Raw genomic sequence first — 112,771 nt, forward strand, 5'->3', positions numbered from 1 at the left:
AGTGAAGGCCTCTGAATCTGAATCTACTCCCCAGACAGCAGAATACGATTCATCAGCTGCAGTCAGCGCCATCATCAGCTCTGCAGCTTTCTCTCACATTCCTATCCGATGTGTGTGTTGTTGGTGCACAACACACACTCATACAAAGAACATTAGCGTTGCTATTTCTCAGCACTTTTCTCCTCTACATTTCTGTGGTGACCCTCAGGATGGATTTTGCAGTCATCTCACGAGTCAGCTAAAAAGGCTCTAAATCTAATTCTGTGTTGCATGATATGTGCCACTTAGGAATGGTTTGATCAACCTATTTGTGCTTTGTTCTTGTTTACTCTCATGTTGGGAATTATGAGTCAACCTTTAAAGGGGCAGTACAACATATTTACATATAAAGGTCAGAGTATAGGCTTCCACTCAGCCTGTACAACATCTGTATTATGTCTTCTTTAGCTCTGGATGGGGCTTTGTTCAGAAAAAAAAGGTCCACAAAAGAGGAATGGTTCTTCTGAATAAACTAGAATAAAGGGCCCAGTACAGACTAAACAGAAAGAAGCTTGGGGAGCTGTTCTGAGTGACTAACATGCCGGTGGTTTGCTTGCCAACTAGTTGTTCACTAACTCGCCACCTCGCTTGGAGTGATGAAAGACATGTGAGATTTGTACCTCTGTGTTATATTGCTGTAAGCCTGATAATGGTGATTGATTAGGTGGTATGAAGATGATCAGCACGACAGAGCTCAGTCACAGCAGCAGGCTGCTGAAGAAGATCAGCAGATCCTGATACAGCTCAGCAGGTCGCCTGTCTCTTGTTGTTCTACACCAACAGAGGGGGCAGGATCAAAGACTATACGCAGGGACAGACAAACACTGACGGGACAACATGGAGCAACTCGCCCAACCCCATCTCACTGGCATGACCTGATACTTCAGAAAGGGAAGTGAGCTTTATGTTGCTGGGGTTTACTATATTTGGTCATCTGCATGTATTCTGAAAAATGGTGTTTGAAACAGTGGAAAATGAAGTCATTGATAACCGCGGTCTATATTTGACCGAACTTCACACTTGTGAATTGACAGGAACAAGAGTTGCATCGAAAATGAATGATGTAATTTTAGACTTGGCCAGTGATAGAGTGAGACGGTAGGAGTGTATAAACACCGCATATCATTTTGTTTGGTTCATTTCATCTCCGCTGATTTGCTACACTCTGTCATGTTAAAAAAGACAATTTGGAATGTTAAAGAGGTTAGTTGATTTATTGAGCACTTTGAGGTCAGAGGTCATAGGCTGTGTAAAGGCACGGAAGGTCAGGGACGACTATAGATACATAAACAATTGAAAACACTCCTCACAAAGAAACAACTATCAACAACTCAAATTCTCAGAAACCATTTATAGTAGATTCTCATTTGCTAAGATTTAAACACAAAGACGTAATATGCAATAAATGCAAAAATAGCTGCAAATTAGATACATCCTCTGGAAACCTAAACTTTTCATGTTAGCGTGTATTTCCTTTTGCTTTGTACGTCTCCAGATGCCGCATCAGATCTTCAATACGCATGTCCTTCAAGTGAACCAGGTGCTCTAACCTGCTCACTTTCATCTGCAGGATCTACACACACACACACGCAAAAGGATAGGGTTAAACTAGGTGGGGTTCATTTCTAAAACTGTGAATCATCTCACTGATGGACACTTCCTCAAGTAGCAAAAGGAGATTTTGCACATCTGTGTCATTATTCTTTCCTAACATGCAGATGTGGCCACAGACAGAGAAGAAAAAAAGTTATATCCGCTGAACAGATACTGACTCACTGACCACTGCTGACACAGCTTATGACGCATATGTATCACACAAATGTCTCTGTCTCTCTCTCTCTCTCTCTCTCTCTCTCTCTCTCTCTCTCTCTTTCTCTTTCTCTCTCTCTATCTCTCTCTTACACACACACACACACACACACACCTGCAACAATATTACATTTATGACAAAGCGCTTCCTCCACAGGACATAAAAACGGAAGAAGACTTTGTTTGCAGATGTTCTAACAGTCATCCGAGTGTTTCCAGGATTGGTGCGTGTGTGTGTGTGTGTGTGTACCTCCACAGTCTCCTTCAAAGCCATGACAGCTTGATCTTTTTCATGCAGGAGTAGTCGTACAGTAGGGTCCATGTCTGGGTAAAACTGTGCTGTGTGCTGCGGTTTACTATACAATAAACAAGCAGAAGACACATTAATATTAGGAGCACTGCTTTTAATTCATTTAAGTCATATTAAAAGCAACATTATTTGGTTATACCCTTTTTTTATTCTGCTCTTTTCATCTTTTATCGTCTCTACTGCCTTCTGAGCCACATGTATCTCTTCAGTCTTACGAATTTCTGAAGACAACAAAACAAAACTATAACATTTCTCCAACAATAATGTGAACACAACATGGTAACTGAAAACTCTACAGTTGTTAGAAACCTTAAGGGACTCATCCAATAAATCTTACGGACACAACTAGGGCAAAGGGAGGAGGATAGGAGGATAGGAGGCAGATTGGCGATGACCGTAAGCAGAAAGAGGGAGAAAACAGGGAAGTAAGATTAGAAGGTGGAGAAAAGAGAAAAATGAGGAGGCCTTTAAGTCCTGCAGTGCTGAGCTCAATCTAGTGATAAAGGACATCTGGTGATGTTGGGAGCTGATATGAAGACCTGGGCTGTGTGTCTGATAGCGGATGGGGAGTAGATGGAAGAGGAAAGAGCAAAGGGAGGAGGCACTGGCCTGAGGTCAGCTTTACAGGGTTGTTTCAGGGACAGATGAGGTGTGGGAAACGGAAAAAAGACATGTCACCGATGCACTCCCTAAAGGTGGTGGCATTCTCTAATCTGTCCTGTCTGATGCTGTTAAATGTAGGTATGTCTGTGTCTCTGTGTGGTCGCTGCTATCTGTGGGAAAGATTAGCATTAACACAGAGATGTGAGCGGGACACAAACGCTGACAATAATAGGACAGGCTGGAGAGGGAAGGAGAGAAGATCTTGGAAATAATATGATTCCAGAGGCAGAATCAGCCTTCACATCAGTCACCAAACAATCCTCTCGGAGACAAAATAACACCTCAGTGTGTCTTGAATATGCTGATTTTGTGTTTGTCATCTGACCAGTAGATACAGCACTATTAAAATAGTCTAAAATTACCCCTCCCTGTGCTAAAAAAAAGGCACATTTAAGACTGTGCAGCTTCAGTAAAGGTTACAGACTGACTGTGTCAGCTATTGCACTTCACGAATGACACATAAGGACATATCATGCACGAGGCGTGCGGTCAAAACACAGTCATAACATTCTTGTTCATTCAGCAGTCTATGTAACCTATTTTAAATTCCCAATTCCACTGACCTAATCACAGGATCTTCTTGATTGTGAAATCATGTGATGTAATGTAATGTCAAATATGGCAACAGACATGTCGGTCGGAAGATGGATCGAGGTTTTGTGTACATTCAATCACAGAATAACTACCTGTGTGAGGTTTCTCCTGGTCTCTGGTGTCATAGTATTCCAAATCCTGAGTTCAGAGGAAACACGTGTTCAGTGGTTATTTTTCTAGCAACAATGGAAGACAGAGGACCACGGTAACTATTTATTTTGTAATTAGCCTTCACATAGAGGAGAAGGGACTTATGCTATGTATGTCTCCGAGCACACACACACATAGCTATACAGTACACACATATGTAGTGTGCTCCAGTTTCTTGTCTATCTTCTCCCTGAGGGCGCTCAGTACAGGCTCTATCACTCCTGCAGTGCTCAGTACAATCCTCTTCACTGTGTCCTCAGGCACGTGAAAGTTCAGCTTGGAAAACACCTTCCTGTTCACAGAAAAAAACACAGATGTTTCGAATAAAAATAATGAATAACTAATAAATAACCTATACAAATCTAAATGACTTCCAGCAGGTTTAACCGATGATGAAGCCTGGTGATGATCAACACAAAAGGTGCCAATTTGTTTGCAGTGAAGAGCCATAAACTCTAGCTGGCTGTGTGCCACATCACTGGCCTGGGAGAGGATGAGTGGGTGTGGGTTGGATTGGTTCTCATGACCAGATGCAGAGGCCCTTGGTAGTGCGCAACACAAGTTCTGCCTCAGTGTTTGTAACATTGTGCTGGAAAGCATAACACAATGTACTGTCATTCGGATGAAGTGATATCAATTGCGACACCAACTTTTGTGTTGAGTGTGTGTTTGTGTAAGAATGTTCTTGAGCGATGTGGACACATTGACAAAGTCAGATTGTGAAAATGTGAATATTTCCTACTCAGGGGCAGTGGCTGTGTGGCCTTCATGCAGACACCTTCCTTCCTTTTCACAACCTATTCTTAATAATAAACACAAATGATGATTATTATGTCTTGCCTGTTGAGAAGGTTCCAGTTGATGAGCTTCTGCTGCGTGGAGTTTGTTGCAGTGTAGTTGTGCAGGTCAACAAGCTTTGGGAAGAAATATTTGACAACCTCTGCAGCCATCACTGCGGAGGGTTCACCAGAGACGCGGCGTCAGTTCAAGTAAACACATCAACAAACAGACACGTAAGCTGATAAACCAAACAGGTCATATTACTCCTGCTGCTTCGCCTCCCTGTGGACTGCGAGCAAAGCCAAACGCTAACTTATACCTCCGTCGCTGAAGTCTCTCGTGATGTGTCTCTTGGGCCGGGACAGAGATATTTTGTCTATCCATGCGTACAGATGCTGCAGTTCTTCTTCGTTCAGTTCTCGGTCCATTATTCTTCAGGGCGACATATGTTTTCAAAGACCCACACTGCTCAGTTAGCTATTAGCTTGTTAGCTTCACTTGACAACAGGTTGTTGTTTATGGCGTTGTTAGGCAAACGTTAATTAACTATTGCAATACAGATGACGGCCTCTGGGTGGTAAATGACTGCGACACTGATCGTGTGATTGGGGTGATTCACTTTTATTGTTAGCTCCATTTTACAGACAAAAAAAAAGAAGAGATCTCAATAAATGATCAAGTTCAAATGAAGTTGCATTCAAAAGCTTGCAGGATAAACCATGGCAGAATCACCACTGTAAGGAAAGACCACAATCATGGGCATTATGAGTGAAGGACTGTGCCTGCTGCATAGAATATAAAATATAAAATCCCTTGCAGAATTAGGCTGCAATCAACACGTATCAAATCAACACACAAAACAGCGGCGAGTAAAAATTCAGTCTCCCAATGTCAAGCATACCGAGGTTAGTACAAAAATGTTCAAGAAAAAGTCTGAACTTTTGTGGTGTTTCCTAAATTAAAACAATTTGTAAAGTGCCCACGTTGGTGCCACGTTTTAAAATCCCTTAACATCATTATTCCTTTTAAAAGCAGTACCAAAACCTGTGTGAGGGAGCAGTAAAACAGTTACGGCATCAACAATAGTGCAATTGCCTCATTAAGTATTCTCGTATCAAGGAAGAGAGACATTTCCCTTCAAAATACAAAACACATCATCATGGCAGCATAGCCATTTGTCATTTATAAAGCACATGAAGTTCAGTCTGTCAATCACGGCTTCAGGTTTCGCAATCAACATACTGATGGCTTACATAACTAAGACACAGACGGCGGTAATCCTCAGGGAGAGCATTGACAGAAAAGCTCTGTCACTTATTATTGACGATCCTTCAGTGGATCTTGCTTCCACTTTAAACCAGACAAGCGCTGCCTGAGAGGATTTCTAGGTCCTTCTTAGGTGTGACAACAACAATGTCCTCAGCCAGAGGATCTCAGTTTTTACATCAGGCTGAATTATTCCCTCTGTCATCTGGGCCTGCTGGGGGGCATCAGGGCAGCTCTCCCTGCAAGCTAGAAAAAACAAGTACTGTTAACAAACGTCATATGTTTTTTAGTTATTCAGTGGTGGCCAGGAGAAGTTTATGTGCTTACTAACTCACCAACACCGAGCCACTGCATGCTCATTACACTGTGATGTTGGGATAATGTCCAAAACCACAGACATCTTTATAAACTTAAATGCCTTGAATAACAGGAGGAATGTCTGAGTACCAGCTGCCAGGATTTGGAGGATTTAGGAAAGTCAGGTTGACTCTGCTGCCATCTGAATACATACCAGCTGAGTGTGTGGCAGTGGAGACCGGACTGCGGAGGGCTTTGGCTTCACTGGAGGCATTGGAGGCTTTGGCTTCATGATCTTAGAGAGAAGATGTTCACATTTCAAGAGAAGCGGTAATGGCAAGAACAGTTGAACGTGTGCATGCTATGGACATTGTAGGTAAAATGACTTGCAATGTCACTTACTGGTTTTGTTGCAAGTGGTGGCAGAGGTCTGGATGGAGGTAGTGGCTTATTCTGACAAGAAAACAAAGAGACACGAAAATGAAAAGAACAATTGATACACAATTTAACAAAGCAAACTATTAGAGCTCTTAAAAAGAAAATAAGACATTTCTATAGGCAACCTTACCTCAGCAAAGATTGGCTTGCTTGAAACAGGCCGCATGAACTGCCTTACATCCTAAAGAAAAACAGTTATTTATTGGTTGAAATACAGTAGAAAAAAAACAAAACAAAAAAACTGCAACACTACACATATACAACGCTACATTTAAGTGAAGGTAAAACAGCAGATCAGATTACCTGGTACAGGGGTACACCTGAGAATTTCTTAGGTGGCTGTAAGAGACAAAATCAGAGATTAGTGAAGGTGAAAGCTTGATTAGTCTTTTTTAACCATACATCTTACTTGGCTTTCAGCTTTATAACAATGATGGCCTGTTAGTGATTTAGAATATCCCTGGTCACTGTGTATTGGAAGCTCACCACTGGAGCTGCTCTGCTGGGCTTCAGTGCTCCAGTATGCGGTCTGGCAGTAGCAGAGGACAGAGGTTTGCAGGCTTGAGTGGCTGACGATTCCACAAATGTAGGCTGGCTGATGTGTGTGGACCCGAGACGAGGGCTGCCTCGTGCACCACCGCTTGACCGAAACAACGGGTTGGATTGTCCTGAGATAGACTGGAGGCATCTAAGAAGAAATACACACAGACGCTAAAATTAAACAATGGACGGGATGGAAATGTCTATGTGGCTGAATATACAAACATAGTGACCAAACAGAGACTGAAAGAAAGGAATATTTTAAAAATAATGTTCTGTACCTCTTTACAGGTCGCCTTTTTTTGATGCAGCACGTCAAACTCACAATAACCAGAACCGACAGCAGGAGTAAGCCGACCACCAGTGACACAATAAACACCACCAGACCTGCATCTGTGCACACAAACAAACACACTGATTGTGACAATATTCCTTCAGGGATGAGCACGTTACAGAGTACGTCACTCGCTCAGGATACGAAATGCACTGTAACATGATTACTGCATTTGTACCAACTGACTGGGGAATTCCATTAAATTAGTGTTCATGAGAACAGAGCACATTTGTTGGAGTCCATGAGAGATATAGTTCAAGTATTAAATCCTCGTGAAAAAAACAGAGCAGAAGAGGAACAGACACACACAGCCATGTGTAAAGCATGGCAATCAAAAGTTCAACCATATAAAGACTTGTACCATACCTTCAGGGAGTTCAGACTGCTCCACATTGCAGAAAGGTGGGGCCCAGCCAGGGTCGCAGTGGCACTTACTCTCATGGTTACAAACCTGCCAGAGATCACACTCACAGTCAGTTATGTCATCATAGCGATACAGCGCTCCAAAGTGTTGTGAGGGTAACAGATTTCTCACCCCGTGGTTGTTGCACTTGGCCGAGCAGTCATTTGTTCCGTACACTTTTATGTTTTGGATGTCTTGACACCGTTGATTGTAACATACCTGAAAAGACATTGACACGGTTCATTCATCTGGAGTCCACAAAGGCTTTTTGATGCTAACTGCTAAACAGCAACCTGGGCTGTTTTCTTACCATGTTGGTGCCACATTTAGTCCCAACAGGCACCATGCCCAGATCTGCAGGGTAGTTATCTTCAGGATTCATAGTTGCCTCATTGCATATGTCTCCATTTCCTACTTTGTAGAAGGACTTCCTGGATGTCACTGGAAACTCCCAGCCTCCAGAGCAGAACAGTGTCCCACACGATTGATCTCTGTAACCAAAAACCACAAAGCAATGATACCAACGATACCACACTATCAATACGCACTATTACAGTGCTGTTATGACTCTTGATTACATACCGGTTTGAACATCTTTGGCTAAACAGTGTCTTTCTGCAGTTTCCATGCTTGTAGAAACAAGCATCTGGAGCTACGTCAGCATCTAGACAGAAATCACAGCAAACAAGATAGCTGCAGACGTAAGAGTCTTGACGTATCAAAGAACATCTAAATCAAACCGTAATTCACTAGTGTAATACCTGGTCCCCAGAGTCTCTTGCAGTGTTCCTGCCGTGATGGACACTGTCCATTGTAGCAGTATCCTTTTCCACGGTTGCAGGACAGGCCATTCTGGGTGTAGGCGTCAGTCGGGCAGGAGGCAGAGAAGCCAGAGCAGTATTCTGCCAGGTCACAGTTTCCTGTCTTTGGTCGGCAGACACTGCCTGTTGGTTTCAGCTGCAGAGCGGAGAGAAACACAGATGGTGATGTACCAACTTCTGAAATAAGAACACTCACGCATAACCAGCCAGACGGCAGAGTCAGACAGTGTCTAGCTATATGGTAACAGAATTATCATCGGTGTGACTTCAGCTACAGTAGAGAGGACATAGTGAGTATTACTTACTCTGCAGTTGTGGCAGCACTCTCCCTCTGCACACTGGGCTCCTGCATTTAGTTTACAGGTAGTGGCATTACAGCAAGGATTCTTGCACTCCTATGAGTCAGACAGAGGGGTGAAAATCATTACAATCCATCTCCTTTGTGTGCTTTGGTCATGTGTTTATATATATATATGCACCATGTGTGTTGCACAAACCTCTGCGGTGCCACAGTCACACTCCTCTCCAGGCTCCAGGAAGGCGTTTCCACACACTGGCCCTCCATAGATGCGATCAGCAGCGGGAGTATCCAGCAGGCAGGCAGGGTTGATCTCGTCCAAGAACCTGCTGAGCTGCTGCTGACTGCAGCTACTGAACAGCTCTGGATACACAATGCTAGAAAAAGGGAAAATAGAAGGTAAATATAAGCTTTACTTTGGGTTACAGAAAAGTAGATTTCAGGGGGGTTTATGTGCATGTGAGAAACTGAGCGTACCCGACGCTCTCAGCCATGATGCAGCCTCTTTTTGATGTTGAGGAGCCACAGACACAGCTTTCGGAGTCATGGGACAAGCCCAGGTTGTGACCCATCTCGTGTGCAATAGTAGAGGCCACTCCTATCGAGTTAGTGTTGTGGTCCTGTGTGTAGTAGACAAAAGTGCAGTCGAAATTAACATCACACAACTCTCATTCATTTCCTTTTAATTTCTATATTTTTAAACAAAAAAGTATATTCACCTCATTGACAGCTCCAGAGTTAGAGGTGCACATTGAATTGGTGTTGGCTAGGCCGACAGTGGAACCCTCGAAATCCACACCTCTGAGTGAGGAAGAGGAACAATTTAACACACTATCTTGGCATTGTCTTTTTAGTGTCTAGAAACAGTTAGAAACAGCTGCGTCTTACGTGATGAACTGTGCGTTGTCGTGTTTGGTCCTCGGCAGCAGGCTCCGCTGACGCCACTCGAGGAAGCGACTGAGGGTGACCTCAGGGTTAGTGCTGACCTCCACCTGATCTTTGTACGACCAGATATCCAGAGCGACCAGCATCACACGAACACCCACGGGGCGAAAAAGCTGAAACAAAGCAGCATGTAAGCACAAACTGGAAAGTGGAAATGAACCCAAAACTGAATGAACTATCAAGTAATGCCGCAAATCACAGAACCAATCATCTATAATGCTGTCACAGGAAACCACTGGGTCTAGTGCAGTCTGATGATGCATTCATAATGGACTCTTCTCTTTCAGAGTATGCAAAGTGGATCGTGAGATATGTGTGAAACATAACAGCTTAGGTGGGAAGATTCACAGTTAAAGTTAGATTTTCACAGTGAGAGAACTTGTCCTTCCTTTGATTGGTCATATTCCAGTCAGTAAAGAACAGATAGTATCAGGACAGACTTCTTATATTTAATCCACAGTGAAAATTATGTCAGATGAAGTGCCCGACACGTGGCTGTGCTGCCTTGTTAAAAGTCATATCTGCCGCCAAAGAAAATACACTATATTACTGGTGAAAACAAATGGAATACTTTATTAGTCCAGAAGGGAAATTTGCATAAAATTAATTATTTTATAGTCCCAGATTATGTTGTTCTAAGACCAGTGCTTTTTTTACATCACAAATCATTTTAACTGATAAACAACAAAGAAACAAACATACCTTGTCCACGTGGTTTGCTATTTCAAGCGCTCTGGCCTCTATCGTCTTCTTACTGCCAAACTTCTTATACTAAAAAGAAAGTATTGTTTGAATTAGTAATACAACCAACAACATGTCAGATATAAAAGATAATCTACTTCTTAAGGGAAATGTCTATCGTGCAGATAATTATCATTAATAAGCTGCATCTGCAATAACTGGCTCAGGCAGAGAAAGGAGAATAGGGAATCAAACCTCCGTGTTGTCGACCACCACAACCAGCTCCACTGTCTTGGGTTCTCCTGTACGGTCTTTGGTCTGGGCTCTGCTTTTCTGAATTAGACAAAAGGCGAAAGATATCAACAATACTAAAAGTGTGTGTGTGTGTGTGTGTGCACATGTATCTGTTTTGGTTAGATTTCAATTTTATAAAAGAACTTTATTTGTACAGCACCTTTCAAACACAGTTACAAAGTGCTCATGAAATAAATATAGCAGGATCAATATATGTACATCATAAGGAATTAGTATGATGCGAAAGTATGAAATTGTCTATTGAAATGTGCAAGATTATGTCATCTTTTTCAAATGTATTCAGATTTATGTCTCTCCTCCTTGTTGTCCTTGTCTTTTTACCATATTCCCTTTATTCTTTCCCTTTGTTTGTCTCAAATTGTTACATTGAAGTGAAGTGCAACAAAAACTTTTGTGAATTTATAAATTATCAAGAGAAAAAGTATTTTTTTTTATACATTTGATGCAGAACTACTATGATACAAGAACAGTGTATTGTATATTTTCAGAGTTATAGTTAAGAGTAGTATTTTACCCCTTTCTTGTTTTTTTTGTTGTTTTTCATAAAATAATTAAATGTAAAAATGCAGCACAAAATATTGGGTATCAGCTGTAAGCTTCATGCACTGGTGTATTTCTGTATGTGTCCACGCTGTGCGTCTTTACCAGGCTGCCGAGCTGGAACAGTCCAGACGGACGAGCTCCGTGATCATAGAAAGTGGTCGTGTTTCCATGGGAACAGGAGCTCCTCTTCCTCCTCAGGTGTTTGTAGTTGTAAACGGCATGGAGACCCTCGTCACCGTGAGCTCCGGAGCTCGGTCTGTCACCCTGCTGTCCCGCCTCGGCGCCGGCCAGAGGTTCGAGAAGGTACATTTGGTCCCGGAGACACACGAACCCCCTATAGGGGACACAGGAAAACCTTCCCTTCAGCATGTCTTATTCTCAAACAGATCTCCATTTTAAGTGATTACTGGACCTGCCTTTGTTTATCATGCTCCCCAGCTTCTACAGACATTGACACTAATAGTCTTTTATAGCAGACAGAGGGCATCTTTGCTTGGCCTTTGTTGATTAGGTTACAGGTTTTCAGACTCAGAGCGACGGGACTGATCCTCTCTTTGGATTGGACACACTGGTCATGAGTCACAGCGGGCGACTTTCAGTCTCAAATCGTTATGGGGGATCATTCAATTTAGAACTGTGCTTTGAGAAACAATAACTTTTTTGGAATTAGACATACAGAATGAAAAACAGAATTAACATTCAGCTTTACTCACTTTATTCCTGAGCAGAGTCCCACGCTGGCAGAGGAGTCCTCTACTCCCACGATGTGCCCATGGTAGTAGCAGTGAACCTGAACAGACATTCATTATTTGTCACAGACTCAAAGGAGAAATTTAAACTCACAGTTTTTTTTCACAGTGCAAAAAATGTGGTCTAATTTGAGTAATAAAATATTGTACATGGTTGTGTCACGGTAAGATGAAATGACTTAACCTTGTAAATTCCTCTTCCACATAAGACTCAAGAATTGCAGTGGGTGGTGTCACGTTTAATAAAGAGGAACTTTATGGTTGAGGAACTTAAGTTTATCAGGACATCAGATGTTTCGAAATAAAACATTACTGGCAGGTATTGCATGACGTTTGTAGATGAAAATGATGAAGATGACTAGTTTCTGTAGAATGAATTAGATATTGATATAATGGATTTCATTGTACAGCATTGACAGGTAACTTTATGTATATTTGGGAAGTACTGTACACATAAGTGCAGGAACTGGATTTTACAAACCCTGTTTCTTGTGTTTAACAGTTCAGAGCTGTGACTTTGATTTTAGACTGAGGACAAACTAACCACACCAGTATCTTACAAAACTGCAAAAAGACCAAATTCAAGAAAGCAAATGTAACAAAATGGGAGGGCAGGTGACAAATGATATCCTGTATTTAATTAATTCATCCCTTCACAGTAGAATAAATATTTGGTAGTATTACACAAGCCTGCTTCCAGACCTCTGAATCGTCCATATCTCCGTTTATTCAGTAAATGAAATAGAATAAATGAAGTGAAACAAAATGGCAATTCAGTCGGATTATCAGATTATTGTGTTTGCATTTTACAATCAAGCATACATTTAAGGCTTACAGTCTGAATTTCCACAACACAGGCATCTGGTTCTGATATTTCACATTACAATGCAAGATGATCATGAATACAAAGCAAAGGTACATACCCTAAGATCTGGAGTAGTTGTGACTTGGGTGCCCTGATCAGAATAGTGTGTCACAGAGAAGTCTTTCCCAACAAGTTCTCTGAAAAGAACATTTTTTTTTGTTTTTTACGTCAATAATATTGACCAACGAAGAAAGAAAGTACAGTATGTATGGACCTGCTCAGTCAGAAATAAATGCGCTAAGAACACAGTCCCAGACATTTTAAGTTTTCTCACTTGTTCTTTTCCAGGTGCAGTGTGTAGTTTTGCCCAACAATCGTCAAAGAGTACTGGAGTACATCAGGGTATGTCTACACACACACACACACACACACAAAGAGAGATGAAACTTTAATACATCTTCCCAAAGCTAAATAACTATCAGAATTGAAGAGTAGAGGGTGTTACCTGATGTGTAGCTGCATCGTTAATGAGAGATGGGTCCCTCAGCCTCTGAGGTATCACTATTTGGTACTTCATCACATGAGGTAGAGTCCTCACACTGCCCGCAATTATTCCTGCAAGTATCGGGGATATTTTATGAGATCAAAAGAAAGAAAGAAAAAGAAAGAAAAAGAAAGAAAAAAAGATAAGTCGTACCCCATGTGGAGAGGAAAATCCAAACAAAAGATCCAGAATGTGGCATGTTGCTCTACCGGACGGACTCTGTCATTGTGAGCTTGGCGGTCTGGAGGAAAAAAGGCTCTTCAGTACTCCGCCCTCTTTGCTGTGTAATATCCTGAAAATTACCGTTTGAGGTTGACAAACCACATGAGTCACAACCAGAGCCTGTATAAAAGTTAAACGTTATTTTTTTCCCTTTTTTTGTTTTGTTACAAAATTAGCGCGAGTTGCTGAGTCAGCCTATACATTAAGTCCCATGATGTTACGGGGATTAAAACGCTTTGATGAACCTCGTTTAGAAAACGTGTACAATTTTGGGCTACACTCAATTATACCCCTCAATCGTTGTTATGAGACTTCAGGCTTATTTCAAAGTGTTTCTCTCTGAGACATTGTTTTTCTTATTTACCACCACACAGACACACATTTCTATGACAAATGGAAACTAGAGTAACACTCACGTACAGCTTTATGTAGACAGATTTTAAAGGGCAGAATTATTGTTTTCAATTATGGGACTCTCCTTATTTATATTAAAATCATACCCAGTACCCAATATCAAATGACACGGACCCACTAAAGCCCGTCAGAGGCGTTTGTTGCCACCTACTGGTAAAATGGCAGAATGTATCAAACTCGCTCAAAAGACTGTGTCTTATATCATAAAAAAGGCCCACAGAACAGTTAATTGTCCTGCACAATACCTGCAGAACTCCATTTCAATTGAATAATATTCCCGAGTGACTATTTTTGCACGTGACAATAATGTGAGTTGCCAACGTAAGAAAAAATAAATAGACTGAGTTGTAAATGTTTTTGCTGTCCACTACTTGTGAGAGGAAAGGTCATTTTATGCTACAGTAGACACTTACATGTGTGTTGCACATTGGAAAAATCATATACTATCAGTATATGTAAATATATATAATTCAATTAATTTAAAATTATATTAAGGATGTACAATTTCCACACAGAGCTAATGTCATGCACCTTCTCTGGTCAAGTTTATTTTGTAACTTGTGTATAATACCAAACAAATTTAACTGTATTTGCTCATTAACTAACATCCTGGCGATGTTGAATCTGGGCAGTTGGTGGCGACAACGCACCGTTTTGTTAGTTTTTGACAACCGCCAAAATAACATACTAGATGACGTCGTTATTCCGCGACAATTACAACCAAAACAGAAAACTCGTCGCGGGGGCAGTAGGAGCTCTCTACTCGGTTAAAGAGTATGAAAACATGGAAACCATGCTGCAGCCCGACTTGGTCCGACTGCTTAAAGATGAGCACCTGTTAGCGAAAAGCTGCGACGAAGACCGCGCGACAGGAGACACACAGGAGCCGAGGAGAAGTGAAGATGAGGAGGAGAGTCCGTTCAACTTCAGCCCGCAGCTCATCCACCTGCACAAGGACCACGAGCTCTTTGAGGTAATAGCGATAACGCGGACTGACCGATAACATTAGTTAACCCACCCACAATAACACGTGCGTGTTTTTTTACAGGACGGGGACGTTCACAGACACATGTACCTGCAGGACCTCTACGTCTCAGAGGGGGCAGACGACAAGCCCACACTCAGGTATGTAAAACACTATCTGTGTTTTCTTCATTACATGCTTTCATGAATATGGTTGTCGAATATAGTGTCACGTGGTCAGTCTAAAAGAAGCACTTGTATAGTCTATATGTTACCAGTTAAGTAGGCCAAACAAACAACAAACTGGCCTCAGAAATTAAATTCCTGAGCTAACAGCAGTGGATCCTTTCCTCTATAACTGTAATGTCAGTGTGGGTCACCTTCCTCCTCTTCTTGCCTTGTCTCAGTGTGTCAGAGTTTGCCTGCCACATTTCCGGCTGCAGTGCGGTCTTCAGCAGTTTGGAGGAGTATGAGCACCACTACAACTCCCTGCACAGACACGTGTGCTGCTCCTGCCGTCGCTCCCTGCCAAGCGCCCGGCTCCTCGACATTCACCTTCAGGAGTGGCACGACTCTCTCTTCTCCATCCTCGCCCAGAGGCAAGATATGGTGAGCCCAAGTCTGACGTTGTGTCCCGACATCTTGTATTGTCATGGAGCAAAACGCTGTAAATAATACAATGTTTGAAACATTCTTTGAAGATGAATACTGAGTGTTTAAAGTTTTCCACTTTACACCTTTCAGTACCAGTGTTTGGTGGAGGGCTGTGGACAGAAGTTCAGGACTAGCAAACACAGGAAGGACCACCTGATACAAATTCACAAGTATCCTCCGGACTTCAGATTTGACAAAACCAAGAAGGACAGAGGGTGAGACTGCATATGTTGTCCATTAGATGGCAGCAAATCCTCAGTAGAAATATTTCTCTATGCAAGGTTTCAGTCAAGTGAAGAGGAATTATCCTGAGTTAAAGCAATGTTTTTTTAATGTGTTACTATTTCATATTCTCCTTTTTTTATAGACTGAGATTCTCTTTTCTGCTTTATTTAAACCAGAGTGTAACTTTACTTTTCAATGCTCAGCTACAGTGTGAATTGCTTTAAATTCATATTTTCGTATAATTCATCTGACCCTGCAAATGGTAAAATTGCTTCGACGAGTGTTAAATCATTATACAAATACCCTTGTGTGTGTATTTCTACTATCATATCTTTGTTAACAGAACCCGGCAGACGAAGAGACAGCAGCAGAAAGACACGGCCATGGAGGTTGTGGACGATGTGTGTGAGTCTGAGGGTGCGTGCGATGTGCTGTCCGATCAACCCGAGCGAGGAGAATCCATGGAGACGCACGTGTGTGAGGAAGAAGCTGCTCGCATGGCAAAGGCTGCCTCTGCTGAGGAGCACGCCGGTCTTTCTGCTGCAGCTCACAGCACGGAGAACACAAGCACCGATCCACTAAAACCACGATACTCCTACAGGTTAGTCTTTAAACAAGTCTGCAGGATGCCCTACTAAGAGAGACGAAGTCAGCCATCTTTGTTCTAAGGTTAACTCTTCTTGAGGTAAAACCTGTGCAACTAGTTAAGTTTAGGTTAAACAAACTGTAGGAAGGACTCTTTCTATCATTTATGCACAAAATATTATACTAAAACATATGCGAGTGGAGATCTTCATAACATTTACTACAGTTTTTCTTATTCCAACGATAAACAATCTGAGATATAAAACAACAGCCGTGTTCTTGTCTCTCAGGATTCCCGCAACCGTGTGCTTCGGTCACGGCTCCGTCCGAGGCTTCAGAGGGAGGCGGGGCAGGAGGAAATGAAACGCCAGCATTCTGTTTTCAGTCCTTTTTAGATGAAATAACTTTATACCCTTGTCTTGTGACAGAATGTGTTAGCCGTCATATGTGTCGTTGACTTGAAATAAAATGTGATGCACATAAATGATCAGCCCACAGCAGCTCAAGGAAAGTGATGTGGAAGTTTTTGGAAGAGAAAAATAAGACTGATGTCAGAATTTACATAATATATTTTTAATAATTGTACAAAACATCTTTTCACCCATCAGATATAAAATACACTGTACATTGATGACTGACGTGTTCATCATTTTTGAGTGTTTGCAAAAATAGCTGATGACTTTTATTTACATTTAGTAATGAAACTGGCTCCTAAGAGCTCTTTGAACATCTGTGCAAAAAAAAGTTATCTTTTTGAGGTAATGTAAAAAACATTTATACAATTTTTAAATGACAATAGTAAAGCGGATTTATTTTATAGCTGGTTTGTATTTTTGAACCTGGTAAAATTATTAAGATAGAAACAAACAGAAATTGTGTGGTTTAGATATTATTATGATAGTAACTTTACCTTCAAAGATCTCTTGGCTCACATTTAACATGAAGAAAAGTCACTGTGGAATATATAACAGCTCCATGTTTTTGAAGGACATTTCTAAAACATTTTTTTTTTTTACAGACACTTGATTTAATTACAACAGTGATAAAGGCACTATGGGCACTTCAATGATGGTTCTTGTTATTGATTATGAGCTATTGAAGATGATCCGCATATTATTATACTGTTTTTTTTCTTTTGAATTTCCTCTTTATATCCTCCATGATACCAATCAGACTTGTTTGGTAACGTTTTCCTTCCACCTTCAGCTTATATAAAAGTCTGACTGTGAGCTACATATATATATATATATATATATATATATATATATATATATATATATATATATATATATATATATATATCATCACATTTTAGACCGTTGGGGACTCAACTGAATCTCGTGTTATTACTTTAGATCCAAAGCTACAGGCCTATAAATATGCATGTCATCTCTGGCGACATTAAAAGCACTTTGACTATTCAAGAAATATCTATTGGGATAGAACAGCTCATAATATATGAAATTTAAAGGTGTAGGCCTAGCCCCAAAAATTAGTTCAGCCAGTGGCCTTCATTGGAAAAAAAGAGAGGATTTTACTAAATACACTGCAAAAATGACCATGTGAACAAATGATTGACTAAAGTAAATCTTGAATTTTTTTATAATTAAAAATGACAATCGAGAGTAATATTTCACTTGTTTCTGTTCTGCGTGGTCCCTGAATGAATCAATTTTTTAAATCAAACCATCTGTCTTATCAACATATCTGTGTGAAAAATATAATTTCTTTACTATAACAAAATATTTCACATATATTCAATGTAAGGTTTCCAGACAGGTTGACTCATAAAATGGACACTTTTGCAGTGTTGGTTATTTACTGTACGAAGGCATCTTTCCCAACGATGCAGTTCAAAGTTGGCGCGGGTTAAGACAAGTAGTACATCCCATATGGTCCACCAAATAGTCCTGGGACGGGGAAGGCAGGCCGCGGTCCGCTCAGGGCCCCATAGAGGGACGGTGCGCCCATAGGTGCGCTCAGCGGGAAGGGAAAGGCGAAGGCCGGCAGCAGCGGCTTCGCGGCCAGCTTGAACTTGTCCAGCTCGGCCTCCTGCAGTCTCTTGGCCTTGGCCCTGCGGTTCTGAAACCAGATCTTGACCTGGGTCTCTGTGAGGCTGAGTGAGTTGGAGAACTCTGCTCTCTCTGCGATGGAGAGGTACTGTTTCTGTCGGAACTTCCTCTCCAGGGAAAGCAGCTGAGAGGTTGTAAAGGGAGTTCTGGGTTTCCTGTTGTTCTTGTGTTTCCGGAGATTGCACGAAGTCGGGCTGGGAAGTCCTGGAAGTATATTTAGGGTGTCACCTTATTGGAATAGAAAATACGTGATCAGTTTACTAGTGACTTTTTCAATCAGCATTTTACATCACGGTAATTTACAAGTAAAGCCAAATCAGGGAAATATCAAACAGAATATTTAGGTTATTTGAAGCCCTTTAAAGCAACGCAACCATCTGAAAGTTTAGAAATCCACCCCCATCATAGATTTAATAAAGGATGAGCTAGCCTAATTAAAGGACGATATTATATCGTATTTCCTCACCATTAAGGCTCAGGGCATGAATTATTTTGTACATTCACTGTTTTTCATGGTTCTTCAATTAGTGCAAACGAATAATATTCATACAATTTGGAGACAGTTTCAGACTTTTGGACAGTTGAAAAAATAGCGTCTGTTTTGTGAGAAATTAGAAAGACAGAGAGTATCCTACACTCACTTGGAGGGGATGCGTGAGGATCCTGACACCAGGCGCTCGTCTCCTTGTCGCTGAGGTCCACCGCCTCTGGTTTGGACTGATAAAGTCCTCTCGGTGACGCACACTCGGTCTCCTCTGTCCGGACGCCGCCTGAACCAGGCTCGGGGGAGTGGAGGCTTCTTTCCGGCGTCCTGTCTGATATGAGGGATTCCACACTGAAAGGTAAATCTAAACTTTTGGTTTTACACCTTCTGGTGGATGACAGGTCCAGCTCGTCAGTTCCTATGCCACCAGCGACCCGGTCCTCTGGTGAGGTCTCCCCCGGAGCAGCCGAGGGCGGTGATCCCTGCGCAGGATTCATTACGCACGACTGAGGTGCCATACAACCAATCTTCCCGCTGCTCTCTCCGTTGCTGTTTTTCTTTTCACGTTTTCACTCGAGGAAATTTGTTCTTGCCCTGGTCCAATGTTGCGCAGCTGCGTGTTCAACTTTTTACGCACGGACTTGCCACTCCTTCAGTGAAGTGCCATGAGTTCCATTCTCAGCCTTCTGACTGCCTATCAGTCTGTCGGTGTTCCCACGTGACTTGGCTAAAACAGTTTGTGATAGGCCAGGCTTGTAATGACAGTGTTGTGGTCCATTTCATGCGCCTGTGAGCTCCATGACAGGCTCGGAATTCTGAGTCCCCCCCCCCCCCCACATCCCCTTCATGCCCCCTTTGTCCCCCTCTCCCTTTGCACAGGAATTTTTTGATGTTGGCCCTCTCCAGCTGTGGGCTCCTACATCAGCAACGTCTTCCTCTCTCATTGCTGATGCACTGACATCAATGGGTTTAATTTGTGCACACTTAAACATTGCACGATAACATCAGCACTGCCTAGACGTATTTACATTTCAGTGAACAAACCTCTCTGCGATGTCTGAATGAGGCCTGAAACATTAAAATATTGTTTGACATTTATGATATCTAAATATGGTAATATGGACATATTTATAATCTTATTGTCTCTAATTCTGATTAGTAAAAACGTAGCTAAATTACCCAACTACTGTATGTAGTTCCCCTCGGCTTTACGGAGCATTTTAACGTCTTTCAACTCATTGTTTTGGTTTTGATTCACTCTCACCGCTCTCATCAACCTTGTTTTCAGCAGCAAAACGCAGCTGCTCTTCAGCTCTAAAATACCACCATACACATACCTGCCCAGCACCCAAAGATAGCAACTCGCTGGCGAACATAGTGGAGCATTAAGCAGCTCAAGAAGCAGATATTTCCCCAAGGAGTTGGTGGAGACCGAAAACAGAGCTAAAAGTAGAATGAATAGACTTATACATGCATACATTCATCCAGTGGACAGCAACATGGATGATATTATGATGGTGCTTTGTCTCTTCTGGAAGTGTGAATTGGCAACTGTTTGCGAACACGTTTACCATTTCAATTTATAAGACGATATGTTGATAAAGGTTGTGTTTAAAGCTTGTTCCACTGCCCCAACAACATTTATAAAAGGTTTAACACAAGACGGACCCAAAAATTCAGTTTACAGTTATCTTTTTTTTCCTCTCGATACGTTGTTAAAACTATAGTGCAGTTACTTGTTGTAGGACCTCATCTGACAAGTTGTGCTTGACAATATCTTACATAGTGTGTTTCATTAAAGCAGTAAGGCAATCCAGATTCACAGTACTTTGTATACTCTTAAGAGTTATTGTCACTATAAATTTCTATCTTGTGGCCTTTAATCAAATTATCTATGCCTGTGTATTGCCCACATTTCAACCTATTGGGTTCATTGTCTGTAATCCCTTTGAGAGACAGTAAAACCCCAAATAATGTCAAAGAGGCCCATTGAAGAGGCCCATCCAAATTGGCCTTGTTTTGCAGCTCTTCAAATCAAGTCAAATCATTTTCAGGGAAACCCAATATGTGAGAGTTTTTCTCTCTTTTGAGAACTGTTGTTGGGCCTGCAGCAGCACACTGGCTGTCTGTCTGTAGGACAATTGGTTAAATGGAGTTAGCTGTTTCTCTCCCCGAGGTAGCCTACATTTCTGCTTTGATCCCGCTGCGCCTGGCGCCTGTCTGCTCTCTCTCCCCCTCTCCCTCTCTGTGTGACAGTGATAGATCGCTGGGTAACCATACAAGCTTTCAATGACTGTAATTTAGTGCCCAACAACATTACATTCTCCTCTACTTACTGTGAATATTACCACTCTCGCTCTCCTCCTGTTTGAAATGGGATGTAGGGCTGTCTGTAATGCTTTGTTTCTCTTCCATTGTTGTATAATGAATGAGTACATTATATTTCCTCCTCCTCTCTGAGTAGCATGCACATGCCAGAGAACGCAACAATGAGTATTTTGGTTTGAGAAATTAGAATCTAAAAGTTGTGCAGTAGCAGCACTACAGTTTTTCATAAAACAAAGTATTTGTCATTTCTATCCATGTATTACTTTTCAATACATATAAACAGCATGAGTTTTTTAGTCAACATCTTATGCTAGTTTTATTTTGCTAGATGAAATGTCTCCAAAGTCAACATTCAAGTCAAGGAATTAACATTTGAGCACCATGGATGTCCGCATCAAATTTCATGGTTATTCATCCGAGAGTGGACAAGACATTTCTCTAAAACCCAAAATGCCGACCTGATGGTGGCGCTAGAGGAAAAGTCAGTGGGTCATTTAAGTCTTTAGGATTCATCCATGAAGGTCTGTGCTAAATTGAATGGCAATCCATCCAAGAGTTGTGTCTTTAAATGTGGCGGAGCGACATCCCTCGAGCCAAGCCGCTAGTAAATGAGACCTGTCAGTGACCAATAACATTTATCATTTTGAAATGTCAAAAAAGATCAAAGTAGATAAAGTTGCAATTATAGTAAACAAGTCTTGGGGAAATATTTATACTGTATTCTTAAGTTTTCAGTTGATTGTTTTAGTTTCTTTTGCAAGAAGCTTTAACTGCCAGTCAACTAATGCCACCACCTGTCTCTGTCTGTCTGTCTTTTACACACACACACACACACACACTTACACACACCTCTCTGAACCCTGCTGCCTTGCCAAAGTGAAGAACTGTTTAAGAAGGTAATTGAGTTTTCCTTCGTATCAAGCATGTTGAAACAGGCTTTATATATTTCATTTTACAAATCTTTCTCTTTCATGAGCGCTGGCAGGGCTTACAGCGATCATAAGCAAACTTTGGGGAGATAGGCCGGAGTCATGTAGGATAAACATTTATGAAACACACAGCGGGAAACTTTGTGGTGAACGTGTAGCGTCTTTGAAAGAGACGGGAGGCCTGCCCGGTGAAGCATAACAGAACATTATCCTGTGTCTGAGTGGACCTGCCAACATCGGTATGTCAATGGATGTGAGATCACAAACTTTACTTTCCATACTGACATTTACAATAAATCACGCTCTATAAATTCTCTGTAAGTGTTGCTTTTCATACGCACAGGTATCATATTTATGATCCCGTCCATTTCATGCAGAGACGTGGTCGTGTCCTTAAATCGGTCTCTCGTCTTGAAACACTCTCAAAGTGTCAAGTCTCATATCCAATGTAAATATCATTAGTGTTCAGTAACCTCTCCAGTCTCAGTCGGGGCTCTACCACTTCAACGTCGGAAATAAAACATTTTTTGACACTTTAATGATTTATTGTGTTTTGAAAAGAATCAAAGCTGCTTCTCTCTCTCTCATCCGTGTTTTATTAAAAATCTCGCTAAAATCTATGTACAACTGGGATTTCAGTTAGACTTGAGTTCAGGTCACCCCAGAACCTCAGTTTGCATTTGATTACATCATTCTTGAGGAATATTAATTTGTTTCTGTGACTCATTCATTTCCTGCCATCATATGGTGATTGTGTCAAATGGCAAAATCAAGTGAGGACTTAATATGAACAAAGCTAAAGCTCATTCTACCTTACAAGCTTCCATGATATTTATTGTTGATTTTGAGGAGTATTTATTCTCTTAAATTATAAAGCGTCAATGGCACCATGCTTGCAGCCCTCACCCTATACAATAGCATGATTGATATCGGTGTTATATTAATTACTGAAATCATAAAGTTAAGCCTAAAGGGTTCACTTTATAAAACAAGCTCGCAAATAAAATTTACTTAACTTGACACTTGGCCCGAGCTCCGTTTCACTCAGGCCTAGTCATGCCAATCATGCCAAAGAGGATGTGGAGGGCCCGAGGTCTTCCCAGGGATTTTTTTCCCCCTCTTATCTGATCTGAAGGGAACTGCAACAACACGTCAGTCTTGATGAGCTGTTTCATCTTTCCCACCGTCAGCACATTGTATCATGTGAGCTGCCACTCGCTGCACCCACTCAAGGTTGGGTCTCACCTGACGAAAAAAGGTCACTGGCACGACCCGCTCACCGTTACAACATACGTACATTTTCTCCTTTCTTGTCACCAGCCTCAGGACATTTCTCAGGGTGTCACAGAGTAAAACGTGACAGAAGACTTTAAGCACTCAAGGCATCAGAGTGCTTCAACGGAAGTGCTCCCCTGATGGTCAAACAGCGACCCTTGCTTTGCACCTTTTTGACATTGTGTGTGAGTTTTAACTTCATTCTTCACACAATTACTGTCACCTTTTTGTGTACAAATGCAGGGAAGCCTGTTTAGGAACTATTTTCAGAAAATGTGCGTCATGTCCCTCTCTGTGATGGCACACTTTCTACCCCGCCTCACAGTGTGGCCTTCAGATGAGGTTCGACGACACATTTGACCAACCTGATACCTTTGTCTTCGCTCCTTACTGCCAACTTGGGCATCAGCAGGGCAGGATCAAACTACACAATACTAGCCCCAAATTTCCAAACAAAATAATCCGTTAGTGTATAATTAATCATTTTATTCGGTGTCGTGTGTCGTAACAAGACAACCAAGTTTGGGTGGTGCTCGAAATGAAAACAACCCCGTCTGAAGAAAGTATATTCTCGATGACGTGGAATAAAGCCTTAAAGATGGAAGAGACACAATCGTACAAATGGGAACACACAGACAGTCTGTCCTCGAAGGTCTCATGGTGTTGCACTTGTTGATGCAGCAGTGTTGTGAAGGCAATTGGAGCTCAGAATACAGGTGCACTACAGCCGTTGATTTGAATGCAAATTTTTCACACCAGCATAAGTTGAGGTTGTCTGCTTGAAGCATTGGTCGTGAGGATGATATCTCAGTAATTTCTGTCTTTCTGAGGGCATACAGGGGACTCACATGGCAGATGATGCTCGAAACCGTAGTAATTACGTGATGGGTTGTTGATTGGTTAAGTGCTTTTCATTTATTCTGTATATGTTAGCATGACTTGGCTGCCAGGGGAAAGCGTTGACAGGCAAGCAGCGAGCGGGTTTTTATGCCTCTGTGTGTTGTGTGTGCAGGATATTGGGTTTGGTGACAGGAAGGCGCGTTCCACATGGCGTCTGACAGAGACGAGCAGAGTGGTTGGCTGAGGGGAACTCGGCAGTGAGTCTTACACGCAGTGCCAGGTGTTAACAGGTGAACACAGAGATATTGTTGCTGTATTGTAGCGGTATGGTTACAGAGGGGTACAAAGGGAACCGGACACCCTCTCTGGACCTGGAGCGAGCCAGGGGTTTAGGGTGAGCTCAGTGACGGCGCTGACAGCAGGGGGGGGAACTCAGATGGTAGCCTGCACTCAGCGATGATAACGGCGGCGGCGGCGATGATGATGATGTTAGAGAATGACCCACTAACAGAGGCTAGTAGTCAAATTATCATATGGTCTTTATTGTCTGGCCATGATGGCAGATGTAGGCGTCGCCGATATGAGGGTGATGACAGCAGAGGAGCAGGAGACATCACAGGACTGACGGAAGCAGGAGAAACCTGACACACGCTCACAAACACAAACACAGACAGACACACACACACACACACACACACACACACACACACACACACACACACACACACACACACACACACACACTCACTCAGAGGTACAGCTCTAACCCATGCAGTGTCTTGTAATATAAAGAAGCTTAGCTGTAAACTACTGAACACGTCACAAGTGAAATAAGAGCAGCATTCCTGTGATTCACAATGGGACACAGAGGTCTTGTATGGTCTTGCAGTATTGGTAGCAATTCTGTGGTTAAATGAATGACTGGAGAGTGTTACCACCGCATGTGATATATTACTACCCCCCCAACACACACACACACACACACACACTGTACATCTCACAAATGTCACTGCCACAGCATAGGTTTCCCAATTTGCCTCTCAATGAATTGTGCAGAATGAGGTCAGACCACAGCACACTGGGAGACGGTCCTGAACACAGTTTGGTGTAGGACCACTGGAAGCTGAGAATGGAGCACTGATTCGTGTCAAGCTGTTTGTGACAGCTGTTGCCGATTGACTATTTGCAACTTAGGTGAAACATTTCCCAACAATATTACAATTGACTTCTCCGAAACCACTCAAGTGATGGCAGCTGCACTGCAACATGCTGTGACAATTTAAACTGTGACAAATCACACAGCAGCACCTGTTGGGAGACGACTGGTCCACTGAGATGATAAAAAAAAAAAAAAATAAGTCAACTTGCTTGTTTCTTTATTCTAAGTTAAAGATCTTTGAGTTAAGAAATAACAAAATCGACTTAGAAGTTAAACAATATATTCGGGCACAATATATTGTAATAATGTGACACTAAGTATCCCAGAGCTGAAAAATGGATTTGGGGAAATGCACTTTAGCTTAGCTAAGCGCAAAGACTGGAAACGGCAAGCCAGGTTGTCTAAAGTGAACAAAATCTGCCGGCCACAACTATCGTTTTTTTCTCGTCATTTCTCTACAGAAATGTAGAGAAACAGCTGCAGCCAATCTTTTAATGTAAATCCCAATCTAAACAAGTACAAGATGACTTATCCTATTATCTACCAGAGCAAAACAGTGGAGCAAAAACAATATTTCATATGATATTCAAGAGAACATGATGTGTTTTTTTAGTGCTATAGAATACATAATAGTTGTAATTGATGGCTATTGAGGGACTTGTTTGAACCCATCTAAAGCCATATCACTGTTTTCAGAGGGGACCATATTTCTGTTGCATGTTTCCTCAGAGCTTGTGACTCACTGGCTTCAAAAGATGTTCTCGGCATGTCATTAATAAATTATAGTCAACAGTTAATCTCGTGGCACTGATAATGTTGACCACAGAGGAATTGAGACTGGAACAAATTAGGGTCACATGACTTACTCGGGGGCATTTTTGTGCTCGCTGTAGATGGTGGGAATACCCCCTTGCTTTCGCCAGAGATATCTTAGGCCATCACATGCCTACCTCTTTAACTACAGTCAAATGCTGTACTTCGACTGTCTCGTCACATGTGAATGCTGATACAGCTACATCAAAACATAGTTTTAATAGAATATATGTAGGGTTTCTGTAAGAATGTGAGTGTGCGCCTGTGATCTCAGCTCAGTGACAACCTGAACAAATACGCTGAGTTGATTCTTCTGAGATTACAAAAGATTCCACGTCGTCTCATGAAGCTCTGAAAGAGATGGGAGGGCAGAGCAGAGGCCCCTGAATAAACAACCATTAAATTCTCCCCGCGCCTGTATGAAGAGAGCCTTCAGACTTGGGGCCGTGCTTTAAACAAACCAAAACACAAAACCACAAAGAAACAGAATTAAATGTAGGGAAAGAGAAAATTGTTTGAATAAGGAAGCTCATTTTACCTTATACTTAATCTTTTTTATATTGGACGCTAAGAGGCAGATTAGTGGACAGCCGGATAAAGCGAGGAAGACGGGTGGAGGGAGAGAAGAGGGGGATGAAGTGGATGAAGGAGAAGATGAAAGCTTTGTTGTGCTGATGCTTAATGAGCTGGAAAACACAATTGAACTTCTCTGACTGTGGAAATTGCTGTGAGGGCATCGTAAATTAGCGTCAGTGTGGGAGCTAGCCTGCTGACAGAAAAGGGGCTTTGTGTGGTAAAGGCTTCTTCACATGCCTGCAGCCACTGAGATCCTCACAGCGGTATCATGGCTCGATCTGTCGCACGACGAGGAGTTCGGCGGTTACTCTTAAACTGGAGCTGTTGATCTATTTTAACCAAAAAACCTTTACATTATGAAGCATTATTAATATTGTTATTTGTTTAATAATTGAATTCATTATTTCACCTGACCTGCAGGCGCTTTATATTGCCGTCCGTATGTTCTCTATGTCCTGCTACCTGTAGATTCTTAGGGAGGTCAGACAAAGAACAGATGGACGAAGATACAACATAGTGCATGAGGGAGAAAGGGAGCGAAGAGGAGATGGGTCCCTCTCTTTTCTGATATTTAGTGAACTCCAAAGGGTGACTCTTCATTCTGGCCTTGCAGGCTTGGCACATGCCTTCTGTTACTAAGTGGCTTCATATTGAAAGGCTTTGCAGCCGCTATTCTCTCTCCCACTGGGTGCCAGCCTCTCTGCCCTGGCAGCTGCTGGGCTTTAGAATAGACCCATAGTTTCCCCTCTGCAGGTGAGCTGCACAGCCAAAACAGGGCCCCTCAAAGGCCCTTTCAGAGCCTCAATAGGAATCTGACTTGGGGACAGAGGAACGGGTGCACAATGGCCGCCTTCTCTAGACACAGAGAAGATGGAGATGAGCTATTGGGGTGCTGCTTTAGTGTTGCTTATAGCCATGTCGAGGAGAGGTGATGGGAGAAGAGAGGAGAGGATGAGTTCCCCCTGTAAAGTTTTTGAAGGCGTGGTTCTTTCTCCCGTGTTACTCTCTGCCACTGCAGAGCAGGGATGTCCTGTCATCCTGCGTCTCGGATGCTGTGTCTTCGAAACCTGATGAAACAAAATGTTTTTTCCCTGTCCTGCAGGGTGATGGGGGTGACACTCGGCTCCTATCCACACCTCCCCTCTTTCCTCCCTTCCCCTCCCATCCCAGACCACTGGAACTCCCTTTCGCTTCGGCAAAACTCTTCCCATGCAGGCAGGAAAGAATGCACCTCCCTCTGCTCCCTCTAACCTCCTTTTAATAGTTTGCATTTTAACTTTTATTAGCAACAGCTTTCACTGACATATGAAGAGTTGGCAACGGAGAGACGGGGCGAGGGAGGGGATGAGCGATGGAGAGAGAGGGTTGAAAAGTGTGGGGATAGAAAGGAGCAATGAAGGAAAGGGAAAAAAAGGGTTATCCTTCTTCTTTGTTGGTAATTGCAGCATGTCCACATTCTGTCAAACTACAACAAAAAACATCAATACAATTTGGCCACTTGGATCTCTGAATCTCTGCCTTCAAATTATGACTTGGTGCTAATTCACTATTATTGTTTTTTGTCTCACTAATCATATTGTGAGCAAATTATTCCACACATAATGGTTTCTAATGGTTCTGTCAACCCATTTGAGACTTTAGTAGTCCATACGTTCATTTGTGATTTGGTCACATACCGCTACATAAGCCATTTTGACTTTTCTTGAGTGTCCTTAGGAAACACAAGGTGACTAAGTAATGTCTGGAGTGCTGGCGGGACAGAAGGGTATTGTCGTTATGTCTAAATGAATGCTAGCAAACTACATTTTTGCCAACATTTGTCACTTTTTAAAAACTGTTTTTGAGTACAAGGCACTCAAGAGCGTGGTAGCTCCAAAAGTTTGCTGATTTCTCAAAATGCAGCCGCCTTGTAGAATTAGGCTACTATTCAAGTGAGGCAGCAGAGGCACTGCAAATGAAATTGCCTGGCGAATGAAACATAACAACAAACATGGCGCCGCTGTTCTCTTCCTCGGTGTAAGCTACGTCCACACATTTCGTAGAGAATTGTGCACGCAATTTTCTGTTTAAACTCTTAAATTGCAGGGAAAAAGATACCTTGCAATATGCAAACCGCTGAGGTCACATATGGGGCAGGGGTGGCCGTGTTTGTACGCATAAAGTGCTGCAGCTGGCTAGCGTGGCTGTTGGGCTAATAACAGCATTCAGCTGAAAATGATACCACTTCTTGTCAAACACTTTCTGTCTTTCAGTGTCCCTGCAGCTAATACGCATATTTAATTTTAATTTAACATATTTCCTTACAGAAATAAATGGGGAGCTCAATATAATGTAGCCAAAGAACAGACTGCGTGGATTACATTTTAATTAATTAAAACACATTATGAGTTAGTTTGAATTTGTGACAGCCCTGTCTTAGCATGAAATCTGAATACTTTAACGTAAATGTTTCTTCTGATTTAGTTCTTTTAAAACTCCAGTGACTTCATAGCACGAGCATGAGGTTAAATCTCGACCATGTGTTTGTGAATACTTTAGTCAAAATCCTAAATGAATGACCGTGATCGTAATTTTAATCTCTGCCCATATTATCTACCCCTGCTCCAAAATATAGAAATGTTTCTGCGGCATGTTTTTTGTTATTGTTAACATTTCACATGAGATTTTAAACAAACAGTCGTCTGAGAGATTACTGAGCCTTTTGCTCTCTAATATAATTAAGTTGGCTATGAAGATGCTATCAGTCCCTGTCTCATTTTTCCTCTCTTCTCTCTCTCTCTGCTCCTTCTCCTCCTCTAATCAGTTCCACTCTGTTATTGCTGGCCCCGGGGTTTTTACCTCTTTGCTAAACTGCTTTCACGAGCACGACACCAAAGACTCAAACGTCTAATAGACCCCTTTAAAGACACAGGCACTGTGTGGCTGACCTTACTGCAGTTGCTGCCATAATTATGGAATATATGCTCGCTGATCTGTCGTTTCTTACATCTTCTTAAGCCAGGAATGGTTTTTCCCTTGTGAAGTTAGCTGACCACTTTTAAAAGGTCAAGTGGTGAATAGGGGCTCTCATGGCAGCGCAGAGGGCTGAGAGACACAGACAGACTGTGACCGCAGCCCTGAAGGACATGAAACGCTATGAAACTCAGGACAGACAGTTTAACATATGCTCTGAGAACATACTCGCTCGTGAATGCACCCCGTTTCATGTACTATTTGCTCTGAGGTTTTGAGAAGAAAGAAGCATGTCCTGCAGTCAGGCCAGCTGAGAGTGATTTAGTGACATTAGTAAAATCCCATTCTGGCCAGCGTCTCTCCACGGGGATAAGTTCATAATGTAATAGTAAGCCTCTTTAGTGACACTCATCCTGTGTTGGCTTTGTTTGAAGCAGACACATCATTATTGTGTTAGTTACATTTGAAAAATGGCTTTGACTGTTGAGTTTAACCTCAAGATTATTGAATTCTTCATGTTAGGACTTGTTGTCACAATACATATATAAGAGCTTGTGAATGGATGCCCAAACATTTACTCAAACAGTGATTAGAGCAATGAGTCACTGACCATCAGCTCAGTGAGACATTTCAAACAGAAAATCCCTTACAACACGCATGTGATTTCTTTTTTGGCAGTGCACAAATAATATGAGGAAGTCAAGATATTACAATGAACATGATAAGTCAATTGTATCTATTAATCTTCACAGTTTAGTTTAACTTCCACAATTCACACGATCAGAAATATCTAAATCGTACAGAAGAACTGTAAAAACCCAGACTCCTCATATGGCGTCTGGGTTTACTTCTACTTCCGCTCCATTTCCATCCTGAACTGTTTGACTGATCAGCATCTGTAGCTGTTTTTTACTTAAATATGTCCAACAGCAATAATCTTATCCCTGGAGACAAACTGTATGTAACACTGTGACACTGGTGCTTATTGTATGCATTGAGCTGATGTGATTTGGAGGTGTTTAACATTACTGTTAACATTAATGCATTCAAAAGACTTATTTTCTATTACTGTCCTCTAATGCAAATGAGTTACAGCACAGAGTAAGTGGCAGCAAGTTATCAGATATCAGTGGTGGTGAGCCCTTTCCCTTTCATGCCGTGTCTGTCTTTACTCCCCTGTTGTCTGCGTTCTGCAGGTATGTAATTATGGTTTAAAAGGTTGGAGCCAGACTTTCCACAGGGCACAGCGTGGGAACAAAGAAGGCTCTGGGAGATGAGGTCAGGGAGCACAGCGGCTTCACGGTAGCTACAGACTACAGAGATAGACATTTAGGGACAGTCATCCTCCTCAAATGAAAGTGCGTTAGTGGAGTCGATTCAGAGGTCTGACTCACATCCTCTGACTGTGCCGAGCTTTGAAAGATGTCTAATGAGCAACTTTGCAATCTGGCATGAATGGAGTTTGTTATAGTAGCTACAGTGGATGAAGGATGCATTACATGTAACAGGATTCCTCAAATCCGAGTATAATTTGTCATTTTGACGCACTGCAATACTGAACATAAGAGCGCACAAAAAGTTATACAAAGAGGAAATAGGCATTGTAGGTATTTATTAAATATTTGAAATGGCACTGTTTGATAAAAGGAGGCACTTTATAGGATGATTGAGACATCTGACTCTATCGTCATTTGATCTCGGTATCTAATAACATTCATATTTTTGTCTTTTTATGTTTTTAACTACTTTTGGTGATTGTTGGAATAGTATAGAGACATTTTAACACAGCCCTTTTCACAACATTGAATATATACAATTTCTAAGTGTTATTTCTTATTGTATTCCCATTTCCCTGCACTTAACATACCATGTTAATTATTTGTATCTGTATTTGTAATGATGGGTCAACATCCACTTTCTGTCCTCATCCTGACATCAAGACAGCATTATAATAGTCTGTTTTGTGTTTGAAACTTAAAACGTAGTTGTCTTTACAGTATGTGTGAGGTGCTTATCATTGTCCCTCTCTCCCATAACCTAAAGGTCAGTTGGTTAGGAAAACTTTGGGACAGCGTGTTGATGCTGGGACATTTCTTTCTACGGTGACACTCCAGATTTTCAATCATAAGGTGCTGAAAAACTTACATTAGATACTAAGATTTTTGGGGAAGTTAAGATTTATGGACCAATTGGTCCCTCTATGGTGGAAAACAGCATTGCTGTAAAGCCAAGTCTGCATCGGAGAACAGCCGTGCTCCAATTAGTTGTTGATAAACGATGAAGACCAAAGATTAAGTAATCATTTTAATTGCTGCGTCAGTCAGTGGGGTTTGACATTCTTCGTCACCATGGAGTCTGTAATTATCCTTTGACTGTGTAACAGAGAAACCATTGTATATTTGAAGTATGAGGATGCACAAAAATGAGGCATAAATCACTGAGATACAAACAAAACGTATGAATCTTTACATGTACTGAGCTTGTTATTTCTCATCATAAAGGAGAGTATGAACCTGAAGAGAGGAGAGTTCTGTACACATATCGTGTCTATCTGTATTGAGAAAAAACTGAAAGCAGAGAGGAGACTAAATAGTTTCATCTGCTGACATAACTTAGCAAAGAGAGCACATGTTTCTTTAATAAGGATGAAAGCATGGCGCCCTTGTAACCGGATCTCTTTGTAGCAGGCAGCTTTCCATTAAGGAACAGCAGGATCCTCTCTTTAACCCAGGAGCATCGGGACAGATGGGACTGTGACACACAAACTCACACACAGACCAATTCAGAGCAACACCGAGAAGATTTCTGTGATGGATACAATGAGCTGTAAATATAAAGGGAAGGGGCAGCAGTGAAGGCAGAGTAAAGAACATCTGTAACACCTGTACTCGCTGTCGCTCCGCTCTGTCGTCATGACAGTGTTTCACGGGATGCGCTCCCCGCTGAGTGCATCGATGATGAATTCTGTGGTGCTGGGGGTCAGAGGTTGAAGGTTAGGGGTACTCCAGCTGGCAGCCAGGGCCGCAGTGGACTCCAGTGAGGAGGCATTCAGTGGCTGGAGCAGGAGGGGGAAAGGTTGAGGCAGAGGAGGGGAGGGGGGCAGAAGATGTTTCTCTTTTTGTCTTGTTTGATGTACCACACCCTCAAGGCCTTCTTTTCCCTTTCTGGCATAAAGTAAACTCTCAGATGTTAGAAAAAGCAGACAAAACACATGTAGCATTGAACTCCATCTCTCAAAGTTAAAGGGCTATAATCAAGGCTTTTATTAACAATGGATGACATGACTATGTGAAAGTTCCCACCAGAGTTTTAAGCTCATTGTTTAGTTTTTCTGGCCTGCAAATGTACTGCTTTTGTTCACTCTAACCGTTTTGAAAGTGTCAGCCACAGCAGACATCTGTTTTCAGCTGAAACACTCTTAAATCCCTCTGAACGCTGCCGGCACCAAACAAAAAAACAGTTTGTGACTAGCAAACATTTAGCAGCTAGAGACCGATTTCTCTCAGGAGTTGGAGACCAAAAACAGTCGATAATGTGCTTAAGTGGCCAGAAACACGACTTCAGAAGATTGCTAATATTGGTATATTTGCTGGATGTGTAAGCAGCTTTCTGCGTTTGCCATATCAACTTAAAATGTGATAATATATCAGTGTTGTGTTTACAGTTTGTTTCAGCGGCCCCCAAAGTGGAAACAAAATCAGTTATTGCAGGTTTAAAGTTTAGGGAAGAAAAAAATAACTGCAGATAAAGCAGTTACATCTATGAGTGCATGTTAGTAGTCAAGTCTCTGCAGTTCCTTTGTTTATCCTGTAGAGGGCAGATCTTCAAATTAATGAGCCACATGTGCCAAGTGTTGGCATGATTTGTGCTTCATTTAAAGAGTTTTCCAAAACATTTGTTCTCCTCGAGTGGAAAATGTGTTTAATGAGAAGCGTCCAAAACACAGTAAATAGCCATTAAACTTACTTTAACAGCTCCCACATGAGTTTAAGAGCTGTGTGTGTGTGTGTGTGTGTGTGTGAGAGAGTGAGAGAGAGAGAGAGATAGAGAGATAGAGAGATAGAGAGTGAGAGAGTCTTTACAGTGTTTATAATATAATATTTCCATGGTTGACACTGTCAAAGCAATGTAATGGCTCACTAATGGCCATCTTTCACACAGATACTCAGATCAGGGTTTTTTTTTCAGATTAGCTGCCCTGGACACAAAGGTCACCCATATTCCTCTGTGTCTCCTCTCAGACAGACAAAGAGCCTCCCAGTCTTCTGTCATCAGTTACATAACAGGCAGAGGGGAGAGTTCCTCTTTCTGTCTGTCTCATGTGTAGCTGTGCAGCTCCCCTCGTCTGCCTCGGCTGTCATCAGAGCTATTGTCGCTGGAAATCTGTCTCGGGCATTACCTGTGGAGCCAGATAGTCAGGTGGCTCCGGGCCTCAGACTGACTGGCTCATCACTCCCCTCATTTTGCCAGCCTCTAAATTACCACCGGATCATTGAGGAGACATTTGATTAAGCATCAGCACTGAGACATGCCAAAGGTAGCGTCAAAAGCTCAAGTGCCGCATGCAACTGTTGAGCAGATGGCTCACTAATTCTTCCTGTGGCCACCTCATAAGTCTTACAGCTCCCCCGTTCACCAGACCGTCATCACAACACTTCATGTTCGCCTCCGCTCTTCCATGGAGGTCCTTCCCCCCCCAGCCCTGTAATTGGTGCGGTTAAACTCCACCGTGAGATGTCTAATGTGTGTTTAATTGGTATGGGTGAAGCATCAATTAAGTTAATTGTAGATCATTGAGTTAATTTTAGTAATTTAGAAAACCCCAGCTTTCCTAAATGTTGTGAGTGTGGGGGGGACATGACGGAAGACTGTGAGTAAAGACAGAGGGGTGGTTAGCCTCAAATACAGCGCTGCGCTCCAGGACGACCTTTATGGGATTTACTGATAGTAATGACGGTGATGATGAGGTTTTGGTGCTGATGATTGTTTTAGTGGTGGTGGGGTGACTTTTCAGTCAGTATATGTTCATTATCTGGTTTCAAACATGAGATACAGTATGTGTTGAGGTTTAGCGTGGAGTCTGATGTCTTAGCTGATTGTTTTCTATGTTTCTTTACCTGAAGAGAACTCTTGATACAGACGCCACTTTAAGTCAAGTACAAACATGACGGCTGCATTACTCACAGTCTTACCCGTAATAAGCTGTTATTGGTTTTGAGAAAGAGCCAGGACATCAGATCCTGCAATTAAAGTTACAATTTGAAGACAGTGCTGTCATCGGTGGATATTAATCTTCAGTATCTGACTTCACATTTTGCATGTGTGTAAGTAAGTGGAGGGCTTCTGTGGACACATGCATTCATAATCATACACTTGCACTTACAGGTCTACACGTCATGCAACAGCTGTGAGGCAGAAAAAGCGCACATTACAGGCGCTACATTTGAAATTCAGAGCATATTGTCTCTCAACGGCTATCAACATTGCGACAACGGTACTAGCAGCTAACAGCGCTAACAGTGCAAACAACGGCAACAGTGCTGACAGAGCTAACAGTGTTTACCTGATGGGGAACCTGAGGGTTAGTTTATCAGCTGTAACCGCCGTATGAGAGCAGTGCAGAGCGGCGGAAATGAGCTTACCATGCAGTGGGGCACACTCACGTGCACTATCATGCACTAAAAGCTTGTGTGTGCCGGCTCGGCTGTGTCAACAAAGCACATAGAAGCTCGGATAACAGCACACACAGAGGGAGCGTGACTCCATTCTCTGCTCAGGTAGACATTATTCTAATATATCTTAACATAGACAATAGTTGTGTGCTGTGATATTAGATTATATAGAGAATCTTTAAGCAAAATGAAGCCAAGAGCATTCCTTTTAAAATGGGAACATTCAGCTTGGCGCTTCCCCCATAAATAGCTGCAAGCTGCGGCATTTGAAGCATGTTTACGGTCATGAATCACGACTTAATGCTGCATTTAAATAGTTACAGACAGGCAATTTATTCTTGGCTCACTCCTCGCATTTTGTGCAATAACATCGTGTGACTGTGTGTGTGTTTTACAGTTTATTGGCAGCGATCATTACCTGCTGACAACTCCCACTCGTTCTGGTCTTTATAGGGTGCCCTCTTATTTTCCAAAATACTTGTCATTCACATAATATATATGTGTTTAAACATATATATTGTGCACCAGCACACACATCTAGCCAATGGCAGGGCATAAAGGTATGCACTTTGTAGTGTCAGGAGGAGGGGAAGCATATTTGCTCAGGCACTTGGCAGATCAAACCAAGCCTCTGATGGTTTCCAGAGGTGTCGGGGCATAATCTGCACAAACCACATATAAAAATTAAATTATCCTCAAATCACCCGCAGCCAATTAGAAAGAAGAGAAGCTGAGAAATACACTACATAAAGTCCTGCACCACCAAGAATACAAACTTATCGTGACACATGGGCCATGTCACAATAACATATAAACGTATTTGGTTTTGAGTGTATGAGCTTGTCCAAGTGATAAACATCCATGTTGATATAACATTTCTTTGAGCCTAGAAACATGTTTAAGTGAAAAATACGGATACATAAGTCTGACATTTTGTGAAAGACAGCATTATCTTTTTTTGCCGTGAGATGAGAACATCGCTATCACTGTCATGTCTGTATGGTCACAATCCTGCTATGCCAGCAGCCGCTGAGCTTGGCTTAGCATAAAGAAACAGGGGAAAAAGCTTGCCTGGCTCTGTCCAAAGGAAAAAAATAATCTGCCTACCAGCAACTCTTCAACTCACCAATTAAGACGTTATATTTCATTGGTATAAAAACCAAAATGTAAAAAGGACAAACTACCATTATTTTAAAATGCTTCAACATTTAAATATTTTAAAATGCCTCTGAATGCACTTCATATAAAGTGCTCTGAAAAACAACCTCTCTTAACTTTTTTACTAGCTCTACGGCTTTTAAACTCCCCGACACTTCATCACCTTAGTGGAGTGACCGAGACACGATTTCGTCAAATGGAAAGCGACTCATTTGCTGAGCCGCAGCGCTCTGCCGACCAGAGGTTGGTAAAACCACAGACGAGCGTGTTTTCCTGTAAGCCTGCGAGGCCATCAGAAGTTCAGGGAGCAGAGTCCTGTGGTTAATCTGTGCTGGTAGCTGCCGGGCCTCACATGATTCACTGATGTGTGTGGGACACAGGGGGGGGGGGGGGGGGTGCATCTGTAGAAGCTTCAGCACACTTTATCCATCAAACCTCACTTTCAAGACTTGGAGTAGCGGGATGTCTTCTCCCGGGGTTGTGGTTTCTGGGAGACCGACAAAGCATTTCCTTAATGGCTCACATCATACTTCTCAATGTCAGTTTAACAGCCAGTGTCCAGTATGTTTGTCACCAGTATGAACCTGTCAGCAATGTTTTCATGACTATCTTCATGAAGGCAGTCTACGTAATTTAAAGGAATAAATAAACTAGACACAAAAGTCTTACTATGTGTGGACTAAAAGCAGAATCAGACAGCGGTCGCTTCCTTGTTCATGTTCGACTGTCTTAAAGATGTCTAGCATTTGCTTGCTCGGGGGGCCTTTTGTGGGTAGAAGACAGTAGACCACTGCGTGACCTGGGAGTGGGGCTAGTCGAGGGGTAACATTGGACTTGTACATATGGATCTGATAGAGAGGGCAGATAATCAGCAGACGCAGTGGAGCCATCCCTTGAACAGAGCAGGACGTGTGTAGTGTGTCTGGTCCTGTTCTACTGTACAGTGTGTGTGTGTGTGCAGAATCCTGTTGTCATGAGACATTATTAGCCCATATGTTAACTTAATGGGTCTCCTACTGTTGTATAAACAGGGAAAAATGAGCAGTGAAGAGTTCTCACAGTCCTCGCGGTCTCCTAAGAAGTAAACGCTAACATGAGCTGCATCACAGCAGATGGAGGGACTGCAAGACACTAAAACACTAAAGTGAAATGAAATCACATTCTTTCAGGGTGTATATGTTACGCACGATTAGTTTACATTTGTTCATGGCTGTGTAATGCAACTTACAGATGTTTAACATGGTCTCAACGCTTTCTGTTTTGGGCCATATATCAGAAAGATTTATTCATAAAGTAAGTTGTAATTATTATTCCGTGCATCAGTCCACAAGCTTTTTTATTCTGAAATGGTGAGCGTGATAGGATCTTGGCACGGACGTAAATTTGAGCTGACACATTCTCAACAGTTGCTTCAGTAAGCGTTGTGGCTGGCACAAAGATCACAGACCGATCTTCTGCCTTCAAACTGTCCTCCTACGGTGGGAGTGTATGTGGAGGGTAATTAGTCTTTTTAAATGATTGAAGTTGTACGCAGGAGGGAGTCTGTCTGAGAAAGTTCCTGTGAAAGTCAGCCAAGCATGGGGAGTATGTGCATTGCTGCTTCATGGTAATATTACATATGTACATGAATTGACTTTTGATATAACTATAAATAATGTACTTTTAATGCACGCCATCCCTTCTTCTGAATAAATGATTGACCAGTTAGCGTATGCATAAAAAATCCATAATCACTGTATTTAAATAACAGTAGAAGTTGTATGATGCTTGTGTTGACCCACATTAAGCCTTAAAGCATTATCATGAATAGTCAGGTCTCACCTCCTGCAATGAAGTCAGGATTATTGTTGTATTATTATAAAGTTTATTTAATCAGGTAAACCCCTCTGAGATTGAGATCTTGTTTCTTTCTTTATTTGTATAAACAGATAATGAATGAGAATATAGTGAAACACAATTGTATTCATTTAAAATATAACTGGATAGGCAAAGTTATAATTGCTGACAACTGCTGAACCCTTACAAATGCTGCTTACAACTACATTATAATGGGTTATTAAATATTTATCAAATATTTATTTACTGCTAAAATATAGATTCTAGAGGGCCAAATGGAAAACTGCTGCATAATCTAGTACAGAAACAAAGACTGACTTTATATTTGCACTATAGTTACATTGAGCGCAGGTAATAACCTCATTAACGGGATTGGAGAAACTTTTATTGCAAGATAAAGTTTGTCTCGTGATAAAATATCTCAACTTCAGCTTTAAGGCCATTGGGCGTTATAACATTATGATTACTGAATGCTGACAAGGAAGGTTAATGTTGTTGTAAAACTGATTAAATCTATTACAACAGTATAGAATTCAAATGTTTTTAACTGTCTCTGAATGCCAGAAATCAGAAATGAGTTACCTTTCAATCACAGTAAAATAACAAGTGTGAACTAAACCAGAAGTGACATTGATGTTATTCAGATATATACGGTAAAATGTACACTCACACTTGTTAGACTTGATGACAGAATGAGGTTGTAATCAGCCATTGGCACAGAGACACTAGTAGGTTGACTAAATGTTGCTCGAGGTAGTGAATTACTTACAGCTGACGCTCCCGTATTCAGAAGATGCAAAGGTCAAGAAAATATAATTAGTTTATTGGTGGAACTTTGGTCCTTCATTTTCACAGAAGGGGAAGTTAGTTGTTAGTAGCAGTCAACATGTTGAGGTAAGGAAACTAGACATCTCTTCAACGGGTTTCTGACTCTGATTGTTAACCTGATTCTAATGTGTAACAGTGTAGAGAATGCATGGTTTTGTTTCTTTGAATGGACAAGGATCTGTTGTGTAATGTCTGTCACAGTGTTGAAATATGGACGTTAATCCAGAGTCTCTTCACTTTTAGGTTTTCTCTAATAGTCTGTGTTTATCTGATATGTGGCATCACTGCAAAGCCATATAAACCCTGGGTATGTATATATTGCTACTACAAATCATATAATAAATTATTCCTGACGGATTTAAAATGACAAGCGTGTATGTTTATTATCAGTCATGTAATATTTGTGCTCTTTTCTCAGAATAAACTCGAAGATGAAGCATTCCAGGATACGGTTGTGTAAGTAGCAATTTCCTTAAACTAAACCTAAAGAGAGTAATTGTCTCCTGGATTGAGGATATGGAGACTTAGATTGTGTGTGTGTGTGTGTGTGTGTGTGTGTGTTTTATTTCTATTTATCTCAGGTCCTTAGATAACAATGGAAAGATGTCCTGGGAAGTGGAAGTGGAGCCTCCTGAGGACATGGATGAGACTCACTATGACATCGACCCTCGCATGATGATTTGGAAGAGTATGTCAGCCAGTGGAGAAGACCAAAAGCCCCTGAAGGCCGAAGAAGACTTGGATGAGCTGTACCATCCTTCAATGGTTGATCTCCTCAATGTCCAAATCCAAAACATGGATGCCCACCATGCTGCCGACATCCGGGCAGAACCTTGGCAGGAAGTTGCCCTCATGAAGAACCATCAGGAACCAGAGGAGGATAAAGATGACATCGACCACCCTGGTATCAGTGAGGTGGCCGCAGACGAGCCTGAGCAGGACTGGGATGAAGTCTACCACCAAGCGAGGAATGAGCTGGATGTATATCTGGCTCCACTAGTGGCTGGATACGAAGCTGGTGCAGAGGTCCGCGTTGCACACTCTGAACCAGAGAAGGATGATGACGAGCTGTATCACCGTGAGGACCAGGTGAGAGTTCACCTTCAACCAGAGGAGGACATGGACGACCTGTACCACAAAGACCTCCCGAATCTCACCTCCCTGCAAGATGATTATGAAGGTGTCGATCCCGTTTATTTACCATCTCAGAGGAAGCACAGCGAACCAGAGGAAGATCTGGACGATCTCTACCACCAGTGATCCTTCAACAACTCATCCTGTGTAGATCCCTGTCATTTCAGATCAGACACAGAGCTGATACACTGGTAAATAAATAAAGAAGTGGCTTTTGATTTCATGAAATTGTCTTCAACAAGAATAAACACATCTAAATCTGTTGATCAAGATGCTTTAACACATGCATCAAAGGCTTCATGTGTTTTATTTATTGGTCCAAAACAGACGATAATTACAAAAATACAAAATCATTTCTGCTACATGTGAACTGGAGATAAATCTGATCATATTTTACAGTATTATCAAATATTAACAAGAACATACTAGGTTTTGAATTATAAACTGAATAAAATTGAAAATAAGTTGTATGCAAAAATATTCACCTTCTCCTATTTTCACTAGAAATAATTTCATTTGTGGCTGAAATTATTACATCATCATCATCACTTTAATGGTGTGTGTGTGTGTGTGTCACTGCAGCAGCTTAGCAGGAATGACCCCTTTCTTCAGTATCAGATTCCCATACAGAGCTGTTTCCCTGTGCAGACAGAGCAGAGGAAACAATATCATCTGTATCTTTAAAGACATATTTGATATAGACAGTCTTTTTTTTAAAGAGTTTAAAACATGACGTTGTGCAAATCCTAATCTCCAAGTATTCAAATGACTTGCAGAGTGAATCAAGTGAAACAAAATGGCAATTCAGTCATCAGGCTAGTAAAACTTAACTTTTACAAAGTGACACATGCTTTTGTCATTTCGCAGACACAGAATGAAACATTCAGGTACAAAAATCAAATGAAGGCAGAGAAATACACACCCTGTTGCCACAACAGCGTAGGCTTTCTTAGCTCGCTCATAGAAAGCAAACCTCTCCACCTTCTCAAGAGGAGACTATATGAAAGCAAAAATCAACACACAAAGGGTCAAAGTTACTGTGTGTTACTTACTGAGGTCATTAATTATTAGACACGCCCTTTTACCTGAGACCCCGCCTGACCCAGGAGCATTGTGTAGGTGTCCCACACAGGGACAGCTAAACCGCTCAGTCTGTCACTGTCTACCAGATCCATGACTGCAGCCTTTGGAAGCAGCACAGATTCAACAAATGAATTAAAAAGACAACAAAAGTAGCCTACAGAAAATATCCTTATTGCCATCCACAAGACATCAATCAGTTTTAATTTAGGATTCATGGGTCCTGTACCGGAGAAGGGACATAGGTGTCCAGGGGCAGCAGCTTCAAAATGGCCTCCAGAAGCCGTGGTATTCCCAAACCTACATTAAGATCGAAAGCAGTTATAAATACATACACTCGATAACATTTTTATTTACAAATATATACATGTACCTACCATCAGCTCTTATCTCTTTTGGACCACAAGCACAAATGGAAGATGCTGGAAAATTTGCATCCGCAAGAACTGAAAAAAAGAAAGAAAAACACTGAGTCAGAGGATGACTGCATGAACTGCAGCATGTTACATTGAGGAGTTTGCCAGTTTACAGGTTAATGGTGCAGTGAGTCCTGCTCTGTCACTCTTTACACTGGTGTTGACTTAAACTTGGATTAGCCTTCTGCCCTACAGTTACTATATACACGCGTTATAGGCTATCACTGCAAGCGCAGCCAGCGAGAGACGACCATGGTTATGTGTACGTCATTAAATATCATACCCAGTTCATCCCCGTGGCCCATTTTAGCGAGAGCATACAGCAGATCAGGAGATACAATTGAGGGGATTCCTTTCAGTACGACCATACTGGCAGCCACAGAGAAGATAGAACTGGTAATGAGGCGACGCGAGAGCAATCGCTCTGCATTACTTCCGGTTTCGTTTAGGTAAGACGTGCGAGCATGCGCAGCATGTTTGCACTTCTGGTTATTTGGCCACTAGGATGCCTAAATTATTTACTTGTTTCTTGACCGATTTATCATTAATAGAGGTTAAATCACAACGTTTGAGGCAACTAACTTCTTACATTTAGACAACTTGAAGCGTTGGAAAAAATACATAAATAGTGTTAATTGCAGGTTTCTGCAAATCATTTTTCAAGAATAAAACTCATCTACCAGCTGGCTTAATATAATATTACTCCCTGCAATTGAGAGACGCTTTAATTACTTTATTTTATATTGTGGCAAAAGTCTTTTTGTAAAGATTTTGAACTGTACATAAAAACTATTAAATACTGTACCAACATAAATGCCATAACAACGGTAGAATGTAAAACTTCTTATTGTCATTTTGGGAATTGAACAATGTCTTTTTGGTTAGATTCCTGAAAGGTCTGTGGAAGATATTTTACCGTTTTGTTCTACAACATAAATATGTCAGTAATACCCTGCTTGTCAATTGAAGCTTTTATGTGTCTTAAAAAAGTCGGTTGTTAACAAGTTGCAAAATGAGACTTTAACACGTCATAATGCCGGTTAGTCCGCCTTTACAGCCTGTTTGTGTATATTTGCGCTCATACAATGGTGGTGTAGTTTGTTTACCGCCCAATGTTACCTTTTTACTTGCTAATTGCATTCACGCTTCAAAAATCATGAAAGAGGTGTTAATTTGTGAAGATTATCTTGCTGAAAAAACGTGAAATTATCATAAACACTTTGTTGCCCCAGAGTTTATTGTCTGCAATAATCAAAAATCCCATATGCGACGCTAATTTCCGGGGTTGAACTACAAAAATACGTCATCCCTGCGGCACCATAGACTGTATATCAGAAGTGCAACACTTTATAATTGGTTTAAATCATCACTCAAACACCGTTGTCTGTTCGAAATCCCAGGTTTTAACATAAATACATATTTTAGCTATTTTCATTTTGTACATATCTGAACTATGGCTTATATTTATGTTATGTATTCAATGAATTATTTCTAAATATGTTAAGTTGCTGCAACTGACTAAAAGTTATCTAATCACATGGAAGCTATAAAATAGGGTTTTGTCATTAGTCCAACAAACTGCAATGTTGGTTATTTTTCGGTCTGTGTTGTTTCTGACACCCTTGGGTGGGCATAATTTAAAGCAGACACCGGTGAACGTGTTATTCCGACACGGTCCCTGGTGCCAAGAATGTGAGATAATGAAAATATTTGTCAGATGAAATCCACCCTGCCTGTTTCATCTGTGAAACTCTCAGCTGGATGGCAGAAAAGTGCTGAGGAATTCTTTCCATGACCGCAGGTCCCGAAAAAAAGAAGTAAAAAGCAAAAGATCTGCTTATAAAAATGGCTTTCATAAAAATCAGGTCATTGAGCAGTGCAGGCTTGTGGTTTTATAGCCTGAATTCACAATCCTTATACAGCTGCTGTTAATAATAAACAGGAGATCCATGTTGGAAGCTTTATTGCTGTTTTTTAATCTGTAAATATTAGCTGCATGTTCATAATATTTCTGCATTGCAGACCAGACCTACAATGCATTTTGCTTTATCCTCTTATTATTTATCTAGGAGATGTTCTGTGTAATGCTGAACTCCAAAATGTTATGTATTTTGTGCTAATTGTGCAGGAAGGAATCAGCCCACATCACACTGAGCTTATTTACTTTTGTTGGGGCCTTATTTTTGTTCGTTTAATTTAATCCTCAACCATAACCTAAAGTGAATGTACATGCAGTTCTGACATTTAACACAGGGTGGAGCGTCAATGCAGGAAGTGCAAGTATATGTAAACTCCATACAGGTGATGAGGATCAGGTGGGCGAAACCAACGGTATGCAAACATCTTTTTGACCGTGACAACATGTTGGCCTGAGAGCGTGGAGACAGAGCTCGAACAATGCTGCTATAATGCCACGGTGAGCGCATATCAATCGGTGAATAAATGGATCGCCAAATCCAAAAATAGCACTATAGACATAGTTTATTTTTTACCACTCGTCCGAAACAAGTTTTCATCGTTCTGCCCTCAGTGGTTTATGGATAGAGCTATTTATAAAAGTCATTACACGTTTGTAGCCTCGGATAAATGTGCTTTCTTGATTCGAAATCACTTTTTGACTGGCTTTGCTTTGAAAATAATTATAAGCGTATATAGGCTCACATTGGTATAGTCTATGCATAGATCAATACAAATATAAAAATGATTTGGATGTAAAAAAAAAAAACCCAGTTAAATCCACCATGACTGAGTGGCACAGAGGCGGTGCAGTTAAAGAATATGAGAGAGAAGAGACATTGCTAAACCGGAGAAAAGGCCCATGCAGGAGCCAGGCCTGTCTGCCAGCATGAAAGCCCCTTTCTCCCTCTCTGGAACCATGCTGCTCTCTCTTTATTCCGGCTGCTTTAAATGAGTTTATCACGCTATGAGGGTCTGCACTGCCAAAATGTAACGTTTTGCCCCCTTTATCAGTGTGGAGAGCCTCAATTGAGTCTACATTTATTATTTTGACCTTTCGGTGGTCTCAAAGAGGAGCTTCTTTTCGGGCCCTCTCTGCAGACTTTTGTGCTTCCCCGCGGAGTGAGAAGACGAGTTTTTTTTCTTCTCCTTTTAAAAGTTTGGTTCCAGGGGGCTGACAAGAAAGCAAGCTCCAGGGGAATATTGAATGAAAATAAAAATCAATTAGGCCATGGCCTTGTGAATATATGAGGCGCCGCCGTGTGAAGATCAGAGAGAGAAAAAAAGGTGCCTTGCGATGATTGGAGCGGCATAAGAAAGCGCTCACTAACCAAATTTGTTCTGGTGTTTTTGTTTTTTTACCAAGTCAAAATCATCGTTTTATTTTTTTAGTCAATATGCGTGAGACTTAATAGCTTATCTGTATGGCTATTCTTTCTACACAGATAGGCGTATACGTTGAGACATGAGTATTTTTTAAGGTGTTTTCTTTGCTGCTAAAAGTATAGGCACTACATGAATAAGTCTAATTTTACTGAAATAATCACCTTCACCGACATTTTGTTAAAAGCCCATTGGTTATAAGATCTTAAAATCGAGCTTTTGGGATATTTGATGCTGCAAAAACCTGCACTGTGACACATTTTTGGCCTGTTATTTTAAGTAAAGAAATCACAAGTTAATTTGGTATGAATATATTTTCACATCTTATTACAAACAGCTGTATCTGACAAGTTATCTATTTTTTTTACCTTATAACTGTCACTTTACACTAAGTTTCACTAAATGTAGTGCTCATCTGCATTGGGTGGATATAGTGTGGGACCTATCACGCCTATAGCATTTTGAAATCACCACTATTTTTAAATTGGAAGATGATTTTCAGATATTGAATTCAAAAGGAAATTGTCAGTTTTCCTTGTGTCAAATAATTTCAGATTTTTAAAAATACACTGCATTTAGAAATCTATTTATACTATTGGCACACAAGTAACTGGTATGTAAACAAATACGCCATGTTATTTTTGATGTCAGTGTGATTTTAAGCAGTAAGTTTGTTAAGCAGTAGGCTAAGCTAACTGACCAATCATGACATGGTTTTGAATTTGATCGCAAAACAAAACGCAGTTGCTGCATTACAGCTACAAACACTAAACACAAAAATACATTTAATTTTTCTTAATGTATATTTTCTAAATTGAACATATATGCCGTCCCACTGTAGAAACATGTCCTGAAGTTGGATGACGAGAGATTGCGTTTAATGCATTTTCACAATGTTATTGCATCATTTGATAACAATCAGGTAGGCTACATTGATTTATTTGTGACACATTTAACATCCATCTTGTCTAAATCTGTTCTCGTTGCCCTTTGAGTGGGCTCCACCATAGGGCTTCACAAGGGGTACTTCCTGTTTGAAGATTGTCCCGCCCCTATTTATGACATCACATCCGCAAGGTCATTGGATTTCACCCCTGCTTTTATTCAACATCAATCATGTTCACTTGCATGTTGTAGAGGAGCAGAGCAATGCCCTGGAGCTTAGGTGTTTACATTAGATACCAACCTACGACCAGGTACGAGTCGACAACAGTCAGTCCCACTGAATTCATCCTCTGACCAGTTTCTGTGCCTTTGAGTATCAGAAGAAGAGCCCCATCTAGTGATGTGAAGTAGGCTGACACATCGATTGAATGCTGGGTGAACTGAATACACTGGTAACTTGAGTCAGGTTTTCCCAGTTTCAGATGTGTAGCTGACAGTATTTACTGAAATGTTTGTTTAATTAAAAGAGATCAGCCTCTGAAACCAGGACATTTCTGAGTGACAATGTGAATTATATGCAATTATTTGTATCACCTACTATTAGAAATGTGTGGAAAGGAAGGTTCTAATGTCTTTAATGCTACTTCCATTAAATAATAGTGTAATGAAAATGTCAAAGTATAGTATGCCCTAAATATGTCTGTTTAGTATTCAATGACAAGTATAACATAGTAAGGTAAAACAAAAAGGCCATCATAACTTTAAAAAATTTTTTTGGACATACAATACGATAACATACTATACTGCGTCTTGCCTTTTTTCACATCCTATTATAAAACTTTTAAAAGACTTTTTTTAACATACTATAACTTGTTTTTACATGACATGCATGTTCAGATAGTTCTGACCCTGATAATCTAGTGACAGAATGTACATGGAGGCTAGAATGGGTCCCTGTTAAACACCCTGTGCAGTTTCAGTTTTTGAAAAAGTTGCTTTTCAATAATCTTTTCTAAAAAAAATGGGGAAATAACGGGAGTTAACCGGGGACAAACCTCAAAGAGAGCAGTTTTAAATATTGACCACGCAGGAGGCTAAAAGCCTTTAAAAACAGAGTGAGCTCCGTGAACACAGGACTAAAGTAAACCCAGATGGATGGATTTGAGTGAAATGTTCGCCCTATATTTGTGTTCATGCCTCAATTACTGTACTGAAAACCATTTGAGAGATTTATTTGTAAAATGTACAGAGAAATAAATCGCCTACAAAATGCAGACAAACATTTGATAGTGAAAATGAAAAGTCAGTACAAGTACCAATTCCACCTTTTACACACTGGCAGAGTTATCACACAGTATTCACATACAAACCCTCCAGCACTCCTGTGTTCAGACTGCAAACCTCAGCAGGCAGAGCTTCACTGCAATCACTCAGTGCCAATTCCCGATAACATCTTGTTTGTTCCACTACAATCAGGTTTTTTTGTGCATCAAATGACCCGCTGATAACGGGGAATTTTGTGTTCTTGGTCGAGCTCCTGGTCTGCTCTTTTCTAATTATCCTGGAAAATGGCCTTCCTCTTCTCAACAAATGCGCTCATGCCTTCTTTACGATCATCCTGCGGGGGAAAACCAGACACACACATCATGACTGGACTGTCAAAACTCAGAGTCAACCCCCCCGTCACTGTACTCACTGTAGCAAAGGTAGAGTGGAATAAGCGCTTTTCCAAACGATTACCCTCAGCCAAAGTCAGTTCAAAAGCTGCAATCACACAGAGGAAACAAGTCAAACGAGTTCAAATGCATTCAGTTTAGTACGTTTAACGATATTCAACATATAAATAGAAACAAAATGCACACACCTGCATTAACAGCCTCTTTAGCCATAGCAGAGACCAGTTTGGAGTTGGCGGCAATTTTCTCTCCACATTTAACGGCTTCAGACACCAACTGGTCCACCGGATAAATTTTACTCACCAAACCTGAGAAACAGAAAAAGCTACTGAATTAAGTATAATAAATATATAAAGACATATCAGTTTATTAGGAACACACAGTGGTAGAGTCTAATGTAAAAGGCCTTTGTGTTTCTACAATATGTTGACAACATATCACCGTTGTATGGTAGACTAGCACCACTTCTATGCTTTTTATTATCTATTTGGGCAACTATCCATTTGTTTTACATCGTTTTTACACCATGAGCACCAAACGGAGAATGTCTGCTTCCTACTTTTTATAGATCAGCTTGTCACCACTCAATCTGCGTACGGTAATAAAAGGCACACACACAACACTCACAAGCCACATTCAGCGTGTGTCCGGCCCATCTGCTCCCACAAATGGGCGTTTCGGTTTTTGTCATGATAGTGTGTGTCCGAAATATAAAGTTTTGGATGGACAGACACGGCTAAAACAAACCCCAACTTAACCCTCAGGAAAAAGATGCTGGGTGCAGTTTCTTTTCTCTAGTAAAAAAGTAACTTTAAAAATAAAGTAACTCAAAAAGTAACTTTAAAAATAAAGCAACTCAGTCAAGCCTGAGTGCCTCAAAATTGTAGTTAAGTGCGATACAAGTGAATGTACTTTAAACACTGTTACCTGATTGCTGGGCATTTTGTGCATTAATTCGGTCTCCTGTGAGTACCATCTCCATAGCCAGGGATTTGCCCACCGCCCGGGTCAGCCGCTGGGTGCCTCCCGCCCCTGCAGGTAGACAGACATCGTGAACTCCAAAGCAAGAATCTGGTAACCGTGGTATAAGGAAGTCAAGTCTGAACAGGAAGGAAAGCGGATACTAATGAGTCTTTACCAGGAATGGTCCCCAACAGGATCTCTGGTTGGCCGAACTGCGCCTTCTCTCCAGCGTAGATGATGTCACACATCATCGCCAGCTCACAGCCTCCACCGAGCTGAAGCAACAGAATATATAGTAGGAAACAGTGACTAGTGACTCTCTTCATTGATTCACACCTCGTTTATATTTGGTGCATCCTGAGAAAACACTGGATATAATGTTTTCTTAATTCATTCTTTTCTTGCTTCAAAGGGTTTTTATTGTAATGTTAATGTGATGTTTGCAGAATGTTTTCCTTTATCTGTTGGAAATACCTCTATTGCTCAAAATGAAAAAGATAAATGAACTTAAATTTAAAAAAAGACACTCACAGCAAATCCATTGACAGCGGCAATCACAGGCTTCCTCACTGTGGACACTCTATTCCAATGAGCCAGGAAGTTTCCACCGTAACACTCCTGGAAAGTTCGATTCTGCATCTCTTTAATGTCCGCTCCCGCTGAAAAACACAAAAGTTGAGTTCACTACTGACATATCATTGTAAATTGTAAACAAACCCAGAAAACACACTCTGCTCCCTCACCGGCAAAGGCCTTTTCACCGCCGGTGATGACGATCGCTCCGACATCGCCGTCAGCTTCGAAGACATCCAGGGCCTGTCCCAACTCCCTCATCAGCCCGTCACACAGCGCGTTGAGAGCCTTGGGCCGGTTCAACTGGATGAAACCCACATCACTCTTCTCACCTCGCTTTTCCACCAGAATATACTCATACTGACCACCTGCATGAAGAGAGAGAATTAAGAAGAATTAATACCCGTTTCACAGTTATGCTGGAAACACTGATGGAAAACCAGCAGGGACAATATGGCTTTAAATCACTTATTATTATAACACTGCTGCTAGCTACTGTAGCTAGCAGCAGTGCCAACGACACATTATAACTAACATTACTGCCAAAGGCGAGCAAAAGAACAATATGAAAGACTTTTGTAAATTAAAGCATTTCTAGACCTGCATATACTCCAGTGCACGATGTGTCACTGTTCTGTTGAGTTGACACGAGCAGTGTCGACTTTCAACCAGGTGATGATCTCTAGAGTGGTGCGAGTCTCGGTTAATCATTTAAGAAACGGTGAAGGATCAACTCTAACAGCTGATAGCTTGTGTCACGGCCTAAGAGAGCCTGATAGCTAATTAAGATTAGTAACGCTGTTTACGCCAGATTCATACCGTACCTATGTGTGTTATGTACCTTAAGTTGTCAACAATTGTCCCCGGACCCCACGCTGCACAAACAGGAGCTTGAGCATCATAAAAGACCCGTCCTGCACTCGTCACTTTATAGCCTACCTCTGTACTGGTCCCCATAACCTGTACCTTACTACGTACATATCCTCAGGGACCGACTAGCTGCTACTGCGTCTTTGTTCCTCTATGAACAGCACTACGGTGTATATACGGATGGATGACTATAAGTCTCTCTTATCCCTCAGAAGGTCTTATAGCTGTAAATCAGTGCATATCTGCTCACATCTGACCGCTGTGGAGCAGCTCCAGGATTTGTCTTTAATCTGAAATCATCACTGCACTCTGCAGTAGACTCTTTGTTTTGTAATAATATTTGTAATGACTTTTTAACAGCCGCCCGCCAGCCAAATGTCCTCGTTATGGTTTAGTTTGGGCGTTTTGTATTTTATTAATGGTGAAATAATTTGATTATTGTTTAGTTTTATGTATGTTATCTTTTGACATCTCTGGACCCGTTACAAAGAAGCGTTTTTACGTTATCCCGTAGAATGTTTTGTGTATCTGCAATCCATAAATAAGTAATATTAAGTAAAATGAATCATGCTAAAATTCATTAAATGTATCTTGGGCTGTGCAAAGTTATAGAAACCACAACTTTAAAATGACATTTTTGGGTGTAATTTCCCTTTACACGGTAACGATCTTCGTGTCAACAACATGATAACAAATGATCTTGAAACGTTTTGAAGTGCAAAGTAAACACAGATGAATAAAATAAACTCAGCCAGCGAGCAGTGTGCTTCACAGGCGTCGCAAGTTCACATTCAGTGACGCAGGCGTGACATTGTAACGGGGACACTTGTTCATGCAACACGACCACGGACAGGTATTTAAACACACACCTGAGCTGTAGTGGCGGACCGCAGACACAACAGACGGAGCTGCTCTCGAGGACTTCAGGAGTGAAGCCGCACTTCTGCAGAGGAAAGCCATGACGGTGAGGACGACAGGCTGTGGTCAGTCAATATCGCCGGAAGCTCCTTTGGTTTGCGTCTTCCTCTTCTTTGTTGGTATTTTTTCTCACGAGCATGTTTAACAAACTCGCGTTACCGCCACCTGGTGTTCGCGGAGTATTTTTTGTTATTGAAGATAATACATTTACAAGCATCAAGGCAAAGCACCATAACTACAATAAACACCTCTTGAAAAACAAGGCAAAACAAAATAACAAAAATAAGATAATTGTAAATAAAGTAAATCATATTAAAAGGGAAACATAAATAAATAAATAATAGAAATAGTGATAAGACTGCACTCTTCCACAGTAGCTTTAAGGGTCATCATAATCACCATCATCATGATAATCATCATTCATTTTCAGTTATTCATAAGCTGAGAGACTTTACATGTTTACCTTTCATTCGTCTTAAAGCTCTGCATGGTTATCAGTGTCTGCAGAGAGCAGAGCCAGACGAAACTTCTTCTACACTTTAATGAATTTAAATAGAATATGCTTTGTTCATATGCGTTACTATAACATTTTATTGTTTTTACCAGGGTAAGTAGTTCAGACAATATTTATTACATATTATTTATATTTGTTTAATACACATCCTGCTAAAATTTAATAATTATATACATTATTATAAGATTGTCTCAATATCCTTTTTAGAATACCTGGTAAAGTGTTCAAAATATATATCATGCATCATTTAAAAACTATCCAAACATTTTGATAGAATGAACAAATACACATAGTTGGTAAAATAGGTGTTAACCACAACATAAGAGAATGCTATTAAGTGAGAATGCTATTAAGTTATTGATTATGGTCATCAACAGCTGGCCCTTTCTTTACAATGTCTGAGAGAAACCAAACATAACACCGTTAGCAACATTTTATCTTGAAGTTAACCTGATTAAAGGAGACGGAGAAATAAATCAGTCAGTACACAAAAACAGTAATATCAAAGGTTTTTAATCCAGAATAAGATTATATGAAGCTGTTGACTCATCTGACTGTATCACAGTATTTGATGCTCTCTAGATGTGCCTGTGTGAATGCGCTGCGCGTTCTCGCAGTCATCTACATGAACGAGCCTGCATCGTCCGTGACAATCCCTTTTCATCTTTCATCCTCCGAGAGCCAAAACATAGCACGGATAAAAACACAAAAATAAGGTAAGCAGCAAGCAGTATGATATACTGGTTAACGCGGACGTGGGTGTATATGAATACAATGCATTTATTTTTAAACTGTGGTGTAATTCCTGCAAGCTACTCTAATAGCGTAAAGGCTAATTTATGAGAATACCGTGAAATGAACATCATGTATGAATGCATTTTCAAAACGTTTTATTGATATCATCGTACGTGAAATCATGAAAGACGACTGCCACGGTTCCGTTAGAACTCAATAATAACGATAATGGCCTATTAGGTTTTAACAAGCATATATCATCGTTTGCCTTTTTTTCAATGATCATCCATAAAAGGAATGTTTCATGTAAATGTTGAAAGCTATAACAGCAATGTTCTCTGGTGAGCATATTTATTTTTAAACTGACCTACTTCAACACAGAGGGGCAATCTGCAACATAGAAATGTGTCAACAGAAATACTGAACGCTATACAAGATGTCACATTTAGTAATCCGGGTGCTGCTGAGATCATATGTCACACCAGTTTAGGGTGATGTTTCTGAATTTTATACAGAACTGATTAGTGAATATAGAAAACACGGTCGCAGCTGTTTGTGGAAATGTTCTGCCACCCAAAATCAAAAGACAAGTCTCTGTTGTAAAGCTACATACTCAAAATAAAATGATAAATGTGCAGTGACACCACAGGTAGGTCTATTATGTGCTCCATTGTGTATTCTTCCTGCCCAGATGTCAGGGATGAACCAGGTGCTCGCGACATGCTGGACTTGCCTGCTGCTTTCTGCTTTCCTTTGTGAGCCGGTGCTGTCCAAGGGCGGTCGTGGAGGGTCCCGGGGCTCCTCTCGAGGTTCCCACTCCCGGAGCTCCACAGCGGGGAGTCACCGAGGAGGCGCCTACGGGGGGCCCCGCTCTCGCTACAGGGCGGTAGGGCGGTCCTCACCAGTGAGGGTGGCAGCAGCAGCAGCAGCAGGGGCAGCAGTGGCAGTGGCATTGTCAGCTGATAAATGGTACGCCTCTGCCTACCGCCGCAGCAACGCAGACAGCTCAGATGACGAGCTGGATTACTACAACAGGACCAATTACTTTGATGCACAAATGTCAAGCTCTACACTAAATGGATCTTCTCTCGCTCAACTGGTGTCTATCATTATTGCAACATTTTCCCCCAAATATGGACTTTTACTGGACAATCTACTGTAGATGTTTAGCTTATTTTTCTCGGATAAATCCCTGATTCAGTCTAGGATTGAGTTTCTGTCCTGGATCTGACTTGTGCAGGACTGGCCTGGAACCTGCACTGGAAAGACCAGTGGTGGAAGGACACAACAATTACAAAAAAAACTCTGTACTGTATGTTTTTACACATAATTATCTATACCAACACAGTATTTAATAATGTGACATTTCGTCAATACAAGGTCGTGTCTTGGTGTGCAAAGAGATATTGTGTCTGAGCTCAAGAACAATTTGTTTCCTTCCCTAAAGCTTGATTCTTAGATCGAATTTTTCAAATGTTTTAACAGAAAAATCAATAAACTTCATAAAGGGTATAATCAAACCACAGGCTGCCAATTTCAGAAAGGAAATTGCAATTTGTAACCTCAACCAATGTTTTTTTTTCTCCTTTCCTTCTGCAAAAGTTAACTTCAAGACTGGATTTATTTATTCTAGTCAAGTAAATTCTATTTATATAGCCCAATATCACAAAATAACCTCAGGGGGCTTTTACGGGACACCATACACCCTTTGTCCTTTTTGACCATAGTCGTAGTCACTGCTGTCAACTGCCATAAATATGATTCTCAACCATGAGACAAGGCAAATGAGAGTTGATGTGTATTGTCCGTTGAGAAAGTTTAACTGTATTTAACTGTATTTCCACAATCATATCAAATGTCTGTGCCCTTTTATAACACCTGAAAATGTATTTCTCAGACCTGTGTATGAACCACGTCATTGCTGGGATGGAGGCTAGCAAACAAACTGCTGCTCTCACTGTTATTCATGTCTCTGATGGTCTGTCAGTCATTCCCGAGGAGCTTTTTACCTGCAGTAGGGACTCAGGAGCAACAGACTGTTCCATATCAATAAGTGCACTCTATTACATGCTACAACACTTATAAATAAAATAATTGTTTTCACTGTCTCTATGCTAATAAATATACTGTTTACACCATTCCAGATATCTGAGTCATGTATTCTACAACCAAAGCGGAGAAAACATGTCTTACTTGAATCAAGTTGAATCATTTTATTTGCAAAGGATCCAGTGCTTTGTACATCATCCACAAACGGACTGCATCATGTCCCCAAAATGTCGAAAGCATGAGGCCATAGATGAACCACACTTTAGTGGTTAAATATAAATCCTTCCAGGTTGAGGGCAAACAGGTAAAACCTAGAAACAAGTTTCTGGTTGTCTGCATTCAAATGTCTGAGGTCAGTCCAGCATTACTTGTCCCAGCTCTCCTTTCCTGAAGGTTCTTATGAAATCATAAGCTGCTGCTGTGTAGTTTGGAACAGTGATGGTGATATTTCCTGAGGGAGACGAGGAACAAAGATGTTCATTATGAGACATATCTTATATACAGTATATATATATACATATATATATATATATATATATATATATATATATATATATATATATATGATGTGATCACACTGTCAAACTCTTGGCAAGAGAGTAAATAAGTGTATTTTCAAAATGTCATTCTATTCCTTTAACCCAATGAAACAGAGATATCTAATGACCTATACTGTATGTAGCAGGAGCATCTGTAGGAATAGCACTTTCTTACCCACTCCAGTAATGGCTTTGACCCGTTGCGTCTTTCCAAGTTTTACAGCAATGCGTTTGAGGACATGCTGGATGTCATCGCTTGGCTCTTGGAGGTTGTATTTTTCCACATAACTGCATATAAATGCACACACACGCGTGCACACACACACACATAGAATAAACATTCACAGTAATGTGAAGTAGGGCTGTCACAATATCAGATTTTCACGACACAATTATAATTTCCAATCATCGTGACATCTATAGAAAATAAGATTAAATATTGCTATCAATCAAATTCATCTTTGTTTATTGTGCGGTTTGTCTCTTTTTTGAAGGGAGGTGGAGAGAGTCTGTAACCATAATTGTACATATATATATATATATATATATATATATATAAAATGGTTTATACAATATTATCATATGTTAAATTTTAACATGTAAATATTAAAAAAAATCACAGATAGCATCAAAAGCGCTATATCAGTAAATCATACCTGAAGTTCCCAAGCCTGTTCAAAGAATAGAGTAAGTAGTCAGCAATAATGTCTTCACCCACTAAATGGTCCAGAATAGTTCCTGGAGAAGGAAGGAAAAAATATTTAAATATTTGTTAACCACATAGGAAAAATTGCATATACAGACAATTGTGACAGCAGTTAAACACAGTACAACAGAGTTTCCACATGTTGTTTCTTAAATGACAGTAATCGTTATGTTGGTCAAAGAAAAGAGCAATAATCCTGTTCTGCTCACCACATAAAGCCAGCTTCATGCCCGTTTCAACACTCTCAATCTTAGGAGGCAAGACTCCTGGTGTGTCCAACAGGTGCATTATGGGTCGTAGACACACCTGAGGACAAAGACAGATACAAATACTTTGCAACACTATGAACCCATAAACACACGAACGTACACAGTGACAAACATGTGATCGACACTCACCTGAATTTTAGTCAGGACCGCTTTAGTTATACCTGGCTCCCCACCTACTCGAGATGCACGACCTGAAACCAAATCTTTATTACTGAGGATGATGATTATACTGACTCAACGTCCAACAACTATCAACTACTTTATTTTAAGCAAACCTTTTTTCAGGTTTGTTCTTCTCAGGGAGTTAATAAGAGATGACTTCCCCACGTTGGGCACTCCAATCACCATCAGGCAATAATTTGTATTCTGAAAGATTTACATGACGAGGTTAGAGCACAGCCAACATTTTGACCTCCAAGACCTTAAAAATAAGAATACTGAGGAACAGACTGGAAATAAATAGTTCCATGTGGATTCAGCTCCACTGAGGCAATAGAAAAGACGCTTTTGAGTCACAATGAAACAGCGTTTTGGTGAGCAATAGTCATATCTCTGTGAGGGTATGACTTGTGTTATACCTCTTATATCATATATAGCTTATTGCAGATATGTTGTTATAGGTCATGTTGTGTGATAAGTAACAATACATTATGTTTGAGGTTGTTTAGGAACAGTGAGGACAAGGTTTCTACGCCAGATAGCCCTGACAGATGTAACATGCGTACTACTCTCAAAGTTGAAACCCAAATACGTCATTAAACTGTCTGGAGTAAGCATACCTCATCTCTGTTAAAGCGTGGTTTGCTCTCAATAATTTCCACCACCATCGGCACCAACTACAGAAAAAAAACAGGAATGATTTGCACATTCATGCTCATCATTTTTTATTTCATATCTGCTGTTTGCAAACAGTCAAATGTTGAGTATTCAGTGAAGATGACTTTTACCTTTTTGATGTTGTCATCTCTCTGCTTCAAAGAGTCTGTGAAGAGAACATTCGTCACCCCCTTTTTTTTGAGCTTCTCCAGGATTCTCTGCAGGGCAAATGTAAAGATGACATTTTATGTAAGTGATTTATAAAAAACGCCGATGACGTGTGGCTCTGTGACAATAGCAGCAAGACTTCTGACCTGCTGGTTGGACAGATCGGCAAGGTCCATCTTGTTCAGAATTAGCAGGTGGGGTCTGACATCGAGCGTCTCCTGAAACACAGGGTTTCTTCCAGAGAAGGGGATGTCCATAATGTTAAAGACGAATCAAACTGTTCTGCGTTCACTTCTCCGGTAAAAAGATGCAAAATGCTAGGATCTTTAACTGAAGTTAAGAAAAGATATCTCAATTATCCCTATGTCCCCCCCTATGGCTTCTAATCTATGCTTTCCTGATGGTGGTATCAAGATCAGTATTTGATCAAAAAGGTGAATTATTTCTCTTATACAACAGAATAATGTTAGTGTGAAGATTGTGGCACCTAGAACAATCGTTAAATCTTAATATTTGATGTCTTGCTCACAGTACCTCTCTTTATCTGATCACCTTTATGATTTGTTTTGTAATTTTCTCTCAATTGTATTAGTTGTGGTTAGTTATTACATTCAAGTGATGACATAACGACATTTCATTTACACATGTGATCAAAAACAGGATGCCACTTTGCGCTGCTATATTCTGACGTTAATGCAGCCAACAATAAAGGATATTCTGGCATCATGGATTTCTATGATGCAGTCGACGCTCTTGAGGCTGGCTCTCATCTGCTTGAGTCCTGCAAACGGTCAGGTGAAACTATTATTAGAGCAATTATGTGACCAGTAACTTATACTACATACAGGAATGATTGCTTTACACACACACACGCACACGTACACACACGTATATTCCAAATGCATGGTTTGATATGCTCTGGAGATAACTTAAAGCAAAGTTGTCACCTTTAGCCATGTGTCCGGGGAACCAGTGAGCCACGTCCCGTCCACCAAAGTCAAAAACAGCCCTGAACTTGCCGACATTACAGAGTGCGTGGTACAGCTTCATGGCTGCTGTTCATCTACTTATGACCACGTCTGGCTTTCCTCTGTGTTAATGGAAGTCGTATTTTGACCGATTAGCGACAAAGCATCTTGCTGCTGGACATTTTGATGGTGTGCATCACTGTTTACATTCCGACTCGAATCTGCAGTCAAACATCATCGTTCCGGTGACTTCTTCTTCTTCTTCTGTTTTCTTTGTCGCAGTGTACACGCTAATGACGCATCACTGTCATCTGCAGGATAAAATAAAAATGAATTACTTATCACATAAGCGGTATCGTGCAGGAGCTAAATACCCGCCTTTGTAATGAGGTGATGCTATCAAATGATAAAACACCACGTCTCTATTAGTCTTCTTTTACCATCAATGGCGGCTGCCTACCAACACCAAGGTGAACCTACTATGCTGGAGGGTTGGCCTGAGTACCACTTATTAGCCCTTGAAAACTCGTATCTATTAATTGGTCTCGTTTATTTCAAGTAACATGTGCTGTCAACACTCCTCACCATAGGTTAAATACAAATCTCAGATTAATTTCCTTTATTCCATACCTTTGGTGTGTCTGTTTCTGCAGAATATTTTTTTATGTACTCATTTTTTACATCACATAAAATAGTTGCTAGCCTATTTAAAGGAAAACATGTCATACAGTATGATGTTTACCAAGATCAACCTTGTTCTGTTCTTGGTGATAGCTTTTACCTTTTCAAATCCAACATTAATATGGATGTTGTGCTTGCAAAACCTTTTTCTGACAAAATAATTTTGGGGGGAAATTTGTGTCGGTGAGGTCTCACTGTGCAGCTTTGGCTTGTAATGTTAAGTTTATATTAATTAAATAAATACTTATTCCAAACCCTCTTTCTATGGCCAAGTATGTTTCATGATATCATTCAAAATTAATTATAATGTGAGAACCAGGATTTTACAAAAGCAAAAGGCAAAACATCGTCAGTTACAAACACTAACATAATTACTAAATATAATTTTTGCATATGTAAGATGCAACTTTATAATTTTATTTGCACATCAATGTTGGAATACATTCACTCATTGACTTCAGACATAACTGTTCAAATAGTTTATTTGAAAAATATATAGTTTATCAATAGAATCTGATATTTCATTCAATGAATTAAAAAAAATAAGATCAGCAAAGCAGAAAGTTGAAAAACGACATGGAATTCAACTAGTCATAAAATCAACACAATCATTTGCTCAAATCACCACAAATTCTAACAACTGTATCAATATTAAGTTGATTTGTAAACAGGATTACTGTGCAACTTCAAACTTAATTTTTTCTTTGTGTTCTATACAAAGAGGCCTTTCATCAGGATTTCAAGTATTTAATGAAAATGTCATTACTGTATCGATTACTTTTGTTTCAATGCAATGAACAGCGTAAGGTCAGCAGTCTCTTAATTCACAGGCCTGGGCAATGCCTTACATAAACAGCAGCTCTCCACAATCCTCCGAATCAACTCAGTTAGAATTTGTTTTTGTGCCATGAATCTGATCAATCTTTTTTTGGCAAAGAAACAGATTATTTTAAAGCTTTGACTTCGGCGGCTCAGATGCACTAATGGAGGAGTAGTGAGAGATGAGTCTGTCAGCTTCTCTCCACCCAGTGAGAAGAGCTCCATGGACGGTGGAGTAGTAGTATGGATGAGTAGCCTCTCCAGCAAACAACACCTGCAGGGGCTGAAACAGACCACATAGTTTCAAAGAGTCTTACACCTTGGTTAATTAAGTGTGAATCTGTGTTTATGCTCAGTGCACACATTTGTGATTGAGTATGAACATATATGTACTTGTGACTGTGATCCCTTCGTAGGCAGGGGCTCCATCATGTTCTCCAGGTCCTGTTCCGAACAGCCTATTGCTGGGTGACTGTACGATCCACATGTCCAGGGGTCATGAAACCACTGGGAGCGCAGGACTCTCCTCGGGGTGATGGTAGGGTTTCCTGAACACACGCAGTCAGTCTGTGAGTGCTGACAGAGATCACTCTAAAATAACTTTTATATAGAAACATTTTTAGAAAATACAAAGATCCTGTGAAGGAATTAATGCACTCTGAACAACTGTTGCCCAATGCTTGTGACGTATTTAGCATCACCTGTAAATCTGCGTATGAGTTGGGTGACGGTGTGTGTGACCTCTTGTTCAGACAGTGTCTCCATATACTCTGACTCGTGTCCAGCAATCCAACCACACAGAACATGGCCATACCTGAAAGTTAAACCATAACAGGACTGTATTCACAAACAATGTATTTACCAGATATTTTCTATTGAATACAACAAGAACAACGCAGGCAAGCATCGGCATTTGTGGTTGTCGACCTTTCAGTGGGTTTGAGCAGAGTGAAGGCACACAACTTCCTTATCCAGGACCTCTGTACATCTGGCACCTGGTCCACCATGACATCCTGAGTCACGACAAGAGATGAAACAGACAGTTCAAATGTTTGCATATGTTAGACATTTTGTGAACTACTGTCGTGGCATAAACATCAAACATTTTGGGACATTTGTGGGTGTAGAATAAGACAACATGGTATGGTTGTGAAGAGTAATCCTCTATTGGTGATTTGACGGTGAAACACGTGTTAAACCTGCTGGTCAAACAACCCCTCGTGCTGGGTTATGATGGAGGATGGAGGGCAAGGAATTTCTAGTGATACGAAGATGACATCATTTCTATTGCTTTCTATTTTGAAGGCTGTTCTGTTTTTCTCTTATAAACCCATTTTAGAAAAAGATGAGAATGAGATGTGACTGAGGTAAGCGAGGAGTCATAGTGAAAGCAGGAAAAGAGAGAGAGAGGAAAAAGCTGAGGAAATGATGCAAGCAGTAGTTTGTATTTTAACAGGGCAAGACAGATTTTAAGATATACAACAGGGAGACATCTTAAAGTCAAATGTACAACTAGTTTATTCCTACTAAATCAAAAATATTTAAACATAGTTGCAGCATGAAGTATTGTTACGGGACAGCAGCTGTGGAGAACTATGACTGAAGGGTTGAGTGGGCAGAGATCATTTGTCTCTGTCTGTGTTAAAGGTGTTTCAAATGTGTTTCAACAAGCCTTGGTGATTCCTCTTCCTTTGAATACCTAAATAATTAAAATATTCTTTGCGTAGGCTACTAATTGTATTATGTAATTGAATCCAGTGTGTACGCACACACTTTATAGGACATGTACACTCTTATTCGTTGACGTCTCACCTCATCTTCCCACACAAGATTGATGACCTCACAGTCTGCATCCCACCACGGTGAATCAAACTCCACAAATATCTTATTGTTTGTTCCAAAACCTAGTCTCTGGACGGAGTGCAGCTTGTGTAGAGGGAGAGGAGGATGGAACAGGGCTGAATGGTGCTTCTTTAGGTATCCTGAACAAACAGAACAAGTTAGGTTTTGTTCAATACTTAATAGCTTAAATCTAATCGCGGCTTAAAACTACACTAGAAATGTACATTTTGTTATTTACCACATCAAAAGTCACCGTAAACAGTATATTATATTTAACTGTGATCAAATCTTCTGTAATTCAAATCTTTATATTAGAACTAGAAACTAAAATGTTTAAGTATGTTTAGCACATTTACTAATATTTGTTGACAAATGTAATACCAAGTAACATGTGATCTCGACATAAGTAAGTGGTTAAAAATGTCTCGTGTAAATCAGAGTTGTAGCAAAATCGCAACATTTCATGCACTTCGGTGGAAAACAGAAAACTTTGTTTGTGAATGTACGTGTCGGATTCTACCTAGAGGTACTGTGACAATAACATGATCAGCAGCGATCCTCTCCTCATCACACTCGATCATCACAGGGTTTTCTCTCTTCTCTGTGTTGTTCCAGTGGACACAGCGAGCAGGCTGATCGTAGGTTACTAAACCACTGGGGAGCTCCAACATCAAGTTTTTGACCAGACCTTCATAGCCACTGAGAAAGACAATTATGTTTAAGTCAATCGGACATGCACGTGTGCGGAGACAGTTGATTAACAGAATAATGTACTGCTAATATGGTCTGCGAGGCCTCCCTCCTGCAGCCAGACCTGGGAGGGAAGCTAGCCGGCGAGAGTCTGGTGGGCCGACATTGACCCATGGAGACTCGTCCAGGCGCAGCCTGAAAGAACTACATGGGTCTATCGTCCTGTGGACCCACCACATGCAGGGATAGGTATTGGGGTTGGGTGCGCTGTGAGTCAGGAGGCAGGCAAAGGTGAAGACCTAAGTGTGCTGACCCCTGGCATGGCAGACTGGTTTTAGAGACACGGATGTTCATCTCTTTAGCAGGGAAGAAACCGGGACCGGTACAGAAGGTGGAGCGGTACCAACTAGATGTAGTTGGGCTCACCTCTACGCATTGCACTGGGTCTGGAACCAAACTCCTGGAAGAACTGGACTTGGTCCTTTTCCAGAGCTGCCAAGGGTGAGAGGTGCCGGGCAAAAGTAGGGATACTCATGAGACCATTCTCCCGAGGAACAAGAGGGTCAGTTGCTGAGAGGAAGTCTCTGACGGTTGTTTGTACCAAACAGCATTTCAGAGAAGCCGGTCTCCTTGGAGTCTTTGGGTGGCGTCTGGGAAAGTATACTGTCTGGGTCTACATTTCTGCTGGGGGACTTCAATGCTCACATGGGCAAGGATGGAGAAGCCTGGATGGGGTGATTGGGAGGAACAGCCTCCCTGGTCTGCTCCTAAAAGCTGTTTTGTTATTGGACTTCTGATTAATAAGGGCACTTGGAGGAGAGAGCTTGGAGTAGAGCTGCTGCTCCTTAGGGTCAGGTCAAAAGGAGACTATCGAGGTGATTTGGGCATCTGATCAGGATGCCTCTTGGACTACCTTGCTTGGCCTGCTGCCACCGTGACCCTGGCTCCGGATAAGTGGAAGAAGATGGATAGCTGTACCTTTAATTCACGTCACTATTAAATAAATACTTGGGGGCATCCTTTGGTTGCCGGTCAGACAAGCAATTACACCACTTTTAAAAATAAGATGATCAATATGAAAATGAAGAAAGTAATGATTTAATGAAATTGATTATTGAAATAATTGTTAGTTGCTCCACTACATGTATGCAATGTTGGAGTACGAACCCAGGGAATGTACAGTCTAGTCCAGGAAGTGTTTTATACAGGCCATAGGCCCCCAGGCCCACCTCATCCATGCTGTGAGCCCCATTAATGCAGCACTCCAACTTCAACATGTTACTGATCATGCACAGTCGCAGAGATCTGGTGGTTGCATCAATATCTTTCCACTTCTCTGCTGCTCGTTGTTGAACCTGCACCAGACAACAAGGAACAAGACAAACTGTTAATTCTTACAAGATGCAGTCAATTTATTTTGTTTATTATCAACATGTGAGCTGGAATAGCTCAGATATTGGTAGTTAACAAACCCCCCCCCGTATTGTTATTTTAGTCACTGAGAAAAACGTACCTCTGACCGGATGAAATCTCCCACACAGGCCCAGGGTTCTCCTCCTTGACTCTCAAATTCTGAACTTTCCTTCAGCAACTCAGCAAACATTTCCTGAGTATAATAAATGTCGTCAGAATTCAGCTTCCGACCTGAAGACGTTACACAACACACAGAATACTAATTAGTAAAATATCACCAGGTCTCACACAGCAGTAGATATTATATATACATATTTTTTTGTTGGGTTGGGTTTTTATACTGTACCTTATCATAATTTTGTTTAAATAAGCTTATGCAGATTTACATATGCATATTTATACAAAACTTGTGGTATTGGGCAATAGAAATGAAATTGACTTGACCTGAACTGCAGAAAATGTTGGGAACAAAGGGGGGATGTCCTCCGATGTCCATGGCCTGGTTCTCTGGGGTGAGGGCCTCTGGATCCAGGAGTCTGTACTTGCGGGCCAGACAAAACACAGGGTTCTCCTCGCATGGTCCATGGATCCAGTTAGCTCCTATCTCAACAATATTATCGCCTGCAGATGGAAAATAATGTGCCGTTGCAGAAAAGAAAGGAGCATGTTACATACTGTTTTGTTTTTGTGCCTTGACAGCAATTTTATTGCTGTTTGTTTATGATAGGGTAAAACCCTAAAGGTCTGTTCACACCAAACGCGGTGAACGCGGCGCGAATCGCGTTCATCGCGTCATTCGCGCCGCCGGTATCGACTATTTGTGTTCATTCGCGTGCATCGCGCTGGACGCCCCGGAGAGGGGGCGCGGCTTATCGGCCTGAAAGCCGTTCAACTGTCCGCCATCAACCGTAGAAAAATAACCTCTATTTCTAAGCTCAGCACGTGTTGTGGAAGTCCCAGATATCACGGGAAACTAAACGCCGCCATGTCTGGTTCATAACATAGTCCGGATTCATCGAGCTCACTGTGTCTAGCGAGCCACACATCGGCTGTTTACTGCAGCTGTATGATCACAAAATAAACTGACTTGGCTGTGATTTAACGGCAATAAACCGACAAAAAGGGACACCGAAATAACTATGTAATGATGCCGATTTGTACTTGTTTTCTCAATGGAGCTCGGATCGATCGGTGCTAGGCTATGCTAACATTATAGCAGCTCCATCAACACTCACAATAACGTCATCTAGACGTAAATACGGCAGCGTCTATTTCATTGTTTGTACCATATGGTTTACACACACACATGTATACACATAGTTTGGTCCGGTCTCTACTGATATGAGGGATCGTAGAGCTCTGGGTGAACATAGGCGGCTACAGCATTTATTTCCTGATTCAACAACAGCAGGACTTCACTGATGACATGGGGAGCAACTCAACGCTGATAGGCTATCGCGCTGGAGCGTCACGCGATTTTTTCAACTTCTGCGTTTGGGGCGTTTCGGCGTTTTGACGCGTCAATCGCGTCTGTACATAGACTTTGTATGTAATCTCGCCGCGTTCATCGAGTTCATCGCGTTTGGTGTGAACACATTTTAACATAATCATCTATTCTACTTCGGTTAGTCCAATCATTTACAGCAGACAGAGTTAGGTCTGGTCATAGTTCAGAAAGAACAAAACATTTTTTAATTAGGTGAAATACTTGAATCTGCAAGGTCCCAAAAATCAGATTGAAAATAGTTTTAGTGGTAGTAGCGGTTTCTATTTTTCTGTATTAATCTGTATGCTCCTGTCAGAGCTCAGCGTTGCTCTTTGGATCAGAAAGAATAAAACGTATTACGAGATTGTGCAAAATTTCCTGCGAGGCAATGGAAATACCATTACATATATTACACTGTTACCTTTAAGACTTTCCAAGAAAATGTGTTCTGGTGCATTGCAAAAAATTGTCGCTCACCCAGTCTTCCAGTTCTTATTCTTCCTCCGCTTCTCGCAGTCGCTTCAAGTATTCGCACGTGGCGGAATCCAGCGTTAACGAGCCGGTGTGCCGCTGCTATACCTGATATCCCGCATCCTATGATAACTATTTTAGCATTCGCATTCACAGCCATAGCCGGTTCTCTACTAATGCAATACAACTGACTCGGGTACAGTCCTTATGGGGCAAATAGATGGCCGACGACTAGAACATGTTTTTCCTGTAAAGAGTTTCAAAATAAAACTCGTTTTTAGAAGCCCCCACTGTCAAATCATCTAGTGTTTGAGAGCTCTCTTGCAGACATGTTGAGTCATTTATGAACACTTTCCGTAATTCTGCATTTCTGCAGACTAAGGGAATTACCCACAATTCATAGCAATGTGGCATTTAACAACGGGTTACCAGTGGATGCGTCGAAGCTTGCAATGTAAAAAAAGGTAAACAAAGAGGATGGCACATTGGTGTTCAGCCTAGCATATTACACATTAACATTAACGACAAAAGATTAAAGCAGAGGAATACAAGCAGAGTTTATTACACAGCTTTCATTTCATTTTGTTATTCAAGCTGTTTTGCCTCTCACACTCAACCATTTGACAGGTGACGTCAGGTAAGTCCCCCAGGGTTCAGGGGTTATGGCTGTAGGGGGGGGGGGACAATGGCACCGGGCCTCAGTAAGTTTAAATCCCCTCTGGGAAACAGTGTTTGTGTATCTGTTCGGGGCTTTTATTGTGAAGGCTATAACCAAAGGAATGAAAAACCGTGAGGCGGCGCTGATGACTAAATTGAAGGAATAAAGTAATTGCCATCTTGGTGCAGAATACGGCGCTTCTCATCCGTGTTATTATTTTACAAAGGCGTAAGTTTCGGCTACACTAGGAAATAAATAAATCAATCACCATTGAGGCCCAATTCCAAACTCCTCCCACCCGCACACCCACTAAACCCTCTCCCTATCTACTTCCTCTCCATTTGTGCGTTCGGGTAGAGTCTTAGTCCATAAGGAAATAACTGTGGAGAATACGTGGGTTTTAAAACCCTCCAACAGCGATTCTGCATCGATGCTGACTCAACCAACTTTACTCTGCAAGGAAAACTAGTTTGAGGATTTGCCAGGCAACTGGATCTGCTTAGCAGGTGTCAGGTTAACCACAGAGAGCACAGGACTCTCCTTGGTGTTTTTTTAAAAACACATAGGTCTGAGAGTCCTGACAGAGATCATTCTAAAAGGTCCAAGGCTCAAAAACAATTATCCTGTGACCCAATTCAACATTATGTTTTATTAAGTAAAAATGCTGAGTTCTTGAAGTGAAATATGTGGGATAGTATCAGAATCATGAACCGTTTATTGCCAAGTACGTTACACATACAAGGAATTTGGCTAGGTGATTTGGTGTAAAACACAAATTTGAAAAATAGAAAATGTACAATAAAATATAAACAAACACACACATAAGAGTATGTTAAAACAGGTAAAGTGTCATGTGTATATTAAAAGAGAAAAGATGTACAACAATAGGAAATTGTCCTTGGGATGTAACATCACTAAGAATTTAATCATAAATACATTAAATCTCAATTCATCACCCACCAAATGACTTCCCATGAATAAAACCAAACCTAAAATACATTCCATTCATTCAAAGATATAATTTATTGCTGTTCTAACTAGATGGCGTTGCATGCTGTCCAAACATGTAGAGCAGAGAAATGTTTCCAACAATATGAATGGACAACTCAAACCTATGGTACCTGTAGTAAAAGCAATTACCTGTATTAATAGTAATTGTACCGGACCAAGCAAACGGTAAGGAAAACATTGTTATGTCTCTGTGGGGTCCTTTCCATAATGTTGTCAAACACTTATTACAAGTTGAGCCTTTCAGTGGCAAAAAACAGCACTATCACAGTTTCACGGCTGCCAGTTACACATGGGAAAATAGTATCCAGGTTGAAAAATATCAAAGTTACCCTACATTTTTGGGGAAAACCCAAAATGTTTTTATGCATCCAGAGTGTTCATTGTTTACATTTCTTGATCTGGGTGGCCACATGGACTTTTCGAGGAGTAGTGAGAGATGAGTCTGTCAGCTTCTCTCCACCCAGTGAGAAGAGCTCCATGGACGGTGGAGTAGTAGTATGGATGAGTAGCCTCTCCAGCAAACAACACCTGCAGGGGCTGAAACAGACCAAATAGTTTCAAAGAGTCTTGCACCTTGGTTAATTAAGTGTGAATCTGTGTTCATGCTCAGTGCACACATTTGTGTTTGAGTATGAACATGTAGGTACTTGTGACTGTGATCCCTTCGTAGGCAGGGGCTCCATCAAGTTCTCCAGGTCCTGTTCCGAACAGCCTATTGCTGGGTGACTGTACGATCCACATGTCCAGGGGTCATGAAACCACTGGGAGTGCAGGACTCTCCTCGGGGTGATGGTAGGGTTTCCTGAACACACACACGCACGCAGCAACCAGTTTAAGTTTATAATCTGTTAAACAAAGTTATGGATGAATTGTCAAAGTAGCATAATTACATGAATTACAGGAGAACTTTAATCTCAACATACAACATCTTGAGATCCTGTTAAACATCAAGATTAGAGCAATCTTTTACATTGGACAGAAGGTGGCACTACAGGAGAGGCTACACTGATTCCTGAATCCAAAGAGGTTATCCTCTGTACAGCAGCCAAGACATCTCAGACTCAGTTTGCCAGGCTTTTCTGTGCATTTCCTGTTTGTAAAGCAGTTTTTAATTCTACATTCAAGTAAAACAATTAAGTATTTCTATCCATTTTCATCCATACTAGTGATCAGGAGGCAGCTACAGGTTGAGACTCACCTGTGAATGTTCGGATGAGCTCTGTGATGGAAAGTCTGACCTCCTGCTCAGGAAGTGTCTCCATATACTCTGACTCGTGCCCAGCGATCCAGCCACAGAGAACATGGCTATATCTGAGAGTTACATTAGCAAGAGGAGTCAAGGCTTTTCTTTGCTCTCTAAATATGATTTACCCTGGAAACTTTAAACAGGGAAGAATGAGCATCCGTCACGGTTGAGGTGCCGAATATGCTGCTGACCTTTCAGAAGATTTAAGCACAGTGAATGTGGACATCTTCCTTATCCAGGACTTGTTTGACACTTGGTCCAAAACATCCTCCTGAAGAGACAAAGGATATAAAACAGACTGTTTGTGTGCATTTATAATCAGGTGTTGTCTATTTACCAGTGATATACTTATTAAGAAATTATGCGGTATTTGTAGATGGAAAAAAAGTTTACCACTATTTTAAAGAATGAAATAACATTTAGAAGCTAAATGTATCATGTAGTTCATGGCTGCACAAACAGACCTCATCCTTCCACACCAGGTAGATGATCTCACAGTCAGCATCCCACCACGGTGATTCGAACTCTACATATATTTTGTTGCATGTTCCGAATCCTTGTCTCTGTACGGAGCTCAGCTTGTGTGCCGGTAAAGGAGGACAGAACAGGGTTGAATGGTGCTTCTTGAGGTATCCTGAAAAAAAAGAAATTCATGCCAATAGTGGCGGGTGGGTTAAGATATTTTACCATACCACTTATACTGAGGCAACTCCTTTATATCTGGTTGCATTACAACATTGTGGCAAAGTTGCAAATCAACGAGCGGGACTATTTTTGCATCAATGTGATGAAGTAATTTGATTTCTAGAGGATAAGAATAGAAGATCTTATCCATATCGACCAACCCTTCCGTATAGCCAAAATAATGTTGCCTAGCCTATCACCCCACAACTAATAAACTCCTCAATTTTAAGAGATGTCCTAATGTCTTATTTGCAATCATTCAATTCCATGCATTGAGATGAATAATAGTACAGTATGTGTGCAGAAGTCTACCTAGAGGTACTGTGACAATAACATGATCAGCAGCGATCCTCTCCCCATCATCGCACTCAACCGTGACAGTGTTAACTCCGCTTTCTGTGTTGTTCCAGTGCACACAACGAACGGGCAGATTGTAGGTCACTACATCAGTGGGGATCTCCAACATCAACTTCTTGATTAGGTCTTCAAAGCCACTGTAAGAAAAAGGCATAAATAAAAGTTACGTAGATGGTTTTGTATAGCACTCTATTGGACATTTGTCTTTCTCAGTAAGGCTCATTTTCAGCACCCCCAAGGAGAACATTGTTTCTCTGTATATTTTACATTACAGGAAGGCGATTCAGTGAACAATAGAGCAGATATCCCCTGCAGCAGAAATCTGTCTCAAATAACTGTCTTTACTATATAGCGCACTATATTTACTGTCCGCCATTTTATTTGAGTGTCTAAATTCTGAGTGTGTAAACTTATGCACTATATAGTACCCTGAAAAATTCCATAACAGAACCAAAAAGTAGTTTAAATGGCACGTTGCGCAACTCTAAAGGTGTAAGGGATAACACAAAATGATGGGGATTAGTCCGTGTCTGAAATCTCAATTTACTGCAGGTCATATCCATGTCCTCCAACATCAACATTAGAGGGTGACACTGTCTGTTTCTCGATAGCAGAAAAAGAACGCTGTCACCCTCTAGTGTTGATGTTGGAGGACATGGATATGACCTGCAACAGGAGGCCCTCCAGCTAACTGACACTTTAGCACTGCAACGTCCCTGGTCAAATTAAAGCCGACGACTTTTGTTACATGTCAAACCCCTTTTCTTTCCCTCATATTTCCTGTCGAAGTCGACTGTTTGCTACTGTTTAAAAAAAGCCAAAAAGTGTCCCCAAATCTGAAATAAATTTTAAAAATGGAAAAAAAGGATCTGAGAGCTTATAAAAAACAAACTAATACTTTTTATTTGGAAGGCTGAAACTCATTATCTTTTAACTGCTGACTATTTGCTCTATTATCTATGAATCTTTTTTTTCTGTAAGTAAAATAGTTTACTCATTTTATTTCTCAGTAGTTTGTCAGAGCCAATGTTGCATTGACCTGTCTCATGGTGTGGTGCCACGTAGGAGCCTCGTCAGAGTAAACCAACAGCAATATAATATATAAACATATACGTTACTGTCATGTACAATCACTACAAGTGATTGTACATCACAGTCACGTATTTGTTTGTACCCTTAATTTGGCATGTATGAATATGCTTATGAGACAGTTACTATAAACCCTGGTAGTGTGCAGTCCAGTCCAGGTAGACCCTTGTAGATATTAAATCCCACCAGGTCGATCTCATCCATGGTAGAAGTCGCATTGGAGCAGCACTCCACCTTCAACATGCTACTGATGGCACACAGAAGCAGCTCCCTGGTGCTTTTATCCTCATCTTTCCACCTCTCGGCTGCTCGCTGTCGTGCCTGCACACAGTACCAAACACCCATCCAAAGCTTCAGTTCATCACCAAGAACTTCTCAGAACTTCTTAGCAGCAGAAAAATTATTTTGGTCACTGAAAGATAATGTATACCTCTGATCGTATGAAATGTCCTACGCTGGCCCAAGGTGTTTCTTTTTGATTCTCAAATTGAAGAGTATCATCCAATAGCTCATTGAACATCTCCAGAGCAGGTTTCATGTATTCAGCACTGAGCTTCTGACCTGCATACCACAGAATATAAAACATTTATAACAATAACTATGTATTTTGCACAGAGTAATCAATAGCAATACACTGGACACATTATGCCATTACACAGGATAATTTTAATGCACACATTGCAAAATAACTTTAATCAGGGAACATGATTTGTTAAAACAGGCTGATGATGGATTGCATTTGACCTGAACTGCTGAACCAGTTGGGAACCCAGAGAGGACGCTCATCAACGTCCATGGCCTGGTTCTCTGGGGTGAGGGCCTCTGGATCCAGGAGGCCATAGTCCCGAGCCAGACAAAACACGGGGTTTTCCTTGGATGGACCGTGGATATAACTTGCACCTATTTCTGTAATGTTATTACCTGCAGAGAAAAAAAAAAAAAAAACAGGATTGTAGTGAGTGAGATACAGACCAAACTGAAATGAACTAAAACATACAACAGGGATGAGCTCCATAATAAGGCTCGGCTGTAGAGATGGGTTATTTTGTTTTGCAGTTGGAGCGGGGGATGGATACAAGGTAGAGATTTGAGGATTGGAGAGGTCGAGAGGTAGAATAAAGAACAATTAGATCAGAAATGTAAGTGGTGGCAAGGTCATGCAGTGCCGTAATGAACAGGATTGTCACGGGGCATGGTGGAGGACTCAAACGCAGACCAGACAGAGTAGAGTGAAGCAGGAATTTTAATCGATGATGAGATCGGAAGAGGAGACTTACAGAAATACAACAGGGAATCCACGGACGAGACAAGAGACGAGGGGGGGGAAATCCAGCAGGACTGAAACCGGGCAGGCAGACAGGGAAACCAGGAACAGGACAAGCCGAACAGGCAGGTAGACATTACAAGGATCTGGCAAGGAGTGACTGAGGGGAAGGAGTTTATGAAGAGGGAAGAACAGGTGAGAAGAGTTGTGCTGATGAGGGGGAAGAGCTTGATTCATGATCAGAGGCAGGTGAAGGGAATTAGGCTGAGGGAGTGGCTGACAGAGTGGAGAAACACAAAGACACACAGAGGCAAAGCCTAATCGTGACAAGGATCATCATTTCATTAGCATTTATTAGGAATTTTACAGGAAGCTAATGGAGGAATGCAAGAACAGGGGTAATACTGACGGCTAGTTCTAGTTAATAACCTGGCAGCTGCATTTTGAACCAGCTGTAAACAATTTACAGCAGTTTATGCATATAGAGGGAACTACAATAATCCAGACAGGAGAAAGTTAACATTTTTGGAGAAAACAGGACTGGGAAAGTTTTAAGAGTAAAAGATGATACCAAGGTTATTTTATGCATTATATCAAGTAACATGTTAAATTGTGTAGTTGTATATTAATGATAAAAGGTTTTACTTTGTGACAGACTCAGGAGAATCTACACGGTTACATAACTATCATGGGTGTGACAGTTTGTTCCCATTGTATATCTGCTTAAACCTGCTTAAGCCAGTGGCTCAGCATGTTTAAGTGTTATTTTAGGACTGCAGATCCTCCATACCTCCATATTCACCACTAACATTCAAAATATGAATTTGACATTGTCAAGTGTGATTTCTGATATGAGCAGTATAACATAAATACTTTTCAGTAGAGAAGAAAAGAAGAGAATAAATACATTTTGATCACCCATCCTTCTGCTATACCAGGGGTCCCCAAACTTTTTCCTGTGAGGGCCACATAACTGACCATAACATTGAACAAAAAAATAATCGTTTGACCTAGGGCTGGTTATGTGGTTTGTTGCTTTTGAGCTTTTCAGATTTGCTGTAATCTGTAAAGTTATGTTAGGTTTGAGGAAGTTGTTTGTTTCTGAAACCAGAGGTTTTCATTTGAAAATAGTTTGTATGCTGGTAATGAAAACGCTTTGAAACATAGAATAAAATGAAAATCCAATAAAACCATAATTAAAATAGACGTCATTATTGTTTCATGGTAAACAGATGCAGTCGCTCACCCAATCTGTCAGTTTTTATTCTTCCTCCGCTTCTCGCAGTCGCTTCAAGTATGCGCACGTGACGAAATCCAGCGTTCACGAGGCGATGTGCCGCTGCTATACCTGATATCCCGCATCCTATAATAACTGTCTTTGGGTCCACGGTCACAGCCATACTCGCTTCGCTTCAAACTAATAACGTTAGGCCGCTATCCCCACCTGAACACAATCGGTATACTTTCTTATACGGACTGCTTCCTTTTGCCAAGCCCCAGTTGAAATAGGCGGTTTGGTTAGATGCCTGAAATAAGGTGTGTGATTAACTCAAACGTATAGATATGTAAACATGTTGTTATACAATATACAATACGTCAGTAGATATCCTGCTCATGAATTGTAAAGCTTTTAAGTCTTTTAAAAGGCGGTTGCTTACGTCTGGCTATTTGAGACTACAAAACGTCATCACGCCGACTCCTCCGCCTTCACTTCCTCGTGGTGTATATTCGCGCTCATGCGACCGTTGTGTAGTTCGTTTATAGACTAACGTTAGCTTTTTACTTATGCCGTTTGCATTCACGCTTCAAAAATCATAAAAGTGGTGTTCATTTGTGAAAATGATCTTGCTGAAGAAAAAGTGTAAATATCTTAAACTTGAGTTTGTCAAAGAGTTTATTTTCTGGAATAATCAAATTGTCAGGGCTGCTCAAAGGGGGTGTATTCGCTGGATGTGACCTGGCTGTTTTCATGGCGTGTTCCTCCATTCAATTACTTCCTCATCTGTCTTTGTCCTGGCCTTCGTGTGCAATTTTGTCAGGGAAATATGTTCATATCTCAAAAGCAACGTTCTCAACTGCTGTGAATTTCTTCTCAAAATCAATCTACAGTATGTCACTGAAAATTTCAGTCACTAGTACACAGCGTTAGAGTATAAACAAGTACATAAAAACACACATATGTAGACTTGAATACAAATAACATTATTTGATTAGTGTCTACTCAACAAAAGGGTGGTGTCACGATTAGGCTTTGCCTCTGTCTTCTGTGTGTCTTTGTGTTTCTCCACTGTCAGCCACTCCCTCAGCCTAATCCCTTCACCTGCCTCTGATCATGAATCAAGCACTTTCCCCCTCATCAGCACAACTCTTCTCACCTGTTCTTCCCTCTTCATAAACTCCTTCCCCTCAGTCACTCCCTGCCAGATCCTTGTAATGTCTACCTGCCTGTTCGGCTTGTCCTGTTCCTGGTTTCCCTGTCTGCCTGCCCGGTTTCAGTCCTGCTGGATTTCCCCCCCTCGTCTCTAGTCTCGTCCGTGGATTCCCTGTTGTATTTCTGTAAGTCTCCTGTTCCGATCTCATCATCGATTAAAATTCCTGCTTCACTCTACTCTGCCTGGTCTGCGTTTGAGTCCTCCACCATGCCCCGTGACATGTGGTGTGTTACTACAACATTGGCTGTGTGAGTGTTGTCTCTGATGATGTCTCATCCAGGCATGGCTGACTGCTCCATATTCAATTTGGATGCCTGCTTAGCCTGCTTTTATTGCATCTCTTCAGGTCAAACACAGACAAGTTACCACACTGCACTAATATTACACCTCCTGTCAACATGTTACATGTAAGTTACCAAACCTTGTTGACATAACAAATCTCTTAAGGCACCTTATTTTAAAAAAACAGTTTTTGTTGTGCCTTTTCCACAAGCAGTCGGTGTTCTGGGTCCAGTTAAGAGTGTAAAGAATTTGGATGCTGAGGAATTCAAAACTATCCATCGCATCGCCAGAAACACTAAATGGTGACAAGCGTTGTCCTAGTTGTCATCTGCAAATTTAGTAATCTGATATTTTGCAACATAGTCTTCTAAATACGTGTAAAGCAGCACGTGGACTGAGACAGAAACCCTGTAGCGCTCCTGTGCTGCACAATATATACAGTGTGTACGTAATTTAGCTGTTTCTGTGACCGATGCACCAGCAATTCACACTTCTTGCCTAGCTTTTTAAGTCAGAAATATTTGCTGCACAAGTTCCCAGCGCAGTCGCAAATATTACTAATTTAAAAAAACCAACCTCTAGTCTCAAATGGTTATTTGATTAATCAAATACTGTAGCAATAATGGTCAAGGTTGGTCCACAACATATTACATCAGTTTTGCTGTTTGTGAAACTGTGGGAAAACGGAACAGCCCTTCTTTCTCAGGATACCCTTATTGTGTAATATTGATAGGTTAACACACACACACAACTCATGGGAACTAGCTGGCAAATAGGGTCACGCAGAAGAACAATGCTAATCTGTGCTCCAGTCACCGTGGAAGTACAGGAAATAATAAAGATGGCTGTTTTCTTTGTGGGAAGTCCGAGCTGGGTATTATGTTTGGTGTCAGCAGAGATCCAACAGTATTTATAAAAGCCACTCTCAAACAGATTTATTACATAAAAAGGTCCAAGTCAGAGAATACATCACCAAAAAAACAGCTTGTATCAATATTCAACTTTGCAGTAAGAATCTTCGTATAAAATGCGAATATATTAATAGTAGGGATATCAAAGCAGTGATACAATTCAAAGTAATACAGTAACTTTAACAGATTATAAAAACTGTCATTCTAAGAGTAGAAGCACATTGGTGTATAATATGGTTCTATTACAGCCTTTACTTTTACCCTTTTACCTTTACCTCTAACATTTACTACAGTTGTGGCAAATGATCCCACAGTAAATCTACAATCATTAGTGTTGAACCCTCCCTCACACACACACAGGTTACGTCAGTGCATACAAAAACACTCATATTCTGTCACTGGTGTGAGCTCTGCCTTCGAGCTGATGTTGGATCATAGACTTCAGAGCGCTGTACCTGCAGAGGCGAGAAAACACCCAGTGCAATGTTGTGACTCATTGATATGTCAGAGGATCAAGCTGACGGGTGTTACATGTTAGAAGGATCAATTCAATGGTTTCTTTCATAGAATTTCTTGATATATAAAATCCTTTACCACTTGTAGTTACAATGAGTTTGTGCGTTCGAGCCCACATGCCGTAAATCAATGACACACACACAAAACATAATATGAGGTGGACATCTCAATCCTATGCGTTTTTGATTCCACAATCTTGAAAACAGTGACCGATGACTGTTTTTCACAAACACTATCCTCATTGAAGGTCTTGTTTTGATTCCGTACTTCCGGCCTCAGTAACAGACATTGGCTTCACATAGTGAAATAGACCGTCATTAAAGAAGCCTTTGTGTCTAGACTGGAACCAATTGTGTAACTGTTTGAGTTGAGAGACTCTTGACTTACTTTTTGGTCAGCTTGTTTATCTCACGTTCCTCTTCCTCTTTAAGTTTCACTACAAAGCTGTCTAAAACAGGAATTTCAAACTTTATGTATTGGGCAACCTGGGGAGAAAAAGATTCAAACATATCAGCACAAGCACATAATGCCTCTGTTCACAGCTGTCACCAGCATGGAGGCATAATACAATAATAAATTATAGTAAATGTTGTACTAAAGGTAAAAATACTAAAAGGTGACCTATTGCATGTCTACACACAAGAGGCTTTCCAGTAGAAGGTAAAACACAGTAGAATAGCTAACAAGATTGCATTCACCTCCACTGTGTTGGAGTGGAGTAAGAAAAAATATGTGTATATTTACAAACCCTACATATAAAAAAACAAAACTATGGCTAGATATAGAGGTACATTATTTGGATGAACTGACCCTTTAACTTGTGTTACTGAGTTGACAATCCAGCAACGTTCTCCAGCAACAGCTTTTATTTATTTCCCAGGTCAGTCACAACAAAATGCTGTCGGCCATCTTAGCCTATTGTCAGTCCCGAAACAGGATATCTTTCCTCGGCTTGCTAAATTTAACCCAACTGTTCATTGTATCATTCTGTGTCTATGTTTAGGACAACAAAAAATAGAAAAGGGGTCACTTATCGAGTCCAAGACAAGAGGACGTAGAGAGTGGTGGCAGAAGGCCCAGACTCACATCATATGTAACTTCCTCTCCCAGGTCCACCTCCGTGATCAAGATTTTGGAGATCTTCTCACAGGGACCATAAAGCACACGAGACACCAGCGGGTATTCACCATCCCTCAGTCGGGTCCTTTCTACAACGATTTAGACAAATACAACAAACACACACAACACAACATTTCTACTGACAAAACCCCAATGAGTAAGTTGGTAAGTTGGGTAATCGTAATGAGTAATGGTAAATTACGACCTACCTCCAGATTCGTGCACCATATAAAGGACAAACTCTTCAGATTTATTCTCCACCTTAAAAAAAGACACAAACACAGATTATGTCCGGTTCAACTGAAGGATCACTTGAGATGTAACGTGTGTCTTACTGCTTACTCTGAACTTGTGCAGCAGCAGGTTGAGGACTTGTCCAGTCGTCATGGAGCTGTTCACTCGTACGTTAGTGACCGATCCAAAGGCTGGAGTAAATACAGATGTCTGGAAGCAGGAGAAGCAAAAGTACACAAAGTATTAGGAACTTTGCTACATCAACACTTGAGGGATTCCTGGAATTGAACTCTTTAGACATTTTGAACGGGAAGGAAATCCCTCAGTCCAAAGCTGGAATCTGTTCAATAAAAACACATTCAGGAGAAACTGATGAAGACACACAGTGTAACTTTGTATCATGTGACATATTAATGAAATCAGCCCACAACAGGCAATTGTGAAACTCAGCACTAGTACAGGCACACCCGCACAGGAAACTTCTTCCCTTCTACACCTGGAAATGTGTCATCAACGGGGTACATTAATGCGTGTACGTGTACGCGTGTTGTGTTTGTTGTACCTTGTGGTTGTAAAAGTGTCCGTTGATTGAGAACCGGTGTGTTCGCAAGCGCTGCAAATCTCTGGCAGTGTGTGTCCTTGACCTCCTCTGAACCCGCATGAAGGAGGCGTCACTCCTAGTCCTCAGCAGCTGAGGAGAATCCTCCTCCTCCTGACCACACATGTCGCCACCTCAGAGTCAACAAAAACACATTTCTCTTAATGCATGCATTATATACATTAGCAGCTATGCATGGCAGTTACACTGGAAACAAGTTATACAACATTTGCAAACAGTTTTACATAAAGATGGATCAGCATAATGGTGTTCCACATGCTAGGTATTCACATTTTGTCTGATGCCTGGCCCAATTGTCTGAGTAATTTTGATAATCACATATGTTTGGAGGATTAAATGACAATTACTATATACGTTTATTCAATTAGGTCAGACTAATGTATACTAACTTAACTTAAGTTAACACTTAACACACATATATATGATTTGTTAATTCTTAACAGGGGGACGGAGAAAGAGAAAGGAAAGTCGCAATTAAAGAGCTGTCTGCTACTTCAGCACCGCGGACAGCGCCGTGGATTTCTCAATACATATTTATAAACATATACTTTTGCTCTGTGTGTGAGTTTAATCAAAATCATTCTAAATTCTAAATAATTTGATATCCTCTAACAGCATTAAGATCACCATGTGACAAACCCAGACAAATGATCTGAGTCAGCAGAGGAGTAAATGACTCGGTATAGTCTAACCCTGGTTATTTATAGAGTTAGTGATCTGATCTAGGTGGCATCTCATGCTAATCTGTGCTCAACATGGGAGCCAACCTTTCCAATGGAAACGTTCAATTAAACACGTGTGGCGCTCTAATCTGTTTCAACATGTGTTTGTAATCTACATTAATCAATCAAGTGTTGTGTGAGTGTGTGAGAATGACTGCACGTGTGCTACTCACTCGCTGGTCCACTCTCTGTGCCCGGTGAGTTATTGTTAGACTCGGCTGAGAGCTGCTTTGCCAAACCCGATCTATCGTTCCTGTAGAAAGACAGAGGAACAACGTCTTTATTGTTTGTTAACATTTCTAGCACTCTCTATATAGCATACTTGTGAAAATGAAGCTAACGCCGGGGGACACTTAGCTTAGTTTAGCCCAAAGACTGGAAGCAGTTATGTTGATACCTAATTTCTTGTTTGTTTGTTGTTGGTAGGCTTTTACCTTTGGTTACTCCCTTCTTCCAGTCTTCATGTTAAGCTAAACTAATTTAGCTAAATGCATCCAGGTGTTTGCTGAGCTAACTTTCCTTGTTTTTAGTGAAACAACCCGGAGAAGAATATTTTCATTGTAGATAAATCTGCCATCTGCAATCAATTCCTTGTTCAATTAATTCATCGTTTTGCTCATAAATGACTGAAACAGTGAGAATGATGTATTCAATTTGCTTGTTTTTAAAACCCAAATAGATTCACTTTATAACTCTGCCAAGCAGCTTATGAATATCATATATGATACAGAAATTTGAGAAGTTGGAACCAGTGAATGTTTTGGACCTTTAAAATGTGTTGCCAATGCAAAAAAGAAAATGATGTATGTAGCTTTTGCATGTTGTTCTTTAATTTGTTATTCTGTTTTAGGCCTAACTATTTATATTTCCTTCACTGTTACATGCTGTAACATGTCAGTCTCTTATTTTACACAGCCAAATCTTGAGTACAACACCATCATGTATAGGCCTACCACACAGGTAAAAGGAGTTTTCCTAGTTTCCTTAAGGGTGGGGACGCTGATGAACCACAAGGTCAGGGATTTTAGTTTGTCTTTGTCTGCTATTGTGTGAGAGATCCCTGTTGCCAGTGGTGTAATCACACGTCCCACATCTGTTTGTTCAGCACATGAAGTCATCTGTGTCAGTCTGCACCGAGTTATCATACCGGTTGAGACGAAATCTTTCATTGTCGTCGTACATCTGAAGTCTGATTGGGCGGCGCAGACCCCAGTAGATGTTCAGCAACCCCTCAAGGATTAGCTCGCCATCCTCCTACACACACACACACACACACACACACACATAAAAATGATCATCAGCACTCATGGTCAGAGGGGATATCCTGCTGGCCGCCTGCCACAGCACTCAATGTCAGGTGTACGTGCAGGAACATTCGCTCACAGCTATACAGGGTGAACCCTCTCATCTTGGAGAAATCCCGTCAGGTTTTTGACCCACCCTTTTCTACACAGTACAAGGGTGAAGTCACGCCTGAGAAGGCAGCAATAATGAAAACAGAGACATGACTGCTTTGGGTCACGTACATGCAGGGGGAGATGTTTTGATTTCACAGAACTGAAACTCTAAATTTGGAAGAAACCCCTTTTGTTCTGAATACAGAAATAAAACAGTGTCACCCGGTTTTTCAGTTGGCTTATGAATGTAAAAAAAGAATGAATAAAGCATGTTGGACTGAATAGTGAAGCCTGAGATCACGTTTTTTGTGCACATATTGCAACTGAACCAGTAATGATTACAATTTTACAGCACAACAACAGATCAGTTTCCTTTCGTCTCAAACAGCTTTTTATACAATCACAATAACTTCTTTGATACTCCAGAATACAATGTAGATCTTTTAACACAAATCTGCTGATGGAAAAAGTCTATAAATCTATTCGTCATAGAGATTTTAACACCAGAGTGAAACAGATTCCAATTGTCAGAAGGCAGTGAGAAGTGTTTACCCTGTGGCCTTTTTGGTTAAATCCAAAGCTATTTCATATCAAATTGTGAGCTCATTAGAGATAAAGGGTGAATTATTTGCAGTTGTGGAATGTAAGTACATTTACTCAAATACTGTATTCAAGTACTTTTTTGAGGTACTTGAGTATTTCCATTTTATGCCGCTTTATATTTGCCCCACACTATATTTTCGAAGCCAATATTGCACTTTAAACTCCACTACTTTCATCTGACAGCTTTAGTTACTCGTGACTTTGCAGAATTAGATAACTAATACAAAATGTAACTCAACAAATACATTATGATATATTATTACAGGTTGAGATACACCGCAGTACATACCCTATATGTATGCACACTTTAATATATCTCTATTTATAATCCAGCAATATAATAAACCTTATTCAGAAATGGGTAATTCTTTTTAATGACTTAAAAGAATCACAAACAAAATCAAACGTCATGAAACCAAGGAAAACTGATTAACCACATTGGTTGTAGTTAAAAACTGCAAATTTAGATTTAGTATACGTATTTAGTATTCCTGTTGTCTCGGACCATGGGACCCCTGACACACTAATGCATTCATGAAAGTAGTTCATATGAGGATCTCAGACTGCTTTTTACACAAACAACTTAAGGAGCTGAACTGATTATTCATGCTGAGCCTCTAAATGTATTCCTTTGTGTTTATAGACTGTTAATGGTTTCATTTCGATGGATATGTTCCGATCGTTATGTCACAATTGCACGGCGGTGGGATTAAAAGGAGGCTTGTCAGTGAGAAAAGTGCAAACTACTGAAAGAATAATAATACTGGAGATGAACAGTCGGTTTAGTGCCATTCTTAGATGGATTTTAATTGTAATGCTGAAGTGTCAGAGAAAAGAGAGAAGAAACAGAAAGCGGGTTTTCGGAGGTGAGGCAGATTGCTCCCAGGGCTTCATTGTTTCTGGAATATAAACAGTCAGAGCAGCTGCACCGCTGAACCATGCTGACCCGCCACTCCTGAGTTTCCTGAACAGCCATGAACACACCCTCTCTCACACACACACACAAATCCCCAGAGATGAGAGTAAGGTCAGCAGAGCTATTTTTGGAAGTAGTGGTTAATCGCTGTGCCTCAGGGTGTTTCTATAAAGCCTGGATACAAACTCCGGGCCGGTCATACTCAACTGAGCGAACGAGCCTTCTCTCTGTTTCACTCTACATGTATCCAAGGTAAGAGTGCTTCTTCTTTTGTTGTTTATTGTCAGCTACTCTTTATTATAGAGCTTACAATTTAGCAATTTCTACAAGTTGATTTTAAAGAACGTGTAGCAACATGACATACTTTACTTGTTACAAACCAGATAGAAGATAAGAAACACACATTATGAAATAGAAATTGTAATTCACAGTATCAAACTAGGAAAGAAGGGTATGTATAGTTATTAGTTTATCTGTTATAATAAAACAATTAAAATGCTAAATGCTAAAAGACCGCAAATGCAGTTACTGTAAAGAGTTTTAGCAGCAAAGGGACAGACCCTAATTAAAAACAGAAAATTAAAATCATTACGATTAGTTTTTTAGTAAATAGTTTCATTTATTTTATGTCATTGAAGTCTAGACAAAGAGCCACAGTCTAACATTTTATTTTTCCTATTTTTCTCTCTCCAGCATGAAACGCAGGCGGTTGTTGCTTTCCCTGCCTCACTTACCCACCATCACCGAGACGCTTGAGGACTTGCCTGTCCACCCCTCATCCTCAGCCCAGTCTCTAGAGGACTACATGAGTAGTATTCAGGCCCTTGCACGCCCTGCGGAGGCACTGAGCTGCGGCCTCGTCAGACTCCAGAGGTCCCCCAAGCTACGGCAGTTCTCAAAGGCTCAAATGAAGCTCTCTGTCTCAGCCTCACTTCCTCGCGGCTCTTCCCGCACACTAAGGACTTCCAGACATTACAGTCTGAGTCTAAACAGCCCAGAGGATGTTTCTCTTAAGATGGGCAGAGAAAAAGACTGCAGGGTCATGGACCCTGTAGACTGGCTGTTTGGACAGATAAGGACTTGAGGAGAGACGTTGTTGTGGGACGCACCCGAAAGGCCCTTTGGTGGAATATCTCATAATCCAAAAAGGTTCGAAGAATCGGCTTTATTTATGAAGATTAAAAACAATGCACTGAATGATGAGACTCATTATAAAGGCTGGACAAAGACCCAAACACCAAAGAAAAGTGAAGATCTATTTATTTCTATACACCGAGGACTCAAGTCTACACGTTTACATTGTGTATTGTAAAGACGTAAAGGATATACTTTCTAATAAAATACTAAAATAATCATGAATATTCTCTGCTGTTTCTGAAGTTATTACAAAGAGCTGAATGATTTAACATCAAAACAGTTTCAGGTTCCAGCTTTAAAAGCTTGTAAGAATTGTCTTTGTTTTCTGTTGTTTTCTACCTTGAACTGAAGTTTTGGACTGTTGGTCAAACAAAACAAAACATTTGAAGACATCCACTTGGGGACAGTTTTATGACTCTTTGACATTTTAGAGACTAAATGACTAGTTGAAAAAATAATTACCAGATTAAATAATAATGAAAATAGTCGTTAAAACGCTGCTGCCAGGGTTGCATCCACTTATTAAAAGACTGTGAGAGATCGTATCTTTGGGCCAGTAGTGGAATGCATAAAGTGTTACTCGTATACTGTACTCAAGTACAATTTTGACAGAGGCTACTTGAGTTTTCATTTTTTGCTACTAGTACTTTGACTTTGTCATTTCAGAGGAAAACACTGTACTTTTTATCCCTTGACTGTTTAAATCTCAGTTGATTTTCAGACCAAATCTTAAACACAAACCATGTTATTACCAAGTAAAAGTAATGAAGTATCTATTCAAGTACTGCAAGTATTATTCAAGGTACTTTACTTTACAGTTTACAGTAAACATTGCACTTTTTACTCCACTACATTTATTTACTTTAACTAGTTACTTTTCAGGCTAATTATCAAATAAATCATGATATATTATTTTAGGATAAGATAATACTTTATTGATCCCCTGGGGGACACCCAGCAGTATTATTAAAATTAGCCCCACCTTTACCAGCTGCAACATTCAAGTAATGTACATATTAATGCAACAATTATAATCTAATAATATGATATTATTCTGAGACGGGCCATTCTGCATGATCAGTGCTTCCATTTTTTGTACTTTAAGTATATTAAAGTACAAAATATATTATATATGATGCTAGTACTTGTGTACCGTTATTTAAAGGAATCAGTGCTATTATCATCAACAGACTCCAACTGGTCCAGATTGCATCTGTCAAACCTTTAAGCCATATCAACCTTGGCACCACATCACTACAGTCTTAAAATACCTCCACTGGCTTCCTGTCTCCCACCGGTTCAACTTCATAATCCTGGTCTTCACATAGAAAGCCAAACACCAACTTTACTGTGGTATTGCTACTTTGACTACTACTTGTTATTACTAGAGATGCTCCTCAACATACTCGATACAGCCACTATACGCTGCATACACATGATTAATATTTGGCTTATTAGACATTTCCCCATTGTGGGATTAATAAAGGATAATCTTATTTTATCTTATTAATATAACACTCACAGGGGCCATTTTAATGAGCACTTAGAATACTTTCATACTTAATAGAGTTTATAAATGTGACTTGTAAATGGTATATTACTTTAACTTCAGTAAAGGATCTGAATCCTTCTGTTAAACACTTCAATAGACCAACTTTTTTTGCAGTGAGCCTCAAATCTAGACAATCGTATCCCACACTGTCATCTAGTGGTAATCAGTGGTGCTACAGCGGTGGCATTGTAAACTAAAAAGTACCCGATACAGCCACTATGCGCTGCATACACATGATTCGTATTTGGCTGAACGCAGCAGACAAGCACAGGCAGATACATTCAGCCCCTCCTGTGAAAGACCTTGGACCAATATCAGCAAGGCTGCTGCCGAGCCTTGAAGGGGCAAATACCTCAAGCAATCAGCATCATCTACATGCTTACAAATAATACAGTTGTACTTGGCATTCATGTTAGAGCTTGTTTTCTGGTTTATTGCTTCAAAGTCAAACATTTCCAGCCACAACATGACTAACACACATCACCTGACCTCACCTGCAGACCACACTTTCAATTCTACTGTTTTCACACAGGACCTGTTTCCATCAGGTAATAATCAATAATAATAATCAATATAATCAATATAAATTATAATCAATAATCAATATAAATTATCAATATAATCAATATAAATTATAACAACAAACACTCGGAAATGCCGGGTATAGATGATGACAGTAAAAGTCTGTCTGGGAGCTATGGTGCACGTCTCCAGCTGGTTTTCATCTAAACTCATTCAACAGAGTCACTGTAGTTTCTAGAAGGTAACATTAGGAGTTTCCAAATGTTGGTCTTAACCCAAGAATGTTACTGCTGAGTAATGGCCCTCATTCCCACAAATATCTAATGAGTAAGTCGTGAGTAACCTTGAGCCTCACTCCATCATCTTTACCGATGTCACTATATCACGGAAAGCATAGCCTATTACTGCACAACAATAGACCATTTTATTTATGATCATATGTCATAGTGTGACATATATACACCATTACAGCTATCACCATGCTATCACCATGTATTTTGTAACAATACAGTAACAAACAAGTTCATTTGATGGCTGTTTTGAAGCTTTTGAATGTATAACTTGATCTTCCTCAGCAGATGCTGTTTTCCCAGTTGTCAAGCGACGGTTTTCTTAGCACTTTAAGGACACCTCATCCATGTTAGATTAAAAATTTAAATCTTTGACATTGGAGAAAACATTCAAACACCAATCTCACCACAGCGTCTATCTTGCAGCTGTTCTGGAGCTTTGGATTGTATCACATACGATGAACATCTTAGATCAACAGCTTCTGAATAAACTTGTGGCTAGATTGTTTTGTCAGCTGCAGTTATGAACTTTCAATCAACATTTCTGTGGTTTCAAATTGTAATTCTATCTCTAATGGTTTCATGTCTTAGTTTTATTTCTCATTGTATTTATTTGAGTAAATATTCAATCATGAGTCAAAATGTGTAACTCTTGCCACTAAAACAACAACAGCTGATACTATGTTCTATGTTCCTATAAGTTATCACGTTGTATAAGAGAAACAGAGATAAGTCGCATAGTGCATCTCTTTAATGCCTCTTACAAAGAGTAAACTTGCACAGAAGAGATCAAACAGGGGAAGGTTATACTTGTTTATTCATCAGGATCCTAATTCATATCATAATATCAGGATCATATTATGTTGGTATAGCTTTATGCAGAAATGCAAATACATTTCCATAACATTAGTTACCAATAAAATAAATATATCGTTCTTGACGAAGGAGCTGATGCATCATATAAAGTTAGCTTATATCAGTGAGTCCTTGTCTGTTCTGGCTAAAACCCTAAACTCCTTTTTTGTCTGTTTTCCATATTTCTCACCAAACTGGAGCCTTGGTCAGCCTGCGTTACAGCAGAAAGCAACATCACCGGTTGTCACTGCAGCAGTCTGTTTTTACAGCTACCACACTTGAGAAATATATATATTTAGTTTATTCTGGACTGAATCTATTTAGCTATTAGTGAAGCAACACGTTCTGGTAGAAAAACTAACTTGCAATTTAAAAGATGAGACACTCTTTCAATTCCACAATAAAGCTTGAAACTACTCATTACAAGTGTAAGCGGTGTAATGCAATGTCTTGAGTCATTCTCAATAATGAGTTCTGTTTCTCATCAAATCAATCAATCAGTTTTGAGTAAAAACTATGACAATCAAGCTATTGTATCCTTGTTTTTGATTAATATTGGGTCATATTGTGGTATCACTGCTCCTTCTATTTTACATGTGTATGTTGCATGTACATATGTTATGTCTGTGGCTTTGGGGGGATTTTCCCAGAACGACGCAATAGTGAGTCTAACTGGTGGGATAAAAAAGAGGGATGGATCATGACCAACCTGCCCTAAACCCCATACACACTCAAAAACCTTCTGGACACAAAGGGGAACTCCTGACCATAAAACCCATAGAATAATGATCAAACAAATAACCAAACACAGCACAACAGCAAAACGTTTACTGTGGAAATACTTTGCTAAGCAGTTAGTGTACATAACTGAAATCTGAGACTCCTTCTTTCCTTCCATTTTCATTTTGAGGTAAAGGGGATTTTTTGTGGTTTGCCATCCGTTTGGCATGTCGGAATGGCAGGTTTGTGCTCAGAAGCTTATTTGGTCTCAGGTTTTCTGTCCTCATTATCTGCTTACAAGTGGTGGTTTAACTGGTTCCAGTTGTGTATGTGTGTAACCCATTTTATAACAGTGTATGTCCTGTAATCCAAACGCCCACACATACCACCGAGCAATCGTCAAACACTCCCTGTTTACCTTTTTTATTTCTGCCAGTACTCTCTCCTGTCAGGTGATCTGTCTGAGTTTTTCTTACCTCGCGAGTCCTCAGCTGGAAGTTTTTCCCTTCGTGGTAACAGTTGTAGGTCCTAAGCAGTGACAAGATGGCAGACCTGAATATGAACACAAGACCCCGAAGGGCATTAGCACTCATAGCTCTCACACAATGGTGACATTTAATACATCGACATTGTTATTTCACTTGATTGAATGTGACTCCTGTGTAGTGAGTGAAATGAAAGGACTTACTTTGGTATAAGTTTCTCTTCACTGAGCTTCACGTAGGTCTGACACTCACCCATTCTGTCTAGAGCCCAGCTGTGGCAGAAAAACACGACAAAACATTAGTAATTCAATAAAGATTGTATTATGTCTGTAACACTGTGTGCAATCATAACTAATAACTGAGTGTGATAGCTAAATTATGATGAGCATGTACAGAAAATGTGAGTATGTGCTTATAAAAAGATGATGGCCAACCTCATAGAAATATATATATTTATAAAATGAATATAAAATATGAACATTAGTGTAATGTGTTGTATGTTTCACTTTTGATCCACTTTGAGGATTGGAAATCAAAAGTCTTTTGAACAAATTGCTCCGGTGGTAAAAGCAGGGACATGGACTTAGCAGAAATCACATGGTGTGGTTGACACAGAGCCAACGGAGTAACATGTTGTGGCAAAGCTCAATAAAGCCTGTAAAACACAGTGTCTTCTGTCTCTTTCAAGGACAATGCCTGCTACTGTGGCAAGTTTCTAATAAACAGTTAGCATCATAATAATGATAAAAACACTACTAGTCTTCTCTGTTGCACAGTTTCTAAAGAACACAACCAATCTGCAACATCTGTGTCTTTTTTGTCCATTAAATTTAGTTCACAGTAAAAAAACAAAAGGACACCTATTAACCACTGTGTCCTTCGGAATGTCACGTCTTTTCTGACAAGACAGAGGAATGGTGGCCCTGATCCCTGTATCCTAATTCCTGTGTCCATATATCTCAAAGGGAAAGTGCCGTGGGGAATTTCCTGATTTGGAAAGCCCAGCTCAGAGTATGCGGGGGGAGGAGCAAGAGTATAAAACGGCAACATGTGGCTCAGAGGCTCAGTGTCAACACTCAGCTCGTCTCCAGAATGAAGCTTTGTCCTCAGTCAGTCCGCAGGCTCGCCTTCTTGAGCCTCTGCTTTGTCCTGATCACAGGTAGGAATCATCGATGCTTATTCTTTCATAAAATCTGAATAAATGTGGGGATTCATGTTTTATTGGGGTAAAGCTGTCTGAGCATGCTAACTTGCTATAACCTGATCGCTGCTCATGTTTTACTGAATTGAATTAACTTATAATCTTGTTACTGTGTCTGTGCAGTGAGAAAGTCACACAGCACGTTCGTCCCGGGAAGATGTTTGTGTCCACACACGCAAGCAGGAGTCAGAGGGCAACTGAAGGAGCTCACAGTCTACCCTAAAAGCCCCAGCTGTGACAGAGTCACAGTAATGTGAGTTTCAGATCCTGCAGAGACACGCATGGATGTATGCACACACATGTCCAGATGAGTAAATATGAGGGTTTGCATGTGTTTTTCAGAGTGACACTGAAGAGTAACAACAATCCAGTGTGTCTGAATCCAGAGGCGCTGCTGGGCAAACAACTGATACGCTGCTGGAATAGGTGAGAGCCTTGATCAGTGACTTCTAGTTACCTTCAGTAACCAACTGTGCCTCTCTAAGGGTTTTTAAAAAGGGATACTACAGCTTTGTCAACCCTCATAGTACCATATAATCCTTCAATTTAGATTAATTTGCACATGAAAACAATATGTAATGTACCTATTACACAACAGCATAATAATTTAGCCCTGCGTCCTGACTGGTTATAGAGGGGTTCCACCCATCTTCATATTTCCCGTAAATCACCGCCAACTGTATCTTATTTGTTGCCAAGCCAGTTCTTGTAGTAACAAAGCACCTAGCTGAGCAGTTTCTTTGTCTTTCCTCCATTATTTGCTATATTATCAGACAAAAAATAATGAGTTTGTGCCTCTGGTTTTCTTTATTAGAATCCAAATTTGCAATATATTCATGCTTTCCTTTCTCAGTGTAAATGATGGATTCTTCCTTAAAAGCTGTTCATGGCACAAGAAATATTGTATCCAAATATTTGACTTGATGTCTGATACGTACAAGGAATATCATTTCACAGCCCTTCCTCCAGGCTTAAGTCTATGCTTCTGTGTGTGTTTTCTAGAGCTCAAAAGTTGGGTCGTGATGTGACGCTTTGCCTGAAGAGGAGGAGGAGGGGGAGAGGTCGTCAGCGCCAGCGCTCTCGACAGAGGAGCCGGGGCCTCAACAGAAAAGCCTCATCCTCTAATTCCCAATAGTCAACCAGCCTGACGAATGACACAAAGCTACTGCACGGAGAGAAGCGTGTACATGCTGTTTTTTGCCACACTGGGATGCCTAAAATAAACAGCACACTACCACTTTTCTTTCTAAATAATCGTCACAGAGCTGTAAATCAAACTTTCTTTGTAGGCCAGCAGCAGGGAGTGTTACTTTATCTGTGCAAATGACTGATGTTATCTTGAAAATTGAGCCCTGGAGGCTTGTCAAAAGTGTTGACAGTTTTAGCTTTAAAACACTGTTGAATGGTCCAAAATGGTCTGTTTATGTGTAATTCTGTGCATGCAGCTGGAAAAGCTAACTGAAAGACTGAGTTGGTTATTTATTTTTATATCAATATGAGCATTTTTCAGACATTGTGTTTTTTTAAATAAATATATCAGCAAAAACATTGTGACCTTGTGTGCTATTTATTGTTGAAACTCCTGGTTATCTTTAGAGCGGAATGATGGTAAAGACAATTACTTCCTTGGCAGGATATGAGAGGTCACCCACATTCTTTAGTTAATAAACTACAGGATGTGAGTCAGCGGCAGGCACAAAGCAAACATGTCTCACTTAAAACATCTGCACAAACAACAGGAGCTAACTGTGTGCTGTATTGTAACACAACAGTATAAATATATATTTCCATGGCACTCTCCATGTGAATAAGAGCATTTTTGGAAACTATCACACCATTATTTTTTTTGGACTACTGCTGTTGTTGCACAACTAAGACATCCAGGTGATCGGGGCGTGACAAGAGAGCATGCACGCACACACACACACACACACACCCACCCACACAAACACACACACAAGATGTTTGCCTACTGTTGCTTTGTGCCCACATCAATCTGGGTAATGGAAAGTGAATAACTAGGCATGTGCTAACCTGATTTATCTTCCAGCTAAAACACCTACTAGCATTGATATAAGCTCTTGCATATCTGATATGTGAGCCTGTTACCTTAATGCTTGACAGCACAAGGGGGGTAAGATGGAAAGTGAAAGTAAACTGCTGAACAAGTTGGCCTTTGTTCTAGGTCGAGCTGGGTAATTTAAGGGACTTTTCATATCTCATATGTTATCGATGAATACAATTCAAGCAGCTGCCTTTAAAGTCAAATATTAATCGGAGACGGAGTTAGACAGAATACTGATTGAGAGGACAGCTGTGAAGATAACAGTCTTGTTAGTGGATGGCAAGTGGCCAACAGAAGCCCCCTTCAAATCCAAAGTACTTTATAATCTATACAGAAATTGGATCTTTTACACCATTATGTTTGTGTGACAGCTGTAGTTACTGCAGATTGAGACGTTAAACACCAAATCTAGTCCATCAGTTTATTACATTTGCTGCATCGTTTTATAAAAAGCTACAGTATATCAATTACTAAAGATAATCTCAACCAAATACAACATTAAAATTCTGCTTAATGCATCAGTAATAATAGTCATAGTAATAATACAACTACAAAAATTATACAAATACTAAAATACACTAAACACTGATAGAGGCTATTATGACAAATGCTTAAACTTCTGATACTTTTAAGTATGTTGTGCTGATAATAGCTCTGTACTTTTAGTCAAGTATAGTTTAGCATTCAGGACTTGAACTTGAATGTTTTGCTCTGTTGTATTGCTACTTCTATTTAAGTAAAAGATCTTCTTCCACCACTGTTAAAATCCCATTCAAATTTTTTTTTTATTATTACGCAACACTGCTTTGATGAACAACACATCCCAGACCTTAACATTAGCCACCAGCTAAGAATGAGTGTTGACCAAATGTATTAACACCTTCAAAGCAGATTTGCGTAACAACAACACACACACACACACACACACACACACACACACACACACACACACACACACACACACACACACACACACACACACACACACACACACACCTTCATGTAATGACCACATGATTGAAAGTGCGCACCCATTAAATACGCAGTTGCAAATGATTGATTACCAATTTTTATGGTCACATGTCTTAGTTAAAATAACAGATCTTCTATCTTGTCTAACTATAACTTTGCTGTTTGCTACAAGTTGACACTAACAGTTTATATTTCAACACATGATTCTAATGCACGGTATCTAAAATACCTATCCCTGTATCCACAATCATGAAAAATCCACAATCATGATGCTGGTGCCACCTAGTGTCTAAACCGTTGTGTACACTACACTTCCTCATACATAGCTCCATCTTGCTCAGTGCCGATGATGTTCAGTCTGACTTGGATTGGGATCTCTGACACCACCTGCAGGAACATAGCCAGCAGGATAGGGGACAGATGTGCTTTGATGGACTTTGTATGTAGTATTTAAAGTGCTACTGGCTGAGCAATTGGTTGGGACTCTCAATGTTTCTGAGCCTTTTAGTAACCGAGCATAATTTGGTCACATGAGTCCATATGAGTAAAGAAGGGAGAAAGTACTGATGTGTAATTTATTTTGTTATGCAGTTCCACTTTGATATCCTTCATTGTGATATATGACATTCATAATCAATTTAACCAGGTTGGTTCATCATACCCTTGTTTATAATTTGTTTGTAATCGTATCGACTGTCTCACTGAGCTTTCTGTTGTTGTTCTTATTGCCATGCTTTTGCTGCTTTGTCTGTCAACGCACTTTGTAAACTCTGTTTTTAAAGGTGCTATATAAATAAAGTTATTAATATTATTAACGTTATTAGTGGTAAAGAAAATGAGAGAAGATATTTTGAGCTCTGGTACACAGGAATTGATCCTTTTGCATTTCCTGCAGCTGAGACAGAAGTTTCTTTGGAAAGAAATAGACAGAAAAAAACGCTTGCATGTGCAACGATAGTCACCACAAAAACCAGGAAACAGACTGCCCAGTACTGGCCACAGTAACATGCAGACTGGGAAGTGATCTCTAAGAGGAGAGGTGCAGATTCAGCTAAACAATGAACAATGAGCACGAAAGAGGGAATCTTTCAGATTTCTCTCACAATGCTGATCCTCTTATTATCTTTATACGGCTGAAGATTCAAATCCCAAATCCTCTGATCGACTTGATCATAATCTTCATGAAAATCCCTAAAAATATGTTAATTTCAGATGCATGAGCAACAGCACTACTGAGCCCTCCCCTCCCTTTACTGACCCCTGCCCAACTCCACTTTTTATCGAAGGAAACTGCTGACAAAGAAGGTGCATGGGACGGTCAGTCTATCCCTTATACATATTTATAGTAATGGGTGTATGAATATTCCATCACTTAAAGGATTCCAGTCTGTCACCATTATTATGAATTATTCAGACGCTGCACAGGAGATGGACCAAGAGGTCACACTATTGGGTGATGCTAAGATTCGAGTGAATTTACATAATCAGTCTCTTGTCTTTTCTCCTCTTCTTCTTCTTCTTCTTCTTCTTCTTCTTCTTCTTCTTCTTCTTCTTCTTCTTCTTCTTCTTCTTCTTCTTCTTTTGTGACCAAATTACGAATTGCCTCAGTGTGAAAGCTCCCTCGATGGACAAAGAACCTTTATTGCAAGTCTGCTAATTGCTTTGATCATTGCGAGATTCGTTTTCCAATTATCGCACCTACTGTGGTAGCTGCGCCCGGAGACAATCCCACTCCCACGCGTAAAATAATGTCCAGGACAGCTCCAAATAATGCACATACAAAACCTTTTCACAAACGTATATTAAAGACAAACACTTACATTTAATCACTTGCTGAAGATGTGTCTATTTCTTTTGCAGCTATCACTGTGAAGAACGTAGTTTTGTATCTGCAGATTTAAGCTGACGAATAGGGAAGTTTTACATACCGGTCTCATTCCAAAATGCAAAACAAAAAACAGATGTTACACCGTTAGTATCTGCGTCCAACTTCACAACATCCCTGGTCTACAGGGCATTATGTTGTTGTCATGGTTAAACCGCATAATCGCATCGATAACATGTCTTCTTTCCTGTTCATTTTGTGTAGTAGGCTACACTAAGTTTAAGCAGTTTGGTTACTTACCATAGCAGACGTCCGTCTTCTTCCTTAAATCCAACATCGAAGTATTCCGCGCCGTTGTTGGTTATCAGTCTTCATGCCCCTCTTGGCATACGGTATTCCGAGCTGGAAGATAAAACTGACAACAGGATGATCCAATAGAAGGCCATGCTCAGACGCTTTAACCAATCAACGTTGAGTGTGGGCGGGGCGGACATGCATACCTCTCTCCGCTTGATCAAGGTGCCTCTGAGTGCTTTGCTGCAGCCTCATCTGTCCGAGCCTTTGTCTTTTAACTTAAGTTGTTGGTTTGACCGTTTAACTCCTAAAACACTCTTGTTAGAGTTAGCGTTTGAATGTGTTCATTAACGTGTTTAATGCTAAATATGTTCATTTGATAAAATGTATATTTTGCATCAGGGAAACGCATTTCCTTCCTGTGCATTGTTGACCACTCTGAGTACAGAAAAACACGTTTTGAACGCGCCCCCATGTCTTGTGCATTGAAACATAATTTGTGTTATTGGACAATATATGTAAACGTGTGAAGGTGAAGATCCAGCTAATTTATATTAATGATTGAAGTTATATCAACTTCTGGTGTTTTGATCCTTTAGCTTAAATGTTATGAATAAATTTTTTTTATAGTTTGTAAAGTATTTTTCCCTTTTTTGTTTTGTACGGTGTGTTATGTGTATGTTGTTTGACAGAATCAAATCAAAGCCATTTTATAAACAAACAGTACAAAGAACCAATTATCATAATTATTTGTGTCTGCCTTTACATAAGACAACCTCATTCTTTCTGCACAGCCACCATTAAAGCACCTATCCTGTTATTTTCCAGCTCAGCAGTAAAGGAAGAAGTCCTTGTGACCTGTTAAGATTTATTTCCCCCATCCTGTTTTTGAGCCTGGATCTACCATCTAGGAAACCTTTGTAGGGTGGAAACACAACTGTAGGAAGTCTCTCTGTCTGAATAGGATTTATGATTTAACATGCATAGAGGAAGTAAGTTGTTCCTGCAGCTGTATAACTTCCCCCAGAACAGCTCATTCTATAAAGGATATGACAAAGTTGGCTGAAATAGACTGGAAATGCTGACGTTCTTTTCCTCTCCATTATTGGGTCACTCAGTTTCTAATTGACCAGAGATCATTGTGAAGATTATAATACAACCCTGATTATCGGCCTCAGTGAACTCTGGACAAAGACTCCTTGTTCTCCCCATAAAACATCTCATCCCTTCTGACTGGATTCACATGTCATGGTTTTTATACATTGTGCAAAAACATGTTCAAAAGGTTGGAAGAATGTAATGACACTGTGCAGAGGCTGGAGTTGTAATTTGCGTCAAATATGAAGAATAAGCTAGTTGTTTAAACGGCAGGCTATTTTTGTGTCAGTGTGTTTTCAAGTGTCTGCTGTTTGGCTCCAGTTCTCAGTGAGCTGCTTATTGATAATGGGGCTCTCCGCTGTTATTGATTCTCTCCTTAGCTTTGATGCTGCAGAGATATTGCATCTTATGCCTACATACAGTTATATATCTACAATTCAGTGAACAAAGGACTGAGGAATACAGTGTGTGTGTGTGTGTGTGTGTGTTGACAGAACAATACAGTATTGATTTATGACCTGAACAATAGAGGAATGTCCGTATGGTGAATTGTATCATTTGTAGCGTGATAGAACAAAAGAAAAAGAAATGTAATGTTAATACAAGCTTTTCACACCCACTTTTCTATCACAGATATGCTAATTTCAGGGTGATTTATAGCGCTTGGGTCTGATTCACACACCATATTAATATTATCAATGCGCAGCATATGACATATTATGAATGCATGAATAATACTTAGTAATATTGGTTTGGTTTGGTGGCGCTCTGGTGGGTGATCTGATGTTTTTCTCATCACCATAATAACGTGAGCGCTCCTCCCAGAGCTCCGTCTCCATGGTCACCGCTTGCACATGACAAACACACAATGAGGAGGCTTGAATGTGACTAACACATGCACCTGCACAAGCTCTCATGCCTGCAGTCACAGTCATACACATTTTCTTGACGGTGAATGAAAGAAACAGTTGATCTAATTTAATACCTCATGAATAATGCATGGGCATTAACTGGATTGGATTGCTTGGCATTAATGTCTGCGCTTCAAATCAATGCTGGCTTTGCAAAAATCTGACTTAAAGTCAACCACTTGCTCATGTAGGTACAACTAGTTTAATTTCTTTGAATGTATACATCTGAGGATCAAATTATTGTTAAAAACACACAAAAAAAAATCATTTTATACAAGTACACAGATCTGTTTGAAGTATAAAAATGTTAGAACATTTAATAAAATTAATCTACATATCTATTTAAAATATAGAGTACATTATTACTGAACACTCAAAAATACTCAAACGTCTTATTATGGCTGTTTGGACATTTGATAATGTTATTTTCGGATAAACATCTGCCACAGTGTAGCACCAGCTAGTTGCAATCAGTCAGTATGAATACATTATGCTTTCCTTTGTGTGATATCAGTAAGGAGCTCAGTCTGAGCGCAGAGGGACGTTCAGTCAGTAATCATAGGCGCAGTGTCTGAGGTGGTGTCTGGCTCTGGCTCACAGTAACTGTCCATCTCCTCCATCTCTCTCTCCACAGGCTCCTCCCTACCTCTCAAGCAGATCAGTCTCCTCTCTTTCCACCTCCTCCTCTCCCTGTCTGTGCCTTTAGGTGCTGTTGTCTGCTCCAGCTCCAGCATGGCCTGGACGCTCTCTCCTCTCTCTCCTGGACCGAGGCAGCGGTCTCTGGTTGCGAGAGCCAGTCCTCCCCCTCTCCTTCCTGTCACCATGTGGAGGAACGAGACAGTGCTGTCTGAGGCTGCCCCTTCTGTCACACAGACAGTGGTCGGGCCTTGGTCGCTGTGGCTCTCTTGTGGTCTTTTGGGAGATTTGATCTTTGTTTTCTTGCTTAGTATGAAGTTAAAAAAGGCTGTCACCAGAAGCATTGTCCCTGCAATCAGAAAATATATTCTATTTCTTTCACTAGAGACTCGTTGACATGTTACAGTAGCAACCACGCTGATGTAAATCATGAAATTAATGATGGTTGAATTTCATTTAGCTGCGTCCGTTTCATTGTGCATGCTGGCTCAGTGTCACACCTCACTGGGACACTTAAAAAGAGAGGTGCCATTGTTAATGTTGTTAACATGCACCTGTGCGTTTCCCACTGCATGAAGTCGATACGTCTGCTGCTGATACTAATTTTCAGTGTAAGCATACTCGCCAGTGTTTTTTACCTGGGATGATTGCATGCCACACCAACACAGGGTGCAAGAAGCAGACCACTGACATTATGGAGTAATAGAGGAATTTATGAAAGCCTCCAATGCGAGCCATCTTCCCCCACAACACAAACAGCTGCCAGTCTGGAGGACAGCTAGAGAAAGATAAGGAGAAAAGAAGGACTGAAGCAGTAAAAAGTCACATTCTTACAATTTTATATTCGTTTGACAGAAATGAATACTGACATGGCAGACATCGTGTCAGACTAAAGTTGAGAATCCATCTTCAGATTTATTTTTGGACCTGCTTTGCACTGTTCATAGGTGGTTAAAAGACCTAATAGAATTATGGCATGAATACACAGAGGTTTGCCTCGTTGTATTCGTGCTAAAGTATCCATGCAAAACAATTAAGTGTTGTGTAGGCTACTCACGGCAGACACATGAACAGAAGTGTGTCCAGGAAATAGGCCAGTTCAAACATCATGATGGCAACAGATGAAACTCTGGGAGGAGAATAGAATAGAGCCAGATGAAAATGACACAGTGATATAATCAGAAAACTCTTTCTAACTATGTGGATCTAAATATGTCCCTTTATGTGTATATTATCCAGAGCTGTGGATCAAGATTGCATTTTCTAAATAGTCCAACATCTGGGTAGCAATGGGATTCTTCAAGTCAAGAGATATCGCCTTCAAATAGTGCTCTGGACGTTTTGTGTTCGTGTTTTTTTCACAGTTTGCTCCTGCAGTATTCCCTGTTTTCTATTTCATGTTTTAATAGTCTGTTAACCATCTATTTCAGTGAACCAGAAAAATGCCCCCAGACTAACCGTTATCGTACACTGCCCTCTCTCTGAAGAGTTGTCGCTTAGTTGTGTGTTTCTGTGTGTGTGTGTGTGTGTGTGTGTGTGTGTTTGAATGCCGTGTTCATCTGAATAATCAGTCATGCATTTCTGTTCTCCTTTGGGAGATGTTTTCTGTGGGAGTTTGGCTGTGAGCCACAGAGATAATGGGAAGTACTGAAGGACTGGTCTCCATTCTGCCCTCTGCACCTCGCTTCTTCCCTCTGACTCCTTCCCAGCATCTCCTCTCAAGTGTGTGTATGAGTGATTATGATGGCAGGTACAGTATTGTAATTGTTTTCTACAAGCCCTCAGGCCACACATTCTTTGCCATATTAAAATCTAGGCGGTGTAATGTGTAACTCAGGAATGCCACCAGTCAAGAGTGCTCTTAAATTCATGCAGCATATTAAAAGATGGACTACAAAACCTGAACACTTACACTAGGTAGATGCCAAGGCTACTGAATTCTCCCTGTGTCAGGGTCTCCACTCCCACAGCAAATAACACTGAAAAAGAGACAGGAAGATCAATTCATTTTTTTTTTGTGAGAGTTTCTGGTGCAGATTCTGTCCACCAGATGTCAGACTTAGTTCATGATTTTCTTATTCGTTGCAGGAAGGGTTGCTGTAGCGGGTCAACTTGGCTAAACTTGGGTGATTAAATATTAATATTTGCAACAATATGCTGCTTTTACTGTTCTTTGCCATATTTTATGTATCTTTCTCATTTTGCTGTCGAGGTAGGCTTTACTGTATTCTTGTAGCTGTGTTGTTTGAGGCAGTTGTTAGAAACTAATTGAAGTCCTTGAAAAATATTTCTCCCTTCATTGAGCAATAAACAGCTGAGTGAGCTCATAGTTTACACTCCGAGAGGTGGTATTGAACTATTGATCTATGTCATATAAAAATAATTATAGAACATTTAATACTGGTAATTGTTGTAATTGTTTCCATCATGGTCACAAAATTCTGGTAATGGCTTACTCATGGTTGTAATTACCATATCACTACCAGCGGACACTTATTACATCACAGATCCTCTACCAGAGCAGAACCATGACATTTACCACTTGTAGGTGAAGTGGTCATTAGAGGTCATGGTTTGTTGAAAGTCCTTCCTCTGCATTTTGGGCTTATGAGTAATGAGTACTGATCCAGAACAGTATTACTTCTATTCTCCTAACTTCTCTGTATAAATGAAAGTACAAACGTATTGTAAAAAGGAATACTGGGCTGCAACTGGATTTTGATGATTTATTCCTCTGCAAGTTCAACATTGCTGCAGTGACCTGAATCTCTTTTACTGCTGAAAGTGATTTCATTTCAATAGTCTATACTTGTGCTGCTGCCACCTTCCAAATATTTTAAAGGAACTGTTAGACTTTTGGGGAAATACTCTGATCCACTTTCTTCCTGCGAGTTAGATAGGACGGTTGGTACCACTCTCATGTTAGTACGCTAGCCTGCATATGTAGCTAACGCCAGCAATCAGTTAGCTTAATTTATCACAAAGACTGTAAATAGGGCAACAGCTAACCTGGCTCTGTCCAAAAGTGACAAAATCCATAGATCAGCAACTCTACAGCACATAAAGTTACATTATATCTTGAAATATCTCATCATATCTTGTCAATGACAAATTGGGATTTTGTGGGATTTTGTGGGATCATGTGCCACGTATGTCCGTTCACACTACTAACTTTCCTTCCCTCTGTTTCTAGTCTTTATGCTAAGCTAAGCTAATCAGTGGTATCAATAAATGATCTGACTCTCATCAAGAAACCCAAAATGTCAAACTATTCCTTCATTCTGTAGAGCCGAATTTGAGTCTTGACACCAAATCACATTTGAACACGTATGGAACGATATCAAATCAGATGACAACAAAGTCTTAAAAACTATAAAAGAAAGCCTGTTTTGTTCATCAATCTTTTCCCTGTGAGGTATTAAAGAGGTAAGCATGGTTAAGTAGTGATTGCCATTAAACACATGGAAATCATTTCTCTGGCCTACCAACAATTCAGAGATAAAATCGGCACCAGAGGGAAATCAGGAAAATGTGGCTAAACAGTTTCTGCTCGTTTATGAGTGTGAGAAGAATTAACGCAGCATATAGACCAGCTGGATATTAACATATATGTGCTCCCGGCCCGTATGTCTGTCTACTGAACACACACAGAGGCAGACAGGCCAACACAGACATGTAGACATGTGAAAAGAGACAGAGGCACGTGTAGAAATCCCATAAACCCCCCCCCACACACACACACACACAAGCCCACATACATGTAGAGACAATATACAGAAAGCTCATGTAGGTGTGAATGTACAACAGCTTGTGATCACATAAGCCCAGTAACCCAGCTGGATACAGAGACTTGGTTTTGGTGTGATGTGAGGCACATGTCTCACTGTAAATGTTCAATGTCTGCAGCTGTTTGAATTTAAGTGGAGGAGGTTCCATATATATTTTGAAGGAGGCAGCCACCAGAGAGCTATTTCTCCTGTGATGATTTAATGTGGCTAAGAGAGCTTCATGCAATCTTATCCTGTGTGCCTGAAGAAAACAGAGGAGCAACCACTATAATGGGGTTATGTATGTTTTATATGCTCTATGTGTCAGCCAGGAGATGGGTTTGAGTTCTTGGAGGTCAAGAGTACATTTGGTCAACATCTGACCTTACAACATTTTGGGTTTCTGAAATCCTTTTAAAAGGCTAGCTGGATAACTGTCCCCCACAGGAGTCCTTATATTTTACAAAAACATGTATAGCTCTGACTGTAGATTTTATTAGAAAGAGGATCTGGAGTCTGTTAGTGGATCCAAAGAACTAAATGCTGCCCATACTGAAACAATAAATGATGACTCTGAATTTATTTTCATTATATATTTATTTTTTATATTCATATCTTACCTGTTGCTGTAGAAACACCAAGGATCCTGCAAGCACACTCCACTATAATCCACCAAACCCTCTCTGAGTTCCCCATGACCTCAAATACTTTCCCTCTTCACTGTTTAAAAATGCAACCTTCACGCTTCTCTGACACAATCTGAAATAGTTGGTAGCCTAGTAGTCACAAAAGCAGAATTCTAGACACATTGTTGACTGTAAGATCGATGGATGGTTGTCGGTAAAAAAAAATGGGTAATCCACGAGAGCCATGATGGGAAGCCTCTTAGACTGGTCGACTTTACCTCAGAAAGGTTTGTGACTCAATGCCTTCGTTGCTCCAATAGCTGCTATTCAGCCTAACATGCACACACACACACCCACACACACCCACACACACACACACACACACAATAACAATGCCACTTTCAGCTGGTTTAGCATTCCACCCTGTAAGTCAAGGTGAAACTGTTCAGCCCCGGGTCATTTATGCACCGTATCACATATGTCATTAGAGCTGGTTAAAAATTATCTGTTCAGGAACTAATATAAAACTAACACACACACACACACACGCACACACCAAATTAGCAATAATTGTATGCACCCTAACAACATAGAAGATTAAGAGCAAGAGACCTTGCTTCTCCTCACGATAACTCTTCCTCTTGTTTTCCTCTGTGTAATTTCACCTTGTTGTGAGGATTTGGGTCATTAGGTGTAATCAAGCCATCAGCAATACTTTATTTTTCGAGGCCACAGTCACTCTGAAAGCACCCATTTATTGGAAAACTGTTTCAGAGAGTAAAGGTTAATGTGTTCACAGTTATACATATTATAAACAAGTTCCACTTGGTTTGCATTTTAATTTACAGTAATGCAACACGGACTCTTTGCACATTGTACATAGTCTAACAATGCAATGGATGTCTGGACAAATGCCACAAGAACCAACAGAGACCCTTTAACACACTTACACATGTATAAATGTAAGCCCACTTAAGTTGACGCAGGTTTGGCTGAGGTGGGCTTTTTTTTCAGGCACAGCAGAGGCCGACTGGAACAAGCATTCAGAGCACACACACACCCTGACTCCTGGTAGAAGCCAAAGTAAGCTACATAAATCCCCTTAAATCTCTAACAAAGACACTTTTGTACACTTGTTCCACTTGTTTCCGGCTTAGCATCCAGGTTATTTGTGGCATTTATGTTATAGAGTAAAAGTGAGTGTGTATGAGCAGTGCTGCAGAAACTGCAGGTGTAAGATGTGTAATGACAAATGAACTATAGTAAATGATATTACTTTTCTAGGAATGGTAATGTCGCCATATAGATATGTCTATTTTGGCCCAAATTCAGATGCTGTAACAACTATTGGATAAATTGCCATGACATTTTGTACAGATATTCATGGTCCCCAGAGGACAAAGCACTGACTTTGGTGATCCTCTGACTTTATGTTGTACCAGCATGAGTTTAACATTGGCTTTTAATGAACAATCTCGAGTACTGGATGGATTGCCATAACATTCCCATGACTCCCCTCAGGATGAATCGTAGTAACTTTGGTGTTCCTTTAACTTTTTTTGGATCATCATCAGGTCAAAATATCAAATATTGTTAACTATTTTGATCAAAAACCTGCAGAACTAATGACATTCTCATCAGCCTCAGCTGTACTTTGTGCTAATGCTAATTAGAAAATGTTAAACTAACAGGGGGAACATCATGTTAGCATTGTCACTGTGAGCACAGCCAATCACTCATTTTGGTAAGTTGACTGTATTATTACATAAATATTTTGCCCAAATTGCTTTACAACGTGCTTCATTTGAACCCACACAATTGGGGTTCAGTGTCTTGTAAAGGACAATCCGACATGTAGACAGTGGGAGCAGTGGATTGAACCTTGTAGTTCATTTTGTTTTCTCCACCTCCGAGCTACAGAGACACATTACATGACATTAGATTTTATTTAGCTGGTGTTTTTATTCAAATAATAAGTGCATTCAACCATGTGGGTACTCAAAAAGAGCAAGAATTATGCAAGTACATGAAATTCATCAAATATGCTGGGCAACATTCAGAGACAATTGCAGATAGAGATAGACTTTCATCTGAACAAATGAGTTTTCATTCTGTGGCAGTTGTCCTGATGTCAATGGGGAGTTTGTATAACTATTGTGGAGCAAAGACCGGAAACATTAGAGAATTTGTAGAGCAGCAGCTGGGCCCTCTTCGTAATGAGGGAGAAGCAAGCTGATTGGCAGAAGCAGAGCGTAGCGGACGGGCTGGGGTGTAAGGTTTGACAATGTCCTGGATGTAGGATGGGAACCATTCACAGCACGATGGGCATCTAGTGCCTTGAATCAGATATCATACAATCACCGTAACATACTGTTCAAAATGCCAGGTGCAAACATAACTATTTGACCACCCAGTGATTGATTGAATTGGTAAAAGAGAAAAGAAGAATATAAGAAATCTTAACTAATCAAATGCATATTTAGACATCAGAGCATTATTGCATGTGAACCAGACATACACGAGATAGGAATGTGTACTGTGCATGTTAACTGAGCCTTGCCGCCATGGTGTTGTGTTTATTTGACATGCTAGGCCCTCATGATAACAACCTTATGAAAACAAATGTTATGGGTATAAGTAAGTGTATTGTTAGGGGATCATTGCTGACATTATACTGTACATTGTGAGCTTCATGCCAGTTGTCAGGATATGCCAGAGGGTGGAGTAGTTTAAGTAATTGTGATTGCCATCTGATTAAATCTAATGTTACAGTATAAATACAGTCTCATGTTTTCATTTGCTCTGTGCAGCGATACATACATGTCTCCTCTCAACGCTCAGCTTCACCCAGCCTGACCTACGACCTCTCACCCACTTCCAAAACTTTCACTCGCCTGCTCACATGTTCTCTCACCCTGTAATCATCCCTGCGTTACGCCTCCTCTCCCTCCACCTCATCCCGTATTCACACCACTCCCCCCCCCCCCCCCCCCCCCCCCCCCCCCCTCACTCCACTGTGCCCATGGGCATAGAGATTATCCATGCCTCTTTCTCTCAACTTTCCTCCTCCCTTCCTCCCTATCCAACCTCTCTGAGTACGGCGTGGGTGTCTGGTGCCTGTCAGAGCCAGGGAAAACAGCGCTAATCTTAATTACACCACCAGCTTTATTACCCTGCTCTGTTGCTTTGCTCAGGCAATATCTCCATAATCACTTCTTACGGGCTGTTTTATCTAAAGGCCGAGGGAGGGCTGTGAATGATTCCTCAAAGACTTAACTAATTTCAGCATAATACTTGAATATTTCTTAAGATATTATGATACAAACCCAACTGGCCACTATGGGACTATTGCGCCTCACTGCAGTCTTTAACAAAGGGTACTCCGAGCCTAATTATTACATTTACAAATACACTGAGCCACCTAGTGGTTAAGAGACGTTGGTACATTGCAGTCCTGAAGTGACATGAGATATTTACACGCTGACACTGATCAGGAAAATATAGTGTCTTGTTTTTTCAAAGCACTTTTTTCTCACATACCATTTATAACAATGCCAAAAGGTCAGGAGCGTCCTCCAGACAGATGAAGCACAGACATGGGAAGGAGCAAGACAAATATGTGGTTGTGAATAATGGAGAAGGTTTTGGGAAGACAGAGAGGATATTAATGTCTGCCTGTTTAGTGTTTGATAGCCAACACAGATTATACACATCATTACGAGGTGGTGATATTTCTCAGCGTTCAGACCTCCCACAGCTTTAAGGAAGAATCATGGCTTGCATGCAAATCAAATCAGGTTAACATAGACAGCTCACATTTCTGCTATGCTTTTAAGTCTCCGTAGCAAAAAGCTGTTGCAGGGCCGAGGCATGTAGTAACATTGTTGATGAAACAATTTGAAACAAGCAGTAAACACAACGCTCAGCTTTTAAATTGGTACATCAAACCTGTTAGCAAATCATTGACTATTTATATATTGAATACTCCGTCAGAAGAACTCATTGGATTGTGAAATAGCTTTGGAAAAAACCCTGCCAACATCCCCAACAATTTGTGTCACTTTTAACGTACACACAAATGCCATTCAGAACAACTGTAAACACTTTTCCAATGAGGACAGACAACGCATGGAAAAAAATACTTCTGATAACCTGGTCCTTACACGTCTAACATGGAGCGATATTAAGATTCATTTTAAATGTTTGTCACCAGTGTGAGAAAAACATCCGTCTTTTTATGCTCCACTGTGTTCACCAACTATAGTTGCTAACTTTGTCTGTCTGCTGTTTGGTAGTGTACAGTGGGTTAATCAGAGCTTCTTTTCTGAATATGACGCTGATGAGAGCCGTGAGAGTGAACCAAGCTGCGAGGTCTGTAGATTTCAGGTTATGTAGAGAGTCAAGGGATAATTCTTGACTCCTCTCACAAACATGTAGTGAAAATGATCCATTGTTTATGTAAACATATTGATAATAGACTTGCAATGGAGAAAAAGTGAACAGCAGCATATACAGTAAGGTTTTACCATGTGCTTAATTTTGATCGGCACAGCGTGACTTGACTGTGAAGTGTGAGATGTCTTGATTTCCGCTCGCGCAGGATGCAAATGAGGTGGCTGGCTACGACATGGAAATGTCCAGTTAGCCTCCATCAAAACCAGATCCTCAAATATGTGCGTATGTACTTCTGTGAGTGTTAGTCTTTGGCTTCACGAATGCATAGTCAAATAAGTAATTATCCCCAGTCTCTCTTCCAAAGCAAATGTTAAACCGTCACATTCTTTCTGTGGCAGGTTTTGATTTGAGCAGTGCTGAGTCAGGTTTGCATCCTCTGCAATAAGAGAATGTGACTTTGATCTACTGTGAGTATTCATCACATACCACAGAGGTCGTTGGCTGTTTGTTGTGGTGATTGTGTTGGCAGATCACTCTCTGCCCTTTCACTTTAAACGACAGCACATTATGATGAGCCAAAACAGTGTTTCCTCATTTTTCCCATCGACCCGAGGCTCATAACCGTCTCCTCCTTCATGTCAAACTCTTCAGTCCGGATGTCTCTCACTTGTCTTCTTACCAGCTCTTAGGCAACCGTAATTAACAGAAACAGACACAATTCTTTTCTGACAAATGCCATCAGATAAGCTGCCCAGATGAGTGAAGAATTTATTTTTCGGCCAAAGATAGGATGAGAGAAGTTTTTATACCAAGGACATTATCTTGAGCAGTTAGAGGGCCGCACTGTTCTTACACATTGTCTAGTAGAGGCAAGGTTAAGGAATGTAGTTTGAAGTGAGAGGGCGATCCCTCTCCAGTGTTCGCATAAAAACACAAAAGATTCACGCACTGATAGTGAACAGAGAGGAGAACTGTAAGCAATTGAGTTTGGCCTTGGTGCTGAGGTTTCTGATTATTTTTTTTTCTTTCTGTATGAAACAACATTTCTCTCCCATGAGTAGTTATTCTGTGGTTAGTGCAAAGTCTTTAAAGATGTAATGTTTGCCCTGTAACCAAGAGGTTGCAGCACAAACCCCGGCCCCACTGTTCCTCAAGACTGATGGCAGCTCCATGTGCCAGTTGGCTCATGGTGGCTTACACATGCCTTTTCAGCAATTCAAATCCGACAGAAGGAAGAGGATCAAAAATGATTTAAGAATATGAATAAAAGATTAAACCAAACCTGCAGTATTCTTCCTTCAAAGCATATGGCTGTCTGGCATCATCTCCCCCATGATAATATCTGAGATGGTACAGTGTTTCATTGTCAACAGAAAAGTACATTAATACACTCACATAGTTCAGCATTCTTTTAATGACATCCAAACCGTAGTCATAAAAATCTGCTCTTTATTTCTTCCTTGTTCTAAACTCAGGAGAAGAAGAACATCTTTCACTATAATCTGGCCTGGCTGTAAGTTTCTAAAGAAAAATGGGAAAGGAGAAGAGAAGAGAAGAGAGGAGAGGAGAGGAGAGGAGAAGAGAAGAGACGAGAAGCCGAATTGAATAATCCCCAATAGACAACAGATTGCAATAGACTATACGAGCATGAGAGTTTTTTCCTTCCTGAGGAAATGCTGTTGTATATCATCGTGTTATGTGTACCTGCAGGGTGGCGGACGAAGCTAACCTGCAGGATTTGGTTGATCTCCTGTCACAGCACACATTGAGGGGCTGTTCAGTATTAAGGTGAAATCCTGTTACTGTATCGTCCATTTGGGAGCAGTCATAACCCTCATATATCAAGATAAGGCACATTCTGTGAAATAATACAGGCAAAACATATATAGCTGATCTATGCATGAGTCACAATGCGTACACTATTACCTGCAGAGAGACAAGTTTCGGAGATGTTGAAACAACATTTTTGTTTTTGTTGGTGGCCAATCACAGACCACAGCTTAAGCACACACATATACAGTGTTTGCCTAGAGTGTGTTTTGTCTGTTTGTGTGGTGTGTATAAGAAAGAATACCATCATCCAAATTGAGGACCTCGCCTTGCCCCTCCTGTCTCTTTTCTTTAAGGGTTTATTTAGAATTCAGACTGGGAATTATTCAGAAATAACGTCTTATCAGTCAGGACACAACCACAAGTCCAAGTTGCACTTGTCAAAAAAATAAAACTAAGATTTAACGTGTCAAGGAAGTATTGAAAATCATGATGACAAAACAAAAATCTTTCCAGCAGAAACAGACTTAAACAACAGGGATACAATACAGTACACAAAATACAACTGGCACACAACCCTTCGACTGGTACTCTACGATGTGTTTATGTACACTTGTCAAGGCCACAAACAAGGAGTGAATTTAACATCCTCAGAGACCCGAGCAGATGGTGATCAGTTTTGTATTTATACATTTCTGGGCCACTGGAAACCAGACCACAGAAAGCGCAGCTCCCGTTTGTTTGGCCATCAGGGATTTGGATGGATGCATGTTTGGAAAGTTAAAGAATCCAGAAAATAAAGTGACTTTGATTTGGAAGAAATGAATCATGTTTAGTGTGTTCTGCAGTCGTTTCCGAACACACAACCCCCTAATTCTGTGGCTGACATTTTCAATTGCTCTGCCTAAAGACAGCTAATAAATTGGATGATTAAGTTCAAGATCCTGGTTAAGAGAGTTGAATCATGTCTTGGTATACGCCACATTATAAACACCATGTCATTAGTCATGCCTTCTGACCTCATGCTGAATATCAAAAGAGAAGCCATCATCCTCTCAATCCTTAACATATGGCTGTGTTTTATGAGTGTGTGCGGTGGTCAGGGTGATGGCCATCCTTCAGCCTGGTTAAACGCTTCCATGCTGCAGAGTTTTGCAAACCGCGGCTTGTTGCCCAATTGCACCAATGAGAGGAGGCCTCTATCAAGGACGGCCTGCCAGGAAGATCGCTTCTGCTGATAGTTCAGGAGTTTGCGTGCACATGTTTCATGCATATGTGCAAATGGATGTATATCTGCACACATGGGTATGTCCTGTAAAAAAAAGATTACAATAAGGGTCCAGAAAGCAAATTGTTGATGTGTTTTTGTTCAAATTGTGAGGCAGGGAGAGTGTAGTCAAACATCGTAATGAGATGGATTTGTTAACTTTATTATTGGGTCAGTTACAAAATAATAAAACACTGATTAAACACCAATGGGCTGCAGTTCAACTGAATCCTCTTGGTAATGTTGGCCAACTTCTTAATTCCCAAAATATAAATTTAAATTACTTCATAACAAAAGTGATTATCTCGAGAGTTATGAGAATAGAGGTGATGACAGAAATTCAGAAATCGTTTATTCTGGCGTCCACAAACCCGTGGCCTAATGAGAGAGGAGCAAAGGTTTCCTTTGGTACGAGTACGAGGTTGAATATATGGCAATAACAGCTACAGCACTTCCTGAGTGTAAACATCTGTCAATACATAAATCACATTAGACTCATGAGAGGACGTGAAGAAAGAGTTCTCTTACTGTTAATAAGCTATGAGCGACAACAGATGAGCTCTAAAACATTATGCTCTGCCAACAAGGTGTAGAATCTATCCACTGACTGTTTTTGGATTCCAGAAGACAAGAAAAATGTATTTGAAGATGTTTCATGTGTCTTGATGCAACTACTGAGAACAGAAAACAGAGAAGTAAAGGAAGTGGAGAATAAAGGGAACCATAAAGGGAAAAGAGTAAGAGGGCCATTGAGACAAGATCGATGTGACCACTGCAACCTGTGATGCTCTGCGGTTCGATAGATGCGCTGCCTGCATGCTGCTCTCCCGTCACTCCTACCTGACCTCTCGCTGCTCCTCTGTGAACCTGTGACCCTGTTTGACCACACAGAAGCCCTCCATCAGCAGGGTCATGGCCGCGCTTTAACCCTCTCTGCTGCTCCAGGCCTCAGAGGTGCAAGACATGCGTGGAAGGACGTTCCTAACAGTCACCAGTCTCCTTGTGACCCTGCCGTTATGGGTTTTTCTGGAATGGGCCTTTTACCATGGCAGCAAGAGTTCATGAGAGGGGGCAATGATTTAAACACATATGTAACAGCACAAGAGTGGGGGGACATGATCAGAGATGGAAAAATCAATATAAGTGATTGGTGGAGGATTAACAGCGAGGTCAGTGGGATTTTATAACGCAGAGTGCTGATTTTAGTGAAGGTGGTGAATATGAAGGTGCCAGATCCCAAGAGTCCCCTTTTCAGCCAGGGTCATTTGTGTAAATAGGGAAACTCAGCACAGTAATAAGTCATGCATGAAATGTGTGTTTAAACTTAACAAAACACAAGAGTTTAACATGTCCTTTACTTAAACGGTTACATAAATATGAAGGAACACGATTCTGTTACTGCAACAACATGAAGAGTAATAGACTATAATTGTTTCAGTTTATCGCTCTAGGAATTTAAATGTGGTAGGTGTTATTCACTCTGGGTGGATGATATTGCCTGAGAGCGAAATAGGATTCAGCTGGAAAGAAGTCAGTGCTGAAATATCAGATTCTGATTAGATCAGCTCTGGTTTTCATCCAGACAAAGAGTTATGATTTCCCAATAACATCACTACTACATCTCATCTTCTCTTGAATCCACCTGCACTCTGTCCTCTTTCCAACCTGCTCTTCCCAGGGTGAAGGTCAGAGAGTGATCCAGCAGAGCCGTTAACCCTTGCACCTGCTCCAGCACACGTCAACCTGACAAAAGCTATAAGGCCACCAGGATACATGAAACCTCACATTCTGCTACCAGCCGCAGTTTCATCTGCCTGAAGAAGTAGTGATATGTGAGCAGAGGCCATGCCAGCATGCTTAACAAAATGAAACATGGATTGGTTAAATCAATCACAAAACAGTGTCTCTCAACATTTGCTGCAGTAGTAAAAAAAAAATGCTCCAGTCAGTAGTGGTAATAACGGATAAATGTACTGTGCTTAACAACTAATTACTTCCCATTGATGACAATAGTGACCGTGAAATAGTCTTCAGGTATTTTTTATTTTTACTTAACTTGATACTTTACATACATTTGGTTGCTAATACTCCTATACCTTTACTTAAAGGTCCAGTATGTCTGATTTGTTGGCATCTAGTGGTGAGTTTGCAGTTTGTAACCAATTGAAACTTCTCCCATGTTTGGTTCGTTTCATTCTGGGCTACTGCAGAAACACGGTGCGTGAAGAGGACCCGCTCCATATGTAGATATCAATGGCTTATTCTAAGGAATTTTCAGGTGATAATACACTGAAGAAAACATTTTTGCGAGTAGATCTCAATAAATGCTACGCACTGGCCCTTTCAATAAATATTTTTATGCAGGACTTTGTAGGACTGTACCTGTAATTGAGTAATTTGGGGTGTTTTATTGCTGCTTTACATTAGTAAATGATATAAAACTCCCCCCACTTCTGCATCAAGCTACTTGACATAATATGACAAAAAATGTGCTGGTATTTCAATCTGCAAACTGCAAAGAAATAACCAAATCAAATTCTGGGATTATAGCATAAATATAATAAAACTCTTCGGTCTAAACACCAAAGATTTCCTAGATATGCTTCGGAGAATACTTCCCATGACCTCTGGGAAATCCAGCATGCTTCATTCAATCTCCACATACCACACACACACAGAGATTTGTCGATAAGCTGGCCAGTGATGCCTGACACTGCACCTTGTCCAAATTTCACGGTCACTTTATTTGATGTAGGTCACGCTATGATATATTCTTACAGTCCTGACCTCTAACACTGTGGCCTCCGACGATCGCACAGAATCTGTGAATGAGCGATCCAAACATGATGTGGGATTACAGCAGGGTTGCTGTCGACAGTCATGAACCTTCACATCTTGACTCAGCGCTGTCACTCTTCTGCGTATCACTACAGGGGGCCTGACTTTAATGTGGAGGAAAACATTATAATCCATACCGATTTAAAATTGCAATAAAAACTTCACAAGAAATGTGCACAGTCACATAAGCACAGTAATACAGACATGACAGGTAATCATATAAGTAGATGTGGAGGGTAAAAGAAAGCAAACACTCTTAAACAAATGACAGATTTTGACTGGTACACACATAAAGCCCCTCCTCTCCTCACACCAGCATGTGCCAGACCTGTGCTAACTGATGCAGAGGTCATGGTTTCTCTTGTAAAAACACTTGTGCTAATCGGTTTATGCGTCATACCATTCGTCAAATGTGGGTAAAAAAGCACAACCACAGTGATTGTAATAAAAAGGTTTTTACACAGTTAGGGTTTCTGACCTATTTTTTTGTCCTAAGAGAATGAAAGGAAAACCAATTGGGTTATCTGCATCTTAACACAAACAAATGATGCAAGCTTGATAGAGAACATTTGACTGTTTTACGTCAGCCTCATGAACAGTGGTTGCCTTTGTTAGTGGTGCTACGAGTGTTTATGTTTTATAAAATGTTACATAATTGTTCTGATGGGATTTTGGCAAAATAAATGTTTGTTTTCTGTTGAATATACGTCATAGTTTATGCACTAACTGCAGCTGGCATGAGGGTAACAAGGCATGAAGAGGCAAGTCCTCAGATATTGAACTGCATGATTTCTTATGAAAAACACCTATTCAATTTCCAATCTGCTCCTGGTTTATTCATGCTCTGAGCAACTGTTTACACCCATGTTGTATTTTTAAGCCTGCTGATGTAGACCATCACCCGCTTGACAAAGACCAAATGCACCGAGAGGAAAACAATTGTCTTTTATGTGAAAAAGAGCAGAATTGCTGCAAAAATTGAGTCTGTGTTGGGAACATTTCCCTGAGGAACCCATGAATCAAGCTGCCTGACCACAGGCTAAACAAATGGCAGACAGATAAACCTGCAGTGAACATCTCTCGCTGACACAACAACAAATGCAGTCACACACAGTGTGTACAAACACACACATACTGTACACACTGTTATAATAATAATTTAAAGAGGCATCATAACATTCACAGTAATTTAAAGAGACAAATAAATGTTCTGTTCCTTAAATGCAAAGACTACAGTCTAGCTTTCTGTCTTTCATCAAAACTAAATGACTCTTATTCCAGTATCATCACAACATCACTGATGTTATGACATTTATTCATGAGTGAAGATGTTTTTCAGCCCTTTTTATCAGTTTTATCCGATTTACAATTGTTTATCTGTATTTTACAGACCACCACATGCTACCACGTTCATTTCCAGAAAAGCTACATCCAAAAGATCAAGGTGACAAGAGTGTTTGCTGTAAACTAACACTGGCAGTATAGTTACAAGAGGAGACTTTCAGGAAGCTCATCATAAATCATACATTAGGAGACCGAGCTTTAGCCCTGCCGGGAAGCCCATTTAACCACCTTCTAGTCCTAAACTGTGGTCGTGAGGCCGGAGTGTGATCCCAGTAGCCCCAAACTGCCGCACGTGTGTAAAAGCTGCATTTGATAGTGTTTGTCCTAAAGGACACTGCTGGAAAAAATGGCCTCAGGCTGTGCTCACAAGTCATAACTGCTTGACTTGCCAGTGTGTGTGTTTTGGGGGAGGGGGGGGGGGGGGCACAGGAAACCAACCTAATCCATCAGGATCAGTCCATTAAACCCCAGACAGATTCAATTAAAGGAAAAAAATAATTACCTACACACTAACATAACAGCAAAATACACTTACAGCTTGACATACAGGCAAACATTGTGAACTTGAGAGAACAAACTGAAGTTTGATTGCTGTTTTTCATCCCACATTTCTTCCTTAAAGCCATGCGGTATAGGGTCCCGCATGGTGATTGTGATTTCACGGATGAAAGTGTTTGGCAAGTCGCCTCAACAGAAAACAAATGTTGCCCTCTGCGCTTGTTAAGCGTTGAAAATATCTTCCTCAACCCGAACTGGAGTAGAATGTTAATAGGTTTCAAATTAACATTGTTTAGTTGTCCAAATACTTCGAT

The 112,771-nt window shown here is 40.6% G+C and overlaps 14 protein-coding genes across 17 annotated transcripts; 4 read left to right on the forward strand and 10 right to left on the reverse strand.

Annotated features, from left to right (window-relative positions):
- Positions 1-1,498: 1,498 nt before the first annotated feature.
- spef1 (sperm flagellar 1) lies at positions 1,499-4,773 on the reverse strand (the record flags this gene model as incomplete). Its single annotated transcript, XM_079168575.1, has 7 exons — positions 1,499-1,612; positions 2,099-2,204; positions 2,298-2,379; positions 3,508-3,553; positions 3,710-3,857; positions 4,406-4,517; positions 4,665-4,773. The coding sequence occupies 7 exons, from the start codon at positions 4,771-4,773 to the stop codon at positions 1,499-1,501; spliced, it is 717 nt and encodes a 238-aa protein (XP_079024701.1).
- Positions 4,774-4,956: 183 nt separating this feature from the next.
- On the reverse strand, positions 4,957-13,550 carry adam8a (ADAM metallopeptidase domain 8a). Its single transcript, XM_079169445.1, has 25 exons — positions 13,478-13,550; positions 13,286-13,395; positions 13,115-13,188; positions 12,899-12,977; positions 11,940-12,016; positions 11,329-11,560; positions 10,624-10,701; positions 10,390-10,458; positions 9,631-9,800; positions 9,462-9,543; positions 9,220-9,362; positions 8,942-9,119; positions 8,750-8,839; positions 8,385-8,580; positions 8,206-8,287; positions 7,934-8,114; positions 7,756-7,842; positions 7,587-7,671; positions 7,168-7,279; positions 6,833-7,034; positions 6,650-6,685; positions 6,477-6,527; positions 6,311-6,361; positions 6,123-6,203; positions 4,957-5,857 (listed from the first exon to the last, which is right to left on the reverse strand). Exons 1-25 carry the CDS (start codon positions 13,521-13,523, stop codon positions 5,813-5,815), a joined length of 2,637 nt encoding a protein of 878 aa, XP_079025571.1. The 5' UTR covers positions 13,524-13,550; the 3' UTR covers positions 4,957-5,812.
- A 1,137-nt stretch (positions 13,551-14,687) lies between these two features.
- On the forward strand, positions 14,688-17,576 carry znf511 (zinc finger protein 511). The gene is made up of 6 exons (XM_079169092.1): positions 14,688-14,933; positions 15,009-15,085; positions 15,331-15,532; positions 15,668-15,792; positions 16,146-16,403; positions 16,678-17,576. Exons 1-6 carry the CDS (start codon positions 14,745-14,747, stop codon positions 16,748-16,750), a joined length of 924 nt encoding a protein of 307 aa, XP_079025218.1. The 5' UTR covers positions 14,688-14,744; the 3' UTR covers positions 16,751-17,576.
- A 138-nt stretch (positions 17,577-17,714) lies between these two features.
- On the reverse strand, positions 17,715-19,585 carry msx3 (muscle segment homeobox 3). Its single transcript, XM_079168708.1, has 2 exons — positions 19,101-19,585; positions 17,715-18,687 (listed from the first exon to the last, which is right to left on the reverse strand). The coding sequence occupies exons 1-2, from the start codon at positions 19,459-19,461 to the stop codon at positions 18,257-18,259; spliced, it is 792 nt and encodes a 263-aa protein (XP_079024834.1). The 5' UTR covers positions 19,462-19,585; the 3' UTR covers positions 17,715-18,256.
- A 19,734-nt stretch (positions 19,586-39,319) lies between these two features.
- Positions 39,320-40,727, forward strand: LOC306703508 (uncharacterized protein). Its single transcript, XM_079169493.1, has 4 exons — positions 39,320-39,375; positions 39,553-39,616; positions 39,728-39,765; positions 39,891-40,727. Exons 1-4 carry the CDS (start codon positions 39,368-39,370, stop codon positions 40,567-40,569), a joined length of 789 nt encoding a protein of 262 aa, XP_079025619.1. The 5' UTR covers positions 39,320-39,367; the 3' UTR covers positions 40,570-40,727.
- A 4-nt stretch (positions 40,728-40,731) lies between these two features.
- fuom (fucose mutarotase) lies at positions 40,732-42,379 on the reverse strand. 2 transcript variants are annotated; one of them, XM_079169495.1, is made up of 6 exons: positions 42,223-42,379; positions 41,901-41,969; positions 41,753-41,823; positions 41,529-41,627; positions 41,366-41,439; positions 40,732-41,075 (listed from the first exon to the last, which is right to left on the reverse strand). In XM_079169495.1, exons 1-6 carry the CDS (start codon positions 42,305-42,307, stop codon positions 41,030-41,032), a joined length of 444 nt encoding a protein of 147 aa, XP_079025621.1. In that variant the 5' UTR covers positions 42,308-42,379; the 3' UTR covers positions 40,732-41,029. The 2 variants fall into 2 exon arrangements, with proteins under 2 accessions (XP_079025621.1, XP_079025620.1); XM_079169494.1 differs by having other exon boundaries at positions 40,732-41,083.
- A 5,000-nt stretch (positions 42,380-47,379) lies between these two features.
- Positions 47,380-51,252, reverse strand: echs1 (enoyl CoA hydratase, short chain, 1, mitochondrial). Its single transcript, XM_079169492.1, has 8 exons — positions 51,115-51,252; positions 49,546-49,743; positions 49,334-49,461; positions 48,978-49,077; positions 48,767-48,871; positions 48,028-48,147; positions 47,860-47,927; positions 47,380-47,781 (listed from the first exon to the last, which is right to left on the reverse strand). The coding sequence occupies exons 1-8, from the start codon at positions 51,203-51,205 to the stop codon at positions 47,716-47,718; spliced, it is 876 nt and encodes a 291-aa protein (XP_079025618.1). The 5' UTR covers positions 51,206-51,252; the 3' UTR covers positions 47,380-47,715.
- A 1,064-nt stretch (positions 51,253-52,316) lies between these two features.
- sprn (shadow of prion protein) lies at positions 52,317-53,574 on the forward strand (the record flags this gene model as incomplete). The annotated part of the gene is made up of 2 exons (XM_079169319.1): positions 52,317-52,393; positions 53,104-53,574. Exon 2 carries the CDS (start codon positions 53,104-53,106, stop codon positions 53,572-53,574), a length of 471 nt encoding a protein of 156 aa, XP_079025445.1. The 5' UTR covers positions 52,317-52,393.
- Positions 53,575-54,616: 1,042 nt separating this feature from the next.
- On the reverse strand, positions 54,617-58,126 carry mtg1 (mitochondrial ribosome-associated GTPase 1). The gene is made up of 11 exons (XM_079168441.1): positions 57,907-58,126; positions 57,674-57,740; positions 57,106-57,208; positions 56,923-57,009; positions 56,755-56,811; positions 56,251-56,341; positions 56,105-56,166; positions 55,916-56,012; positions 55,657-55,738; positions 55,176-55,288; positions 54,617-54,912 (listed from the first exon to the last, which is right to left on the reverse strand). The coding sequence occupies exons 1-11, from the start codon at positions 58,007-58,009 to the stop codon at positions 54,815-54,817; spliced, it is 960 nt and encodes a 319-aa protein (XP_079024567.1). The 5' UTR covers positions 58,010-58,126; the 3' UTR covers positions 54,617-54,814.
- A 946-nt stretch (positions 58,127-59,072) lies between these two features.
- LOC306703297 (peroxisomal N(1)-acetyl-spermine/spermidine oxidase-like) lies at positions 59,073-65,520 on the reverse strand. The gene is made up of 10 exons (XM_079169222.1): positions 65,336-65,520; positions 63,817-63,993; positions 63,473-63,603; positions 63,127-63,314; positions 61,790-61,968; positions 61,240-61,409; positions 60,355-60,440; positions 60,129-60,241; positions 59,821-59,975; positions 59,073-59,710 (listed from the first exon to the last, which is right to left on the reverse strand). The coding sequence occupies exons 1-10, from the start codon at positions 65,487-65,489 to the stop codon at positions 59,558-59,560; spliced, it is 1,506 nt and encodes a 501-aa protein (XP_079025348.1). The 5' UTR covers positions 65,490-65,520; the 3' UTR covers positions 59,073-59,557.
- A 1,219-nt stretch (positions 65,521-66,739) lies between these two features.
- On the reverse strand, positions 66,740-73,214 carry LOC306703296 (peroxisomal N(1)-acetyl-spermine/spermidine oxidase-like). Of its 2 annotated transcripts, XM_079169220.1 has the most exons (11): positions 72,885-73,214; positions 71,652-71,798; positions 71,119-71,295; positions 70,805-70,935; positions 70,508-70,695; positions 69,241-69,422; positions 68,709-68,878; positions 68,436-68,515; positions 68,197-68,309; positions 67,646-67,800; positions 66,740-67,535 (listed from the first exon to the last, which is right to left on the reverse strand). In XM_079169220.1, exons 1-11 carry the CDS (start codon positions 73,036-73,038, stop codon positions 67,383-67,385), a joined length of 1,650 nt encoding a protein of 549 aa, XP_079025346.1. In that variant the 5' UTR covers positions 73,039-73,214; the 3' UTR covers positions 66,740-67,382. The 2 variants fall into 2 exon arrangements, with proteins under 2 accessions (XP_079025346.1, XP_079025347.1); XM_079169221.1 differs by lacking the exon at positions 71,652-71,798.
- Positions 73,215-75,308: 2,094 nt separating this feature from the next.
- rassf4a (Ras association domain family member 4a) lies at positions 75,309-93,397 on the reverse strand. 2 transcript variants are annotated; one of them, XM_079168440.1, is made up of 11 exons: positions 93,314-93,397; positions 87,203-87,222; positions 86,942-86,993; positions 79,621-79,727; positions 78,647-78,726; positions 77,695-77,864; positions 77,241-77,342; positions 77,108-77,159; positions 76,866-76,987; positions 76,167-76,264; positions 75,309-75,718 (listed from the first exon to the last, which is right to left on the reverse strand). In XM_079168440.1, the coding sequence occupies exons 1-11, from the start codon at positions 93,314-93,316 to the stop codon at positions 75,649-75,651; spliced, it is 876 nt and encodes a 291-aa protein (XP_079024566.1). In that variant the 5' UTR covers positions 93,317-93,397; the 3' UTR covers positions 75,309-75,648. The 2 variants fall into 2 exon arrangements, with proteins under 2 accessions (XP_079024566.1, XP_079024565.1); XM_079168439.1 differs by having other exon boundaries at positions 86,942-87,017; positions 87,154-87,222; positions 93,314-93,374.
- LOC306702694 (C-X-C motif chemokine 11-like) lies at positions 88,030-89,699 on the forward strand. Its single transcript, XM_079168349.1, has 4 exons — positions 88,030-88,109; positions 88,275-88,404; positions 88,494-88,577; positions 89,154-89,699. The coding sequence occupies exons 1-4, from the start codon at positions 88,043-88,045 to the stop codon at positions 89,284-89,286; spliced, it is 414 nt and encodes a 137-aa protein (XP_079024475.1). The 5' UTR covers positions 88,030-88,042; the 3' UTR covers positions 89,287-89,699.
- A 2,382-nt stretch (positions 93,398-95,779) lies between the features above and the next one.
- tmem72 (transmembrane protein 72) lies at positions 95,780-100,415 on the reverse strand (the record flags this gene model as incomplete). The annotated part of the gene is made up of 5 exons (XM_079169044.1): positions 95,780-96,301; positions 96,591-96,730; positions 97,010-97,081; positions 97,865-97,931; positions 100,340-100,415. The coding sequence occupies 5 exons, from the start codon at positions 100,413-100,415 to the stop codon at positions 95,862-95,864; spliced, it is 795 nt and encodes a 264-aa protein (XP_079025170.1). The 3' UTR covers positions 95,780-95,861.
- Between the last annotated feature and the right edge of the window lie 12,356 nt (positions 100,416-112,771).

The sequence above is a fragment of the Pholis gunnellus genome (assembly GCF_910591455.1).
Source record: "Pholis gunnellus genome assembly, chromosome: 11".
Classification (NCBI taxonomy): Eukaryota; Metazoa; Chordata; class Actinopteri; order Perciformes; family Pholidae; genus Pholis; species Pholis gunnellus.

What these genes read in the sequence shown, in the direction of transcription:
- mtg1 (XM_079168441.1), bottom strand. Translation starts at nt 58,009, where the DNA reads ATGAAGCTGTACCACGCACTCTGTAATGTCGGCAAGTTCAGGGCTGTT. An exon ending in CACGCTTTAACAGAGATGAG is followed by an intron (nt 56,342 to 56,754) that starts GTATGCTTACTC and finishes TAAATCTTTCAG; the next exon opens with AATACAAATTATTGCCTGAT. An exon ending in AACAGGCTTGGGAACTTCAG is followed by an intron (nt 55,289 to 55,656) that starts GTATGATTTACT and finishes ATTTATATGCAG; the next exon opens with TTATGTGGAAAAATACAACC.
- echs1 (XM_079169492.1), bottom strand. Translation starts at nt 51,205, where the DNA reads ATGGCTTTCCTCTGCAGAAGTGCGGCTTCACTCCTGAAGTCCTCGAGA. An exon ending in GGTCCGCCACTACAGCTCAG is followed by an intron (nt 49,744 to 51,114) that starts GTGTGTGTTTAA and finishes CTCTTCATGCAG; the next exon opens with GTGGTCAGTATGAGTATATT. An exon ending in ACAAAATGCCCAGCAATCAG is followed by an intron (nt 48,148 to 48,766) that starts GTAACAGTGTTT and finishes TCTGTTTCTCAG; the next exon opens with GTTTGGTGAGTAAAATTTAT.
- adam8a (XM_079169445.1), bottom strand. Translation starts at nt 13,523, where the DNA reads ATGCCACATTCTGGATCTTTTGTTTGGATTTTCCTCTCCACATGGG. An exon ending in TGGTGGTCGACAACACGGAG is followed by an intron (nt 10,459 to 10,623) that starts GTTTGATTCCCT and finishes CTTTCTTTTTAG; the next exon opens with TATAAGAAGTTTGGCAGTAA. An exon ending in AGTGCTGCCACAACTGCAGA is followed by an intron (nt 8,581 to 8,749) that starts GTAAGTAATACT and finishes TCCGCTCTGCAG; the next exon opens with CTGAAACCAACAGGCAGTGT.
- LOC306703296 (XM_079169220.1), bottom strand. Translation starts at nt 73,038, where the DNA reads ATGGCTGTGACCGTGGACCCAAAGACAGTTATTATAGGATGCGGGATA. An exon ending in CTGGACTGCACACTACCAGG is followed by an intron (nt 69,423 to 70,507) that starts GTTTATAGTAAC and finishes TTTTTCTTACAG; the next exon opens with TGGCTTTGAAGACCTAATCA. An exon ending in GTGCTTAAATCTTCTGAAAG is followed by an intron (nt 68,310 to 68,435) that starts GTCAGCAGCATA and finishes TGTAACTCTCAG; the next exon opens with ATATAGCCATGTTCTCTGTG.
- LOC306702694 (XM_079168349.1), top strand. Translation starts at nt 88,043, where the DNA reads ATGAAGCTTTGTCCTCAGTCAGTCCGCAGGCTCGCCTTCTTGAGCCTC. An exon ending in CTGCTTTGTCCTGATCACAG is followed by an intron (nt 88,110 to 88,274) that starts GTAGGAATCATC and finishes GTGTCTGTGCAG; the next exon opens with TGAGAAAGTCACACAGCACG. An exon ending in CTGATACGCTGCTGGAATAG is followed by an intron (nt 88,578 to 89,153) that starts GTGAGAGCCTTG and finishes TGTGTTTTCTAG; the next exon opens with AGCTCAAAAGTTGGGTCGTG.
- rassf4a (XM_079168439.1), bottom strand. Translation starts at nt 87,206, where the DNA reads ATGGGTGAGTGTCAGACCTACGTGAAGCTCAGTGAAGAGAAACTTATA. An exon ending in GACACTTTTACAACCACAAG is followed by an intron (nt 77,343 to 77,694) that starts GTACAACAAACA and finishes TCCTGCTTCCAG; the next exon opens with ACATCTGTATTTACTCCAGC. An exon ending in GAGAGGAAGTTACATATGAT is followed by an intron (nt 76,265 to 76,865) that starts GTGAGTCTGGGC and finishes TTTTCTCCCCAG; the next exon opens with GTTGCCCAATACATAAAGTT.
- LOC306703297 (XM_079169222.1), bottom strand. Translation starts at nt 65,489, where the DNA reads ATGGCTGTGAATGCGAATGCTAAAATAGTTATCATAGGATGCGGGATA. An exon ending in TATTGTCACAGTACCTCTAG is followed by an intron (nt 61,410 to 61,789) that starts GTAGAATCCGAC and finishes CTGTTTGTTCAG; the next exon opens with GATACCTAAAGAAGCACCAT. An exon ending in ATCTTGTGTGGGAAGATGAG is followed by an intron (nt 60,441 to 61,239) that starts GTGAGACGTCAA and finishes GTCGTGACTCAG; the next exon opens with GATGTCATGGTGGACCAGGT.
- fuom (XM_079169494.1), bottom strand. Translation starts at nt 42,307, where the DNA reads ATGGTCGTACTGAAAGGAATCCCCTCAATTGTATCTCCTGATCTGCTG. An exon ending in TGGGTCAGGCGGGGTCTCAG is followed by an intron (nt 41,440 to 41,528) that starts GTAAAAGGGCGT and finishes GCTTTCATATAG; the next exon opens with TCTCCTCTTGAGAAGGTGGA. An exon ending in TACGCTGTTGTGGCAACAGG is followed by an intron (nt 41,084 to 41,365) that starts GTGTGTATTTCT and finishes CTGTCTGCACAG; the next exon opens with GGAAACAGCTCTGTATGGGA.
- msx3 (XM_079168708.1), bottom strand. Translation starts at nt 19,461, where the DNA reads ATGGCACCTCAGTCGTGCGTAATGAATCCTGCGCAGGGATCACCGCCC. An exon ending in TCCTCACGCATCCCCTCCAA is followed by an intron (nt 18,688 to 19,100) that starts GTGAGTGTAGGA and finishes TATTCCAATAAG; the next exon opens with GTGACACCCTAAATATACTT.
- znf511 (XM_079169092.1), top strand. Translation starts at nt 14,745, where the DNA reads ATGGAAACCATGCTGCAGCCCGACTTGGTCCGACTGCTTAAAGATGAG. An exon ending in GACGACAAGCCCACACTCAG is followed by an intron (nt 15,086 to 15,330) that starts GTATGTAAAACA and finishes GCCTTGTCTCAG; the next exon opens with TGTGTCAGAGTTTGCCTGCC. An exon ending in AAACCACGATACTCCTACAG is followed by an intron (nt 16,404 to 16,677) that starts GTTAGTCTTTAA and finishes CTTGTCTCTCAG; the next exon opens with GATTCCCGCAACCGTGTGCT.
- LOC306703508 (XM_079169493.1), top strand. An exon ending in CAAAGCCATATAAACCCTGG is followed by an intron (nt 39,617 to 39,727) that starts GTATGTATATAT and finishes CTCTTTTCTCAG; the next exon opens with AATAAACTCGAAGATGAAGC. An exon ending in GCATTCCAGGATACGGTTGT is followed by an intron (nt 39,766 to 39,890) that starts GTAAGTAGCAAT and finishes TATTTATCTCAG; the next exon opens with GTCCTTAGATAACAATGGAA.